This window comes from Paramisgurnus dabryanus, chromosome 1 (genome assembly GCF_030506205.2).
Source record: "Paramisgurnus dabryanus chromosome 1, PD_genome_1.1, whole genome shotgun sequence".
In the NCBI taxonomy this organism is placed as follows: Eukaryota; Metazoa; Chordata; class Actinopteri; order Cypriniformes; family Cobitidae; genus Paramisgurnus; species Paramisgurnus dabryanus.
Genome location: NC_133337.1, coordinates 65,277,099 through 65,421,277, shown reverse-complemented (window position 1 = coordinate 65,421,277; position 144,179 = coordinate 65,277,099). Strand labels below are relative to the sequence as shown.

The window sequence follows — 144,179 nt, the reverse complement described above, 5'->3', positions numbered from 1 at the left end:
GCTATATTGTAGACGGACGGCAAGCCGAACAAGTACGTGTTTGTGTTCGTTAGGGTCATAAAATGGTTATTTCGTGTTGCTATGATGCACCTACCATTACAGAAAAGTGGCTAAATACATTATTTTTACATGAATGTTATTGTTTAATGGTGCAGTGACACCATAAATCATAGCTGCTAACTCCCACGCATCGCAATTGACCCCATTCTCACGCCACACATCCATTTTCACGATGTAAGTAGCTAAACCAGTGCTCGCAGTACTGACACTTTTATATTTTAGCATACCTTCACTGTCTTTTGCGTGCCACCACTTCTCATGTTGCTGGTACTTTGCTGCAAAGAGTCAAAGAGCATTTCACTTTATGTGGCGCTGCGCAGGAAGTTCGGCAGCGAGGACATCAGAGTACCGCGAGAGCAAGTCGAAATGTTACAAAAGGGTCCGCCTTTACCTTTGCTCTCGCGTTACTCTGATGTCATACGCCGATCAGTCAGCTCCGCACCAGTCGAACACACAAAGCGTCAAGGTCTGGATGAAAAGTAGAGACCTGCCCGGATTCCACGCACGCAGATACCCTCAGAAAACAGCAATTTTAAGCAACCATCACTCGCGTGTGCATGTTTGCAAGCAGTACAAGCCTGCGTGATGTTTGCGGTGACAGGTTTTAATAAAAAAAGTCAATTGATATTTGACATCTATAAACAATAATATATACGAAATATAATTATATGGTCTTGACATACACATTATCTGTTGCTTTAGTTTAATATAAACTACTCATTTGGTTTATTTGATTTTGACAGTCCCTCTATCACAAATCATCACTTTACGCTTCTCTTTCTCAGTGGATAAACTGAATCAAAGCTGCTGTTATCTGCAGTTATACATTTTACAGAGACCAGTAGCCCATTCATTAGATTTTATCAGAAGAAAAGCATAATAGAAGTGTATAAAATAATAGTAAAGACTCTAATCTCAGGCATTTAAACTCAGTAAAAGCTTTTATTTCAATTTAATTTCTAAAATATGATTCGATTTGTACTGTGAACCATTTTACCGCAGTCTTTTCCAACTATTTAACACAGAAATAGCTAAAATCCACACTATTATCAATTGGCAAATGGTTAGGACTCAGAAGTTGGCAGCTCTGCAGACTTTTAAAAGCCTTAAGATCAGCACCAGTGTATGGGGATATCCCGTTTACCACATAGTGGTACAAATCATGACTGCGGTCAAGCCAGCCGCCACTCCGAAAAAGACGGTCAAACTAGCCCCCCGTTTTTTTTCTGTGTGCACATAAATGAGACATTACGGTAAACGCACGAGAGGAATGATTTCAAAATAAAAGTTTCTCACTTAATCTGCTGATATTTCTGTTGAATTATGTGTCTCTTTTAAGTCATTGCTAGGGTATTATGGGTGGTTGCTAGCAGGGGCGTCATGCACCAATTTTTTTTAAGGGGGCACAGTGTGCACAGCTTACAAAAATGTGTGCATACATAGTGATGGTCGTTTTCGAAGCACTGCTTCATGAGGCTTCGAAAAATTTATGAATCTTTTGTTTTGAATCAGTGGTTCGGAGCGTGTTTCAAACTGGCCCAAGTCACGTGATTTTAGCAAACGAGGCTTCATAAAAAGTCACAAGTTCATAAAACATTTATCCGAACTGACTAATAACACTACCATTTTGTCTACTTTTTGTTTATAAACAGATTTAATGACAAAAATGTGCATAATTAAAAGGGTAGTTAGTTTTAATGATTTGTTTGCCCCAAATAAAACTAAAAACACATAATACACTTTTAACTATGTCTTAATTAAGTTAAATATTTTTGAAACATATTTTAATAAAAATCTTGCTATTATTTTGTAAAAAAAAAAGGTGTAAAATGTCTGGACATATCTGCTTTTACACTCTTTTGACCAGCAGGGGCCGCCAGCGTGTTGGTTGTTTGGAACTACTTTGAAAAACTGAATCAATTTTCAAAGCAATTCGTTCAATCAATATTATAGAGCTTTCAGTCTTTTCCGTGGCACTATTTTGAGCCTTCCTGCCTTCATGACAAAAACCTCCAAAATAAAAGTGTTGACTAACTTTCATATCAAATACTATTCAATCGGAATAATGACATATTGGCATCATATTTACATCTGGAACGGCATGATTTTTTATTAACGTTTTGTTTAATGACTTGTTTAATTGTGTCAATGCATTTTGCACAACAACTGCACAATCCTATACAATTAATGTAATTTTAAATCCATAAAGTTACAACGAAAATTACATAAGCTATAGCCACGTGATTGAGTTTAATGTTCAATAATGATAAAAAAAAATGTTTGGATAAAAATTATTAGAGGAACGGATTTTTGCATTCAACTTTACCTCATATGTGAGCATGTGTGATTCCGCGCCCCCTGATGACGTCAGCGACTACGCTGTATGCAGCGCCTGCCGCCAGAAGTAATGTAACACGATCAAAACACTATAAAAACGGCGAAAATCTCCGAAAAGTGACAAGGATGCTGCACAGAATTAATAATATTGTGCATAGTAAACAGATTAAAAGACAAATAACAGATTAATAAGCGCTTCTTTGATTTTGAGCCTCAAAAAACCAAGGGGGCAACTGCCCCCTCAGTTTGAATGGGCATGACGCCTCTGGTTGCTAGGCTGTTTCTCTTGCATTCTGTGTGGTTGCTAGGGTTCTATAAATGGTTGCTAGGCTGTTTTTGTTGCATTATGTGTCTGTTTTAAGTAATTGCTAGGGTATTATGGGTGGTTGCTAGGCTGTTTCTCTTGCATTCTGTGTGGTTGCTAGGGTTCTATAAGTGGTTGCTAGGGTGTTTCTGTTGCATTCTGTTTGGTTGCTAGGCTGTTTCTGTTGCATTCTGTGTCTGTTTTAAGTCATTGCTAGGGTGTTATGGGTGGTTGCTAGGCGGTCTCTCTTGCATTCTGTGTGGTTGTTAGGCTGTTGCTAAGGTTCTTTAAGTTGTTGCTAGGGTATTATGGGTGGTTGCTAGGTTGCTTCTCTTGCATTCTGTGTGGTTGCTAGGCTGTTACTAGGGTTTTATGCGTGGTTGCTAGGTTGTTATTGTTGCATTCTGGTTGATGCTGTGCTATTGTTAGGGCTTTTTAAGTGGTTGCTAGGGTATAGCTTTGGTTTTCTATGCGATTGCTAGACTGTTGCTAGGGTATTATGGGTGGTTGCTAGGCTGTTTCTATTGCATTTTGTGTGGTTGCTAGGGTTCTATAAGTGGTTGCTAGGCTGTTTCTGTTGCATTATGTGTCTGTTTTAAGTCATTGCTAGGGTATTATGGGTGGTTGCTAGGCGGTTTCTCTTGCATTGTGTGTGGTTGCTAGGGTTCTATAAGTGGTTGCTAGGCTGTTTCTGTAGCATTCTGTTTGGTTGCTAGGCTTTTTCTGTTGCATTCTGTGTCTGTTTTAAGTCATTGCTAGGGTATTATTGGTGGTTGCTAGGCGGTCTCTCTTGCATTCTGTGTGGTTGCTAGGCTGTTGCTAGGGTTCTTTAAATTGTTGCTAGGGTATTATGGGTGGTTGCTAGGTTGTTTCTCTTGCATTCTGTGTGGTTGCTAGGCTGTTACTAGGGTTTTATGCGTGGTTGCTAGGTTGTTTTTGTTGCATTCTGGTTGATGCTGTGCTATTGTTAGGGCTTTTTAAGTGGTTGCTAGGGTATAGCTTTGGTTTTCTATATGATTGCTAGACTGTTGCTAGGGTATATGGGTGGTTGCTAGTCTGTTTCTGTTGCATTCTGTGTCTGTTTAAGTCATTGCTAGGGTATTATTGGTGGCTGCTAGGCTGTTTCTATTGCATTCTGTGTCTGTTAAAAGTCATTGCTAGGGTATTATGGGTGGTTGCAGGGCTTTATCTGTTGCATTTTGCATGGTTGCTAGGCTGTTTCTATTGCATTCTGGGTCTGTTTTAATTCATTGCTAGGGTATTATGGGTGGTTGCTAGGCTATTCTGTTGCATTATGTGTCTGTTTAAGCCGTTGCTAGGGTATTATGGGGGGTTGCTATGATGTTTCTGTTACATTCTGTGTCTGTTTTAAATCATGGCTAGGCTATTTCTATTGCATTCTAAGTCGTTGCTAGGGTATTATAGGTGGTTGCTAGGCTGTTTCTATTGCATTCTGTGTCTGTTTTAAATCGTAGCTAGGGATTTATGGGTGGTTGCTAGGCTGTTTCTGTTGCATTCTGTGTCTCTTTTAAATCATTGCTAGGGTATTGTGGTTGTTTGCTAGGCTATTTCTATTGCATTATGTGTGGTTGCTAGGCTGTTACTAAGGTTTTTTTAAATGGTTTTCTCTGTGATTGCTAGACTGTTGTTAGGCTATATGGGTGGTTGCTAGGCTGCTGTTCTGGCATTCTTTCTGGTTTCTAGGTTGTTGTTGTGGAATTCTGGTTGGTTGCTATGCTATTGCTCTTGTTTTCTGGGTGATTGCTAGACTGTTGATAGGGTTTTATTGGTTATTGCTAGGCTGTTGTTGAGATATTATGGTGGATTACTATAAAGTTGCTAGCATATTAAGGGTGGTTGTTAGGCTGTTGCTGTGACATTCTATGTGATTGCTGGGCTGTTGCTAGGCTACGGTATTTAAATTGGTTGCTAGGATATTATGTTTTCTTGGTGATTGCGACGTTGAGGCTGTGTCTTTCTAAATGATTGATAGGCCTTTGCTAGGGTATTTTAGGTGGTTTATTAAATTGCTAGGCTGTTCAGGGTAGTTAACACAGAACTGTTATGCATATAATAGAGAGTCAGTGAGTGAATGATTGGTAGTTGATACAGCATTATGGGTGGCTGTTAGTGTTACTAGATGCTGGGTTGTTCAGGGGATTGACAGAGCATTGCTATATAGTTGATAGGGTATTTAAATGAGAAGGCTCTAAAATATCCAACACATGCTGTATTTTTATATATTTAGTTAGATGTTAAAGGAACTACCTGTTTCCAAAGAATCATTCCATCTCTGAAAGATGGTACACCATCTCAGGTTGTCACTCATGCAGTATCATCACAGTCTGATATGCTGTTTTTAAAATAGACACCTCTAAGATGTCCTATACACTCTGTATTTTCTATACATTCTGTTAGATATTAAAAGAAAACTACCTGTTTCCACAGAATCATTCTACTTCTGAATGATAGTACACCAACTCAGGTTGTCACCCCTGCAGTATCATCACAGTCTGATATGCTGTTTTTAAAATAGAGAGTTCGAAAATGTCCTATACATTCAGTTAGACGTTAAAGGGAAACCACCTGTTTGCGCAGAATAATTTTACCTCAGAGTGACAGTATCCCACCTCAATGTGTCACTCACACAATATCAAGTCAATAATTTGCACAGAATAATTTCACTTCAGAGTGACAGTATCCTACCTCAAGGTGTCACAGACAACATATCAGACCAATCTGATATGGAGTTTGTAAAATACAGCTCTCCAACTTAACCTAAATACATATTTATTTCTATAAGATCAAATACATGTTTATTTCTATAAGATCAAATACATGTGCAAAGGAAACTACCTGTTTGCACAGAATGATTTTACTTCAGAGTGACAGTGTACCACCCCAAGGTGTCACTCACAACATATCAGGCCAATCTGATATGGAGTTTGTAAAATACAGCTCTCTGAAATAACATAAATACATGTTTATTTCTATTAAATCAAATAGATGTTTAAAGGAAACTATCTGTTTGCACAAAATAATTTCACTTCAGAGTGACAGTATACCACCTCAATATGTCACTCACACCGTATCAGGCCAATCTGATATGGAGTTTGTAAAATATAGCTCTCCAAAATAACCCAAATACACATTTATTTTTATAAGATCAAATAGATGTTTAAAGGAAACTACCTGTTTGCACAGAATAATTTCACTTCAGAGTGACAGTATACCACCTCATTGTGTCACTCACACTGTATCAGGCCAATCTGATATAGAGTTTGTAAAATACAGCTCTCCAAAATAGCATAAATACTTGATTGTTTCTATAAGATAAAAGAGGTGCTTAAAGGAAACTACCTGTTTGCACAGAATTATTTTACCTCAGAGTGACAGTATACCACCTCAATGTGTCACTTACATTGTATCAGGCCAATCTGATATAGAGTTTGTAAAATATAGCTCTCCAAAAAACCCAAATACACGTTTATTTTTATAAGATCAAATAGATGTTTAAAGGAACCTATCTGTTTGCACAAAATAATTTCACTTCAGAGTGACAGTATACCACCTCAATATGTCACTCACACCGTATCAGGCCAATCTGATATGGAGTTTGTAAAATATAGCTCTCCAAAATAACCCAAATACACATTTATTTTTATAAGATCAAATAGATGTTTAAAGGAAACTACCTGTTTGCACAGAATAATTTCACTTCAGAGTGACAGTATACCACCTCATTGTGTCACTCACACTGTATCAGGCCAATCTGATATAGAGTTTGTAAAATACAGCTCTCCAAATTAACATAAATACTTGATTGTTTCTATAAGATAAAAGAGGTGCTTAAAGGAAACTACCTGTTTGCACAGAATTATTTTACCTCAGAGTGACAGTATACCACCTCAATGTGTCACTTACATTGTATCAGGCCAATCTGATATAGAGTTTGTAAAATATAGCTCTCCAAAAAACCCAAATACACGTTTATTTTTATAAGATCAAATAGATGTTTAAAGGAAACTACCTGTTTGCACAAAATAATTTCACTTCAGAGTGACAGTATACCACCTCAATATGTCACTCACACCGTATCAGGCCAATCTGATATGGAGTTTGTAAAATATAGCTCTCCAAAATAACCCAAATACACGTTTATTTTTATAAGATCAAATAGATGTTTAAAGGAAACTACCTGTTTGCACAGAATAATTTCACTTCAGAGTGACAGTATACCACCTCATTGTGTCAATCACACTGTATCAGGCCAATCTGATATAGAGTTTGTAAAATACAGCTCTCCAAAATAACCTAAATACATGTTTATTTCTATAAGAACAAATACCTGTTTAAAGGAAACTACCTGTTTGCACAGAATAATTTTACCTCAGAGTGACAGTATACCATCTGAGGGTGTCACTTACATTGTATCAGGCCAATCTGATATAGAGTTTGTAAAATATAGCTCTCCAAAAAACCCAAATACACGTTTATTTTTATAAGATCAAATAGATGTTTAAAGGAAACTACCTGTTTGCACAAAATAATTTCACTTCAGAGTGACAGTACACCACCTCAATGTGTCACTCACACTGTATCAGGCCAATCTGATATAGAGTTTGTAAAATACAGCTCTCCAAAATAGCATAAATACATGTTTATTTCTATAAAGTAAAATAGATGGTTAAAGGAAACTACCTGTTTGCACAAAATAATTTCACTTCAGAGTGACAGTATACCACCTCAATGTATCACAAACACCGTATCAGGCCAATCTGATATAGAGTTTGTAAAATACAGCTCTCCAAAATAGCATAAATACACGTTTATTTTTATAAGATCAAATAGATGTTTAAATGAAACTACCTGTTGGCACAGAATAATTTCACTTCAGAGGGACAGTATCCCATCTCAGGGTATCAGTCACAACATATCAGGACAATCTGATATAGAGTTTGTAAAATACAGCTCTCCAAAATATCATAAATACTTGATTATTTCTATAAGATCAAATAGGTGCTTAAAGGAAACTACCTGTTTGCACAGAATGATTTTACCTCAGAGTGACAGTATACCATCTGAGGGTGTCACTTACACTGTATCAGGCCAATCTGATATAGAGTTTGTAAAATACAGCTCTCCAAAATAACCTAAATACATGTTTATTTCTATGAGATCAAATAGGTGCTTAAAGGAAATTACCTGTTTGCACAGAATAATTTCACTTCAGAGGGACAGTATCCCATCTCAGGGTATCAGTCACAACATATCAGGACAATCTGATATAGAGTTTGTAATATACAGCTCTCCAAAATATCATAAATACTTGATTATTTCTATAAGATCAAATAGGTGCTTAAAGGAAACTACCTGTTTGCACAGAAAGATTTTACCTCAGAGTGCAGTATACCATCTGAGGGTGTCACTTACACTGTATCAGGCCAATCTGATATGGAGTTTGTAAAATATAGCTCTCCAAAATAGCATAATATTCAATTATTTCTATAAGATCAAATAGATGCTTAAAGGAAACTACCTGTTTGCACATAATAATTTCACTTTAGACAGTATATCACCTCAAGGTGTCACACAATATCAAGACAATCTGATATGGAGTTAGTAAAATACAGCTCTCCAAAATAACCTAAATACATGTTTATTTCTATAAGAACAAATGCCTGTTTAAAGGAAACTACCTGTTTGCAGAGAATAATTTCACTTCAGAATGACAGTATACCACCTCAAAGTGTCACTCACACAATATCAAGTCAATCTGATGCAGAGTTTTTAAAATACAATGTGTATTTAAATTCTTTTGAAGAGCTGTATTTTACAAACTCCATATCAGATTGTCCTGATATGTTGTGAGTGATACCCTGAGATGGGATACTGTCCCTCTGAAGTGAAATTATTCCGTGCAAACAGGTAGTTTTCTTTAAGCATCTATTTGATCTTATAGAAATAATTGAGTATTATGCTATTTTGGAGAGCTGTATTTTACAAACTCCATATCAGATTGGCCTGATATGTTGTGAGTAACACCTTGAGGTGGTATACTGTCACTCTGAAGTGAAATCATTCTGTGCAAACAGGTAGTTTCCTTTAAGCACCTATTTTATCTATAGAAACAATCAAGTATTTATGATATTTTGGAGAGCTGTAATTTATAAACTCCATATCAGATTGGCCTGATATTTTGTGAGTGACACCTTGAGGTGGTATACTGTCACTCTGAAGTGAAATTATTCTGTGCAAACAGGTAGTTTCCTTTAAACAGGTATTTGTTCTTATAGAAATAAACATGTATTTAGGTTATTTTGGAGAGCTGTATTTTACAAACTCCATATCAGATTGGCCTGATATTTTGTGAGTGACACCTTGAGGTGGTATACTGTCACTCTGAAGTGAAATTATTCTGTGCAAACAGGTAGTTTCTTTTAAACAGGCATTTGTTCTTATAGAAATAAAAATGTATTTAGGTTATTTTGGAGAGCTATATTTTACAAACTCCATATCAGATTGGCCTGATATGGTGTAAGTGACACCCTCAGATGGTATACTGTCACTCTGGGGTAAAATCATTCTGTGCAAACAGGTAGTTTCCTTTAAGCACCTATTTGATCTTATAGAAATAATTGAGTATTATGCTATTTTGGAGAGCTGTATTTTACAAACTCCATATCAGATTGGCCTGATATGTTGTGAGTAACACCTTGAGGTGGTATACTGTCACTCTGAGGTAAAATCATTCTGTGCAAACAGGTAGTTTCCTTTAAGCACCTATTTTATCTTATAGAAACAATCAAGTATTTATGATATTTTGGAGAGCTGTAATTTATAAACTCCATATCAGATTGGCCTGATATTTTGTGAATGACACCTTGAGGTGGTATACTGTCACTCTGAAGTGAAATTATTCTGTGCAAACAGGTAGTTTCCTTTAAACAGGTATTTGTTCTTATAAAAATAAACATGTATTTAGGTTATTTTGGAGAGCTGTATTTTACAAACTCCATATCAGATTGGCCTGATACGGTGTGAGTGACACATTGTGTTGGTATACTGTCACTCTGAAGTGAAATTATTTTGTGCAAACAGGTAGTTTACTTTAAACATCTATTTGATTTTATAGAAATAAACATGTATTTAGGTTATTTTGGAGAGCTATATTTTACAAACTCCATATCAGATTGGCCTAATACGGTGTAAGTGACACCCTCAGATGGTATACTGTCACTCTGGGGTAAAATCATTCTGTGCAAACAGGTAGTTTCCTTTAAGCACCTATTTGATCTTACAAAAATAAACATGTATTTGGGTTATTTTGGAGAACTGTATTTTACAAACTCCATATCAGATTGGCCTGATATGTTGTGAGTCACACCTTGAGGTGGTATACTGTCACTCTGAAGTGAAATCATTCTGTGCAAACAGGTAGTTTCCTTTAAGCACCTATTTTATCTATAGAAACAATCAAGTATTTATGATATTTTGGAGAGCTGTAATTTATAAACTCCATATCAGATTGGCCTGATATTTTGTGAGTGACACCTTGAGGTGGTATACTGTCACTCTGAAGTGAAATTATTCTGTGCAAACAGGTAGTTTCTTTTAAACAGGCATTTGTTCTTATAGAAATAAAAATGTATTTAGGTTATTTTGGAGAGCTATATTTTACAAACTCCATATCAGATTGGCCTGATATGGTGTAAGTGACACCCTCAGATGGTATACTGTCACTCTGGGGTAAAATCATTCTGTGCAAACAGGTAGTTTCCTTTAAGCACCTATTTGATCTTATAAAAATAAACGTGTATTTGGGTTATTTTGGAGAACTGTATTTTACAAACTCCATATCAGATTGGCCTGATACAATGTGAGTGACACATTGAGGTGGTATACTGTCACTCTGAGGTAAAATCATTCTGTGCAAACAGGTAGTTTCCTTTAAGCACCTATTTTATCTTATAGAAACAATCAAGTATTTATGATATTTTGGAGAGCTGTAATTTATAAACTCCATATCAGATTGGCCTGATATTTTGTGAATGACACCTTGAGGTGGTATACTGTCACTCTGAAGTGAAATTATTCTGTGCAAACAGGTAGTTTCCTTTAAACAGGTATTTGTTCTTATAGAAATAAACATGTATTTAGGTTATTTTGGAGAGCTGTATTTTACAAACTCCATATCAGATTGGCCTGATACGGTGTGAGTGACACATTGTGTTGGTATACTGTCACTCTGAAGTGAAATTATTTTGTGCAAACAGGTAGTTTACTTTAAACATCTATTTGATTTTATAGAAATAAACATGTATTTAGGTTATTTTGGAGAGCTATATTTTACAAACTCCATATCAGATTGGCCTAATACGGTGTAAGTGACACCCTCAGATGGTATACTGTCACTCTGGGGTAAAATCATTCTGTGCAAACAGGTAGTTTCCTTTAAGCACCTATTTGATCTTACAAAAATAAACATGTATTTGGGTTATTTTGGAGAACTGTATTTTACAAACTCCATATCAGATTGGCCTGATATGTTGTGAGTCACACCTTGAGGTGGTATACTGTCACTCTGAAGTGAAATCATTCTGTGCAAACAGGTAGTTTCCTTTAAGCACCTATTTTATCTATAGAAACAATCAAGTATTTATGATATTTTGGAGAGCTGTAATTTATAAACTCCATATCAGATTGGCCTGATATTTTGTGAGTGACACCTTGAGGTGGTATACTGTCACTCTGAAGTGAAATTATTCTGTGCAAACAGGTAGTTTCCTTTAAACAGGTATTTGTTCTTATAGAAATAAACATGTATTTAGGTTATTTTGGAGAGCTGTATTTTACAAACTCCATATCAGATTGGCCTGATATTTTGTGAGTGACACCTTGAGGTGGTATACTGTCACTCTGAAGTGAAATTATTCTGTGCAAACAGGTAGTTTCCTTTAAACATCTATTTGATTTTATAGAAATAAACATGTATTTAGGTTATTTTGGAGAGCTATATTTTACAAACTCCATATCAGATTGGCCTAATACGGTGTAAGTGACACCCTCAGATGGTATACTGTCACTGTGGGGTAAAATCATTCTGTGCAAACAGGTAGTTTCCTTTAAGCACCTATTTGATCTTATAAAAATAAACATGTATTTGGGTTATTTTGGAGAACTGTATTTTACAAACTCCATATCAGATTGGCCTGATATGTTGTGAGTGACACATTCAGGTGGTATACTGTCACTCTGAAGTGAAATTATTCTGTGCAAACAGGTAGTTTCCTATAAACAGGCATTTGTTCTTATAGAAATAAACATGTATTTAGGTTATTTTGGAGAGCTATATTTTACAAACTCCATATCAGATTGGCCTGATATGGTGTAAGTGACACCCTCAGATGGTATACTGTCACTCTGGGGTAAAATCATTCTGTGCAAACAGGTAGTTTCCTTTAAGCACCTATTTGATCTTATAAAAATAAACGTGTATTTGGGTTATTTTGGAGAACTGTATTTTACAAACTCCATATCAGATTGGCCTGATACAATGTGAGTGACACATTGAGGTGGTATACTGTCACTCTGAGGTAAAATCATTCTGTGCAAACAGGTAGTTTCCTTTAAGCACCTATTTTATCTTATAGAAACAATCAAGTATTTATGATATTTTGGAGAGCTGTAATTTATAAACTCCATATCAGATTGGCCTGATATTTTGTGAGTGACACCTTGAGGTGGTATACTGTCACTCTGAAGTGAAATTATTCTGTGCAAACAGGTAGTTTCCTTTAAACAGGTATTTGTTCTTATAGAAATAAACATGTATTTAGGTTATTTTGGAGAGCTGTATTTTACAAACTCTATATCAGATTGGCCTGATACGGTGTTTGTGATACATTGAGGTGGTATACTGTCCCTCTGAAGTGAAATTATTTTGTGCAAACAGGTAGTTTCCTTTAAACATCTATTTGATTTTATAGAAATAAACATGTATTTAGGTTATTTTGGAGAGCTATATTTTACAAACTCCATATCAGATTGGCCTGATACGGTGTAAGTGACACCCTCCGATGGTATACTGTCACTCTGGGGTAAAATCATTCTGTGCAAACAGGTAGTTTCCTTTAAGCACCTATTTGATCTTATAAAAATAAACGTGTATTTGGGTTATTTTGGAGAGCTATATTTTACAAACTCCATATCAGATTGGCCTGATACGGTGTAAGTGACACCCTCAGATGGTATACTGTCACTCTGGGGTAAAATCATTCTGTGCAAACAGGTAGTTTCCTTTAAGCACCTATTTGATCTTATAAAAATAAACGTGTATTTGGGTTATTTTGGAGAGCTATATTTTACAAACTCCATATCAGATTGGCCTGATATGGTGTAAGTGACACCCTCGGATGGTATACTGTCACTCTGAGGTAAAATCATTCTGTGCAGCAATCACATAGAATGTCACAGCAACAGCCTAACAACCACCCTTAATATGCTAGCAACTTCATAGTCATCCACCATAATATCTCAACAACAGCCTAGCAATAACCAATAAAACCCTATCAACAGTCTAGCAATTACCCAGAAAACAAGAGCAATAGCATAGCAACCAACCAGAATTCCACAACAACAACTTAGCAACCACACAGAACCCCAGAGCAACAGCCTAGCAACCGCCATAATTCCCTAGCAACCACAAAGAATGCCAGAACAACAACCTAGCAACCACCCATATAGCTTAGCAACAGTCTAGCAATCACAGAGAAAACCAAAGCTATACCATAGCTACCATTTAAAAAACCTTAGTAACAGCGTAGCAACCACACATAATGCAATAGAAATAGCCTAGCAACCACCCATAATACCCTAGCAATGAATTAAAACAGACCCAGAATGCAACAAAAACAGCCTAGCAACCACCCATAAATCCCTAGCTACGATTTAAAACAGACACAGAATACAATAGAAACAACCTAGCAACCACCCACAATACCCTAGCAACGACTTAGAATGCAATAGAAATAGCCTAGCAACCACCCACAATACCCTAGCAATGATTTAAAACAGACACAGAATGCAACAGAAACATCATAGCAACCACCCATAATACCCTAGCAATGAATTAAAACAGACCCAGAATGCAACAAAAACAGCCTAGCAACCACCCATAAATCCCTAGCTACGATTTAAAACAGACACAGAATACAATAGAAACAACCTAGCAACCACCCACAATACCCTAGCAACGACTTAGAATGCAATAGAAATAGCCTAGCAACCACCCACAATACCCTAGCAATGATTTAAAACAGACACAGAATGCAACAGAAACATCATAGCAACCACCCATAATACCCTAGCAACGACTTAAACAGACACATAATGCAACAGAAATAGCCTAGCAACCACCCATAATACCCTAGCAATGAATTAAAACAGACCCAGAATGCAATAGAAACAGCCTAGCAACCACACAGAATGCAAGAGAAACAGCCTAGCAACCACCCATAATACCCTAGCAATGACTTTTAACAGACACAGAATGCAATAGAAACAGCCTAGCAGCCACCAATAATACCCTAGCAATGACTTAAATAGACACAGAATGCAAAAGAAAAAGACTAGCAACCACCCATATACCCTAGCAACAGTCTAGCAATCACATAGAAAACCAGAGCTATACCCTAGTAACCACTTAAAAAGCCCTAGCAATAGCATAGCAAGCAACCAGAATGCAACAAAAACAACCTAGCAACCACGCATAAAACCCTAGCAACAGCCTAGCAACCACACAGAATGCAAGAGAAACAACCTAGAAACCACCCATAATACCCTAGCAATGACTTAAAACAGACACAGAATGCAACAGAAACAGCCTAGCATCCACCCATATACCCTAGCAACAGTCTGGCAATCACATAGAAAACCAAAGATATACCCTAGCAACCACTTTAAAAGCCCTAGCAATAGCATAGCAAGCAACCAGAATGCAACAAAAACAACCTAGCAACCACGCATAAAACCCTAGTAACAGCCTAGCAACCACACAGAATGCAAGATAAACAGCCTAGCAGCCACCAATAATACCCTAGCAACGATTTAAACAGACACAGAATGCAAGAGAAACAGACTAGCAACCACCCATATACCCTAGCAACAGTCTAGCAATCGCATACAAAACCAAAGCTATACCCTAGCAACCACTTAAAAAGCCCTAGCATTACCATAGCAAGTAACCAGAATGCAACATAAACAACCTAGCAACAACATATACAACCCTAGTAACAGCCTAGCAACCACACAGAATGCAAGAGAGACCGCCTCGCAACCACTCATAATACCCTAGCAATGACTTTAAACAGACACAGAATGCAACAGAATCAGCCTAGCAACCAAACAGAATGCAACAGAAACAGCCTAGCATCCAAACAGAATGCAACAGAAACAGCCTAGCAACCACTTATAGAACCCTAGCAACCACACAGAATGCAAGAGAAACAGCCTAGCAACCACCCATAATACCCTAGCAATTACTTAAAACAGACACATAATGCAACAGAAACAGCCTAGCAACCATTTATAGAACCCTAGCAACCACACAGAATGCAAGAGAAACAGCCTGGCAACCACCCATAATACCCTAGCAATTACTTAAAACAGACACATAATGCAACATAAACAGCCTAACAACCAAACAGAATGCAACAGAAACAGCCTAGCAACCACTTATAGAACCCTAGCAACCACACAGAATGCAAGAGAAACAGCCTAGCAACCACCCATAATACCCTAGCAATTACTTAAAACAGACACATAATGCAACATAAACAGCCTAACAACCAAACAGAATGCAACAGAAACAGCCTAGCAACCACTTATAGAACCCTAGCAACCACACAAAATGCAAGAGAAACAGCCTAGCAACCACCCATAATACCCTAGCAATTACTTAAAACAGTCACATAATGCAACAGAAACAGCCTAGCAACCACTTATAGAACCCTAGCAACCACACAGAATGCAAGAGAAACAGCCTAGCAACCACCCATAATACCCTAGCAATTACTTAAAACAGACACATAATGCAACATAAACAGCCTAACAACCAAACAGAATGCAACAGAAACAGCCTAGCAACCACTTATAGAACCCTAGCAACCACACAGAATGCAAGAGAAACAGCCTAGCAACCACCCATAATACCCTAGCAATTACTTAAAACAGACACATAATGCAACATAAACAGCCTAACAACCAAACAGAATGCAACAGAAACAGCCTAGCAACCACTTATAGAACCCTAGCAACCACACAAAATGCAAGAGAAACAGCCTAGCAACCACCCATAATACCCTAGCAATTACTTAAAACAGTCACATAATGCAACAGAAACAGCCTAGCAACCACTTATAGAACCCTAGCAACCACACAGAATGCAAGAGAAACAGCCTAGCAACCACCCATAATACCCTAGCAATTACTTAAAACAGACACATAATGCAACATAAACAGCCTAACAACCAAACAGAATGCAACAGAAACAGCCTAGCAACCACTTATAGAACCCTAGCAACCACACAGAATGCAAGAGAAACAGCCTAGCAACCACCCATAATACCCTAGCAATTACTTAAAACAGACACATAATGCAACATAAACAGCCTAACAAACAGAATGCAACAGAAACAGCCTAGCAACCACTTATAGAACCCTAGCAACCACACAGAATGCAAGAGAAACAGCCTAGCAACCAACCATAATACCCTAGCAATGCCTTATAACAGACACATAATGCAACAGAAATATCAGCAGATTTAGTGAGAAACTTTTATTTTGAAATCATTCCTCTCGTGCATTTACCGTAATGTCTCATTTATGTGCACACAGAAAAAAAACGGGGGGCTAGTTTGACCGTCTTTTTCGGAGTGGCGGCTGGCTTGACCGCAGTAAATCATGCGGGCTGAAGTCGGGCAGATTCGGCGATTTAATGAGGTCCGTGAAAATTGAAGGAGGAAGAAGGTAAGGGTCGGTATCCAGTCCCGCTATCTCTAACTTCTCTAAATAGCGCTTTTTGTGAGGACCTACCAAATGCCCTACCTCGACCGATAACGGCACATCAACTTCCTTAATATAAGAAGCGATGTATTTTAGTGTAATATATATTTAAACTGTTTAAAACTAATAAAAAATCCCGCTCGTCTATTACTAATCAACCTAGTGCGCCAGTGATTTTGCCGTCCAGCATGGCGTCGTCACGTGGTCTAGGTCACGTGTTTGCAAAGGGTCTATAGCTGGGACTTCATGTTTATTTTACATTCATCTGGTTTTGTTGATAAGAGAAAGAGACGAGCGAGTATATTAAAGGAAAATGAATACAATGCCCATAAATAATTGAAATAAATTTCTACCTAGATGATAACAGAAATATATTGGACAACATTCCCTGCAGCAACAGATTAGGACTCCAAGAGCGCATCATTCTGCTTCATAGAGGGATTGAGCTCCACATTAAAAGACTACAAAATGATCAAGATTCCTTTATGTTAAGAATAAACGTGTATGTGCCGCTTAAAATGTCATCAGTAGAGCCTAACATAATAAATCCTGATACGTACGTTGAACATGTTCTTCATGGCTTGTCAATTGGTATAGAATGGTGCCAGCAGTTTGGGCTCCTGTATCCCACTGTCAGGCTTTGGAATCTTTGAAACATGCCCGTGGGATCACTCCAGCAAACCCCTTTAAGATGGTAGAAGCGTCCAGAGCACCAATCATCCTCCTTGTAGCAATCATGAGAAGAAACTATTGTAAAACTGCAGACATATATGCATGGAGTCACCTTATAAATACACATTCGTTTTGTTATAAGTTGTGCAGTAGCTTGGCTTGACCGCTACAGACAGTATGACAATTTTGTTAGGATTTCTTAATGGGTCTTTTCATAAAAAAAGTCAGGTCACTTCTTTTTTAATGGTCAATGAAAGGACGCCTTCATAATCTTAAAAAAAAAATGCTGATAAAAAAAAATTCTATTCATTTCGCACCCGCCACCTAAATTTGAGATAATCACAGTTCAAAACGTTCATATGTAAATGTTTTAACAACAACAAAAATGATTTGGCTTTATTGATCATTGGAAGTCATTGGCCACCAAAGTGCACCAAATAATATTAATGTCTTAGATATGAATGTTATTTGTACCTATACTCAATAGCTGTTATACTCAATGAAGGACAGTGTTCCCCTTCATTTTTACAGCGCTGAGCAAATAGGCTCTAAGCACAAACTTTTAAACTGTGATATAAGTTGGTTTGATAACTGTTTAACCATTACAGTAACTAATAATAATATAAAAGTGCAGTATTTTTATCAGCACATTTCATTAAAATTAAATCATAACAACATCATTGTGCTTTATCAGTTCTAATCTTAAAACCTCTCTCTAAACACCACATTAAATGCATGTATTACTATTTTTATGTAATTTATTTGCTAATATTGTAGCCTACGTCGTCTGTCCTTGTCCCCTTTAACCTTTTTATTGACAGCTAACATTACCATAGGCTACAGTCATTTAATAGTTATGTTTTAAATAAATTTAAAATGACCATAAATTAACTTTGAGATCCTAAAACTTGAACGGAACGTTAGATATAAAATGAACACTTTCAGAAGGCAAGTTGTTTAACAATGTGAAGCACAAACATAAAAAAAACAGGACATCAATGATCTTACTGCATTTAGATACTCACCTCCAAACATAAAAAGGACTGAATTAAAACGTCGTTGTATGGTCACGTCACGTCTATGTGTACGTTGTTAACTCTCCGGGTTTCATTATGTTAGCCATCCACTCGTACGCTTCTCCAAATTTTTTTTTGTTTACAGTGTCGTGTGAGCTGAACACTTGTGCAGATTCAACTTCACACCCAGACCGCTAGATGATGTCAAGGCACCGCGAGAGCGATTCGAAAATAGACTCATCAGTATGATTTCTGAACTACTCTCGCGGTATTTTGATGTCATTCACGTGTCTGTACTTGTAGCACAGGACGAAGTCGAATATCGTAGGTGTCAAAAAAAAATCTGATTTGGCTGTGAGATTAATTAATCCATCTAAATCACCAATTTATATAAATCATTGTTATGGTTTCTAGCTAGGACCAAGTTGGCTTTTCACCAGGGGCGGACTGGCCATCTGGCAAACCGGGCAGTTTCCCGGTGGGCCGAGGTACTTTTTGGGCCGATACATCTCATACTATCTTTGTCTGAGCAGCCCAGTTAGCGTCTTTTTTTCTAGACAGACCGGCCCACTGACATTTAAGCAGCAGCCCTTTTTAAACGACATTAAGCTGGCCCAATGACTGACCAGCACAGTCATCATCTTTTCTTTTCCTAGATAGACCGGCCCACTCACATTTAAGCAGCAGCCCATTGGTTATTTTTTTTGAATGACATTAAGCTGGCCCAATCACCGCTTTGGTCTCTGTGCAAGCGAGCGTGCATCGTCGGTCAGTTCACGTGTCAAAACAGAGAGAGAGAGAGAAAAAACGCAAGGGAGGCGCAGAAAAACTGCGCGACAAAAAGAAGCAGGCGCTTCAGGCAGACGCTGCAAAATGTGTTAAAAAACACAAATATTTTCTGCGGCAGCAAGACCTTCATCTCGCGTCGCTGGTGATGAAGATGATGGTGGCGGCGGTGGCACTGTCAGCACCAGCACGCAAAGTGTCAGTGAGGAGAGGTAGAGAGACGGGGGAGAAGTGAGAGTGCCTGCGGTAAGCAGAACTGCTTTCAAAACACAAGTTTAGATGGATACCCCTTGATAAAGCCGAGTCAAAAACACAAAATATGGTGATAAAGCTGCAATAAAATAATTGCACTCTTTGCTCTGTCGCTACGAGTGTATCTGATTCGTAGATTTTTCGTTGATTGTCTGTTTCAAAACGTATGATTTCTCTTCAAGCAAAATCAAACAATCCAGGAGATCTGCTTACAGACAAATATATGTTTATTGTATATAACAACACACTTGACAGATAATGTTAAAAATCTCTATTACTGTAATCACACTACTTTAGTTCAGTGAATGTAGTGAATACTTTCCTGTAAGTACTGCAAGTAATAATCCGTTTTCAATATTACTGTAAGCAGCACTTGTATTTTGTATAAAGTCAGCAATCCAATGGCAAATTTTGCCAATTGCATGAAGCTTGTTTTAGGATTCATAAGTGTGGATTATACACTTTTATAATAAATAACACGTTCTAGCAGTGTTTGTTGTGTCAACTCTCACTCTTTTCTACCTGCTATTAATTGGGTTTAGTGCTTTTATGGAATTGGAGTTGCTATTGCTATACATATTTAAAGGCGTGCAAAGATGGGTGGTATTTGTAATTATACACTGCAAAATTATTTTCAAGAAAAAAAATTCTTAGTATTTTTGTCTTGTTTTCAGTAAAAATATCTAAACATTCTTAAAATAAGATGGTTTTTCTTGATTAGCAAAATGACCCAAGAAAATAAGTCTAGTTTTTAGACCAAACATTTTAAATTTAAGTGATTTCGTGCATAAGACAAGCAAAAAAATCTGCCAATGGGGTAAGCAAATTTTTCTTGCATTTAGTGTTTAAGAAGAATGTTCAAGAAATTTTTGCTCACCCCATTGGCAGATTGTTCTGCTTGTTTTATGCACAAAATGACTTAAATTTAAAATTTTTGGTCTAAAAACTAGACTTATTTTCTTGGGTCGTTTTGTTCATCAAGAAAAAGCATCTTAATTTTTGAATTTTTAGATATTTTTACTGAAAACAAGACAAAAATACTAAGAACATTATTTTCTTAAATCATTTTTTTGCAGTGTATGTAGTGTGGGCCGGTTTGGGCCAAAATGCCAGGGCCGAATTTTTGTTCCAGTCCAGCCCTGCTTTTCACCATAAAATCTAAATGGCGGCCGCGATACAGAAACGCTACCTAGTGACTGTTACCGGAAAAGAATGATCCCTGGATGAACTTATTATTTAAAATATTAAAATATTATTATTAAAAATTTATATTTTTTATTTTAAACAGTTGGATACAGTAAACGTGACGTCACATTAGGCGTAAGTGACTGCGGTTACGCCCACTGAGTGGTAAAAGACAGCGGAAGAATTTGTGTATCAGTGAAAACACGGTAAAAACGCGTCTAAATGGGAAAAAAGCACAACAGAATAACAAGAATTCTGCGCTATTGTTTTACAGACTGACAAAAAACACCGAAAGGAAAAATAAATTGATCGTTCATGCCAACGTCCACAGACCACAGGTGGGTTGACAAGCTAGGTTCACTATCAAGCAGAGATTTTACTTTTTACTTAAAAGTATTTTTTCAAGTATTTGTATTTTATTCGTGTTTTTCTTGGGAAAACATAACATTCCAAAGCATATTATCATAAATTTGACTCTATTACATTTCATAAATACAAGTTTTTGTTTAACATTTAATATTTAAGTACTCAAGTGAAAGTACACAATTTTAATGTAATTAGGCATTAAATACATTTTAATATGCAATATTAAAGAATACACTGTATGATTCTCCTTTGGCCATCAGGTTTTTTAATTCTTTTGACCCAATTACCATAGCTTCTCTAACAGACAAAGTCGCCAAGTTGAAGCCTGCCTCATCTCTTAATACTGTTCCTTCATGGTTCGTCAAACTGATTTTTGAGAGGGTGGGTCATTGGATTCTACCTATTATAAACAGATCGTTCCTGCTCCCTGGAAACATTCTTTGGTGAAACCCATTTTAAAAAAGCCAAATGCGGACATTACTGAATTGACAAATTTAAGACCCATCTCAATCTTCTTGATGAGAATAGTACAATGGAGAAATTTCAATCGGGTTTTAGGGCTAACCGTATTACTGAATCTGCTTTATTGAGAGTTCTAAATGATATGTTGGTATCTCTTGACTCCGGGGTCTCTGTCATTTGAATCCTTTTGGACTTGAGTGCGGCATTCGACACGGTCAATCATAGAATCTTACTGTCACGCCTTGAAAACTCTGTGGGCATTCGTGGAAATGCTCTAAGCTCGTTAGGTGATTGGAAAATGACTTTTAATTTGGCAGACCTATTTTGTAATATTAAACCTGCGGTCAGGAATCTGGCAGGAAATCTGTCAGGAAAGTGGTTTTGGATTACACCTTAAAGCTACATAAACATATAAGCACAGTAGTGAAATCAAGTTTCTTCCATTTAAAGGCAGGATAGGCAGGAATTATCTAAAAAACTTTTTTACAAATTTGTTTAAACTGTCTTTATAAACCAATACATAAGTAAAATGTAAGTAAACAGAGTATAAAACTCGAGTGTCTGTAGACCTTTCATGACTGTTTTAAACACAGCTAATTATTTCCATTCGTGACGAAACAAATGATTGGCTTGCACGACTATCACTCTCTCTCGCGACCATGGCTACCACCCCTGTTGCTACAGGATCTGCTCACACATGCGCACACTAGAGGTCTTCTCGGGTCCAAAGAAATGTACCCGACCCGAAATGACCCGAATCACTTCATACCCGAACCCGACGTGCATAAATAAAAATTGTTTAAAGAAAGACGCAACCCGAGACAAACCCGAGAAAATTAGACCCGAGTCCGACCCGAACTAGTGAAAAAATTTTTTTAACCCGACTGGAACCGAATGTAAACGGCACTGATGTGTGTGCATTCTGCAGACCCACGCGCAGCAGTCAGACAGAAAGAAACTCCGGGGGCCTTGCAACCAATTTGGCAAGCTGCTCCATTCTTTTAACTTTGTTATCTGACGACGACACCAACGTAACCGCTAAAATGTACATTTATAATTGACTGACATGTTTGTCTCAACGAAAATGAACCTTCCGACAACCACACAATGTCGCAAGCGCTCTTGGCAAACAGATGAGAGGTTTGAAAAGGACATTGACGCACACAGGCGAGAGAGTTCGGGTCTTCTCGGGTCCGTTCAGAAAAAACACATTCATTTTTAAATTACCTGAGACCCGATGCCGCTATTATTGTACCCGACCCGTGTCCGAGGCACATGTGAAATTTTAGACCCGAACCCGATCGGGTCTTGGGTCGGACCTTGGGTTTTCGGATCTAAGTGGACCCGTGAAGACCTCTAGCGCACACCCGATTGGTTTGAGTGCACGAGGCACGAAATCTAGGAAGAGCAAAAGTACGGCAGAGAAAGAGCATTCAAAATTCACAGTACCTCTATACAGTATGCATATTTAAATATATATTTATATATATTACATTACACATTATTACATCATTAATACGCTCACTTGTAAAGTTTATTCATAGCTGCTGTATTTTGCTACATATGTTGTCTGTCACATTTTCTGTGTTTTCTCCTGCTTCTATTAATTTAAAGCTGCTTTGAAACAATAACCAATTGTGGAAAACGCTATATAAATAAAATTGAATTGAATATCTTAGTCTACAAGCTAATGAAATTTCATGTGGCATGTCATGTGGTAATTCACTTCTTTTCAGTATCTATTTTTGTGTGAAAAATTAAAATGCAAAAAGTGTCTCAACTGTACCCAGTTTACCATATTTGTCTGTGGTAAGGTAGTATACAAGTTTTTTAGGGTCCACCTACAGTATAGACTGCATCTTGACAACTTAGTATTAAGGTAGATCACTTGTTGGTCAGTATTTTTTTCTATATTTTAAATCTGTATCAATCTGTTTCCAGTCAGATGAACACAGGGGCTGAGTTTATAACTGGTCTGGTAGTCTACCTATTATATCAAATAATAATATTAACCCTTAAGATAAGCAAGTCCGGTTGATTACATGAACATGGTGATGGCAGCAGTGAAGGTGGCATGAGACGTAGTCAAATTCCCGGCCTTAATTATTGTTCCAGTTCTCCCCTGCCTGCATGCCGCCAGTTATGGACTAAAGGCTAATCATGAACAAGCCTTACCTTATGCCAAGCTTAAAACTGGCTGCAATCCGGCTGTTCCTGATGTGAAGGCCAAGGATGATTCAGTCGATGCCAAAATGAAGGCTCGCACCAATCCTGTCAATCCCAAGCCAAAGTATACCTCATCTACTAGGGGTGAGTCTACTGTTATTGTTTGGAGTTTTGGCGGTTGTAGTTCATTAAAATCAATCACAGATTCTAACGGTCAAAGTTTTTGTGTTTTTCATGATCTGTGCTTTCTGATTATAATATTGACACAGCTGAGGTGCTTGGGGTGATTGGCTTTACCAGCAGGGTGTATCAAGAAAGAGAAGAATCCGATGGCAACAACAGGTAACAAACTCAAATTTCTTTCAGCAAACATTGTGCTCTTTACATAAAGATTTATGTTTCCTCAAAACATATGTTAAAAGAGTTAACCGAATGTAGATTATCAAAGCTTTAAAGTTATGTGAAGAGTGTCAGGTGAGAAATAAACCTGCAAGCATATTTTTTATGTTTCTTTATGTATTTGCAGGTCACCATCAAGCAAGTGTTGAAATTGACCAGTAACTATGGAGCGAATTTTGTGCCAAAATTTTACAAACAAATACAGCATTTTGCAAACAAACTCAATCTGCTTTGCAAAGGGAAAACTTGACTCGCAAACAAACAGAAAACGCTTTGCAAATAATAAAGGCAATTTGAGAGAAAATGCAGATGTGTTACAAATATGTACTGTGTTTTGTAAATGTGACCATGATTTTTTCACAAATGTGACCATGATTTTTTCACAAATGTGACCATGATTTTCTCACAAATGGGACCATGATTTTCTCACAAATGTGACCATGATTTTCTCACAAATGGGACCATGATTTTCTCACAAATGGGACCATGATTTTCTCACAAATGGGACCATGCAATCCAGAACAGCAGATGGCGCTGTTTCAACTTTTTCAGGCATTGGAAAAAAGCCCAGGGGAAAAGCCCTGAATTTTAACATACATATCACCCCTGACAGTGGCAGCAACTGAATAAAGACATTTCATTTGTCGGGCTTCATTCTGTTAATCTCACTGATTTTATTGTAAGTGTTAATAATAATAAATGTTTGTTAATAGTAAACAAATTCTGTGTGTCAAGACAATGAATTCAACTTACAATGCTTATCAAAAGATGCAGGATAATAAATGAAACTCTTTGGAGAAAGAGTGTGGTAGGGACATAATAAACCCAACATCGGCTGTCTGGACAGAGTGGCCAGTTCAAGCAACAGTAACCAACCAACCAGGATCATAGTCATTTGAGCACTCTGAACAAGATAAACTTCTACAAAATGTTAATCCTTTTAAAGTTGGTCTTATCTTGTCAGGTTAGGAGGACCAGTTTAAACCAGCTTCTTTCACAATAGCCAAGCTGGCAAAGCTTCCAGCCTAGTCAAGCTGGTTTGGGCTGGTGTGATCAGCCTGACCAGCTACAGCATAAAAGCAAAAATCCTTCTAATACTAGCTTAAGCTAAAACCAGGCTGGAACACCATCTTAACAATCTGGGGTCGGCTGCGGCGCGGGCGCCGCAAACTCTTTATTTTTCAATCACTCCCCAAAGAGACTTAGATAACTCTGCTGATTTTGGACATACAGATATGATTTATACATCATTTAAAATGTTAAAGTGTCTAGTTTTTTTCTGTCCACTCCCAATAAAAACAGAATGTTGTGCTTTTCGCAAAATTAAGAAAATAAACATGATGCGCGTTTTGTTCTCTCTCCCTAAGTGAAGTCCTTTCAGAAACACGTCAGAAAAATGAACTGTAACTTAACGAATACTTGTCATACAAACAAAAGATAAATGTCTACATAATGCTTCGAATGTCTGCTTTTAAATGATGTAAGTGAAATCGAAAACAAATATTGTAATTTGTTGTTAACTGTATTAGAAGAAAGAGATGTACCGTCTTTCTTCTGTTGCTTCATTATCTATAATGAGCCACGCCCCGCTCCATTGAAGAGAAGAGCAGAGATCATCCATATTCATTAGTCAACCCCACAGTCAATGGACATTCCGTCTCTGCAGCCATTCACTGCTGTGTTGAGTTTTAATCCGAGTGCTGGAAACATGACATCTACTTGTTTACTAGTGACTGTAACTAAAGTTATCTCCAGACGCGAGTGTGACTCGATCGACGTCCAAACGCACACACAAACACACAATGCCTCATATTTGAAGCGCTTTGTGGTATCATTATAAAAGATGCGATTGCACACACCACATAACTGTTTACTCGCGCCTAAATCTCCAGACAGACGCGAGTGTGTGTGCTTCGTCAGTGTGATGGGATCGATGTCTAAACTCACACACACACGATGCCTCATTTTTGACGCGCTTTGTGGTATTCTTAACTCTTTCCCCGCCATTGACGAGATATCTCGTCAATTAAAAGAAAACGCTTCCCCGCCAATGACGAGATTTTCCGTCTTTCCGCAATACCGCTATTATCCACCAGGTGGCGCCCTTCCGCAACTTTTTAAAACCGGAAGTATTGCCCTATGGCAAGCTGCTGCATGTCCGTGTCTGTTTTAAAGATCGCTCTGAATGGGATCTCTATGAAAAGTCTGTCATAAAAATGGAATTATCTCTGCTTTTTGCTCAAAATATGGTGTTTTTGCAAAAACCTACCCATATTCAAAAGCTGATTGCAATAGAACCACTAAAGGTAGTATGAAACGGTTTTTTTTGTTTGAAAGCAGAGGGTCTGTTCTTTCATTTGGTATATTGTATGTTTATATATTTAAAGAATAACATTTTCTGGAAGGCATTAAACTTTGGTGAAAATCATGAAAAACGCTGGCGCTGGCTGGCAACTTTTTTTAAAAATGCTGGCGGTGAAAGAGTTAAGATGCAAGTGTGTGTGCTTCGTCTGTGTGACGCGATGTCCAAATGCACACACAAACACACGATGCTTCATATTTGACGCACTTTGTGGTGTTCTTATAAAAGATGCAAGTGTGTGTGCTTCGTCTGTGTGACGCGATGTCCAAACTCACACACAAACATACGATGCCTCATATTTGACGCACTTTGTGGTGTTCTTATAAAAGATGCAAGTGTGTGTGCTTCGACGGTGTGACGCGATGTACAAATGCACACACAAAGACACGATGCCTCATTTGACGCGCTTTTTGGTATTCTTATAAAAGACGATTGCAAACATCACATCTACTTGGTTACTCTCGCCTAGTAAATAAAAGTTATCTCCATGCGCTTATGTTTTCTTTGTGCTTCCGTCAGACGTGATCAACGGCCAAACGCATACACAAACACACAATCATATTTGACGCACTTTGTATTAAGACGCATCTAAACACATCTAAAACCCAGTTTATTCGCGTATATCTCTGCACAGTAAGTTTATTTAATGCAGGATCATGCATGTGAAGGCATTTCTTTTGTCTTGCTTTCACAAACAAACACTTAACAATAATGGCATCTTCACATTCCTGCCTAAAGGCTCATTATGCAGCTCATTATGCAAGTTTATTGTTCTTCAGCAGTGTATTGTCAATCACAGATTATTCAAGAGCTTCCAGCCTCCTTGCATATTGCCTTCCTAACCAAAAAGTGACTTTGAAATTGTAAATCAATATATTGTGTTATGTGAAGGAGTAAGCAGAATGATTTTCACATCATTTTAAAGAAAAAACTCTAGACTACTAGATCCTGCTTTGAAAAGTTTTAGGAAAACATGTTTAGAATGAGTTTTGTGGACTTATATCAGTCACTTAAATTTTTTTCTTTTTCAAAAACCACGCATAAACATTTTTCTATCAAAAATACAAACATGTACATACATGTTAATCATATAATATAGTAGCCCAGTTTGTGCTGAATGCAGTGTTATAAGACTTTTGCCATTATTATGTTTTTAAGCAACTGAAAAAAGCACAAATGTCAGTGCAGGTCAAAACTTCTCCAGGGCCCTAAAAACCCCTTAGACCCCAGAGGGTTAAACCAGTCAACCAGCATAGGCTGGTATTAGCTGTTATTTTTCTGCAGGGGATATAATAAATTTTATTTAAACTCAAAGCACCATAATATATGAGATTCTCAGGAACATACACATACAAAAGTAAACAAGTTAGTAATAATCATTTTGCAATAGTAAGCTATTTTAAAAGGATAAGTCTTTAAGGATCACTTAAAACAGTCCAGTGATGGTGAGTTTCTTATCACCAAAAGAAGAGAATTTAGAGACTCAGACGGGGTATAGGGATTGACAATTGCAAATGTATAGAATTCAGATGGAATTCAATGTCTTTACACACAGAATGTGTTTACTATTAACAGACATTAATTATTATCAACACTTTCAATAAATCCAGAGAACAACATGAACCACGAAAAATTAATTTAGTCTTCATTCAGTTGCTGGCACTGTCCGGGGTGATATGTAAGTTAAAATTCAGGGCTTTTCAGGGAGACTAGTTGAAAATGCCTAATAAGGTTGAAACAGCGCCATCTGCTGTTTTGGATTGCATGGTCACATTTGTGAGAAAATCATGGTCCCGTTTGTGAGAAAATCATGGTCCCATTTGTGAGAAAATCATGGTCCCATTTGTGAGAAAATCATGGTCACATTTGTGAGAAAATCATGGTCACATTTGTGAGAAAATCATGGTCCCATTTGTGAGAAAATCATGGTCACATTTGTGAAAAAATCATGGTCATATTTACAAAACACAGTACATATTTGTAACACCTCTGCATTTTCTCTCAAATTGCCTTTATTATTTGCAAAGTTTTTTCTGTTAGTTTGCGAGTCAAGTTTTCCCTTTGCAAAGCAGATTGAGTTTGTTTGCAAAATGCTGTATTTGTTTGTAAAATTATGGCACAAAATTCGCTCCATAAGTAACCCTTGCATTGGTATTTGTAAGTTATCAAAACAAGTTTGTGTAAAACATATAGGGCTCTATTATACACCCGGCACAATGCAGAACAATGCGCGACGTAAGTGTCTTTTGCTAGTTTCTACCCTGCGCAATTATCATTTTCACGTTTAGCACCACGTTGTTTATATAGCAAATGCATTTGTGCCCACTTTTGCGCCCATGGGCGTTCTGGTCTGAAACGAGGTGTGTTCAGGCGCATTGTTGGCGCGTTGCTATTTTGAGGCAACTAAAATAGACTACGCCATTGGCGCAATGTTTTTTGTTATTTAAAGAGCGCAGTAAATTATGTGCCTATAAACGGGACGACAATGCGGGTTTGCTTATCACATTTAAAAATGCGCAGCAGCACAAAAACACTTTTAAATATGAAAGATTAAATTGTATTTTTAGAGTACAAACCTTTTCTTGCTTATTTGCAAATTATTTTATAAGATTACAATGATTATGTAGGATATCAATACATTTACAGCAATTAAAAGCCTGCTATTTGTACTTCTATGACTGAAAGAAAAAGGCTTTTAAAGGTTTTTCAGTTTACAAAGTCCGTCATCTAAATAGGGATTAGACAAAGCGCCAGCACAACTGGCTTTTAAAGGGGATGTTTAAAAAAAACATTATTTTCCACATTCTGTAAATTTTTGTAGCTTCAGATTTCACTCTCTCCCTGAAACGCACTGATTTGAAAAGCTCTGTGTCCCTGATTGGCCAACTAATCTGTTCGTTGTGATTGGCCTGAATACCTCTGACATCAGCCGGAAATGTGACACTCCTTACCATGTTTGAAAGATTCACTCACAATGCAATGCTAACAGGAGTTAACTTACAGGCTGTAATTCTGAAGCGGGAGGAATTATGATAATGTCGTTCTTGTCTACATCACCAATCCCAAGAAGTAAACTGTTGCCTACAATGCCTTTGTTGTAGTCCAAGGAAAGAGATTTACGTTGGAGACGATAACTCCCGTCATTGATTACTTTGGGGTTTGTACCTTTTGCATATCGTTAACATGTACGAATACACACTTACACACCAAAGGAAATGTAAAAACATAAATCGGACAATATGTGCTCTTTAAGCATAGCTAAACAGAGAGTAAATGCTATAAGCACCAAAGAATATTGAGCTAGAAATGCTCTATTGACCAAACTTATAAACATAGAGCAACGTAAATGATATCTATATTCTAAACATTTAGATATAATAGGCACCATTATTTTTAATTGTAAGATTAAATAAAAAAATATTGTGCCAATGACTTGAGACCGGGCTTTAGTTCAGGGGTGGGCATTCGCTTTAATTGTTCAATGGCATAGTCTATTTCAGTTGCTTCAAAATCAACCTATTCTCATGGCTATCTTTAGAAAGGTTGTGAACTATATACGCCAAATTTTAATTTTGTGTGCATTTGATACACCAGTCCTCCCTTTCATTTAATACCACGCATCTTTTCGTGTCATTTTATCTATTGGTTTCTCAATTGTTGTTTTGTTATTTTTAAAGAGGCAGTAAGATGACAATTTTAAGCATCCTATCACTATTTATAAGTCCTGGACAACAGGTTTAAATGCATGCAAGGTCAAAAAACACTGTAATTTTCTCAAAATAGAATTTAAAATTACCCCATTTCTCAGAGATCCCCAAACGATTCGTGTGAAGCCGTTCAACGACTCAGTCTGCCTAAACCCCACCTTTCAGTAGCCTACTCTGCTCTGATTGGTCAACTGACACAGTGTCTTTGCACAGATCACAGATCAGTCTCACAGACCACAGATCGGTGGCACAGACCAACAACAGTGCAACATGTATTGACCTCGTGCTAACATGATTTACTGAGAAGACATTGTCAACATCAATACACATCATTCATCATTAATCCAGGCAATAACAACGACGATTGAAACTAACATTTTACACTCATTTAAGCATTTATGTAAACTAACCGGGTCATAACAAAACCGTAAATGAGCATGCGTTAGCCGTTTGCTAACGTGACTCTCTGACAGTAAATTAACAGTTTAAACACACAACATCATTCATCATTAATCCAAACAATACAAACGACGATTGAAACTAACAATTTTACACTCATTTAAGCATTTATGTAAACTAACCTGGTCATAGCAAAACCGCTTGCTATCGTGACTCTGACAGTATATAAGTTAGAGTTTAAACAACGATATCATTCATCATTAATCCAAGCAATAAAAACGAATATAGACATTTAACACTCTTTTAAGCAAGTATGTAGCTATTATCATACTTACAGGTTGTGGTTAGGAGACGCATGTTGTTCCAAATAAAGTGGGTACTGAACCATCTTTCATTGCCAAACGTCTAAATCCCTCCGTTAAAAATTAATTTTAACCACTGATTCTTCACAGCCAGACACGTTTAGTATATCCCTCCTTGAAAAAGTCTTCTTTGGTAGTGAAAACAACACAAGCTGAAAACACAGCGTGAGCTGATGTTTACACTCACACACTAACTAGCTGTGGGCGGGTCATAGTTTTCGTTTCTCCCGGGCAAGGCTGTAGGCGGAGATAGTATCTCATGTGACGTGGATGCGTTCATGTGACGTGGATAAAGACAGGCAGGAGATTCAATCCATATAACGACTTGTTTCAGCGATTCAGAGTCGACTCCCTGCTTTAGAAGCCAATAACTTTATTAATCGTGCACTTTTTGGTTCAACTACTTTACACGTTGTTTACATTGATGGACAGCTACACGACACACTGCAATAAAGGTTAGTTTCGATTTTGGATCTGTGTGGCTCTTAGGGTGACCACCCGTCCCGCGTAGCGCGTGAACGCACAGCGTTTGAAGCCCTATTCATGCGTCCCGCAAATTGAGACCGTGTCACGCATAATCAATGCTTGCTTAAAAAAAAGTTGGTCGCTCTATATCCTTGAGCCCCAGGCAGCCAAACGAACATTAAGACAGTTCAGGCTCGCTCGCCACTCGCTACTCGCACGCTACTGTTGCCCCTCAGCTGAACTGATGACTAGGTTGTTGTCAACTTTTCGTTGTTGTCATGACAGCGCAGTCCGCACGCAGCCACGCACGTGTATCCCTTTTAGATGCACGCTTTCCAATTCGAAAAATGGAGAAAGAGACTGAGTCTGACTCTGCACCGCCATCATCAATTAAAAAGAGAAGGTGTGGGTACAAGAAAGACTGGGAAAATAAATATTTGTGGCTGAAAGTCCTAAAGATGTTTCCAGAACACTGAACAGTTTTTTTCCTGCGCCTGCCTTTACTAACATGCAAGTTCACCATCCTTCCTCCCTCTTCTCGTTCCGTGAACCCCTGGAGTTATGAGTTAAGACTTTTTTTAACTGTTTCTGTGTTGTTGAGCAACTTCAATTCCTGTTAATTCTATAATTTTATATTATAATGTATTTAAAGTGAATAAATTATAATGAAAAATAAATTAAATAGCTAAAGTAAATCGTAAGTGAAAGTGCATCTGTCAATCATTGAATGTTCAAAATATTATGAATCTTTATTTAAAAAAAATACACATTGGTTGCCCTATTCATGAGCATACATAATGTTTAGGGGAATAGGGCATTATTAATATGCCATGTACACTGCAAAAAATGATTTTCAAGAAAAAAATGTCTTGGTATTTTTGCCTTGTTTTCAGTAAAAATATCTAAAAATTCTTAAATTAAGATGCTTTTTCCTAAGGAGCAAAACGACCTAAGAAAATAAGTCTAGTTTTTAGACCAAAAACATCAAATTTAAGTGATTTTGTGCATAAAACAAGGAAAAAATCCTGAATTTAGTTTTTTAGAAAAAAAAATTTGCTTACCCCATTGGCAGATTTTTTTGTTTTGTGCACAAAATCACTTAAATTTGATTTTTGTTTTGTCTACAAACTAGACTTATTTTCTTGGGTCGTTTTGCTCATCAAGAAAAAGCATCTTCATTTAAGAATTTTTTGATATTTTTACTGAAAACAAAACAAGAAAATAAGTTTTTTGCAGTGTAAGGTGGTATGTGCTAGAAATGGGTAAACCACTATCAATAAGTCGGCCCGTGGGTCGGGTGCACCGCCGGGCCAGGGAGTGTCCCACATTGTCCCTCAGAAACACACCCCTTGTCCCCCCTTGGGCTTATTAGCAGGTGGTCACCCTAGTGGCTCTTTAAACCATTGTCGCTTGGGTTGGGGTTAGAATTGGGATTTGGGTTAGGATGTCATTGCATCTAACAGAAAGTTGTTTTAACCCCAAACCCAAGTGACAATGGTAAAAAATAGAAGAAAAAATGGGGAAAACAATACATAAAATCACACGAAAAGATATGTGGTATTTAAAGAGCCACACAGATCCAAAATCGAAACTAACCTTTATTGCAGTGTGTCGTGTAGCTGTCCATCAATGTAAACAACGTGTAAAGTAGTTGAACCAAAAAGTGCACGATTAATAAAGTTATTGGCTTCTAAAGCAGGGAGTCGACTCTGAATCGCTGAAACGAGTCGTTATATGGATTGAATCTTCTGCCTGTCTTTATCCACGTCACACGAACGCATCCACGTCACATGAGATACTATCTCCGCCTACAGCCTTGCCCGGGAGAAACGAAAACTATGACCCGCCCACAGCTAGTTAGTGTGTGAGTGTAAACATCAGCTCACGCTGTGTTTTCAGCTTGTGTTGTTTTCACTACCAAAGGAGACTTTTTCAAGGAGGGATATACTAAACGTGTCTGGCTGTGAAGAATCAGTGGTTAAAATTAATTTTTAACGGAGGGATTTAGACGTTTGGCAATGAAAGATGGTTCAGTACCCACTTTATTTGGAACAACATGCGTCTCCTAACCACAACCTGTAAGTATGATTATGATGATATGATATGATGATATGATATGATACGTGGTTTCAGACTCGATCGGAATCGGACGTTACCCCGATCAGGACTCGGATACATATGCAGGGTTTAAAATCCATCATGGTCTCGCTCTGCTCCGCGCCAGTGTACGCGCTGCGCTGGTGCTTGTGAACTGACGAGAAGAGAATAGGCTTGTTCGACACAAGAACCTGCAGCCGAATTACATCAAAGTTCCGCGAGAGCGATTTAAAAGCAAACTCCTCCGTATGATTTGCGGATCACTCTCGCGGTAGTTTGACGTCACCCGGATGTCGATTGTTGCGGTGCCGCATGAAGTCGAACAAGCCTGTTGACATGTTTTCATCTATAGGCTTCACACTGGTGCGTGCAGGGAACCCACGACAAAACCGGGTTTTTACTGCTTATTTAAACGACGCGTTGATCGTTTTTGTCACCATGTGCTCAGACGCAGCTCCGCATCTCACTAAGAACCTCAAGAATGCGCATTCGCGCAGGATCATTTGACATTACTGTAGAGATGAGAGATAGAGAGAGAGGTAAGAATGGTGCACAAAAAAAACTTAATAGAAGTCTAGAAACAAAGTATTAAAGTATGTATAGCCATGTCACTCATCTCATTACAAAATGTTAACTAGATAACTGGATACAACTTATTGTATAGTTTAATAAAATAAAGTATTTTGATTATGCAAATTAACTACGACCTTACCATAGGTATTTTTTAACCAACTGCTGACCAGCTTAGGGAATCTCTATGGCTATTTTATAAGACATATTGCTGAATCAGTATGTTGTTTTTCTTGTTAATTGGGTCTTTTTGGGTAGCCTATCTTATGCCTAGAATTAGTCAAGGAGGTTGATTCTTATAATTTCCTTCAAAGTTTGATCAATTGTGCATATTGACATGTGCAACAAATGCATATAGGGTGTCAGACTCATAGATTTGCATAATTTAAAATTCAGGTTTTAAAGTTTGGGTCAACCTGTGGCAAAGCTTTAAAACTGAAACTTATAAAATCCTATCAGAGGAACAAAAAATGTCATTGAAACACACCAGTGGCTTTGCTGTCATCAGGATTAAACATGTTACCCCTCGAACCCTCCCTCCCAACAGAGCCTCCCCACAAAACAAACCCCAATTTAACCCCTGAACATATATAGTATATATACTCTCATTATTTTTTAACACATCTATAGTTATGCGCTGGCACAGAGTTAGACTCTTTTGACTCCACACAGAAACAGCAACGCGTGCGGCATGACATAAGGAACATCCTGGTTCTGTTTTTTCGCTCTTCTTTATTCTTTTTTTATGTATTATAGAAGTATCGGATCGGGACTCGGTATCGGCAGATACTCAAAATCAAATGACTCGGACTCGAGGGCAAAAAACCCTGATCGGGACATCCCTAATTATAGCTACATACTTGCTTAAAGGAGCGGTGAATCAAATACTCAATTTTAACTTGATAATTTGTTATATAAGAGGTCATCATACATAAATGAACATCCTGCAAGTTTCAGAACTGAAAACGTCCGTGCTACTGAAATATAACCGTTTTTGGCACCAAGCCAGTAAACAAGCCAGTGTGGAATTCGGAAATCTATGACGTCAAAGTAGAATTGAAGTACCGCCCCATAGCCAAATACAAGGACCACTTTTGAAGTCCCGCCCACAGCTTCGCGTGACACACGTGTGTCTCAACAAGTAAATATGTCTTTAAAGATTGACAAATGTAACCAAAATGACTTTTAAATACATTTTTTCTGAGAGACTTTTATTTTGACGCGGTGATCTGTTATGAAAGACTGGAAACGCATTTTCGGTTGTGGAAGAACAACACAGAAGCTAAATACTTTAATTCAGAGGCTTGGAACATAACATTAAATGCCTGGAAAAAGTTTGCTTTTTAAGAAGTTCCAGCTCGTGTGGGGAGTGTTTGTTAACTTTGTGTACACGGATTTATTTGGAAAGAAGTCGATGCTGGATTTGCAGAGAGACTGTGATTAAAAGCACCACTTATATTGGATCTGACAACAATGACACAGCATTATACACAGTAAGACATTTTACTTTATTTAAGTTACTGCGTTTCACTATTGCTTTGTTAGAAGAGATCGCTTGATATGTCTGTTGTAACATCCGTGTCTAAACACGTATGTTTGACTGTTTTAATGTACTAAAAACATTAAACGATTAATAAAGATACACCACTTAACAACACGACTGTAATTTAACGGTAGAAATATACAGTGTTATTTATAAAGAAGGATTTATCAGCCGCAGTTTAGATTCTGATGCCCGTTTACTGTGTTGTATACGGTAATTTAGGCGAGTTACGTTTGAAAGGTCAAACACTCAACAAAGCTTATTTTTTATCATATAACTGTGGTATTTAACATTACGTGAATGTAAAAGCAACCTCACAAGCACAATCGAATTATACAAAGTTATTGATAAGGATTTATTAGCCGCAGTTTAGATTCTGATGCGCGCTTACTGTGTTGTATACGGTAATTTAGTCACGTCGAGTTTTGTTTCTACTTTAATATACGTATTGTCATTTATGTGTATCATATTTAGCACCCAGAATCTTTTGTGGCTCAAACATATTTGTGTTCGGCTGCTATTTTTATCACATTAATGTTTTTAAAACATTTCCCCACATGTAATGACGGGGAACGAAGACGTCCAATCATAGCAGTGGGTGTTTACGTCCAGGTCTTCAATGCGGCCCACCCCTTCAAACGAACCATTTCTCCAGACAGCCACTAATCTATGTTACAAAATAGCCTATTACTTATTGTTTTTGATGTTTTTGAATGTAAAAACCACGCGGACATCAGAAGTAGACATCAGGCAACAGTATAAAACAATAAAATCGACAAATTCACCGCCCCTTTAAAAGAGTGTAAAATCGCTATATTCGTTTTTATTGCTTGGATTAATGATGAATGATATCGTTGTTTAAACTCTAACTTATATACTGTCAGAGTCACAATAGCAAGCGGTTTTGCTATGACCAGGTTAGTTTACATAAATGCTTAAATGAGTGTAAATTTGTTAGTTTCAATCGTTGTTTGTATTATTTGGATTAATGATGAATGATGTTGTGTGTTTAAACTGTTAATTTACTGTCAGAGAGTCACGTTAGCAAGCGGCTAAAGCATGCTCATTTACGGTTTTGTTATGACCCGGTTAGTTTACATAAATGCTTAAATGAGTGTAAAATGTTAGTTTCAATCGTCGTTGTTATTGCTTGGATTAATGATGAATGATGTGTATTGATGTTGATAATGTCTTCTCAGTAAATCATGTTAACACGAGGTCAATACATGTTGCACTGTTGTTGGTCTGTGCCACCAATCTGTGGTCTGTGAGACTGATCTGTGATCTGTGCAAAGACACTGTGTCAGTTGACCAATCAGAGCAGAGTAGGCTACTGAAAGGTGGGGTTTAGGCAGACTGAGTCGTTGAACGGCTTCACACGAATCGTTTGGGGATCTCTGAGAAATGGGGTAATTTTAAATTTATATTTTGAGAAAATTACAGTGTTTTTTGACCTTGCATGCATTTAAACCTGTTGTCCAGGACTTATAAATAGTGATAGGATGCTTAAAATTGTCATCTTACGGCCTCTTTAGTGAATGGGAAGGACTGGCGTATCATATGCATGCAAAATTGGATTTTGGTGTATTGTATGTATTACATGACTTTTTAAAAGGTGCGCAATTTATATGCAAACCATGAGAATGCGCTTAATATCCAAAGCGACTTACAAAGATAAGGAAACAATCAAGTAATTCATCATAAGGAGGCAATAATACAACCCAGTTTGGCTAAAACAACGCTAAAGCCACTGAAAGTCTAATAGACATCTAACCATAGCCCAAGAATAGACGATGCATATACTTTTAGAACATGAAGCAATGAAAGCAAACAACTTGAACACCTGTTGACTTTGCCTACATGATGGAATATCATACATCTTCAAGTTATTTTGGCAAAAATGGCATGTAACCAAATTCAAGGTTATTTAGGGTAGAAGTGGGCTACTCATAGCCGGACTATATTGAGTCTAAAGTTAGCCGTCATTTCAACATCTCGGTTTTTGCTTGCTGGGAAGAGGTGCCGTATATATTTTAAACTATGCTAGATGAAGTTAAAACATGGTGTTATATCAGATCTTCACACCAGACAAAAAAAAAGAATAAAAAATGTATATATTATCCAGCCCCAGGTGCCAGATCACATCAGAAAATATAAGTTTACTTGTTTAACAGGCTTCTGTCAGTTAAGAGGTTGATTGATCGTTGCTAGAGAAGATCACAAGCAGGACATGAAACGAAGGTTTAGCTGATAAAATAAAACAGAGTTTTATTGATGGACAGTTAGTTTCAGTTGCATATGTCTCAATGATCAAACCTCGTACAACCCGCATGAATTCAACATGCACTGTTATATCAAAATTGCTTTACTGCAACATCTCATAGACCTTGGGCTTCCATAAACATTCTATTTATCTATCTCTGTATACACACAGACAGGACAGCTCGTGAGACTTCACAAATGTGATACTGAACCACCATGAAATTAATAAGACACATATATAATATAGAAACATAATGAATAAATGAATGGATAAATGAATAAACAATAATGTAATGATAAAAATAATGATAATGAAATTGATAATGATAAAATAATATGAAATAATCAAAAATAATAATTATATGGATAACTAATGATTATAAAATGATTATGATGATTATGTAAATAAATGATTGGGGATAAAAAAAACACAATAATAAAAACATTCTGCACGTGAGGATCTAAGGTAGAATCCATGAGTGGAGACACAAATATTAAGCAAAAAAAAAGTACTACCAAGTCAAATTGCGTTTGTTACCTTTTACTACCTTCCAAGGGCCTTAATTTTGGTAGATTCTTTTTACTACTGCACGGACGCCCTGTCATAAAACTTACATTTACCCATTGTGGCCAGTCATTCAGTTCACACTACAATGCACAGTTGGGGGCTCTCATGTTTATTGCTGTCTAACTGCAGAACATCCAATCACAGCAAACAGTCCTGCAGCAAAATTGATCAAGCACTGGCAGTGCGCAAAACATGAGCATCATAAAATAAATGTATAATAAGAAATTCTTGATATATCTTATATTTTATGAAACTGAATAGGCCAATAGTCTGGAAATTTATATTTTTGTCCATACACAATTTTCTAACCCTGACGGGTGATGGGGGTAGGATCATCACAGACAGGAGTGGTTCTGAAAAGAGAAGAAGAGTTACATGAGAGAATGTCATTTACTTTGAAGGTCATCCACATTATAATGATTTAATGGACTAAGCAGTTTTCTACTGAACTCTGTCAATAATTCTCATTTTAATGCCTTATTTATGAATTAATTGTGCTTCAACATTACTTTGTACAGGTCCCGCTCTCTAATTTGTTCCAGGTGTTTGTCCGGCGAAAGTCTTTGATACAATTGGCCACTTCTTGAAAGTTCTTCAGGATGTTCTGGAACATATTCTGCAATTCATTTCTGACCTGATTGTACGGTTGCTGATTGTTTCTGTTCTGGTTCAGCCAGTGATCGCGGGCCATCGGGTCTACATACACATCATGTTCCGCCATCTTAGTGGCGATCCACTTCACTCGCTGACAAATATTCTCAGCTTCGTTTTTGACATATGTGATAGCTGTAAAAGTCTTTAGCAATTCCACAATTTTTCCTCGGAGCTGCTTCACATACTCTCCATACACAAAAGCATTAAAATCCACATAGAACTCCTCACTACAGAGACAAACACACCAAAAACAAGTTATAACAAACAACTGAAACCAAAAGTGAAACGTCTAATTATGTCAAATAATCTCAAAATGAAAATCAACTGAAGCTTTTTATTCACTGGCTCAGAGCTAACAGTACATAACTTAATACCATTAGTCAAGAATACAACATTTAGGACCTTTTTAGGAACTTGTGGCTGTTGAACTGTTGAGCAGCAAAACTGCAACACTTATTCCCTCAATTCTCAAAGATTTAAAAAGTGTAATTTAATGAAAAGCACCTTTTTTGTTGGTCCTGAATCAACGTTTTAATCAAAGAAACCCCAAATTACCCTTAACTTAAACTCTAACCATTGTTTACCCCTCAGATTTGTGTGAAATAATAGCTTGAGAAGAATTTTAAAAAGCCCCAAACCCAATCCTAAATCTAACAATCTGTCAATTCCTTCAGAAAACAGAGTGAGGCACACTTGAGAGTTTACATTTATTTTTTAGACAGAAATATTTTGGATTAGTTTATTGCGAAATTGGGACAAATAATGGATAGTATTGCTTTGTGGCAGCGCAGCACAAGAATTGTAAAATCATGTAGTATTTCCTAACCTTTTTCACTTCAAGGCCCCCACAACAATATTTGAAGGCCCCCCACTCTATTTTTTTTATAAAAGTAAATAGAACTTGGAATGACTAGACGGATGTATATTTGCTAATAAAATGACCAAAAACAGAAACATCTTGATTTTTGCTTGTTTTAGCTTATTTTAAAGCAACACTATGTAGTTTCCATGTAAAAATGACTTACAGCTCCCCCATGTGGTTGAAAAGTGCAACAGTGTCTGGTATCAGACACTCTTCTGCAGGCAGGGGGAGGGGCGGGGCTGTGTTTCCTACCCTCCACCGCCACTTTCAGAGTGTGCTTGTAGCAGCTAGGAGGTTGCTCAGGTTGCAGCAACAGTACAATTTGTCCAGTTAAAAGTTGTTCTATCACTGAAATAATTTTAGAGACATTATTTAAAGGTAAAAAACTACATAGTGTTGCTTTAATGCTTGTTTTGTCCAATTTTTAATAGTTAGTAATAAAATAACTTTTAATAAAAATCATCAAGTGCCATCTAAAACAGTGCAACACACTTATTTTAACACACACACACACACACACACACACACACACACACACACACACAATAAAATGTATAAAAATAAATAAAAGCAGCTAAAATATAAAAATATAATATAACTAAAATAAACAGGCATCCACACACCTTTAGTCATGGTTATCCCAATCGCTTATTGCACATAATAATTGCACCTGGTTGGGAAACACTGCCCTAATTTATATTTTTGTGCTTTATAGGGGTCCCTCAATGCTTATTGGAGGTCCCATACCACCCCCCCCCCCCCCCAATCGAACACTGAACATTGGGTCTCTCAGAGTCGGTTCAATTCAATAACGCCACCACGAGTTAAAAAAGTAAAGTCCTAAAGGCAGAGCCGGATTATCCATAGACTGGATTGGGCGAGTGTCAACACATCTCCCTCAGAACCATGAGAAGACTGTTTAATTAGACATTGCAAAGATGAGAGATAGAGAGAATGGGAGAACTTGTAGCCTACATCTGTGTTCATAAGAAGACAAGAAATGTGTAAATGATACAATTATGTATATTGCCATGTCACTCATCTCATTACAATATGCTATCTGGATTTAACTTATTGTATATGTATGTATCTTATGTCTAGAATTAGTCTAGGGGGTTTTATGATTCTTTGGGTCATAAATTCCAATTATGAAAGATTCATCATTTATGCATAATGACATGTGCAGCAACTACATTAAGTTAAGTGAGTTAAGTCTATTTAGTATTTTCCAGTAATGCAGTTATTTGGGGGAAAATGTGAATAATTGCATTTAAGGTATGCCCTAAAGTTTCTGCTTGCCCCCTAATATTTTCAGTCAGGGCCTAAAATGCTCCTAATAACAAAGTTAGTCTGGAGCCCTGTATGACTAGACTTTAATTTTTGGGGGGAGGGGGGCACTTCAAGTGTAGTCACCCTGGGACAGGGCTATTCAAATCTACGCTGTGTTAATCCAGGCCTGCAATAAGGTACCTGAGAGGAGAGGATAATGCGATCATACACCACTGTTATCTGGTATGGATGCCTATTTTGTTTTTTGCTGAGCTCACCAGTGTGTTCTTCTTTAGTCCGAATGTACCAAATTGTTGATCTGACCACTCGTAATGTTTCTGCTATCTCTCTGAAGGATTTGTGGTGTTTTTGATATATGGTCTTTATCACTTTATCACACAGATCTTCCTGAACCACATTATGTGGGTTCACAGCCAAAGCTTCCAAATGCAAGTGCCACACTTTAATCAACTCCAAACCTTTAACATGCTTTATTTATGAGGAAATCATTTAAAAAAAGAGACAATAAATGTCCATGAAACAGCTTTTAAGTCAACTGTCCCATTACTTTTGGTCCCTTTAAAAAGGGGTAGCTACATATTTAACAGCTGTAATTCCTAAATCTTTCAGCCAATTTGGATGTGAATATTTAAGCCAAGAGTGTTCACTTTAAGCCAATATTCATTATATGACTGTAACTGGAATACATTTTGGTGAACAGCTAAAATAACACAAAATGTGCCTCTGTCCCAATATTTATGGACCTTACTTGTCAGGAAATGAAGTTCGGAGTCAAGTGCAAGTTAAATATTTATTTAGAAAAAGGTGATAGAGAGTAGAGAGCAAAGTCACTGGTAGATCCACACACGGCACACAATAATCCAGTACAGATCCGAAGGAAGAGAGAGAGCCACCCACGCACTCCGTCGAGACACCAGCACAGTCACCACACGCAACAGAGGGATGAAACGTGCCGCCCTGAAGGTGGATGACAGGCGGAGATGGAAGACGGTAATCCAACTACTCAGACGGGTAATCCACTGTGAAATCCTGATGTAGAAGAGCCACTCGGAAGCCACTCACGGGTGATGATGCAAACCGGGGAGAAACAGAGACAGCTGGTATACCGCCTAAAAACAAAGCGAACCAGCGGTCCCGAAAAACAAGAGTAGTTAGAGTTAATGTAATCCACAATGGTAAGAGGTGTACTCCACTCACGGGTGATGATGCAAACCGGAGAGAAACAGAGACAGCTGGTATACCACCTAAAAACAAAGCGAACCAGCGGTCCCGAAAAACAAGAGTAGTTAGAGTTAATGTAATCCACAATGGTAAGAGGTGTACTCCACTCACGGGTGATGATGCAAACCGGAGAGAAACAGAGACAGCTGGTATACCGCCTAAAAACAAAGCGAACCAGATGTACCGAGAGACAAAAAAAACAATGAGCGCGCAACGAAGGACAGGACTACGTGCAATATAAAGGGAAAGGTAAACGAGACACCACCGGTGAACAATTACCGAAACAAGGGGGCGGAGTTAGTGAACACACGAGGAACCGGCACCACAGGTAAACAACACACACAGATCACACAGCCATCGATCACCCAGCAGTCATGACAGTAGCCCCCCCTCCACGACCGGCACCAGACGGACCGGGAGACTCACCCTGTCGCCGACGGAGGTCCTCGATCAGCCCAGGATCCAGCAAATCCCGACCCGGAACCCAGCCCCTCTCATCAGGACCGTATCCTTCCCAATCCACTAAATACTGAAATCCTCTGCCCCTGCGGCGGGAGTCTAGTAACCTCTTAACAGTGTAGACAGGGGCACCATCCACTAGATGAGGGGCGGGGGGATTAGGGGCAGAGACAGGAGGGTTATAGCGAGCAAACATCACAGGTTTAACCTTGGATACATGAAAAACAGGGTGAACCCGACCAAGAGAAAGGGGTAACTTAAGCTTTATCGTCACCGGATTAATGACCTTAGAAATACTGTATGGCCCAATGAATCTCGGAGCCAGCTTACGAGAAGGCTCACGGAGAGACAGATCCTTGGTAGAAAGCCATACCTTTTGACCACAAACGTAACGGGGTGGAGGTCGCCGATGACGATCAGCTGCAGCTTTGGTTCGTCTGGAATTAGATAATAATAGGGTCTTAGCTCTCCTCCAGGTGCGTCTGCACCTGCGTACGAAAGCTAACGCAGACGGAACCGCTGCCTCGGGCTCCTGTGATGGAAACAGGGGAGGTTGATAACCGATGGAAAGTTCAAACGGGGATAAATTGGTAGACGTAACGGGAAGAGAATTATGAGAATACTCAACCCACGGGAGCTGATCGCACCAGGAATTCGGATATTGTGACGACAGACAGCGGAGCGTTCTACCGAGATCCTGATTAGCCCGTTCGCATTGCCCATTGGTCTGCGGGTGATAACCAGAAGACAAGCTGGCCGTGGCGCCAATTTGTCTACAAAACTCCTGCCAAAAACGAGAGATGAACTGAGGACCCCTATCTGACACGACGTCAGTCGGAATACCATGTAACCGAAAGACGTGATTAATCAAAACCTGAGCCATCTCTTTTGCAGAAGGTAGCTTGGGCAGGGGAATGAAATGAACCGCCTTCGAAAAACGATCCACCACAGTTAGAACAACAGTGTTACCATTAGATGCCGGTAAGCCAGTGACAAAATCAAGGGCTATATGAGACCAGGGGCGGGAGGGCACAGGCAAAGATTTAAGCAGACCAGCGGGTGGTAAATTAGATGCTTTATTACGAGCACAAACCGAACAGGCTAGTACAAACTGTCTGACGTCAGTGGACATAGAAGGCCACCAAAAACGCTGATGGACGGCAGCCAATGTTCTCCGAATTCCTGGATGGCCGACAAACTTGGACTCGTGACCCCACCGGATGACATCGGAACGTAACCGCTCAGGAACCCATAGGCGACCCGCTGGACACCCCTCCGGAACTTCCCCCTCCCGGCCGGCCTCTCTCACCCGCTGTTCGATTCCCCATACGAGGGCGCCGACCACCCTCCCCTCCGGGAGAATGGTCTCCGCCCTCTCCGAATCGGACTTCTCGAACAGACGGGAGAGAGCATCAGGTTTGGTATTTTTCGAGCCAGGCCGGTACGAGAGGGTGAAGTTAAAACGATCAAAGAAGAGTGCCCAACGAGCCTGCCTAGATGTTAGTCTTCTGGCCGAACGGATATATTCAAGATTCTTATGATCCGTCCAGACCAGAAAGGGCTCCGAGGTTCCCTCCAACCAGTGACGCCATTCACCCAAAGCGAGTCTAACCGCCAACAGCTCCCGATTCCCTATGTCGTAATTACGTTCTGCTGGGTTTAACCGGTGAGAGAAAAAAGCACACGGATGTACTTTCCCATCAATAGACGATCGCTGAGATAAAACGGCGCCTACCCCGACATCAGATGCATCCACTTCCACTATAAATTGTTTAGCCGGATCGGGAATAGAGAGGACAGGCGCAGAGATGAACCGGGACTTTAACACATCAAAGGCCTCCCGAGCCTCTCTATTCCAACGGAAACACACGTTAGGTGAAGTGAGAGCAGTAAGAGGCTTAGCGATCTGACCAAAATTTCTGATGAAACGCCGATAGAAATTGGCGAACCCCAGAAATCGCTGAAGCTCCTTCCGAGTGTCGGGTACTGGCCAACAGTGTTGGGGCTAGTTACTCAAAAAAGTAATATATTACGTATTACATATTACTCTCAAAAATAGTAATGCCTTACTTTACTTTATTACTCCCTGGAGAAAGTAACTAGTTATATTACTAGTTACATTTTTTTTCTGGACAAGAATGTTTATTTGGGCAAGCCACGGCCAAGAAAATGCTGGCTTCCTTACCCGCTACTGGACGTGGGGCACAGCGTTTGGAGAAACATTAAAGAGTGTGCACTTCACCGTCAAGTTATTTTCCTTCCGTTGAACATAATAAAATATGACTGAATCTCCACCCGTCGAAACTAGCTTTCTGTTGTTGGGAACCTTCCTCTGAAAAAGAGCTTGCCGTTGTTGACGCTTCCATTTACCCGATCTGTCTTTGAGTGTGCCGCTGCCGCTCTGTGCTGCTGGCTGCCGGGTGTCGACCAATCGGTGATGGTAAATGATACCTCGTGCCAAACTTAGACCAATCACTGTTCCATTCACGCCCTCCTCCCCTTCCCTTTTGTTCTCTGTGTTTTGTGCCTTGTGTGATGAAGGTGCTACTGGCGAATGTAACTTAAGTAACTAGCTCGGAAAAACTGTAATAATATTACCATTTTCAGACGGGTAATGCCTTACACTACTAGTTACTGAAAAAAGAAATATTATTACAGTAACTAGTTACTTTGTAACTAGTTACACCCAACACTGCTGGCCAATCGGCAACCGTCTTAACCTTAGCGGGATCGGGACGAATTTCTCCCTCGGCAATAACAAAACCCAGAAACGAAACCGACTTCTTGTGGAACTCGCACTTCTCCGCCTTAACGAATAGCTGATTCTCTAATAGCCGTTGTAAAACCATGCGAACGTGCTGAGTGTGTATCTGCATGGAGGGAGAGAAGATGAGAATGTCATCGAGATACACAAAGACAAATCTGTTAATCATGTCACCCAGCACTTCATTGACCATGGTCTGGAAGACAGCTGGAGCGTTACAAAGACCGAACGGCAGAACGGAATATTCCCAGTGTCCTGAGGGTGTGTTTAAGGCTGTCTTCCACTCATCGCCCTCTCTAATACGTACCAAGTGATAAGCGTTGCGCAAATCTAGCTTGGTAAATACGCGCGCTCCCTGTAATAATTCGAATGCTGATGACATTAATGGCAAGGGGTACTTATTCTTAACAGTAATGTCATTCAGCCCTCGATAATCAATGCACGGACGAAGAGACCCGTCTTTCTTCTTTACAAAGAAAAATCCAGCACCAGCTGGAGACGAGGAGCGGCAAATGAGACCGGCTTTAAGAGCGTCATTGATGTATTTATCCATAGCCTCTCTTTCTGGTTTAGCTAGGGAAAATATACGACCCTTAGGCGGAGAAGTGTTGGGAAGTAGTTTGATCTCGCAATCATATGACCGATGAGGAGGCAGAGAAGTAGCCCGGGACTTACTGAAAACCTGATACAGATCCGAGTACTCCGCCGGGACTCCCGAGAGATCGATAGCTGGAACCTGCGAGACAGAACAAGAGACAAGAGAAGGAGCAGGACCAAGACAAGAAACATAACACGAAGACTTCCAAGATAACACAACATTGTTCTGCCAATCAACGTGAGGATTATGTTTGGATAGCCAGTCATGACCTAAAATGACTGGCGATTGTGAATCCTCTAAGATGTAAAATTCAATCTCCTCACGATGATTGCCAGAAACAAACAAACTCACAGGGGGTGTGCGGTGCGTGATCACAGCCATATGCTGGCCCTTCAATGTCCAGGCAGACAAAGGAGAAGAGAGAGGGATGAGTGGAATACCCCAGGACTTGGCCAACCCAGCATCCAAAAGACACGCCTCCGCACCGGAATCCAGCAACGCCTGTGACGGAAAAGAGTTAATAAGAACAGGTAGTGTGGTTCTGTTTACGGGAGATTTAAATGACGATGCGCCCACCGAGACTCCCAGGTTCATCGGCGGGCGTGAGCTTTTACCGGACAGGTGGCCGCCAGATGCCCCGGCTTGCCACAATACAAGCAGAGGCCATTAGACAGCCGACGATTTCTCTCCCCAGCAGATAAATGAAACTTGCCCAGCTGCATAGGCTCCTCGGAGGGCGTTTCTGAAGTGATCTCCCCTGGTTCCGACATCCGCTGGTGAAATGAGCGACGCAGATCTCTCTGCCGATGGCGAGACTCAACCCTCAGAGCCAGATCGATGGCAGCTTCCAGGGACGTGGGTGGCTCCCTCAGTGCAATCTCGCCCTGAATGCCCGGTGTAAGACCCTCGAGGAATTGTGCTCTTAATGCCGCGTCGTTCCAGTTGCAGCAAATGGCGAGCGTCTTAAAACGTATAGCAAAATCAGTAACAGAGTCATTACGTTGCCGTAATCTCACCAACTCAGCCGCTGCCATGTCTCCCCTGAGTGAGCGGTCAAACAATTTTAACATCTCTTCCTCCAGAGCCTCGAACGAAAATGTAAAAGGAGCTTTAGCCCCCCAGGCGGCCATACCCCAGTCTCTCGCCCTTCCAGTGAGTAACGTCAGGACATAGGCCACTTTGGAAGTGGATGAAGAAAATCGACGGGGTTGGAGCGCAAAGACGAGAGAGCACTGCTGTAAAAAGGATCTGCAGGTGTTGGGATCGCCATTATAGGTGGGGGGTGTTGCCGTGTGTGGCTCCCGTTCAAATGAAGCGGCTCCTCCGGATGAGGTTGGGGCTTCATGGTGAGGAGTCACTTTGTCCAAACGATTGCTGAGCTCTTTCAGTTGCTCAGACAGGATGCTGAAATCTCTGGCAGCAGCAGACAATAACGACGAATGTTGGTCGATGGCCGCCCCCTGCTGGTGAAGGGCGGTCTGCACCTCCAGAGTTTCTAAACTTGCTGACTCCATACGTGGCGCGCTCATCTGTCAGGAAATGAAGTTCGGAGTCAAGTGCAAGTTAAATATTTATTTAGAAAAAGGTGATAGAGAGTAGAGAGCAAAGTCACTGGTAGATCCACACACGACACACAATAATCCAGTACAGATCCGAAGGAAGAGAGAGAGCCACCCACGCACTCCGTCGAGACACCAGCACAGTCACCACACGCAACAGAGGGATGAAACGTGCCGCCCTGAAGGTGGATGACAGGCGGAGATGGAAGACGGTAATCCAACTACTCAGACGGGTAATCCACTGTGAAATCCTGATGTAGAAGAGCCACTCGGAAGCCACTCACGGGTGATGATGCAAACCGGGGAGAAACAGAGACAGCTGGTATACCGCCTAAAAACAAAGCGAACCAGCGGTCCCGAAAAACAAGAGTAGTTAGAGTTAATGTAATCCACAATGGTAAGAGGTGTACTCCACTCACGGGTGATGATGCAAACCGGAGAGAAACAGAGACAGCTGGTATACCGCCTAAAAACAAAGCGAACCAGCGGTCCCGAAAAACAAGAGTAGTTAGAGTTAATGTAATCCACAATGGTAAGAGGTGTACTCCACTCACGGGTGATGATGCAAACCGGAGAGAAACAGAGACAGCTGGTATACCGCCTAAAAACAAAGCGAACCAGCTGTACCGAGAGACAAACAAAGTCAATGAAATCCAGTAATCCTCAAGCGAGCGGTCCGGGCGAAAACGAGTCCTCGAACGCCGAAAACCAAACCTGGGGCAACAAGAGGAAGAGACAGAGAGCGACTGACAAGACAAGGCAGGGTAGCAGGACTGTGGTAAAACAATGAGCGCGCAACGAAGGACAGGACTACGTGCAATATAAAGGGAAAGGTAAACGAGACACCACCGGTGAACAATTACCGAAACAAGGGGGCGGAGTTAGTGAACACACGAGGAACCGGCACCACAGGTAAACAACACACACACACACACACACAGATCACACAGCCATCGATCACCCAGCAGTCATGACATTACTGTAGGGTGAATTTGTCAAGATTCTTTAGTTGAGAGTTAATTTTAACCCATTAATAAAAAATTACCTGCGATATATCTCGCGATACTTTGACATCACCAAGCGGTCTGCGTAGCACCAAATGAACTCCATCATGCACACAGTAGGTGTGTTCGACTTCATGCAGCGCTGCGCAGACCAATCGGTGGCTGACTTGCATGCCGGTTAGTAATTTTGTCCGACTTGAGCTAGGGCTGAAGGCATGCGACTGTGACATGACATATGGTTTTAAAGTACCGCAAGAGCGTTTTCGAGGCTCCGCCGGCACAGCCTCTCTATTGCGACTACACAGAGTTCTGATTGGTCGCTTCACTGATGACAACGATCACGTGCGTTTCGTGTTTGATCCAACCTTCAGTTCCACTAATAAACATTAAAAATTCATGTTGTTATAACAGGTAAAAGTCATTATTACACGGCTCTCTGGAATGCTTGATTCTGATTGGTCAGTTGAGACTTTTGCAGGTTCGTTATTTTCAAATAATAACCGCTCCAAAATAATAACGCATAGCCGGACTACTTGCACGAGTAAAATCGCTCCGCGCCAATAAAGATCAATAAAGATTACTGTCTGTTTGGCGCCATCTTGTGACAAACACTCGACAACCACGACAAGACACAGACAGCTTACTGAGACTGAACTTGACAAAATAGAGCATGACAGCTACGAAGCCAACACACAAAAAAATACAGAATGGGCATTAAAACTTCTCAAAGACTGGCTAAAAGAGAAAAAAATGGAGACAGACAATTATGAAGCAGAGGATCTTAATAAGGTATTACGATCATTTTATGCATCTGTGCAAGTTTCGCGGAAGGATAAAAATGTTAATTTAAAACAAATATGCCAATAAAATGTTTCAAATTCATATTCATGTCCAGTTTTTTTTCTTATGTGGCAAGTAGCCGTGTAATAAGCGGGATAATGTAGAGGCAGCCGGTAGTTATTGGGAAATAAGCCCCTTCAGTGTGATACAAGACCCTCCGCTTCGCGTCGGGTCCTGATCACACTGTCGGAGCTTATTTCCCAATAACTACCGGCTGCCTCTACATTATCCCTTACTTAATATACCTGAATATATTATATTGTGTCATGTAATAAAATAAAAATGAAAAAACACAAAAGACCAAACTCTATTGGTATTTTAATGATGTAGGCTTATGTTTCCAGTTATTTTCGGGCATACAGTATAAACAGAAATTAATTTATTTGATATTACGTGTTTCTGGTTGCAAATTTTTATTAAAAGGTTTGTTTTTAACAAATTCGCAATAAAAATGGAAACATGGCGCACACGTCACTACGCCAAGCATCAGATGTCCGACTACAACTCCTCCCTAGACTCCAAGCGGCAAACCTCTCTGATCGGTCTGCGCAGCACACCTAGGGCCAGATTTACTAAACTGGGCAAATTAGCATGCTAGCACAATTCCAGAATAGCGCCGATGAAAGTGGTAATAACTCTGGGTTATTTACTAAAAAAGCACAAATTAAATAACACAGGCGCAACAGCTGATTTCCATAATGACCACCGTAATCTACTAAGAGCAGCGCAAATTAGTTCAGGGTCGCAAATAAGCAGAGCTGACGAGTTAAAGTATGATGCGCTTAAGTTCAACAGCATGGACTGAAAAGTGAAGGTTTGCAATAAGTACACATCTGGTATTGTGTGCCTTCTTTTAGTGACTTCTTTTTTATTTACGTAAACAAATAAAAAATAACATGGCTTGGCAGGGCTCCAGGCTGCCCCCAAATGGTGGCGTTTTGCCACCAAAATTTGAGAGTGTGCCACTGAATTTTACATCCAGTCGCACATGTGCGACCAGTAAATTTGACCTTTTTTTGTGACGTGACACTGAATTTGAAACAGCACATTGTACTTTCTGCATCTATCATCAAAGTATTTATTAGTAATACAGTGGAAATTTGTAGAAATGTCATTATTTGATTAACATGTTGATTTACGAGGTGTGCCCCTAAATTTTTTGGTTGAGCCCCTTAAATTTTCAGTTGGGGGCCACTGTGCTCCTAGTGAAAAAAGTTAGTCTGGAGCCCTGCTTGGCAAACAATATTTTTGAATAATATGTTCCTCTGGCATTACAAAAAACGGTTATATGTTAAAACAATATTCTTTCTTGTTGTATCACATGCTCTCTGCTCTCTCTCTGTGATGCCTCTTTTTCTTGCAAAAAATTCAGTCATTTCAAGATTTAAATGATTAAGACATGCTTTTTTCAGCGTTAAATAATGGCACAAATACCAGTCATAACACACGCGCAAACATTTGTACATTGCGTTGCGTGAATTATTTAAATAATCTCCTCCCATAAAATGTTCCGTCTTAAAGCGAAACTCCTAGAAATGCATATGCAATAAGATCATCATTATTTAATGCTAAAATGATGGTCTGCGCTAGTGCAAGCTGTTAGGAAATTCTTGCCCTTAATGTGTAGCTCACAGTGGAGTTCTCAACGGGCACGGCACGGTTTCGGGCAGATAATTCATGTTGATGTGTCGGGGTACAACAGGGAGAGTTCTCAACGGGCCTGAAAATTACAACCCGACCAGGCCTGTGGCTTTAAAGGCCGGACCCAATGTAAGCCGACACATCAACATGAATTATCTGACCAAACCCGACCCTCGGCACGAGCCAGGTTGGGTTGTAATTTTCAGGCCCGTTGAGAACTCTAGTTCACAGGACAGTGTAAACAAAAGTCCCTGAGGAGAAGTGAACGAGTGGAGCAGTGCTATGGAACATAAGAAAATACAAAGAGTTAACGCTAGGCCCGGATGAACACCGTGTAGTGCCCAAGGGTGAACACATTTGAAGTGCCCCCATTCAAAAAAAAGTTTAAAAAAAATTTAAAAGTCTAGTCATTCAGGGCTCCAGACAAAAAATAAGGAGAGCAAGCAAAAACTTTAGGGCACACCTTAAATCAGCCTGCAATGCAATTATTAACATTTTTCCCAAAATAACTGCATTACTGAAAAATACTAAATAGACATAACACTATGCAGCTGCAGCACATGTCATTATTATTTACAATTGATAAAACTTTTTGAATAGGAAGTTATGAACCAAATAATCATACAACCCCCTTGACTAATTTTATCCATAAGATACATACATACAATAAACCTACCATGTAAAACTTTTTTTGATCAAACTGGTTATGCAAATCAATTTAACCTACTTTTTTTAAATTTTTCACTTGTATATAGTTGGCATAACTTAAAAACAGGTTGAAATTATTTAACATAATTTGGAGTAAAACAAAAACTTATGTTGATATAAAAAAATTGAAGTGTACAACACTTGCAAGCTAAGGTGTGTACACTGGACACTAACCTGAAGTGGACCACCATCGTACTAATTGCATTTTGTACAGCTGTGCTGAGTGGGATATCAAGACGCTTCTTCAGCTGTTGCAGTTTTTCATCAGGGATTATGATGTTATTTTTGAACAGGTCTTTATGCAGGTCTTCCAGAACTTTTTCGTGAAACTTAAGGAGTCCGTTGTTAAAGACATGCTGGCCCCTTCTCGCTTGATCTTCAGAAGCAGTCAACCTAGCGTTAGAACTAATAGCATCTAGTGCATTCTGGGCAGCATTTTGGAGTCGATTCCTTATAATATCCTTGTTATCTATCAGTTCTGTCAGGAAACAAAGTGGTGACATGCAAACTGTGTTTAATGGGTGCATAAAACAAAGCTGTATATTTAATCAATGGATAAAACATACTTTGTAGATTTTGAGATATGAGAAACAGTAGGTAGTAGCTTTAGTGTATCTCACCTATAGGTCTGATCATGCATATAGATAGTCCGAGCAGGATGCCCACCACCCTCACCACCAGCACAGTTATCAGGTCCATCTCTGGTCAGCAAGTTTATCTGTGTTAAAAAGCATACTACTTCACAAAATGGACCCAGAAATGTTTTAATGTGCAAACAATTATTTAAAAGTAACACAATGTAATAAGATTAAAATGGCTAAACTTAAATATTCATGTCAACTGAGTTAAAGAACTTAAAAAATTTATTTTATTTGACTAAATTTGTTTGAATTCTGTTAATTGTAAAATTTTGTGTAGAGAACAGTGAAAGGCCCCAAGCTTTATGGTAGAACCCCCCCAACTGCCATGATGAGAGAAAGGTTTGCCGGGCCTCGCATTGCCGGGCATTGCTGGACTTGTTCCTTCAAAGACTCGGTCTTGACTCGGTCTCGGACTACAGTGGGAGGAGAAGGACTAGTAATTTCAGTCCTCGAGACCAACGTGTTTTTTTATGTCACAGGTCGGAGCGGACCACAGATGTCGTGAGTCACGCCCCTTCCCAGTTTCCACCTCGAGGAGGTCCCAAGAACACCCCAATGACCAGACACACAGAGGGCTCTATCTTGCACCCAGCGCAATTGACTTTGTCAGTGACGCATGTAGCATTCGTATTTTGCCCCGGCGCACAGCGGGTTTTTCCCGTCACAGAAGCACGTCGGCAAACTAGGGAATGAACTTGCGCTCCCTGGGTGGTTCAGCGCAAAAAAAGAGGCGTGTTCCGGCGCAAACCATCCCTGATGCTATTTTGCAGTTTCAAAAAACAATTGCGCCACTGACCAGAAAAAAAAAGTTTAAAGTCAGTTGCGCGTTGTTCATTATGCTATTTTAAGGGCGCATGCTTGACCATAATGTATAGCGTGCACAACGCGCATACACTTTGCATATCTAATATACACAGATGCAACAGTTATTTTTGCAAATAATAAATTGTTACACTTAAAAATATTAATACACGAGATAAGGGGAATCATAGTGGTGAGCATTGTGGTGATAGTTTTTATTTATTCTCATGCAAATAACGATTAAAATATTTTCATAACTTTGTTGTGTGGCTGTATTACGTTTATTTTATGTAAATAATAATTAAAATGTTTTCATAAGAAACCTTAATGTATATGAACTTGATTTGTAAGAGTACTTTGGGGTTGGACCTTGCTTGCGTTTCTTGGGTCCGATTTCAAAGCCCCCAAACCCTTTCAGTGGTGAGGGTGGACGCAGCGATGTCCTCTGCTGGCGTCTGTGTAGAGGCAGATCCACCTCCCGTTACACGGCGTGCCCGATTTATGCTGGCGCAACGATGGGGATGCCAGCTGATGAGACAATTGTGGCTATTTCCTCTCACGCCTGTTTAACCTACGCTGATTTGGGCGGGTTTCTCCTATCCCCATAAAAAAAACTTCTCTGTCTTTGACGTGGGTCTCCTCGGCTGTGAACCGCTCCTGGCGTACGCCTGGTAAATCCGTCATAATAATAGCAACCCGCCATGGAACTTGCGCCCTTGCGTTTAAAGGGAATGTTGGATAGCGTTCTGATTGGTTTATTTGACGTTACGCCCAAACCACACCTATGAATAATGAACCGACTTCAGACCAACCTCTTATTGATTTGCGCCTGGCGCAAGAGTTATTTCTCACGCCGGGAAAATAGCAACAGCACCCAAGATCCGATCACAAACTCACTTGCGCGTTGCGCTTCGCACTTGCGTTTCAGATCGTTAAAATAGGGCCCAGAGAGCGTAAGTATAATTAAAAATTTTTTTTTTTTAATTACATAAAAATATGGAGAAGGGAAAAGGGGAGAGCTAAAATCCACTTGGCTGGCACAATTTCGAGTCTCCTGAACTCCGTCGCAAGCAAATCCTAGGTGGGTCCTTCTTTTGCTTTTCTCCTGGTGTTGTGATGACAAACAGTTTATCCACTGGTTTCCTTTGTTCTGCTTACAGCGGCCCGGGCCGGGGCACTCTTCTCTTCCTGGGTATAAGGAGAGACAGAGGGTGAGTATTTGGGGGCTGGTGTATTGGTACCTGCACTTGTACGTGTCCAACTCCAAGTCGGTCCCGTAGGGGTGTCCCTACTCGCTCTACGGCCGGATGAGCAGCGCCTCTGCTGCCGGGCTCGGCTCTGCCCGTCGGTTGGAAAAAGGAGAGGTGGTTGCTGTGATTGTTCCGCCGCTCCCTCGGATGGTGGCACATGTAAGTACTGCAAAAGGGAGGTCGCTCAATCTGCGATGGAAACACAGGTAAGTCAACACTTTGCAGATGGCTGGGGTCTTGGTTTTCTCTCAAGCGGCGTACGGCCCAATCTGCTAGTTCGCTGCTATAGACAACGGGTAAGTACTTTCCAGACGGCTGGGACTTTGCTTCTGCTTCAAATAGCGTACAACTCACACTGCGGGTTCTTAGCTTTAAGCCGAAGGCAAGTATTTTGCAGAGGACTGGGGCTTTACGGTTACTTCAGGTAACGTATGCTGTCTCTTAGCGTTAGGCAGAGAGGTAAGTAATTCACTGGTGACTGGGGCTTTACAGTTACTTCAGGTAAAGTACAACTCACTCCATTGGCTCTGAGTGTTAGGCAGAAGGTAAGTAATTTACAGATGACTGGGGCTTTACAGTTACTTCAAGTAACGTACAACTCGATCTGCTGGCTCTTAGCTTTAGGCAGAAAGGTAAGTAATTTGCAGGTGACTGGGGCTTTACAGTTACTTCAGGTATCGCACAACTCACTCCACTGACTCTTAGCGTTAGGCAGAAGGTAGGTAATTTACAGATGACTGGGGCTTTACAGTTACTTCAGGTATCGCACAACTCACTCCACTGACTCTTAGCTTTAGGCAGAAAGGCAAGTAATTTTCAGGTGACTGGGGCTTTACAGTTACTCTATGACTTCTCAACAACAGGCAGGAGATTCACATACATCACTCTTCTTGGGCGGTGGACTTTTGGTAAGTAGACTGCAAAACAGTAAGTAAATGGAGCTTACAGACCTTGAACGACGAGAGCGTCTTGCACTGGCCTACGTTGAGGCTCCAATGGACAACAGTTGAGCTGGGAACTGCTGTACCGAGCCGAACGCTTACCTCTTCTCTCCTCCAGCTGACGGGACAAAGATCTAGACAGGGGCGAACCTTTGAAGGGGCTCCACAACAGATAAGGTTATCCACACAGCTAACTTTCCTCTCACAGCAGCCAAGCTTTTTCCTTGCCAATAGATACTTCTCGCTTTACTCACACCAGTCTTTCGTGCTTGGTTAGCTCACCACTGCCTCTGCAGGGACAGGAAGATCCAGGATGTCAATGCAGGGCGTCAATGTAGGGTATCCATGCAGGAAGTCACAAATGGCTTGTGAATAAGATGTCACCTCACCAGCCTCGACGTCCACTTGTTTCCCCACGACTCGTCCAGCCTAGAGCTGGTTACTGATGGCACAAACACAGCATAGCACTGCAAGTTTTCAAGTGTACACACTCACGGCAATGACAAGGACTCACTCACTGCACTCCACACACTCTAAGTGAAATAGGGTCAGAACCACGGCTGACTAGGACTCGTCCTGGGATTCACTGGGCGCTGATTGCAACGGAGGGTCGAAATGTGACCGTCGCCATCGCGACCCCCTGCGTCTTCCTCTACTTGTGATCCCCGGCTCACCCATAACTCCTTTCTACAGTGGGGCCGCTAAGCTGTATGCTAGAAACTCACAACACTCGCTGGATGGTTTACCCTCCAATATGATGTAATATACAACTGTCCAGGATTACTCACAAGCGGTGATACCACTCTTCCTTTGTCTCCTTCTCCTTTTAGGGGTCGGATACTCTTCACACCATCGGTTACCAATCGCTGGCGATCCCCCTCGACGACACTTCCGGTGAGTATTCCTATGACTGTTACTCAAAGTATATTGTTAGGGGTCAAGCCCAGAATGGGCGAGACCCCTATTGGGATTGTTAGTTTTCTTATTATTATTATTATTATCTATTATTCTTCTTCTTCCGCCATTGCGTCTATGGCAGCTCATAGAACCGTACGTAGGAAAGTTATGAAATTTGGCACACTCAAAGAGGACATTCCAAATAGTCATCACACCAAATTTGGAGTGTCTATGTCAAACCCAATAGCGCCACTAACAGTCCAAATTTTCACTTACATTTTTGGTTATAACTGCTGACCCGTACGTCATAGAAACGCAATTCTTGTTTCTTCTGATTCCTTGGCTCATGCCCATTCGATTGCACCATATGACGTCAAACCTACTTTTTCGAACTCCTCCTAGAGCTTTTGTCCAATTTGCGTAAAGAATGGGTGTGTAGCATCTAGAGACACTCATGGCAAAAAGTTATGGAATTTGTGTCGATTCGCCAATCCGTTTCCGTATACCACGTCAACAAATTTTATGTAGAGTGAGAAAAAACGGATTTGAGGCTGTATCTTCGCCAAAGTTAAACGTATTCACACGACACTTGGTAGTTTTGATGGCAGTCATGACCTGAGGGTTCGTGCCCAGTTTCGTCACAGCGCCACCTAGTGTTCACAAGATTTGAAAAATTGCTATTTTTGCTTATAACTACTGCAAACTTGAGTCTAAAATTATAAAAGTGCTATTGTTAGATTCCTTGAGGCATGCCAAGTCAAACAATACCAAAAGGTAATGGTCGGCCATTTTGGGGGTCGGCCATTTTGATTTTTAACTTTTTTTGTCGGAAAGTTATGAAATTTGGCACACTCAAAGAGGACATTCCAAATAGTCCCCACACCAAATTTGGGGTGTCTTTGTCAAACCCCATAGCACCACCAACAGTCCAAATTTTCACTTGCATTTTTGGTTATAACTGCTGACCCATACGTCATAGAAACGCAATTCTTGTTTCATTTGATTCCTTGGCTCATGCCAATTCGATTGCACCATATGACGTCATTTCCGTTATGCTAATTATTTTGATATTTTGAATTGTTTGTAAAACCTACTTTTTCGAACTCGTCCTAGAGCTTTTGTCCAATTTGTGTAAAAAAATGGCTGTTTAGCATCTAGAGACACTCATGGCAAAAAGTTATGGAATTCGTGTCGATTCGCCAATCCGTTTCCGTATACCGCGTCATAACATTTTACGTAGAGCGTGAACAAACGGATTTGAGGCTGTATCTTTGCCAAAGAAGTTTTGATGGCAGTCATGACATGTTTCGTCACAGTGCCACATAGTGTTCACAAGATTTGAAAAATTGCTATTTTTGCTTATATCTAATGCTAACTTGATATTAAAATTATGGATTTGTGGCTATATCTTCGCAAAAGTTTTGCACATTAATGTGTGCATTGCCAGTGGTTCAGTGGTTAGTGTGTAGGTTGTCTACAAATCGGAAGATTGGTGGTTCAAACCCCAGCTCCACCTGACTAAGTGTTGAGTTGTCCATGAGTGAGACATCTAACCCCAACTGTTATATGTCAAAAAGTCATGAACTGAGGGTGCATGGAACAGTTTGTCACAAGGCCACCTAGTGGTCACGAGATTTGAAAAGTGATGGTTTTTGCTTATATACTGCAGAATTGAGTCTAAAATCATGAAATTGCTATTGTTAGATTCCTTGAGGCATGCCGAGTCAAACGATACCAAAATGTTTTCGGATGGCCATTTTCAATTACAAAGCATACAAACTTTTTCAAACTCCTCCTACAGCGTCCTTTGATTGGCTTGGATTTGGTACACACAATCTAGACTCTAGACAAAAAGTCATAAAAAGATTTTGATAGACCAATCAGTTATTGTATAGCGCAGGGGTTCTCAAAGTTTACATTCAAAGGTCCAAATCTAAATTCTCATAATTTTCATAGGTCCGGAAAAAACTTTATGTAAATCGTTTGTTTATATAACAAATCAACACAAATAGTTTGGGAAAAACTTAAGTGTATTTTGCATTTAAAGTAAACAATTTTTTTTAAACATAAACACAAGAAATATGCCAAAAGTAACCAGGTGTAAAATACAGAGCAACCTAATTAGTGAAATGGCACAGTATGTTCTCCATCAGATGCATAAACCGTGGCAAAAAAGGTGTGGTTGGTAGGCAGAGACACTGACCAAAATTAGGGGTGCACCTATAAATTGGCTGATGATCTTGCTATGCTTCTCAATGAAGTACGGTGAAATGCCGCTACATCCAAAAGCCAGGGGGCGCTCTCAGGCAGAAACTTAATATGCGCTGCAGACGAAGAACCAGAAACACGCAGCTCCAGGAAATGTCTTAAGGATATATTAATATTGCTGTTCTTCAAACCTTTTCAGGTATTTTCATGACAATAAAGAATATGTATAATGATTATGTTTGACGAGTGTTGCTTTTTTAAATGCATGTTTTAAACGAATCAAACCAACAGTGATTTCAGATTGATAAGGACTTACTGATCAAAAGCCGTAGTACATTAAGTAGCTGTGCATAATATCTGGGTGTGATGGCTACAGCGTCACACGGGAAATTTTTAAATAACTCGTTTTATTTTCGGACCAGGAATATTCTTAAATCTAAATAGAAAAAAAACTAAACGAATGGTTTACAAGTTTAATATACATTTGTAAAGTAGCAAATGCACACATTTAATAAATCACATAGAAATTAATGCACTTGTACTATGAAGTGGACGCGGGTCCGGATCAAGTTCCCGTCGGGTCCGGATCCGGACCGGAGTCCGGACTTTGAGAACCCCTGGTATAGCGCATCAACAAATATTATGGCGAGCACGCCGAAATGGATTTGAGGCTATATCTTTGCAAAAGTTTTGCATATTAATGTGCGTATTTCCAGTGGTTCAGTGGTTAGTGTAGGTTGGTGGTTCAAACCCCAGCTCCACCTGACCAAGTGTTGAGGTATCTTTGAGCACCCCAACTGCTCCTGATGAGCTGGATGGCTCTCGCATGGCTGACAGTGTATGAATAGGTAAATGTTTCACAACTTGTAAATGTCATGAACTGAGGGTGCATGGAATGTTTTGTCACAGGGCCACCTATTTCATCAGCAACATTTTTTTGAAAGCCCTTGTAAAGTTTTCAGTGCCCCCTAGGTTAAGAGTTTTGAGGCTTTATCTCCAGATCGCTTTATTGTGTGTACACCATATTTGGTGGGTGTCATCACAATCATGACCTGAGGCACCATCTATTGTTTTGGTGCAGTGCCCCCAGTGGTCAAGTCATTTGAGGCTATATCTCAACATTGCTTAATCATATGTATATCAAATTTGGTGGGTGTCATCACAATCATGACCTGAGGCACCATCTATTGTTTCGGTGCAGTGCCCCCTAGTGGTCAAGTCATTTGAGGCTATATCTTAACATTGCTTAATCATATGTATATCAAATTTGGTGGGTGTCATCACAATCATGACCCGAGGCACCATCTATTGTTTTGGTGCAGTGCCCCCACTGGTCAAGTCATTTGAGGCTATATCTCAACATTGCTTAATCATATGTATATCAAATTTGGTGGGTGTCATCACAATCATGACCCGCGGCACCATCTATTGTTTTGGTGCAGCGCCACCAAGATACAGAAGATTTGAAAAATTGCTATTTTTGCCTTAATCTACAGAAAACTTAGATCTAAAATCAAGACAGTCATTACTGATACTTCATTCTGTGCCCTTTTTGGCTTGACTCCGGCATCGCTGCTTTGCAGCTATATTTTTTTTACATATGTTGTTTCACAGATTTTCATTTAAATGTAATATACTCAGCCCAGTTACTAGTTACTCCTTATCTCCTTCTTCACCCAGTCAATAGTATCCTCCGCCTTCACAATGCTAACTTCGCCCAGACCTCAACTCCTCTCATCAGATCGGCTAGAATAAAACTGCCCCGTTTGCAACTTCTGAAGCTCTTTATATACTCCTCCTCTTCTCCCCGTTGTCCAATCCAAAATCGCCACGTTCACTTCACACACCTGTGCCTGATAAAGCCTAATTTTCCTCCCAGAGTTTCCCGGAAGTGCCGATGTTTGTGTTTTATGGTCCGGGCGGAGCCAATTCCCACCAACTTTAGTTCCGCCCCAGAAAGTCACTGTGTAACATTTATGTTCATATAAAAAACACACAGCACGTAACAACAATAATAATAAAATGTTGATGGGCATTATTTGAAAATGGCATCCCATGGTGGAATGCAAAGATACAGTATACAACTGGGAAATATTGGAAAATGATAAAAGTTGCTAAGTCTACTAATTTAGACATACCACTAGAAAATTTAGCTTAATCTGTAGGCCTAACTGTTGATTATTAACTGGGGTGATATTAAATCATGAATATGAAAACTGATTTTTTTATGGTCTTGGTCTTGACCCCTAAAGGACTCGTTCTCGACTCAGACTTGCTTCCTCAAAGACTCGGTCTTGACTCTGACTCGACTGTATTTGAAAACCAACGGACTCGGTCTCGACCCTTAATAGACTCGGTCTTGACTCGGACTCGGCATAGGCGGTCTCGTCCCCATCACTACCTCAATGTAATTAAAACTTTAAGCACATTGGATTGAATTACGATCAAACTGGTATTCTCCTAATAAATGCGATTCATTTTTCTCCAAGATATTATTTTGATTGTTAGAAATGTCCCCTGGTACTTCCTCTTCTTAAATAGCCATAATATCAGCCATCGTATGTGACGTTAAGGGACCTGTTATGGTCCTTTAATTCTTAAAGGTAAAATGGGTACTAAGGAATTTGTAACACATGGCAGAACTTAAGGGAATACTTCAGCATTTAGGGGTAAATACTTGTAGACAGCCTATGGTTCCTTAAGTGAACCCTTAGGTTTTCTGTTGCAATCCATGTTTCATTAAGGCTACCCTTAACCTAATAATATTTATGTTTTGTCAACTTGTAATGTTTGTAATCTTTTAGGTTGAGTGGGCTTCAGCCCTGGCTGAGTTTACTCAACAATGCTCTTGCAATAAGTTGCTTTATTGTTTTAAGTTGGCTCAACCTTTTTGCAGTGTAAGAAATACAATAAGGCTTCGCACCTCGATGCTCTGGCCCTATTAAGTCCTAAGAAAAACAGTATGGCTTAGGCTGCTGGCTCCTCAGTAGTGTTGCTTTCGTCAACGAAAAGTATGACGAAATATCCTCGTCAACGAACCTTTACCACGTGACGAAAACGAGACGAGACTCAACGTAAATGCTGGTTATGTGACGAAAACTATAATAAAATGTATAATCCAATATTGTTGACGAATAAAAACGAGACTAAAAGTGGTTTACTAAATAAAAACTATGCTAAAATGTGTCTTCATTTTCGTTAACCAAAACGAGACGAGACGAAATGTTATAACGTTATTTCGTCTAGCCATCTCCTGGCACCCCGCCACCTGACTGCAAATTATCATGTGTGTTCAATGGCGCTCTGCAAAAATACGTAAACGTACCGCGAGAGCAATTAGAAAGCATGCAGAGCAGTCTGTTCTCGCGATGCTTTGATATCATACGCAATCCGTTTGCGCAGTAACACGCGACACGTCACGTTTGATGGCCAGCTGCGCCCGCGAATACACCGCCGCATCAAGTCTTCAAATGGAAACGAAAAGTCCAAAATGAAACCCGTGCATCGTTTTCAGGTGAGTTCACAAGCCTGTTAATATGTATAGCGTTGACTGCTGGCACCGCGAACTCATCTGTGTGATTTAAATAATATAACAATGTACCAGTTTGCATCTTCAATCGTTTAAATGACATGTGCTGCGTTGTGTTTTGAAGCATGGTAAATATATATATGCTAAAGACGTTGTTTTGTAACTTATATGCTAACAACAAGGGTCTGTGTCCTTATTTATTATTTGAATTAACTAAACTTGCTTAACTGAATGTTTGAGTGTTAAATCAATCAAACAGCTGTATTATTAAGAGAACATAACCATACATACAAACTTTTGCTTTTGTTAATAGACATTTGATGTTTCTTAAAGCTGGCTATTAATTTACTTACATGAAAGATATTTAGTAATTCTCCAAAATTGCTTGGATTTATACTGACACGTAAAATTAGCTTTGTCACATTATAGTGCCATTAGCTACACAAATACAGATATTGCATATTTGTATAATTGTAGTTTGTGTTGCTGTCAAAATACAATTATAAAAGATAACAATAGCATTTTAATAAAGTGCTATAGCATTTTAATAAAGTGCTATTCTCACACATAGCCTACTATAGTTGTGATTTGTTGTTGTTTTTTAACTAAAGGTGACACCACCGTAAAAGTCAGCTTATGGCACCCATCTGACCAGCAGTGGCCCTGTGTGTGTGTTTCTGCTTAGACTACTCTGTTTTGATTATGTATTGTAGACTTTAATGTAGACTCTTTACCTACAGTCAAGTCACTCACTCAGAGGTTAAATAAAATTAAGTAAAATATATATCTTCAAATCAAGTAAATTCCAATCAGAGCATCTTCCATGTCTGAAATGGATGTATTCTTATATCTATAAGGTATAATATAACAAGATAACTTTTTTTAATAGGTTTGGCTAAAAGAAAATTTTGGTTTTGTCTATACTTCTGCTAGGTACTTATACTATATTGACTGGGTTAAATAGAATTGCATTACTAAAAAGAGACTAAAATACAATGTTCATTGACTAAAACTAGACTAAAAATGTCACCAGTTTTCGTCGACTAAAACTAGACAAAAATAGTCAAGGATAATTCTGACTAAAATAAGACTAAAATGCCCAGACTTATAGTCAACTAAAACTTGACTAGACTAAAAAGAGTATGAACTGACTAAAACTAATAAAAACTAAAATGTCAGCTTGACATAAAGACTAGACTAAAACTAAAATTAAAACAGGCCGCCAAAAACAACACTACTCCTCAGTGCTCGGGCCCTAATTAAAGCTGCAAGCAGCGATGAAAGTGCCCTCGCACCCATTGCCACCTCCAGCTGATGGCCTTAGGAAAGTGAAAGCAGAAACAAAAGCACCAGTCAGAAAGCGCCACCAAGCGTCACACACAAAGATCTTAAGAAGTTCGGTCTTACTGCTTACAGTCTTTATTATGTAAGCTGACTCAAGAAGAAAAATTCACCCGCCACAGTACATAGATTTTGGGAATCTGAAATAATGAGTTGATTAAGCTCTCACTGTGTGTTCACACCAGATGCGAATGAAGCGAATAAATCATGCTATTCACGCGTTGTTAGATGCTTTTACATTTTGAGTTAACTAACTTCATTCGCACATGAATATCCGTCATGGGAGGGGCTTCTGCCAGACGGCCAGCTCCAGTCTTGTTGACATGGATTTTGTTGAGATGGAAGCTGTGCTTTATATGCTGTGGAAGGCTGAAAGACGTCGTAGACTCATTTGGCGTTGTGTCTGGGTCCATCAGATCTTTCAGAGGCGCACCCAGCTTGGTGAGTTTCACCAACTCCTCCAGAAGTTGGGCCTGCATGACAGCCGCTTTCAGTGGTACTTCAAACTGAGCTGGTCCCATTTCATTCTCAGCTAGTCAATGAGTGTGTATGTGTCACGGGGTGATTCAAGAGTGGAACTAAAAGTGGCAACTAATGGTTCCGCCCGGACGAGAATCTGTGATGCACCACTACTTCCTGGTTACTCTGGGCAACCAAATTTGGGCTTCATTGCATGCAGGTGTGGAAATAAGTGTGTTTGCTCTTCAGTCTCCCGTATTGATCATCGGCGTCATTGAAGGACGGGTTGGGAAGGATAAGGAGAAGGGAATTGTTGTAGATCAACGAATCCGTGAGTATGCATTGTTACAGCTCTTGGAATGTTTGTATGAGCGGTGTCTGCTAGCACGACTGGAAACAGAACAGCAGTGTGGATTACGGTCACGGGGTGATGTCTATCTAGCCATCCTTCACGTCAGCCTTTCGGTCTCCCATCCCGGGTCTACTCCCAGCTCTTGTGGCGGTGCAGCCTTAAGTCACCGTGAGTGTGTGGATTGCTGTGGGTGAGTCTTGTCATTACTGTGTTTACACTTGAAGATTTGCGTGCAGTGGTTTGTAAATGTTGTCAGCACTCACCCCTTAGGCCGAAGACGAAGCTCTGGATGAAAGAGAGTGAGCTGGTGTCATTGGATGACTGTTACCTTTATACATACCCAGACGGCAATCTATAATCCACCCCTTCCAACGATTGGTGCCGTGAACTCTGTAAGGAGAGGAGTTTGCTGTGAGTATTGTGTGAAGTACTAAGGTGTAAAAATTAGATCAACTACTGTGTGGAGAAGTGGACGTGCTGTCTTGTGTGTGATTACACGCTGTGATATTTCAGATGCCAGCCCCTATCTAGATCTCTGGTCACGCTGTGGAAGAGAGGAGAGGGAAGCGTTAGGCCGAGTCATATAGTAAATCCTCGGTGTGGTGCTTCAATCTGGGATACCTGCCTGAGAGATCCTACCGACGCGCAGCAACCTGCCTTGTACTTCCACCTGCTCCCTTGGGCCGAGTTCAGTGGTGATGTATTCGTATTTATCTGCTCACTGAAGTATTGTCATTGCTTTTAGAAGCTCTGTGTGTGTTGCTGCAAATCCTTAGTTTCGAGCCAAGGGCTCTGCATCGACGAGGGACTGTGTCCCGATACGTTGGGAGTCCCTGTCTAAGTGTGTGGTCACCAGGAATCCGTCCCAGTACGGAGGATCCGCTGTGTGTGTGTGAACCTACGTTCTCTCTCGGGGTTGAAGGTCTGGAGACTAAAGTGGTACCCCCGCCGTCTCCGGGTTGGTGAGTTACATCCGTAAGGCTGAAGTTACTTCCCCTTTATACTTACCTGTGTATTCAGGCTACGAGCCCAGTGCATTTGCCCCTTGACACCTACCTGTATATCCAAGCTACGAGCCCAGTGCATTTCCCCCATGACACCTACCTGTATATCCAAGCTGCGAGCCCAGTGTATTTGCCCCTTGACGCCTACCTGTATATCCAAGCTAGGAGCCCAGTGTATTTGGTTCTTGACGCCTATCTGTATACCCAAGCTACGAGCCCGGTGTATTGTCCCTTTACACTTACCTGTGCATCCAAGCTACGAGCCCAGTGCATTGCCCCTTTACACTTACCTGTGCATCCAAGCTACGAGCCCAGTGCAATGCCCCTTTACACTTACCTGTGGATTTAAGCTACGAGCCCAGTGTATTTGCCCCTTGACACCTACCTGTATATCCAAGCTACGAGCCCAGTGCATTTGTCCCTTGACACCTACCTGTATATCCAAGCTGCGAGCCCAGTGTATTTGCCCCTTGACGCCTACCTGTATATCCAAGCTACGAGCCCAGTGTATTTGGCCCTTGACGCCTATCTGTATACCCAAGCTACGAGCCCGGTGTATTGTCCCTTTACACTTACCTGTGCATTTAAGCTACGAGCCCAGTGCATTGTCCCTTTACACTTACCTGTGCATCCAAGCTACGAGCCCAGTGCATTGCCCCTTTACACTTACCTGTGCATCCAAGCTACGAGCCCAGTGCATTGTCCCTTTACACTTACCTGTGCATCCAAGCTACGAGCCCAGTGCATTGTCCCTTTCCACTTACCTGTGCATCCAAGCTACGAGCCCAGTGCATTGCCTCATTACGCTTACCTGTGTATCCAAGCTACGAGTTCAGTACATTGCCCCTTTACACTTATCTGAGTATCCACGCTACGAGTTCAGTGTACTTACCTGGTTCTCCTGTGTTATTGTTTGAAGTTGTGAACTCAGTGTATTACCTTCTATACTTACCTGTAGAATTCCCTCGATGTCTGGAGATGGAATGATGGACCCTTTTGTACTCTTCTCAATAGCCCCTGTGTGTTTTCTAGGCCGACCCCCGGAATCCCACCGATTCACTGGACGCCCCCGTATACGACCGCAGGATACGAATCTGTTGGACTAAACAACCCCAGGTACCCATTCTCTTCTATACTTACCTTCATACTTACCTGTGTGCGTCCTTTCTGTCGAGGAGCCAGGAGTGGAGGAATTGGGCTGCAACGGCTGTGGACAAAAAGGAGGAGCTCGATTAGGAATACCCACTGCAAGTCACGGACGGACAAGGTCTCACAAAGGCATAGCAACTCACCCCCTGTCCCCGTGAGACTCCAGGCGACTCTGGAAACCCCGCTCTCCCTGGCCCGGAGAGTTATAGTTTTAGTGTCCCCTTTTCCCCTGCCCTTTCTTCATTTTAAATAATTTAATAAAGTTTGTTTTAACTGTTACTTACTCTCTCGTGTGTTTGGTCATTGGGGTGCTTTTGGGACCTCCTCGAGGTGGAAACTAGGGAGGGGCGGGACTCATGACATCTGTGGCCCGCTCCGCCTGTGACATATGTAGGTCAGTAAACTTGTTCAAAACATGTGACTTGAAGCTGAGCTTGGCTTGTTTCAGATCCGCCTTCAAACCCTCCCATTTTGTTGTGATTGGATCATTCTCAGAGTTTCATAGCCATGGTGCAGATTGACATGTAACTGATAGTTACAGTACTGATCAGTAGGAATGTAACGGTATCAAAAATTCACGGTATGGTGGGATTCTGATATCATGCCCTCAGTACGGTATTTATTGAACCATTTTCAGGAAGGAAAAAATTAATAGACTTGGGAAAACTGCCATAAGTGTTTATTAAACAATGACTGAACATTACAATCATGTACAAAGTAACCATGTCATATCCTGTCCTCTTTTCTTGATCCTTTAGTCATATAAAATGGTTCAAATTATGAAATATGAAAATTATTGTGTCAGCTCACTTTACTAAAACAGGACGTCAATTAGAAGGCTGCTGTCACGAGTTCGGCCTGAACTGACATTTCTTTTTTTGTGTGTGTGTTTGTTTAGACAGAACCCAGAGTTTCCAGTGAACAGCAGCGATGATTAATAAAAAAATTCACTGAGCGGAAAAGATTGAAGGACAAATTCGGTATTTTAGACTTAAAGCCCTGTTTTCAGATTGTTTATGGTGAAATAGAACGGTTTTGACTGAAATTTCGACATTTGCGGCTGCCCTGAGAATTTTTTGCGTGTTTGCGTTTCACCTCACACCTCTACAATGGGTTTAATGGTGCACTGGAACAATCCTTCCTAAAATGCATTAAACTTTCGTTTTATGCTCACACAAAAATCGCTGCAAAAGATGCTTTCCAACAGCTGTTTTAGCATTCGTTGCATTCGGACCTATTTTTCCAAAACGCCTCACACCCGTACATTCTTCCGCTTAGAGCTTGAATAATAGACACTCCAGCCCAGGTGGTGGCGCTAATCTGCCATTGCCAATTGCAAGAATAGAAACAAAGTTCCCGGCGCGGAGTAATACCGTACCTTATAGGACATCTAATACAAGTCAATGGAGTTGGTAAAAACTACGATAAAACCTGTTGGAATGCGTCTTTTGCAGCGATTTTTGTGTGAGCATATCAGTGAACACCCCTGACCACTCGGTGAGTTTCACGTCTTTGTAAACGAAAGTTTAATGCATTTTAGGAAGGATTGTTCCAGTGCACCCATTGTAGAGGTGTGAGGTGAAACACAAACACGCAAAAATTCTCAGGGCAGCTGCAAATGTCGAAATTTCAGTCAAAACCATTCTATTTCACAATAAACAATCTGAAAACAAGGCTTTAAGTCTAAAATACCGAACTTGTCCTTTAAGCCCGAGGTCTGACCCGAGTCATATGCTTATATTTTTGTACCCGTTGAGAACTCTACCATGGAGGGTGTTTCCTGTCTGGCTATCTAGTGACTCTCTTTCCTTATAAATAAAGATTTTACTTGCAATTGAATCCTCTCTCTGACTCCTTCCTGACAGAACAGTCAAGCCAAATAATGGATTCAGCAAGCACAGACCCCATGCACTCAGCACTTGCCAAGCAGTGAGCTCTTCTGGGCAGCACTCCTCACAACTATCCTCCACTTCTCGTAAAGTCGAGTTTTTGTCCTCCCAGTTGGCTGGGTTAAGCGCTCGCATGTAAGAAGTTCAACGCAATGCGGGATTCTCTTCTCAGATGTCTGCTGGTCAATATACATGCACGGAAGCAGAGCCCCATGCTGCCAGTCCACCCACCTATGAAGGTGACGTTAATTCTAGGGCTGTGACGATAACTGCGTTACCGCATCACCGCAGTAATGAGATACCAACCGCGGTGCTGAGGTTATCATCGTCATCACCGCTCTTTTTTATATTTTGTTTTAGAGTAGAGAGCTAAAGTTGCAGAAGCCGCGAGGACAGTTGAAAGTGCAGGCAGTGACAGTCAGTCGCGTGAAGGAGTCAGATTGGTCGAGGGCGAGGCACTGTGTTAAAAAAATTTTTTTTAAAGATTCGCTCACAATGCAATACTGACAGGAGTTAACTTACCCGACAAGTCCAAGTGGGAGGAATTATGATAATGTCGGTCTTTACTACATCACCAATCCCAGGAAGTAAACTGTTGCCTACAATCCGTGTGTTTGTTGTAGTCCAAGAAAAGAGATTTACGTTGTAATAATACATTAGTTATTGGGGGGGGGGGGTTGGTTTAATTATGTCTTTTATTTGGTGTCACTTATATTTTCCCCTTTCCCCATTTTCAAGTTTATCTGGAGCACGTGTGTCTGCAAATAAAGTTTTTTCGATGCTTTACCTATTGCCTTTGGTGGACTGTGTTTTGTTACAGTGGTCGCAATTGTCTCCCTTAAATGTTATGATAAAACATCCCTTATACTTACATCAAGCACGTAACAGCCTATTTAGATGGTATTTCCCACATCCTTACGTAAAGAAGATATTAACCACACAAAAAAATAAAACATTACACACTAAAAAATGCTGGGTTATTTTATTTACCCAAATGCTGGGTTGAGCCTTTTGGGTCATTTAATTGGGTTATTTTCTCAGTCTTGTGTAGTTTTTTGGGTGGTTTTGTGTAACCCAATCTTTGGATTAATATTAATATTTATTATACCACGGGTCTGTTGAATGCTGTATTCTGATTGGCTGAGAAATGTTCCGTGGGTATGCATTAATTTCTGATAACCGCACACCTTACTTGTCAAATGTCTTAGAAATAGGGACCAGAGCAATGTTCGTGCTAACCGTGGTATAAGAGGAATAATTGACTCCGGTCCTTTGAATTTTTGAAAATAATGCACACTCGCGTCGTGCCGCATTGCACCTTGGGTGTGCATTATTTTCTTAAAATTTAATGGCCTGTTGTCAATTATTCCTTACTATCGCATACACTGCAATGGTCATATTAGCAGGTTAGCTTTTTTGTTACGCACACAGGATTGTTAATACATTGGTAACTCTTTTATTTGAATGTTTAAAATGCCTCCTTTAAAGAGCACCAATTATGCTAATAAATTAGCACGTTATTGTAATATCCTATAGTACTTACATGTTATTAAAACTTGAACTAATGCACTGTGAGTCTTATAAATTGCTTACATACCTCACCGATTTCTGCATGTCTGGAAAACGCTCGGATTTAGTTCCTGTCTCCGCCTCCCAAAATGTCAAGTGTATTCGGATTGGTCAGATGACTACTCAACTGTTATTGGTCAACTGGGTTCGGCGTGTGTTTGAAAGGTTACGCCCCTGACTACGCGTGGGTTTTCCGGTTCTGACTGAGAGTCACAGGCAACGTAAACAAGCGCTATATTTCTCTATAAACGATGGTGTCTGTACTGCCTTACCACTTCGAGCTCGATCCAGAGAGTTCAGACGGCCGTTACGATATAAACGATCTCCGTCAATGAACGCGATTGGATTTAACTTTTTTAGGTGTCCTTAGCTCTGCCAGAATGCTAAACGAAGACGAAAATGTGTTGCAAAGACATCCAAAAGGTAATTATAACTTACTACATTACTTTGCAAACTATATGGAAACACCAAATGTAGCACATAGAAAGTATTTTTTGAAATGATTATAAAACTATTTCACTTATTAACATTATTTTACTATACTAAACTTTATTATAAAAGCCTGCTTACATACTATATTACTGTGCAAACTATATGGAAACACCAAATGTAGCACAAAGAAAGTATTAATTGAAATGAATGTTCTACATTATTTCACTATGGTAAACTTTTTTATGAAAGACTGCTTACTTATAAGTGCTATGTTTTTACTTATTAGGTTTTAAGGAGAATGCAACATGTTCCAGGGCCTCTTACCTGTGTGATTCATCATCCAGGTTTTGCACAAATTGTCTAAATCCCTACACACAGAACATTTATTGTACCGACTATAAGCCTTTGAGGTGCAGGACTAGAGTAAGTTTTATTACATTTTTAAACCAATAACACTTAAGTATCATTATAGTAACAAAGTGCCCAAAAGAACAAAAGATGTAACTTTAAAGAAAATATAGTACTCAGTCAAAAGTTTTTTATTTATTACAAATATATATTTAAATGTTAAACAATATACAAATAAACATACTTTAGTAACCATATTGTGCTATTGTTTCAAAAATTTTTCAATTCATTTCTTACAGCTATCTATTCAGATAAATGGCATATCAAAGCTTTGTCAGCTGGTGCTATTTAAGACGACACTATAAGGTTATCATCCTGTCGTGTGTGTTCTCCAGATACGCTTGGAGCTTCCTGATCAGATCGGTCACAATTTTGGCTTTCGACGACCCCTGCACTGAAGATGGCATGCAATCACGTCCTCCTTTGAAGGTCTCTCAAACTGTGATGCCAGGTCCATTGGAATCAGGGCTTCCTTCAGCTTATCTTCAAATACCTCATCAAACACAAGCCTGATCACATCATCCACATAACTGTAGAAATATTGCAGTCAATAAATCTTTTGTTTTGATCATTTATTTCCCTGCTTCATACATTAAGTTTTTAATTATGAATGTATTTGAAATAAAACATTACTGCTTACGGTATGTCACTTGTGTGTTTTGGGAACATAGCCTTGTACTTTCCCTCTCCTGCTTTTGTTACAGCTTGGTGACATTGTAATGGATGGCTACAAGGTACAAATACCTGTAAAATATAAACAAGCAATTAATTTATTGTAAAAGTAAATACTACTTTATTTAACAAAGTTACTAAAATACTTAAATACCTGCACAGCATTCCAATAAATGAGAAAATCAATTTTTTTTTGCTGCAAATCTGAAATCTCAGGCTACGGACAGCAAAGGCATCCACTGATGATGGTGATGGAAACATTGTGAAACGATGCTACTGCCTGGGTTCCTATTAATATGCAGAGAAAAAAAACTTTGTCATCATCAGTTATACATCTAAGACTGGTAGTGGTTTCACTAGCTAAATACATCATATGTGTTACACACCTTTGCTCCTCATATGCCAGTCTGACTCCTTGTACTGTGTGTAATGATGTTGCATGTTTGCATACAGTGTAGAATGTGTCCAGCTGCGAATCTAGGATATAGACAAATAAAACAAACATGTATTCAGTCAAAAAGACATATTATAACAATAGAGTACAACGACTATAAATCGTTAGACTATTCATTAAAACGTAAATGTATTACATATTACATGGCCCAACATTAGCAACACACATTATGTGTTTACTTCGTTTCAAAATCTAAGAAAGCTTCAAGTAAATACAACAGTAAAATACATATAACTTTAAACAAATCATCTGTACTTAGAGTTTCTTGAGTTTGATCATGAGAACAAATTTTACTGGTAACAGTTTAGCTGGCATTTGTATTTAGCTTAGCAACTTAGCAAGTTTGTAAACATGTCTAAACCAACATCGATAAAAAAACGATAGTCTGCATAATTCAACATACACGTGTGTAAATATGGTACGTTGTTTATGAAATACAGTATTACAACACAAAACAATTAGCTTGCAAGCTTAGCTCTACACGCACATTATGTTAATCTTCGGTTACCGGTTACGTAACGTACAGTAAAAGGCAAATAATAAACGTGAATACTTACAGCCTGTGATCCAAAAGTGCACAGTAATCCAACTTTCAAGAGGAGACGTCGCGCAAATCCAGCTTCGGTTCATGAGAAGCAGTTATTGTGAAAACTCCGTGAACAACTTCTGACTGGATTTTTCCAGAACCGTATTAAACATGATGTCCTCTGTGGAAGTCCATAAAGTGCTATTTTTCCCTCGCATCTAAAGAGACAGCGTCTACTCGAGAGATTTAATCGCTTAAACAATGAAACAAGAGTTTGCAAACAGAGTCAAGGCAGGGACTCACAACCTCCGCCATTTTAGCTCTCTTCTGACTCGGCGCTCCCCACCCCCGTCTTTGAGGGCGTACCCAAGCAAAGCAGAGAGGGCTGAACTATGACAATGTTGGTCTTATCTACGTCACTAATCCCAGGAAGTAAACTGTTGCCTACAATCCGAGTGTTTTTTGTAGTCCTCGAACGTTAGAGACGATAACTCGCGTCATCGTTTTCTTTGAGGTACGTACTTTTTGAATATCGTTAGCATGTACTTATGCACACTTACACACAAAAGGATGTTTAAAAACGTGTATCCCATAATAGGTGCTCTTTAATCAAAATCTGACATTTTTGTCTTAAATATAAGACTTATGTTAAGATTTTACTCCATAAAGCCTATAAAAACCTAAGCAAATAACATGATGTAATAAAGGAAGACGAGTGAGGAATGACTTATTTCAACTAAAAACACATAATCTGCTTTTTCAGAAAATTAAAAATAAAGTTTTTAACCATTGCATAAACTGCTCAAGCAACTCTCACAATATTGTACATTGCTGAAAAATTTTTTGTGTCGAGGTAAAAAATTAAAGTTGTTTATCCTGCACCTCAACTGTGTAGGCCTACTCTGCGCTGGGTCAAATCAACCCCACTGCTAAGTTTCAAGGTTGTGATTTTGGACCATCATCAGGACAGATTCTAGTCTGCACTTTCAAGAGGATATACTAAACAACCCATTTGCTGGGTTAAAATGAATAAATCAACTTGACTAGTCAAGCTAGCCTAGGATCCTAAGGCCTACCCAGCCATTCGGCTAAAACAACCCAATGTGAGTTGTTTTTAACCCAATGTTTTTAAAGTGTATACAAATGAATTTAATGAAAATATAAGTATAAAAGAGATATTCAAGATAAAAAACAAACAAGATTATTAAGAGACTAAAAGAGACGTACCTCTTTCACAAGGATGTTTGTTTTCACAGGAAAAGGGAGTGTAGTACTGTAAGGAAGAAAAGTAATCATGTGATGTCACAACTGTAAAAAACTGTAAAGGGAAAGCCTTAAAGGGATAGTTCACTCCAATAAAAATACTGTCATCATTAATTAACTCTCATGTTGTTACAAACCAGTATACATTTCTTTGTTCTGATGAACACAAAGGAATATATTTTGAGAATGTTTGTAACAAAACCATTTGTGGACCCTATTTACTTCAATAGTATTCTTTTTCCTACTATGGAAGTGAATAAGTTCCACAAATGGTTTTGTTACAAACATTCTCAAAATATATTCCTTTGTATTCATCAGAACAAAGAAATTTATACGGGTTTGTACTGTAACAACATGAGAATGAGTTAGGGTTAGGGTAGTAAGTATTTAGGTAGTAGCATGACCACTGGAACTCAAAGGTAAAGATATACTAACATATTAGTGAGTTGACATTAGTGATGACATTTTTCCAGTATTAGTGCCTGACAGCTTTATTCAGCCATTAGCTTTACACTGATATAAATACTGTATATTGTAACAGGGGCGTCGCTAGAACCCTTTTACTTGGGCACGTGCCCCAGTGTAAATCTTTTGTGCCCCGGTGTAAATCTCAAGTTTATATTTTAGCAGTAAACTAGTGTATTCCTATTCCTTTACAAAGACAATCGCGGAAAAAACGGATCTTTATGCAAAGTAGTTACCCAATTTAGGCTTGTAAAAGCGACGAAGCAGTCGCATTGACGCGTGCACACACGTATCCATGGCCGCGCGCGTTTGCGTTCACCGCGCACAACCGCATTCAAAAGGTGACGTCACGCGAGTGCTTATGAAAGCATAACGAAACTAAAGTAAGTTTCTAAATAATAATGCTAATCTTATTTTGACTCGATCATTATTGACTTCTGTAGATGGACATCAGAAATGTTTTGTGCAAAGCAGGGAAAGGGAAGAAGAAAGTAGAGATGATGAGTTTAAGGGATGTAAGACAAACTATACATCCTCACCCTGTCAGGTCTCAAACAGAGGAAAAATCTCAGGAAAACCTCTGTCAAGTCTATAGAATTGCATCGTTGCTGAGAAAATCAACAGATGTATGTGTTATACTGTTCTGTATTTTGAGATATGAAATTAATATTTAGTTTAATAATATTTAACTCAAGGACACTAACTTACATAACAGTTAGCAGTAACTATGACTGAGATTATTTAGTATAGCAGTCATAAAATGACTGGTTTCTTAAAATATTCTTGTAAAAATAAGTTAATAATCATTGCTATCATTGTATAATGTAGAAAATATTTCTCTGCTGTCATTATTTCCAAACATGTTATGCCATTTATGCCTCCAAACATGTTAATAATGTTAGATATGATGAAGATTACACTTGTATATATGTATCTTTTGCAGTACCTGTTGCACTAGAATAGTGGGTTAAGCAAATGACATTGTATAGAAGTGTTGCACACTTTTAGCACACAGCAGGCTTTCAAAAAAGTCAGCAAAAAATTGGGGGCCTGTGCCCCAGTAGAGCTTTATGTCTAGCAACGCCCCTGCCTTGTAATACACTGCAAGTCACTTCAGATTAAAGCATCTACCAAATGGGTTAATATAGAAGAACTTTTAGATTAAAATGTGAAAAAACATTTGTGTTAGAGCAAATGCAGAAGGAGATTGATCAGATTGATTTGAGTTATCAGACAGAACTGAATGCCCACAATGTATGGAATTATTTTGTGCCAATAAAAATGAATGCATACTTTTAAGAAACGAATGAAGATATGAATTAAGAAGGAAAAACACTCTGAAAATGAAAATAATAAACTCAAAGGCATTTTTTTTTTGAAAGAACTGCATTCTTTTAACTGTTTTTAAGCATCTGTTTGAGCAAATCAAGTTTTATTCATTCACTGCCCGAGTTTTTGTTTATGCTTCACAAGTTAACGTTCACCGTTCTGGCACAAACCTCTCATGTGGGCAGGACTTAGCCGAGATATACTCTCATTGGCTCGTGAGATTTGGATTCACAAATCCCTCATCAGGAAGTTTTAGATTGCAGCGGAGCGGATTTTGGACAGACATCAGCAGTTTTCTGTTAGTTGTAGTGTTTGTGTAATTTATGTAGATTGTGCAATGTATTAGCTAGTAATTCATATTTCCGCTTTGGGTATCTTATGCAGGTATTATTTCAGACAAGTTTTCATTTCTGGCACAGAGCGTCCACGTCACCCTCAAGTACGCTAATTGATTAGGGCTGTCAAAAGATTAATCACGATTAATCGCATACAAAATAAAAGTTTGTTTTTGTATAATATATGTGTGTGCACTGTGTGTAATTTTATATATATACATATATTAACATTAACACATTTAATGGCATAAAATTGATGAATACACTTAGCACAATGGACCCTACAGGACAGGGAAAGCGGAAGTAAATACAAACAATGACCAATGAAAAACGGAAACAATGATGTGATTAACAAAGGAGCAATGAGTTACTATAGTTACAAATGACTAGGCGGAGACAGGATTAACAAGGTATACAAAGACAGAGTGAGAACAAAACAGGGCAAGACATAATGCAAATCAAAACCATAAGCATAACCCCAATCAATAAACAGGACGTAATACAAAACCAGGAAAATACAGATAACTAATACACTAAGAAACCGCATACAAAGTGATCAATAACAAAAACACCCAGACTGAAACCCTGACAGATGTGAGTTATACATTAGTGGAAATGTGAATGTAAGTTTGTTCAAGAGGAAAATGCTGATGAAATGAGCAGTGCTGAAGTTCAGCTGTCTATCAACTGCTTGTAAAGCTGATCTGGAGACAGAGCAGAGGTTACTGGATCTGAAACACATCTCAAGGCAAAACTGTGAAATCTCAAAAACTTGAAGGCACAGGAACCGGAAACTGAGAAGACAATGCACAGCAACCCTACAGCCATGATCGCCAGGACCTGCACAACATGTTCTGGTTTGCAGGTAAGAAATGCATTTATGGTTTACAGAAGATTTGTATAAATCATTAACACATTTAATGGCATAAAATTGATTACTCTGATTGTAATTAATTGATTATATTGACTGATGGTATGAAAACCGTTATGTATAATGCATGTATTAATGCACATCATAGTTTCCGTTCTATCTTTCTCTATCATTTTTTTCTTTAAATCCAGAGGAGTTTGATCAGGCAGTTCATAGCACTGCAGGGATGGCTGTTGTCCTGCTCATTAGATATGTTATGGAAATGGAGATGATGTACCTGTCACAGTAAGTGAGTTTACGTCATTCAGTTCACTGTTTAGTACACTGGCTGCTCTTCCATGATGCTATATTATTATATGATTGTATATGTGTTGTCAGGTTTCAGGTCTCCTACAGCACGTGGTGGGAAAGAACGACACTGTCCTCCTGTGGTTGAGTCAGAGCTGCGCAGCGCTATATAAGAGGAGCAGACCTCCAGCTGTGGCTCTGTATCCGATTGTATGGAACTCTGGCGATGATCAGCTGGAAAGGAAGACTGAGAAACTGCTGCCTAAATTTCCTTTGGCTTTATTGATGTCAATTATTTGCTAACTCAATTATTAACTCTTAAGGTCTAATTTGTGTGTCTTGAAGTGCTCTTTTGTCTTTCAGAATATCTTGTAGAATGGCTTCTATGGCAATAAGGTTGCTTTGGTATGTCCAAAACACCTAACACAACATGAAGGAGATTAGGTGTGTTTGACTCCATGCGCTGGGCTGTGCAGATTGGTTAATGTGTGACATCAGAATACAGCGAGAGCAATTCAATAGCAGACTGCTTTGTATGCATTACGATTGTTCTTGGAGTACTTGTCATGCATCAATCTGTCTTTGCAGTGCTGTCAGTCAAACATACATAATGTTGTCTTAAAATATGACAAACAGTTCTGTTCTACAGAAATGTAGTGACCGAAACGTTACTTATAATGTTAAAATGTCCAAAGTGGACTATTGAAATGAAGTGTTTCCTGCATTTTAACTATGCATTGTTTTCCAAAAGTTTTCCAGTTTTTGGTAGAAATACTCTCTGTATAGCAGTAGTAAGTCTTCATATTTGCAGATCTGCTGCTGACATCCATCCACATGGGACCAAATACATTTACGTAGTCTTTGTAGTGGCTCAACATAGTCCTGTCAGAACATGAGGTACTAATATGCAGTGTTTGTTTAGGTATACCGTAAGTGTACTTTTTGAAAAGGCATTGCCCCAGTGACAGCTTTTACACATTTTTTATGTAGTTTGTAGTCATTCTCCTATGATTATGTGTTTATCAACTTTGCATGTAGTGTGTAATTTGTTTATACTCCATAATTAGTTTATACTCCAATTTGTAATGCATCCTTAATAAAATATCTGAATAAAGAGAACAAAATAAATCAATTGTTCAAAGTTGTTACTTTTGCATTTCATTTTTATATATGCCTATATTTATATTCCTACAATCTGCACTCACTTAAAGGTCATTCAAGGTACATTCTGTCAGTTTGTGTGTTTTGTGGAGTGATTTGGGATTTGAGAGTGCCATGATTCACCAGCAGCTAGACTGAAACCTGTCTACAAAAACATTTTAAGCCGAAGATAAAGTTTGTCATTGTATACTCCAGCAAAGTTTTTCTTTTAGAGGTGTTTTTAAGCAGTATGTGAGCTTTGTTTGAAATACAAATTAAGATGTTCCCTTCTGTCTTTTATTATGTATGACAGCTTTAAGGTGCTTTTTAACAATTTTGAAGGACATGGTCCCACAGTTTCCTTGTATGGGCATGAATAGTATTTTTTTATGTCTACTTTTGCGTTCCACGGAAGAAAGAAAATCATATGGGTCTGAAGAAACATAAGTGTAAGTTAAATGATGACAAAATTATCTAATGTGGGTGAGATTTAAATGCTTCAGTATTGTTCTACAAACTCCAACAACAATACTTAGGGGCGGTTTCCTGGTCGGGGTTAAGATTTATCCAGTACTAGGCCTTAGTTACATTTAAGTAGTGTTTAGTTTTTACAAAAAACAATACTGGTGTGCATCTTTGAGACAAAACAATGGCACTGATATATGTTAAGATACGTCAGTACAAGGCGCTTTCAAATTGAGGCAGCTCAAATATGCATTTTAGTCTGGGACTAAGATAAGCCTTATCTGGGAAAATGACCCATTGTGTTTAGATGTCTTTTGGCACAGCATAAACTTTTGGAGATATTTGGTGTGTAATGTAAATGAATATATTAAAAATAAAATTGTTAGTCAAAAGTATAGCTAGATGAGGGAATGTGTAGATGTCTTGGTGAAAACAGACAGGTCAGTTACAAGTTGTTAATAAAAGTTGAAACTCTAGAAATGTAGGGCTGATCCCAGGAACTAGGCCTAATAGGTCGAAATGCAATTTTTTATTGTTACATTTATGTACATTCATAGCCTTATTGTTTAATATATTAATTGATTTGATATTATATGTCCATTTGATATTTAGTCCACCGTAATCCACCTGTGTGAAGGCATTCAGCTCTACGCAGACTCTGTCTCCATGGTAACAGCTGCAGGTTACAAACAATAGGTTACTATGGGAACAGCGGCTTTACGCGAGTCTCAGTCAGTGGCAGTGCAGCCAGTCATCTAGACATCGCCAAAATGAATGAGCAAGAATCGCAAAAAGTTGATAAAAGATTTGTTTTCTTAGAAAACCGCGTGTTGTTAACGTTTCAGCTAAAACCTGAGAGCTGGCAAAAATGTCTTGTCATAGAGGAGCAAAGACAATTCATTCAAGACTTTTTGGACAAATCAGATCACACAACTCTTGTGTTGTCGTTAAACTCCTCGGGACAGCTGGTTCCAGCTTTCGGATTTGCCGGAACCGAAAATAACAGATCAGTTTATTTTTGTAAGCGGAGTAAAACCGCCCTGTCTGTTGATACAATGAGATCAAAGTTAAATTGGGGAGTCGTGTCCTCTCCTTTGGAGCAGTTTTCAACGACTGTCGAGCAGGTGAGTTTAGTTTCGCTCTAGCGTTCTGTCGTGCATGAGGGGCTTTTAACAATTTCAACGGTTCACAGAAAGTTCAAAAAGTTATAGACAATAAGGTGAGGGAATATTGTGTAGTTACTGCATGATGTGGTGGCGTGAACAGACCTCTCTGCTGGGACAGGGGCGAAATGACAAAAAGCATTACTTTAATGTACTGTATTTAATCAAATGTAGGTTTCTTTTCCGAATGAGTAAGACATTGGGTAAATGTCAAAGACTGTCCCAACCTATCTGAATTCACTCTATTTATTTAATAAATAAACTGTAAAGTCTGTCTGCTGAGCTTTTAAATAATAAACTCCTCTCATTTAATTGGAATGTCATGACAGGTTGAGAATACATTTATGTTTATGAACACTTTCATTCAAAGCAACTTACAGTCCTTTCAAGATATACAATCGTTTATGAGTTTGTCAAAGCTGGATTTCACCTTATTTAACAAAGGTAACTGCTGAACTGTTGTTTGATTGACACGCAGAGTAATTTAGTGAGATAGCCTGCTACATTAAACACAGTGATCACAGGATGAAGTGTTCATTTAATAAACATGAAATCAAAACTTGCAAATGTATTCCATGCATCACTTTATAAATAGGGTCTTTAATAAGTTCAATATCTTCAAGTACATCCCCACTGACACTTTTTTTTTTAAATCACATAACATTGTATTTATATTGTATTGTATGTGTTTATTGCTTGTTGTATAAGCTATTGTATGAGGGGAGTAATGGTCTTAAAGGTTTGCCCTAAATAAAACTAAAAACACAGAATACACTTTTACTTAATGGCTTAATTAATTTAAATTATTTATTTTTTTTCTTAAAAACTTTTTTTTAGAAAAATCTTGCTATTATTTTGTAAAAAGTAAAATGTTTGGACAGATTTGGTCAATGGTTGCTTGTACACAATTTTGACCAGCAGGTGTCGCCAGCGTGTGTGGTGCTTCGAAAAACTGAATCAATGCGAATTGATTCGAAGCTTCGAAAAGCTTCGTTTCTCCCATCATTACTCAAATGACACATGCGGTACCGCAAGAACAGACTACTGGATGACGTCAAAGTTCCGCGATAGCGATTTAAAAGCAGAATCCTCCGTATGATTTCACGAATAGCTCTCAAGTTAAGTTTTACGTCATCCGGCTGATTCTTGCAGCGCTGCAAGTCGAACAGGCTTAAAACACACAGGACTAAACCATTACAAAAACACACAGGGGATAACATAAACACAATTTAAGTAAATTTAAATAAATTCATTTTACAAAAATTGTAAAACAACCACATACATTTTAAATAAGAAAACATCAAAATTCATAATCAAAATAGACCATTATCAGTATACAAATAATTTATCAAACAAAATCAAACAAACCATCTTACATTCCCCAAGCTAATTTTTAACATAGAACGACCCGGGAACTTAAAAGACGGTCTTTGTTGCCAGTCGGTTCTCTATAGACGCGGATTTTTTCACAGGCATTCCACGCAGCACTAAACAACACCCGGCCTCCGCTCCTCACACAGGTAACATAAACTCAAAGAAATAAATATTAACTAAAGGAAATAAACCACTAACTAGAAAGTGTGCACCCAAACTAGTCGGTGGTATGAAATAAATGCTGATGATAAATAAACGTATAAACAAAGCAACGGTGTCTATCGCTTTTATTTACTGTCCTACCGTAACAAACATTTCATTATGAAATACTAAATATAAACAATTATATAAACAGAAACATGTGAATGTGTAGTTTATCATGCAGTTACCGCTCTAATGTGTTGCTGCGTCATTGGCCATCCCAAACATTGTACGATTTCATCGGACGCATGTGCGTTGGCTTGGCGCGGAATGCGTTTGGTTCGGAACTTCATTTCCGGTATCTGTTTCATGGTCTGACTAGTAAATGGCTAAAATGAACTTTGAACAAATACCTCGTCGAAAATAAGTGTTTGGGTTTTCTAAAGACTATGGACACCTATATGAAAGAAGATTTGGCCGGTTTGTAGTAGTATTGTGTATCTATTACATTGTTTACATTATAGTACACATTTTTACACATCAACGTTAGCCTGGTATAGTTTTTATACGCTTTAGCTATGAAATATGAACTACAGTAATCGTGTTTATTTAGCTTGTTATCAGAAATGAACTACTCAAAAAGACTTTATTAATTCTTAGCAGAGGATACCAAAAGTTACGTATGTTACACAAAATACTTTTTTCTGCTGAAACCGTCTATAAACACACTTTACATACATAAATTAGGGCTTAACATTAACTCCCGCCAAATGCGGGCAGATTTCACCTGTGACTGGTAAGCCCACTAGCCACTTTGTCGGGTTGAATATATATATATATATATATATATTTTTTTTACTTGTAGTTTTCTTTAAATCCATGTGAAATAATAAACTGTTCGCGGTGCGACGCTACGAAACTACAACTCCCATGAGCACTCCCTGCTCCAAGTTCAAGGCTTTTTTTATCATGGAGAGCTCCAGCGATGATGGATTTGCTAACGCACGAGACGCAGTCTGAGTGTACACACGCACACTTTGCCCAAGAGTAGAGGTATGCGATTGCATTAAAAACGTTTAAGGTGTGTGCACATTCTTTGAGCAAGAGCGGAGATAATTTCATGGAGATTTGTGCACATAAGAGCGCGCATCCAGTTTCGTGCAATGGCATATGAAACCCTTAAGGATAGGGATACGCGGTCGCGCATCATTCTGTGCTTTTGTATTTTCACCAAACATGCCCTCTCGGCATTTGTCAATAAATTATCACCTTAAATTAATCCCTTTTAACAGAACCCATAATCAAGCTTATAAAATACAAGCTGCATAAACGAGTTGACAGTAAAATTCATGTACATATTCTGACTGAGCAGTGTTTACTGCTGTAGTTTATACATTTAAAATGTTTGTCTAGTTTTTGTGTGAGTGTTTATCTTAACCTTTCACACCCCTGCAACCACTTATTATATTCACTAGAAGCTACTGTATTTATGCCTTACTGCACTGAAAAAAATACTTATTTTTCGTATTTTTGTCTTGTATAAATATCTAAAAATTCTTAAATCAAGATGTATTTTCTTGATAAGCAAAATGACCTATGAAAATAAGTCTAGTTTATAGACAAAAAAATACAATTTAAGTGAATTTGTGCTTAAAACATGATAAATCTGTCGATGTGGTAATAAAATGTTTCTTGAATTAAGTGTTTAAGTAAAAATGTTTAAGATTTTTTTTCTTACCCCAGTGGCAGATTGTGTTTTGGTTTGTCTAAAAACTAGACTTAATTTCTTGGGTAATTTTCTATCAAGAAAATTATTCTTAATTTAAGAATTGTTAGTATTTTGTCTTTTTAGTACAAAGAGTCTTTTTTTCAGTGTAAACTGCATGTTTTTCATGCAGCTAAATATGATACGCCCTCTGGTGTAGCGGGTGGGAGGGTAGATGCGTTACGTTAGGCAAGTGCTCAGCTGCTGGTGAGTTTATCTAAAAGGAAGCGGTCTACTAAACCAATGGTTCTCAATCCTGGTCCTGGAGGCCCACTGCTCTGCACATTTTGTCTGTCTCTCTTATCTGCCGGCCTTATCTCCGGTTCAGTTCATGGAGATCTCTGGTAATGAGCTGATGATTTGAATCAGGTGTGTTAAATAAGGGAGACACACAAAATGTGCAGAGCAGTGGGCCTCCAGGAATAACGTTGAGAACCAGTGTACTACACTCTCTGGCACACAGGGACGAAAACTGAGAAAGAAAGAAGATAAGAAGAAACATGCAGTTAAATGTGTCCAGTCCAGCTTCAGTCAGACGTGATCATCCCTTCAAAGATCAGGGCTGAATCCGAAACCGCATACTGACATACTATATAGTAGGCAAAAAGCAGTAGGCGAACGAATAGTATGTGCGAAACTTCAGTATACGTTAAAGGATAGGCGAGAATTACCGGGATTTTTAACTATTTCCCGCGAGATTCAGAGGCACGTGTACTTAAGTATCGTCCGAAACAGCATACTTTCCTAAATTATAGTACGTGAACAGATCTAGTATGTCCGAATCCTCAGTATTCATTAAATCAGTAGGCGAAAAATCCCGGGATACCCTACTGAGTCCGCCCAAATTTGGAAGCATGCATCGGATGGACACTTCTATCCCAGCTTTCCCATGATGCCACGGGAAAGCAAAGCAATCAGCTGGTGACAGCCAATCGGGTGATTTCCATACACACAGGGCTGTTCCAGCACCCTGACTTCACGCAAAGAGCCAGGATATACCACAAAGTGCTCAGCTGATTTATGAAAATAAAGCTGCAGAATTGTCACAGCTGTGTTGAGATGGCAGAAAATATGTGATAGTTTCTTAAATAAATACATTTGAATAAAGTTTTGTTTCATATGGTATTCACTTCTATACTTTTTCATTTATTGTAATGGTTTTATTCATTCATTTTTTTATTCATGTTTCCTGTTATTTTAAGGAAATAAAAGAGGATAATTGCTTCACTAAAGTGTATATAAATCACTTGTCGTCTGACAATACATATTAAATTACAGTCTGCTTGTTTTACTTATTTTTGTCCACTAAAAAAATGTGTAATAAAATATCTGTAAAACTGACAGAGACTGTAGTAGAGTTGTCAAGTTACTGATGCAATCGTGATGTTCGTGCACCTGTCCCTCATCCAAACGCATACGTTTTCATGCATGTTATTAGGTTTGTTCGAGTTCATGCACCGCTGCGAGAACCAACAGGTGGATTTCATCAAAGTACCGCGAGAGTGATTCCAGAAATCATACCGAGAACTCTGATTTCGAGTCGCTCTCGCTGTATTGTGATGTCTTAGCGCTCGTTAAGTAGGTACTCAGTGAAATTCAAGTATGCGATTTCGGATTCAGCCCAGGACTCTTGATGTGTAAACTTTAGAGAGAGTTGCGCTACTGTGTCTCAAACTGTAGTCCATTAACATACATTTGGAGAATAGAGCATTGAAAAACAACATAATATTTTTATGTGGAGCGACTGTTTTTGCTGCGCCATTTGAAATTCGCCCTCCTTCTGTGTGCGCGCTCGTTTAAGGGCACTCAAGATACGTTTCAAAAAGCAAGCGAACATAAAATCTTTCTGTTCTTGACAGGCCACATACAAACAAAATGATATCCACAGTGTTCATTTTCTAATAAAAATGAAAGCATTTAAAAAATATGGATATTTGTGAGTGTTGTAGCAGCACAACAGCCTGAAACTGCTAAGAAGCTGAATAGGAAGGCAATAAATTTGTGAACGTCAATAATCTTTGCAATTTGATGTTTATTCTTCATCCATTTGAAGGTTGTCGCATTGTAGCAGAAAATAACTTTGGTTTGCTCAAAAATACTGCGTTTGGATTAATATGTTACTGTATGTTGCATTACGATTATACGGTCAACCAAAAAATATTTGCTCCCACACTGACCCCCATGCTTCCTAAAGTTACATACATAGGTGTTTTAACTTTAATTAATGACACCCCAATTCTCCTATAATCACCGAATTTAAACTTAACATGGCGCCTACAAGTGCACCCTACAACTTTGGCAGGCCACCAATAAGGGCAAGAACGATATGCAGGATAAGAAGTGGGCAGTTTTGTTTAGCCCAAATACTGAATAATTGCACAATAAAATGAACTAGCATACTAGAAGACAAGCCTGGCTTCAGTTTAAGTAGTCTTTAGTTTAAGTTTACTTTTGTAAAATATCTTTTTTAAATAATGTAAATAGTGTAATTTAAAATTTGGAATAGGTTGTGTAATATAGTGTTAATTCTTACAGATGTTCACCATTGTTAATGGATTATACAAATGAGGCTGTACTGAAATGTGAGAAGTAGCGCCTGATGTCAACAGAGAGGGCATAAACTATTTTTGTTTTTCCTATATTAAAAATTTGAACGTTGTGTTTTAGGGTTACCAGAACATGTTTGAATACATTTTTACAGCGTATGTGACCCTGCCTGTGAAATCCAGCTTTCAGTCTCTTTAGTATCTATATCTCTATATCTTATGTGTCCTTACTCATATTATATTACTCATACTTACATTTTCTTAGAACGGTTTTTTTTTTTTTTTACATTTTATGTTGATTTCATCATTTAGAAAACAGTAAATCACAAAACATCTGAAGTGTGATAAGTTTTGTTTATTTTGTGACACTGTGTTGTTTTTTAACTAATGGTACTGTATGTACTTAGCTCTTACAAACTATTTATCAGGAGGTTGGTATTTTGTTCTGTAGTGGTTAAGCTCTTGGTTGGAAACAATGCTTAAAGGCTCAGGTGATCAATGAACAATTACCATGTGCACTTAAATGCCAGTTTGTCTCAGTGTTTGTAAAAGCATCAGCAAAAATGATGAATTGGTAAATTAGTGCTGATAGAAACATCACAAGATGATTTGGGTTTAACATGTCCTGCACTGACCTGTGATTAATTACAATTTACATTTTTATATCTTTTAGGTTGTTGTACCACTATTGTCTAACAAGAAGAACCACAGAGCTGTGCCTCGTGTTGTTTCTCTGGACCTCACTCGACATGTCGATGCCCTTAAAAACAGTGTGTGTTTCACTATGGGTCAAGTCAAAGGCAAAACTTTACTTCCCCTACCTACAGGATCTGAAAGATTTGAGGAAGCCACTCATGAAAGAGGAAAGGGGTCAGTAATTCCTGAAATGTGTTTTTACTCTTCCTAAAATAGAAAAATTGTGATTTATCAAGTGGTCATATTTTGATTGTTGTTAAAAGTATAAATTCTACTTGTTCTTGTGATTAAGCTATAAAACTTTGCTGTAATTGTTTGATGTTTTGCAGTGGCTGTCGTGTGGATAAAAGCCTCATTTACTCTATGGAGACTGTTGTGATTGATTGGAGTAATCGAGTCTATAAAGTCTTGAAGAAAGATTCTTCTGAGACACTTCTTAAAGGCAAAAACCCAACTCCACATGTGGAGATCAACTTTTGGAAAGACAGGTTAGCTTTCCATACTGGGAATTTCCAAACCAGGCTCACTTCCTTATACGTACATTCTATATAACCTAACAAATGTTTTAGACTATGTCCACTAAAGGGCGTTTGAGTTTTTATCTGTTTTGATGTGATTTTTAAAAGTTACGAATGACACATATACACACATTAAAATTAGCCTGTCTTTGTTAAAAAATACATTTGTGCCGTTTGGTACCCATTTATAGTTATATGCACACAAACACACGGCTTGCCTAAACGACTTTGTTGCTGTATTTAAAGTGCTGTCTTTAAAGTTTAAATTTAATAAAACACAGCTGACTTAAACATACAGATGTATTTTGATCATTTATAACTGTCCCTTTTGTAAGTTGCCACAATGCTTCCTGTAAAAACAAGAAGTTTTGACAAACCTCGTCCAAACACAATCAATCCTAACAGCAACGACATCAGAATTTTATATGTCACACAAGCATGAACTGATGAATGTACTCTGTAATGTTTAGTATTGTCTGCTTTGTAATCTTAAATGAAAATGGAGAAAAACAAGCACCTCTAGTGGACACTCTAACTGAAATCTGCAGCAAAAACATATTTGATGTTATGCAGAAATGTAGGCAGAGGTACGCAATTCCAGTGAGCGTGAGAGTGTGTTTAGTCAGTCAAATTCTGCGTAAAATAGTCATTAACCTTGTTTCTCCTTATATTCTGTTATTTGGTTATGCGTTTTATTTTCTGTTACAGAGTTGCTGATCTTCAGGGCATACATGACCAGCTCCAGTCACCAAAGATTGCAAAAATGGCTGAGCTAATGGTTGCAGTAGAAAGCGTTTACTATCCCTATTTTGAAAAAATGCTCCAGGATGTTGCAGAAGGTATGATTTTGTAAAAACATTAACTTCAGGCCAAAAACGTATGATGCTTCAGCTGTTGTGGTAAAGCTGTATGTTTATAACATGTTATTTTGTTCTTGTTAAGCTCTAAATGAGGCAAGGGAGATCAGTGTCTTCCTGAAGCCGATACAGAAACCTATAGACGACCTGGAGACTCAAGACTTCATAAAGGTGAAGGGGAGTATTGTTGCCCTTATGCACACCGTCTGTGTGATCTGGGCCAACTCTAAATACTACAACACCCCAGCCAGAGTCACTGTGCTTTTACAAGAGATCAGCAACCTTCTCATCCAGCAGGTATTTTATGTATCGAGCTAGAATTACGTGTCACTGTTTTTATTTATTTGTGTATTGTTAATTTTCAGAGATGCCACAAGTTTGTAAGCACTTTGTATCATAAGGCTGCTTTAATGTTTTGTTTTGTTCCTGATTATTTATATATATACAGTAGTCGTCAACATTTGAAGTGGATCAAAAAAGTTAATCAACGTTTTTTTTGTCCTAGACGAGTACAAGTATTGTTCAAAATTTTTTGACAACTTTTATAAAAGACTTTGATCCATTTCAGATGTTGACTAGTGTAAATATAAACACTTTAATCTCACATAAACAAAAAGCACTTCTCAGGGACTTATTTAAATAATAATAATAATACGACCAGTTTATTGAATTATTTTTTTTTGTGTTTACTTAATGTTTTTAGCTATAAAGTAAGAATCACAGAAATCAGGGGTTTATTTTATATTTTGACCAGCCTAAAACGTCATATGCTGTACAATAAACGGTAAAATTCAGCTTGACCTCCGGAAGTCACTAGATTTTTTTGTACCTTGTAAGTTTTGCACTTTTATATTAAAGCTTAAGATTCTGTTTACAGCAGTTATGTTGTGCCCAGTAGTGATAGGATCTGAAATCAGTGTTATTTTTATAGGCTCGGAGTTACCTGAACCCAGAAGACATCCTAAAGGGTGATGTGATGGAGAGCCTCTCACAAGTTCAAACTGCTATAGATGTTCTTACACATTTCAAGAGCACATACGAGGACAGAAAGGCCAACCTGAGTCAGTACCAAAGAAATGAGAAGAAGGTTAAGCCCTGGGATTTCTCCCCGCTCATGGTGTCTGTTCGTCTTGATCACTTTTTGAAGAGACTAAGAACAATTGAAGTAAGTAAATAATTTAAAATGATGGGAAACATTTAAAATAATTAAATAATTATTTTAACAATATTGTGAAATAATGGGTAAGGAGTAGAAATTAAATCAAACTTTGTTTTATCTGAATGTCTATGGTGGTTAAAGCCATCATACATATAATCATTTCTCAAGGCAAGGCTTTGATACCTATAGCGAGGGTATGTTATTTGTGTGTACAGTAGATATTCTGATGGTACTGACACTGAGGTTATTGTCTGGGTTTATTACAGTATCTTTTAATGTCATTGTTTAGACGCTACTGCTGACTGTCGTTGATATGATGAAGTTGGAAAAGGTTGTGTTAGGAGGCATTCGAGGGAAATCTCTCAGTCAGCAGGTCCAGTGGTTACATGAGGAATTCTTGGAGACATACAAAGTATTCTCAGAGAAGACATATGATTGCCTTGATCTTAGTAACATGGTAAGTTAACATTTAAATATCACAACAAAACAAACAGGGATAAAGATCTTTTAAACCCCTTAACTGGCACCGTCCCTTGAGCTGGACACCTGAATTTACATTAATTTACATTAATTACATTTGCATGTACATTTTTATATCACAACAAACTATGTATTATTGGAAAGGTCTAAGCCTCTAGAATACATTTTTCAACAGTGTTTTATAAAAATAAATTATGTAGGGAGAGTTATTCATTAATGTATGAAAAGAGTGTGCCTCAAACAATTCATATCCTGCGCAATGTCACTGTCTCGCCAGCGGGACACCTACGTTTTCTTCAGTGTTTTGCATGTGAATTCTTATCCAGTCATGACAAACTATGTATCGTTTTAAAGCTCGAAGAGTGTATTTTCATTTATTATCACCATTTTGGTAAAGGAATGACAAAGTGAGAGTCATTTTCTAAAATACCATGGCCCACAGGTAAGCCCACTTTGTTATTATATATTTGAAGCACTAATACCATATTCTAAACCTAAACAATCTTGACAAACTATATATTGTTGGAAAGGTCAAAGAGTGAAGTTTTCATATTTCATCACCATTTTAGGTGAATTGTGATGTAGTAAGAGTCAGTTTCTAAAAGGTCACGGGCCCACAGGTAGGCCCTTTTTTTTAACATTATAACACTAAAACCCTACTCTAAACCTAAACAAATCATGACAAACTATGTATCACTGGTAAGCTGTCAGAGTGTAGTTGTCATTTTTCATGGTCATCTAATGATAGAAATAATGTAGTCACCGTTTTTTTTGTTACATGACCCCCCCATAGGAATGCATATTAATTTTAATTTATTAATTTGTGACGAGTATGCAGCTAACCGTTGCCAGTGGCCGTTGTTGGTAAAACCACTAAAAGTTGAAATTTGGATCAGAACTACTTGAGACTTGTGGCTTCATGTTTACATTATTATTACTTTTGTGAAACATTTTAATTTTTATAATTTAATTTATACAATTTATGTTATTGCATTATTTTTATTTATTAAAATATATTTAAACTGCCTCAACTTTATTTAATATTGAATACATCAGATAGTTCTGTGAAAACCTTAAATTGTCTTCTTTAAAACAAGACCAAGATTAGGCTTCTAGACCAACAAATGCCAGAGTTATATTAATTTGAAGGTCACAGTTTATACATCACAGTTTCTCCCCCCCACTCAAAAGGGGTTTGTGCCAGTTAAGGGGTTAAGAAAATAGGTTTCTTTGTAGGAGTTTGAGGCTGATGTCATGAAGTTCCAGCACAAAGTGGAGGATACTGACCGGTGCTTGGGTACAATCTTTTGTCGTGGATTTGATGATGCTTCTGATTTGGGGAGCAGTTTAAAGGTAAGTAAGACAGTAGCTACAATGTACAATTAATAGTGCAGTGAACCTCAAAAAGTATCTAAAGGTTTTTGGAAGTAGATTTTTTTGAAGAAACTTTGCTTGGCAGGTTCTGGAAATGTTTGGCAGTCTTTTGGAACGACCCCTGATAGCAGCCGATGCTCAGTCAAGATATCCGATGCTGATCAAAATGTTTGACAGTGAACTAAACTGTTGCAAAACACTCTTGACAAGCCAGATTCAAGCAGAGGAATCTCAAGGTTAGATGCCTTCGTACTGTAATAAACAAAAGTACAGCTTGTTGTGTTTGTTAATTTAGGTTTTTCTTGTCACATCTTTATTGTCTTCTGGTTATTGATCTTTCAGGCCATATGCCCGTTCCCAAGAATATGCCTGTTGTCACGGGAGGCCTGAAATTTGTCCAGCAGTTGCAAGAACGCATACAGATTCCTTATAATAACTTCAGATTCGTCAACCACCCGTAAAAAATAACAATTCTTTGAGTTTATATAAATATTACCCATATAAATATTATAATAACAAATTTATTTGAATTTTAATAGATGTATGGAGTCTGTTGATGCAAAGGAAATGTTCCAGAAATATGATGAATTGATGCTGCTTATTAAACAGTAAGTTGACTATTCTTGTTTTATCTTAAATGTCTATTTATCTTTAAAGAAATAGTTCCCTCCAAAATGAGAATTCATTATTTAGGCCTACATTTTTCTAAAGGCATATGATAGCTTAATGGGAGAACCACACTTAAATTTAAGTTTGTGTTTCCCAGTTGATAACTTTAATCCCAGTTAATTCTTTTTTTTTTTTTGAACTGCCTTTGTTATAATAATTGAGCTTCTTTATTGTAGTATCAAGATATTTTCTGCTGCAGGCTTGAACAGCAACGTGTATCAGATAGATTGGATGAAATTAACTGAGGGACCTTAACATCCTACACAGAACAGAGAAATAATAAACATATTTGTTCATTTAAGAAGCTAGCGTTTGTTCTTTACATTATTACTTTAGGGTTTCATTTTCTCCGGTTATATGTAATGCGCTCATTGTGTTGCATGAACAATGGTTCTGTAAAGTGTAGCTAATATCGCATGATCATAGTGTTGTATGTGCATCTGTAGGTGTAGCTGAGGATGCATAAACAAATTTCATGCAATTTCCCTTCATTTTTGGAAGCTATTTATAGATCTGCATTCTCTCAAGTCAAAAATTAAGCCCCTTTGTTGCATGATGGTTTTCGTAGGTATTGTGTAAAGACAATCCAGCCTAAGATATAATTTTTATGAGTTATTGACACAGAGACATGACTTGCATGAAGCAAAGACATATTTGATTTCATGGACTTCAGCTCTGCAACTATAACAAGGCAATCGTGCCTATACCCAGTGCAGAAATGCAATAAACAGAATTAGAAAAGCTTTATTGGCAAGTATTTTAGGACTGGAGCTTCCAGTGCCGACATCCAAATGTAAAAAGTAAAGTAAAATACTAGAGTAAAAAAATAAAAATGTAATAAATAAATTAAATTACATTTTGTCGCCTGTAGGGTAACAATTTATTTCAATAGTCCATTTTAGAAAATTTGCTAACCTTAAAGGGATAGTTCACCCAAAAATGAAAATTATGTCATTTACTTATATGTTGTTACAAACCTGTATACATTTCTTTGTAAGGGATAATGTAGAGGCAGCCGGTAGTTATCGGGAAATAAGCCCCGACAGTGTGATCAGGACCCGACGCGAAGCGGAGGGTCTTGTATCACACTGAAGGGGCTTATTTCCCGATAACTACCGGCTGACTCTACATTATCCCGCTTATTACACGGCTACTTGTCACATAAGAAAAAAAACTGGACATGAATATGAATTTGAAACATTTTATTGGCATATTTGTTTTAAATTAACATTTTTATCCTTCCGCGAAACTTTGCACAGATGCATAAAATGATCGTAATACCTTATTAAGATCCTCTGCTTCATACTTGTCTGTCTCCATTTTTTTCTCTTTTAGCCAGTCTTTGAGAAGTTTTAATGCCCATTCTGTATTTTTTTGTGTGTTGGCTTCGTAGCTGTCATGCTCTATTTTGTCAAGTTCAGTCTCAGTAAGCTCTCTGTGTCTTGTCGTGGTTGTCCAGTGTTTGTCACAAGATGGCGCCAAACAGACAGTAATCTTTATTGATCTTTATTGGCGCGGAGCGATCTTACTCGTAAAAGGAGTACCGGCTATGCGTTATTATTTTGGAGCGGTTATTATTCGAAAAGAACGAACCTGCAAATGTCTCAACTGACCAATCAGAATCAAGCATTCCAGAGAGCCGTGTAATAAGTTCTGATAAACACAAAGGAAGATATTTTGAGGAATGTTTGAAACCAAACTGATCATGAGCCCCATTCGCTTACATAGTATTATTTTCACTTCCATGATCAGTTTGGTTTCAAACATTCCTTAAAATATCTTCCTTTGTGGTCATAAAGTTTTTGGTCCTATAAATATCTTTGCAACTACCGGTCAACTGCGATCCAGCAGGGATCTGTTGCTGTCCTAAGTAACACCAGTCTATCAAATTAAAGACCGATATCAATGTAGTCATTTAGCCCTGTGATCTTTGGTTATGTTGGGATGGGGATGATGATGAAGCAGTTGAAATAAGAAGTAACTGCAGCCTTCCAGGGATCTGTTGAAGATCTGAGTACAGAAAAGCAATAGCTGGTCTGCACAAACTTTCAGTAAGACCTTTGAGGCTTGATGCCTTCAGGATTAGTTTCTAGGTAAAGAAGACACACTCATCTTGCAGATCCTAAGTGCAGATTGAGAATCGAGAGCGAGAGGTGGGATGAAGGGAGATGTTAATGGTTGTACAGATAGGAGCTCAGAACAGGCGTGGGGTGTTAGGAAGACTTTGTTCACTTCTTTTACCATTTCTCTCAGTAGCTTACCCTGGTTTGTTACTGTTACCGTAAATGTTAAGTAAATCCTTGTAGGAATACACAGGGAATACAAAATGTCACAGTATCTGTAATCTCATCCAGATTAGTGCTGTCCAATCAGTGCAATTGAAACAGACTTTGCACCCTTTATTAATATTTTGCATAGTTCCCACAGTTGAAACATTCTTGTAAAAATGCAATCCTACGTAGTTAAGCATTTTGGAATTGATATTTTATAATGGAATCTAAAAAGGTTTTAGACACCCTTGTTATGTTGGAGCCTGATACTACAAGCATAGTATTTTTTTCTCCCTCATTTCTCTACACTCCATAATGACAAAGTAAAAACTAAATTTGAGAAATGTCTGTAATGTGTTAAAAAGAAATAAAAATGGTGGCATAGTTTAACGCAGATGGTTATAATATTCAAGGAGATGTTGATGCTTGGGTTCAAATCTGGCTTAAGTCATGCAACAATGTGGCACTTTTTTCTGTCAAACAAAAAGTGAAGGGTGCCCAGGCTGGCCCTTCCAATACAGTCCAAATGGATAGTGATTTATACTACTAAACACAGGACAAAATTTATGTTTAAAAGTTTAAATCATCTGCATTTTCTATATCAGATTCGGCTCATATTGATAAGATAGTAAAGACCAGTCCCTCCAGGATTTTGCGATTTATTTTTGTGGTTTTTGCTATCAAAATGACAGATTTTGTGGTGGTAATGGTTAGAAATTTGTGGTGAAATTTTCTTTTTTTCCTCCCCTCCTCTAATTAGGATACCATGCACCATTTGATGGTTGTCTAATATTTAATTAAGAATTTCTCAAGTAATTCAAAACCGATATAATGATATAATAAGAACAGGGAAACAAAATTAAAATGTCACATAAATACAACTTCAAAATATAGATACACTGTTTTAAGGATGGCGAAAACAAAAAATGTTCTTGACCGACCACCGAGCCTCATTAGCCGGTTGAAACCGGTTAACAGATAGGCCTATTAGTTTAAAATATGCTAGGCAATTTGAAGCCGAATCGGAGGAAAAATGACTGCTTAGTTTTAGGTACAAGGTGATCGCGTTGAAAATTAAGGCGTTTGTCTAGTGTTGGAAGCTCATTTGAAAAATTGCCGCGGCTCATTTAAGAAAATAACAGCTCCGAAGAGACGCTGCCTTTTGAGGTAGTTCTAACAATGAGTATGTTTACATGCACAGAATAAGCGGATAACTATTAAAAATCTGCTTATTATAGAAAACTGCTTTCATGCGTTTACATGCAAATCAATAAGCCGGCTATGCAGTCAACTGCATTTACATGGGACTTGGAGAATTATTAGTTTTCTCGCAGGCAGTGACGACACCACCTATAGTACATAATAGTCGATCAAAAAGTCAAAGGCATATCTGTCTTAAGCTGTACTGTTGTATCTCTTCTCGTGTCTGCAGAACCTGTAAATGTAACATAAGCTTCTATTTTAACAGTTTCTCTGCCAACTGCTTTAGTCGAGTGGAGACTTTTATGCGTTGCTTTGCGCTTACTTCCGCGTGTGACGTTTATCTTTCATACGCGGAGACATGCGCACATGGACAAAACCGTGAGAAAGCCGGTTAAGGTGTTTACATGCCACGCGAAATCGGCGTAATGAGCAAAAAATTACCTTTGCCGATCGGTTTTTGCTTATGCCGTTTATGGGCTTTCCCCGATTAAAGAAAACCGCTTTACGCGTTTACATGACCCCACATGTTATACGTTTATTAAGCATAATCGGCGTAAGACTCTGCATGTAAACGCACTCAGTAATAAAGAAAGAGGAAGATCGTCTTCACCTTATCTTTTACCACTGAAATGTGAATGTAATGTATTTCCATCTAAGCACATCTTATGTGGAATGTTGCCGAATAGACTGCAACACGATAAAACGGGCACCTTCAGAATGTGTAAAAGATGCACCGGCCAAGGCAGGTCACTGTGTGCGAGAAAGCCATTGTCTGTTTTAGATGCAGCAAAAATATTTAGACCAGTTATTATATTCTTTGCTATATTTGCTTTTTATTTATTAAATACATGCAATTAGTTGTTGACATTTTTTTTAATATTAAGATACAATTTGTTCACTTCACACAAAAAGATCTTGGAAAGAGATGACTAACTGTAGTAGTGTTTAATCCACCATCTATAATAGCCTAATTTAGAGATCACTTTTTTTAACCAACAACTTTGACCGGTTAACGTTTGATACGGTCAACCATTGGTCAAATGGTCATCGGTTAACATCTCTAGTTTGTGTTCTGACTAACATAGGCTGCTGTCACACAGTGGTTTTAAAAACTGGGTTGCCAGGATGATTTAAAGGGACACAAGGGAGCATTTTTATGTTAATAAATCATCTTCGTAAGTCGGTATATGGTTCAATGACTCATTAACGGACGTATGAAGACACTCGCCCGCCCCTACCGTCTGTAGGAAGAATACCGCACTTGCAAATTCGCTGTATCTGACCCGGTGTCCTTCAGCCTTGCCCTAAAGTCTCAGATATTGCGAGAAGCAGGATCACTTTACGGCAAGCAACACAGAGGCAGGCGAGCGAAACACGGCTAGCGATTGTTGCAAATGGCAGAGCCGGGGAAGAAGCATCGAAAACCCTTGATGGAAGATTCCAAGAAAAGAAAAAGAGCTTCAGACCTAATAAATATATATTAGGGTTACCATACGTGCCATTCTTCCCGGACGCGTCCTGTCCAGGATTTCGGGTGCGTCTTCCGGAAGTCATATTTGTTGACCGTACACATCATAGAGGAAATAATATAATATTATTTATTGTAGAAAAATAATACACAGACTTGCCTGGTTTCCCTTTAAGGAAAATGTTATTAAAATAATTAACGCTTCAGCTGCATAAATGTTTGATAAATGTTTGATATTAGTAAGAACATATGAAACAGTCCGTTGCCAACACAGAGAGAAGTGCATTGCGTAAACTTTAAATTTTTTTAGGGTCGGTAATGCACAATAGCAAAGTCTAAAAACTACACTTTCCCTTAACTTTGTGTTTACTTGTGTGTTATTATGCGGGTATTTGACCTTTCAGGGTACAAAGCCTGAAAGGAGATCAGTTCGGTCCTCACTCACAGACAGGCTGCATGCGCACATGTTTGCTTACACTAAGATGAAATGATAGTGGACTGATGCCTTTATTTTTATCCCAAGTTCCCAACAATTTAATATAAGCACTACAAAACAGTAAATTGAAATGCTTTAATTTGACACAGACCTTTCATGTATCCTCATGAAAATAATGCATTGTTTGTACTAGCTTACAATTATAAATTTAAAATTAGGGAGGAAATAATGTAGTGATATGAATATGATCAAAATATGCTAAGTAGCGTCACATTTTTCGGCTGACAACAGATGTATTCTGGACAATCAGAATGTTCTGGTTAGCTGGCCAATTGGAGGACACAACGCTTTTCAGAACGATGAGCTTTGTACAAAATCAACGCATTTCAGGGAGGCAGGGCATAGAGAAACAACAATAATGTATGTTTTGTGAAAAATAATGTGGCTTTTCAACCATAAACCATGCAAGTACATTGTATTATACCAAATACACACAATAATTTTTTTTAGCATAATAGGTGCTATTTAATGAGAAATAATACCCTACTAAGACATTGATGCACAAGGGGATTGGAGTGAATGGAATTGAAGCTCTGTTACTAAAGGCCTCTGGTGGACAGATGCCTTTCTTTTGCCTCCTAAGTTCCCAACAACTTGTATAAGGATTACAAAACAGTAAATTGAAATTGCTTTGCATTGCTTCACCCGGTTTTTGGCATTTATGTGAGACAACAGGTGCGCCCAGTTGCACAGATTTCACACGTACCTTTTTACATATGTACCTTTTTACTTAGGAAAATAATGCATTATTCTAGCTTAAAGTACACTTAGTAAATGTACTATTTTGTGCACTAATTTTGAAGTCTTTAGAACTTTGTAAGAACATCTGTACATAACTTTGCTCTTTAATATCACATATTTCAATACCAAAAATCTTTTCCAACATGTTTTAGGTGCATTGAAGTACCACTGAAGAACTATATACTTTTCATCAGTATATTTGCAGTGCATAACTTTCACAAAATTCTTATTTAACTGTAGTTTAATGAAGTATTCATTATTTTTACCTGGGATCTTATGTATTCTTTCATAACCTTTTTGCCATTTTACACTTTGGATACACACTCTGTCTATATGTTTTGGGGGGTAAAGTTTGTTATTGTATCGCCTATTTATTAGATCACAATTTGTAAATACTTTAATGGACAGCTACCTTAGGTCAGTAGTAATGTAAACAATGTGCAAAGTAGTTAAAACCAAAAAGTGCAGGATAAATAAGTAGTGGCTTCTAAAGTATGGAGTTGACTCTGAACCGCATTTATGATTCATTTCATGTTTGAATCTCCTGCCTGTCTCTAAGTATGAAGGAACACATACACAGCATAGTATCCGCCTACAGTCTTGCCCGGGAGAAACGAAAACTCTGACCTGCCCACAGACACTTCAGCTAGTTAGTGTGTAAACATTGTCAAGAAGATGCTGTGTTCTCAGCAGTAAAGGCATGTTTGTGGAGTTTTCACTACAAAAGGTTGAAGGTTAAAAATTACTTTTTCAAGGTGAAATTTACTAAAGATTGTTCAGTATACACTTTCTTTGGAACAACATGTGTCTCCTAACCACAATCTGTAAGTATGATTATTACTTTGTGTTTATTTTCCCCGAGTGTTCTGAAAGTCTACGGGTCATAAAGCTTTGACTGTCTGGTTGTACTAAACAGAATAAAGTGTTTTTTTTCCCCATCTTTACTTTATCTTCTTAATAGGAGCGAGTGGATCTGTGTGTAATTTGAAACACTTCCCTGAAAGGCTTAAACCAAATAAATCAGCATTAGAACGCCCCCGTCATGCTTAATAACAGAAAGAACTCTGCTCAGTGTTCTCCTTGTGTTCAGTCTTTTAAATGTAAAACTTATACCACTAGCAGTTAATTGTACCGCCTACGATACAACACAGAATCTGCCACATCTAAATTTATAGTAGGAGCCGCTACTTCTGTGATGTAAATAATTCTCTCTTTGTTATTATTACCAGATACTCCTCAAAACTGTTCGATGTCTGGACTGAATCTGTGTCTGAGAAATCACAATATAATCTTCAAAAGCCATTGATATCTCGGGACTCTAGCACAAGACTCATCTCTGTCAACTTCAGCCCACAGGTCAGGCTGTCTGGCTTTTTTAAAATGTTTGTTTGTAATATGTTAATAATTTGATCCAAGTATAAAATGTAACTCTCATCTTGTCCTCTAGCTGGTGTCAGTGCTGCGAGAAGTGAAATATCTGAAGGCTATGCAGGCTGAAGTCTATACCACACCAGATATAGCGGCTGACATTTATTCAAACAGGGAGCTGCTGTGGCAGTATGTGGCCAATCTGGAACTAACAGCCAGCTGGTACAACAAAATAATGAGCACTGTGCTTGAGGTAGAGAATCCACTGATCCAGGACCAGCTGAGAGATATCGATGCCAAGCTCAAAGAAGCTGAGGAGGGCATCTGCTGGACAAGTCAAGGTACATACAATACAGATTTATTTCACTTTTGAGAGAAATAATAGATATATTGAAATGAGATTCACTGTAGTGGTTAGTGTGTTTTTGGGCATAAATAAAATAATCATCATGTAGACATTTATTGATCTGCTTGCTGGGGTTTCTTAATATACTCTAAAGAAATTGCAGAATGTCCAAAACTTAGCAGCCAGAATCCTGACAAGGTCCAGGACAGGTGAGCACATCGCTCCTATCTTGGAGACCTAGCATTGGCTCCCTGTCGGTTTTTGATCAATTTTAAAATTCTCATGCTCACCTACAAGGCCATAAATGGTTTCGCACCACAATATCTGTCCGAACTGTTAACTGCATGCATACGCCCCAAGACACAATCTTCGTTCTTCTGTCTCTGGCTTTTTATAGATTCCTTCAACACGTTTACGTTTTGTGTTTGACCGGGCTTTTTTGTCTTTTGCTCCCAAACCCTGGAATGCTCTTCCCATTGAGATTCAACAGACTTTACTCTTTTGAGCATTTTGAAATCTTCACTTAAAACATTTTTTTTAGGCTAGCATATAAGTGATTTCTTCTCTTTTTAATGCATTTTTATGCAAAAAAATTATTCTAATGTACGTTTTTACAATATATTTTATCTATATAACCCCATTCACACAGACCTTTGGTCCCAGAAAATACCCGTAAAATTGCCAGACAAGTGTCTGTGTGAACACAAACTCGTCCCGTTAATCTTCTGGGATCGTTGCCGGAAAGAGGACCTAGTCAGATACATGGAAAACTCTCTGTGTGAACAAGAAGCCGAAACAATGCCGTAATGGGCGTGTCGTACAACAAAAGTTATGGTTCAGCTCCTTAAAACGAGAGATAACATGCATATAAACATTCACCACGAGAAATGTTGCAAACTAGATTGAAGCAGTTATCAGGAAATGATAAATGAGACGCATAAACAATGACGCACATGCCGTAGTGAGGACGAGCGTGTAATGGCAACATGAAGTTGGTTCAACTCTTTAAAATTAGGGATTTACAACATTCACAACTAGAAATGTCAGCAAACTGGACTGAAGCAGATATCAGGTAAGTTAGCTCGTCACTTACTGCGTTGAAACGGAGATCATTCAGCAGCATAAAAGAATATCGCGTCACGTGCCCATTTGAGCTATAATAAACGAAAATGCTCACGCGTCATCCCAACAAGATATATTGTTCAGCTCCTCAAAATGCGGGTTTTAAATGCATATAAACAATCACGATGATAAATGTCTGAAAACTGTTTTAAAGCAGAGATCAGGGAGCTTGTCAAATATCCACTCTGAAGCTGAAATCATTCACCAGCATTAGAATGGCACGTCACACGCTCCTTTATAGTCTTATCATTAACAAAAATGCACGCGAGTGGTTTCTGGAGAGAGAAATAATATGCAAACTTCAGACACGCTGCGTAGAAGAGAGGGCAGGACTTTCAACAGGTCACGTGTCTTTCCGCGACCATCAGATGCCGGCTAATCATGGCAGTGTGAATGAACAAAAAATCTAAAGATCCCGGAAAAATCCAGGATGCATTTTCCGTGTATTTTCCGGAATGTCTGTGTGAAAAGGGATTATGTTTCTGTGAAGCGCTTTGAGATGCAACTTTTAAAGTAGCTATATAAAATAAAGTTTATTATTATTATCATTATTAATTCATATTTTAAAGACTAAAATTATTACATGGTACACTGAAAAAAATCTTGGGTTGCACATGATTGAATAAATTTTTTTTTAAATGATTTTTCTTAAAAATGTTGGATCTACGTAATTTAATTATGTACACCAGTTCAACAGGATTGAATCAAGTTTTCTTAAAATGAAATTAATTTTAATTCGTTAATTTCATTATAATACAAACGTAATTTAATCATGTGCAACCACTGTCCAAAAGTTTTTTTTCCAGTGTAGACATTGTTTTTATTAAGTCACATGAATCCAACTTTTTTTTCCAAGTCCCCCTTTGGTCAATAATTTTATTGCTCATTAAGCAAATTTTTTATCATCACAATGACATATTAAAATGTGTGTTGTGTGAAACAAAATTTGTTATGCCTTCAACTTGCATTAAGCCTGGCACACACCAAAACATAAGACTTTTTCCCCCTTACAACAATTCTAAGTAAAGTTCTGATCGTCTTTTTGGTGAACAGATTATCTTATCAGATTTTTCTGTGGTGTGTTAAAGTCTGAATCTGCTTGGAAGCATGTCGAATGTTCTCCGATTGCAAAACGTAAATATTTAACATGTTCACAAATCCTTTTGTGTGGGGGAAACCTCGAACCACACACACGCTATGGATTGTCACGTGAAACAAAACGATACCCAATCAGAAAGCGATGAAAGAGGAAACCATAAAAACCACAGCCATGGCACAGCAGGCACAATCCAAATTGAGACGGACATGAGAGATGTAAAATGCAATCCACAGTATTTATGCCATTTCTTTATGCTTGTCGTGTTTGTTTACTGTGAAGTCACGTTTGACCACGAGAGACATTGCGAGTTTAGCTGTGTTCTCCAAGACTCGCGTTGTTTGTGAACTTGTGTGAAGGGAATTTGAAGATGTGTGGTGCCCTGCGGAAATCCACGCACATCATCAAAAATGATGCATCATAAATGCACATAAAAGAGTCTGTCAATAAATGCCTAAAGTGTAATAAAATACAGAATTTAAAGCTATTCGGGTCTTGTTTCTAATCATACTTTTCTCTTTCACTTATTTTTATTAGGTCTTTATTATTTAATTATTATTATTTAATTATTTTATTGTTTTATACTCTAGCTAAAGCTTTATGTAAATTCCTAAAAAGCTAATTTATTGTGCTGTCACTGTGGTGTAGGTATTTGGGAATACATCCAGGATGTTCGTGAGATGGTACATGACTTGGAGCAGCGTCTACAGAGGACTAAAGACAACGTGGAGGAGATGCAAACCGTCATGAAGAGCTGGACTACCTCTATCTTTGAAAGAAAAGAGGGAAAGAAAGATGCTCTCTTAAATTTGGACGATAAGACTGAACGTTTGGAAAGAACGTATGGCCAGATCCGTGCCTCAGGAGCAAAGATCCACATGTTACTAAAAGTATGCAAAGCCATATGCAAATTCTCTTGCAACAACTTACCAGATCAAGAATTGATCATCCTTTTTCTTTCAGGATAACTTGTCACTTTTCAAAGCAGACTCTTCATCTGCACAGTGGAAGTCTTATGTGGATTACATCGATGAAATGGTGATTGAGGGATATTTTAATGGGATTGAGAGCTCCCTCAAGTTCTTCTTGGAAAACACAGGTGTGCTTTCTCATTTTCTACGCACTAAAAGTAATTACAGGGATTTCCAAAGAGATTTTCAGAAGTAAAGATTGATTTTTTTGCTCTTATACCTAATACAGACCAGAAGCCTGGATTAGCCCCGCTCTTTGAAGTCCAGCTAGATCTGCAGGTTCCTGAGATTGTTTTTATTCCATCTTTGGAGCTTGGTGCTTCAGATGGCTTCTATGAGCTGGTGGAGAGTCTCATCAACAGCGTCTTTAGGATCTCTGCTCTTGTGCCACGATTATCTGAACAACGTGGTGACCAGCATTACCAGGTACTGTAAGAGGTCAATTTATGAGTTTATTAGGGATGTGACCATTCTCCAAATCCTTGATTCGATTACATTTTCGATTCTAATGTGTTTTTTTTTTGAAAGCACAAAAAAATGCTATGCCATTTTTAGACTAGACTTCTATGAAATATAATATCTGACCTTAAACCCGGAGATGCCCTGCCATTAGTCGTGCTGCCAGTGGAAAAATGTGGTACATGCACATACCTGATAAAACAAAACTTCCTGTCAAATAAACATTCCTGTCAGTACTTTGCACCTTAAAAACGCCCTTTTATTAATGTCAGACGAGATTGTGAGACTATACCCCAATTAGTCATGTTGAAATGCTGTAATAACTCTTCATAACTCTGTTTTAAGAAACAGATCTCAGTTCAGAGAAACGACTGGTCCTCCTGGCACAGACACCGTTCTACTGCGTTCTACTGTGTCTCCTGCACCTCCCATGCTATCTTTTGACTGGCTGTAGCTCGCTAAGTTACAGGAGGTTGACTCCCAGCACTCAGCATGTGTGTTTTTTTTCCGCCTGGCAAGCCAACCGGACGTGACATGAGGCGTGGCAGCATCGACGATTCTATTTTTTCGAAGTTGCGACTTAATTTCAATCGATTTAGATTTTAAATTCGATTTTAAATGACACCCTTACCGTTTATAACATTATAGCCATTGATATCTCAATATTCTAGCACAGACTTATCTTTGTCAACTTAAGCCCACATGTCAGGCTGCTTGGCTTATTATAAATATGTATGTTAAACTGTATGTTAATATTTTAAGAGGTGAAGAATCTGCAAGCTAAACAGGCCGATGTGCTGACGGGTCGCTTTCTCGTGTTTAGCAATGATTTTTACATGAATAAACTACGCATGATATGTGTCAAAAGTCAGAGTGAAATTCTTTTTGCAACACAACTTTCACTTCCAAAAACCTGAGGAAAGAAAAATTGGGGAATAGCAGGATCAAGCCAGGGGAGGAAAGCGGTTGAAAAGTTTATTCAAAAGTTAGGCAAGTTATTCTTAGTATTATATACTAATATAACATTTAAAATAATTATAATATAATTAAATAAAAATCAAATTCTTAATATTTACAAAAGTGTGTAGTTTTATTTAGACTTTGTATCTGATTCTGCGACCAAAAGTTTCAAGTTTATTGCATTTACACTAGGGCTGTCAAAATTAACGCGTTAATGCAAATTCATTTTACACAACATTTAACACAACACACAATTTCTGTTTGACCTTGGTCTAGCCCACAGCTGGATGGATAGAGACGCAGCAAGTAGGGGTGCACGATTCAGAAAATTTCACGATTCGATTCCGATTTTTAGGCTCAATATTACATTCTGAATCGATTTTCGATTCAAAAACGATTCACAGTATGTAAATGTAGTTTACTTTTTCCTATGTGACTGATTGTAGTAGATATACAATTTTTAAGAAAATAAACACAACAAATTAAATGTAGTTTGATATTACTTTATATCATTAAGCAAAAATAAAAACTGATATGAAGCAATTAGATAACCCCTTTTATCAAACTCTATTAAATACAATGATATAGCATATTAATGATAGACAGTGCAGGTCTATAGATTATAAATGTGACTGGTGTTATAATGGTTATTATTTCTATTAGATAGAGCAGAAGCAGGAAAAGTGCCTCTCTTTCTATTTCTCTCTTGCCGATAAAAAAAAAAACTAAATATTTCTGATTCAAAAGTCTACTTGCTGTCCCAGTGACAGGACACTTTACATTACAGCTTTGCGTTTTGTAAATCTTGAGTCATCTTGAGCTTTGCTCGTTCGTTCCAATAGGTTTTAGAAAATATATGGTTTATTAATAATAATAGAAAAGAGCCAGTTTTTATCGCCATAGAAACCGCAGGCACGTTGAAACTGCACGCGAGCTTTAGCGCGGTAGCGCTCACGGCCACTCTCCATTTCGGGTTTTACACACAATATTAATCAGACTCGGGACCCGGAGTAATTAACTATGACTGACCCGGACCCGACTGACCATTTCAAATACAAATCCGAAACCATATGTGCCGCGGGTGCTCCGTGAAGTCCTCAAATGGTAAAACTTTGCTCAAGTTCAGAAACATGAAGGATACAATGTGACACGAGCTTGTTCGCGTCGCATTCCAATTCATTGAGAAACAGCACGTGAACGCACATCGGACTCATTATGTCGCACACAAAATGTCATTATTAAAGAGTGTCATCATCACGGAAAAACAAAAAAGAGCAAAATTTGATGCCAGATATACTTGCACTTGTTAACCTGGGCAGCGCTGCACAGCAATGTGTGGGAAACACTGTGACAAGAGTGTGCAGGCGTCAGTGTGACTTCGACACGCCGTCTATGGGAATACTGAGATAAACTCATTTCAGGACAATAGTAACACGGCGTTAAAAAATTATATATATGTATCGATTTTTGGAATTCTATGAATCGATTCTGAATCGGCAATGCTTGAATCGGGATTCAAATGTGAATCGATTTTTTGCACACCCCTAGCAGCAAGTGACCCGCGCTGTCTAGATGTGTTAGAGGTTTTCATAAAAATAAGAACATTAAGCTCTCGTCTAGCGAATCCAATGCTCTAAATGGTCATTAAACATCTAAAATGATCTTTATCTCCTGAGAGGTGTGCCCTCCTAAATCCATTATCTCTAAAGCAAAGATGCGTGTTCATTCATTTGCTCATATTTTGGTTTATTTTTTAAAGCATGTAGAAATGATAGAAAATAGACTGCAGGACTTGCTTGATGTTAAAATAATTATTAAGAGAGATAAAGTTCGGGACCTGATCAATGTTAAACAAGTTATTAGGAGTGACAAGACTCAAAAGCGATTCGCCTGACATATTAAAAATATCTGTTTTGACAAGAATTCACGCAGGTATAACCTATAATTTGTTATATTTGAAGTGAATGTTTGGTAAACTGTTGAGGAAAAGTATCTGTTGCGTATCATTATATTAAACCCTTGCATTAGCCTACATTATCTTAAATCAGTGTTCTTCATCCCTGGTCCTGGAGGACCCCCTTCCAGAAAGTTTAAGTTTTAGTCTCCTTATTTAAAACACCTGAACCAACTCATCAGCCTCCTTCCAGAATGTCTGCCTAACAAGCTAATGAGTTAAATCAGGTGTGTTAATTAAGGAGACATCTAAAACATTCTGGAAGGGGGTCCTTGAGGACCAGGGTTGAAGAACCCTGTCTTAAATTAAACAATAAAAGAAAAAATATATTTAACATATATTGATATTGTTTTGCTTTGCGTAAACAGAAGTAGTTCTGTCATTTTCAAATCATGCATTGTTTTGAAGTTTTTTAATAGAGAATGTTAAAATATAAATAACACATTTTTGAAAATTTGCTCATCCCAACTCAGTTTGCCAGCACATGTCACAAATGATGCAGCAGCAAACAGCAATGGAGAAAGAACAAGGTCTTCTATAGGGAAAATCATATATAAAACTATGGCTGATGGTTCTGTTGAAAATGTAAACAGGCTGTTGTAGACATACATTTGCATATAGCATCTATATTTGTCCAAATCCATGTTGATTAGAGCATTAAAAACTTGAAAAGTGTTAAATTTAGGTAAATTTAGAACAGATAAAAATGTGAGATTAATTTGCAATTAATCGCGAGTTAATTCATGAAATCATGAGATTAATCTAGATTAAATATTTGAATCTATTGACAGTCCTATTTTACACAGTACAGCGCTTTTTTTTACAATGTAACAAAAGTGAATATTATCATAAAGTTGTCTTTTAAACATCAGGCTGAAATGGAGGAAATGGCTGACTTGGTGGATATGAGGCAGCTTCTTATGGAGCGTGTACAAAGAGTCATCATAAAGTGCTGTGAGTACTGCAACACATTGGAGCGCTACGCCTACCTCTATGTGGATGACAGAAAGGAGTTCATGCAACAGTTCTTGCTGTATGGTCATGTTCTCACGAGTGAAGAGATCGAGGCTCATGCAGAACATGGCATTCCAGAAAACCCCCCGACACTCGAGCAGTTTCGGGAGCAGGTGGACTCGTATGAGACTTTGTACGAGGAGGTGCTGCGACTAGACCCCATCCATGTGTTTGAGGGCTGGATGAGGGTTGATGCACAAGCTTTTAAACATGCCCTGCTCAATATCATCAAGAAATGGAGCCTGATGTTCAAACAGCACCTTATTGATCATGTAACACACAGGTATTTGACATGCAAACAGCTAGAAAAAGAATCTGTTACAGGTTTATAAAAAAATTAGGCAATTGTTTGTATTTCACATATAATTGAAGACATTATTGTTTGAATGATGTTAATATTACTAAGTCTGTAACTGCCTAGCATGTTTTCTTTTTCAACTGTGAATGTGCTCGTAGTCTTTCAGACCTGGAGGGCTTTATCAGAGAGACTGAGAGTGGACTTAGTAAGAAGGTGGAGGAGGGAGACTACAATGCTTTGGTAGAGATCACAGGTTACTTGGTGTCTGTAAAAGAACGACAGAGCACTACAGATGATATGTTCGAGCCTCTGCAGCACACCATTGATCTGCTGAAATCTTATGAGCAAGAACTACCAGATTCAGTTTACAAACAGCTAGAAGTAAGTGTCTTCATGAAATGATCAGATTTAAAAACCCCGGAATTTGTTATGATGATCGCATTTTTTTTGTCCAAAAGTTTTAGTTGGAACATATCATAGGGCTTGTGATTTTTTTTTTTTTTTTTTTTTTAAACTTGGGTTTACATATTTTACAGTATGCTTCAGAAGGTATTAGGAGAATGAAAGTATTAGGATTTGACAAAAATGTACCTAGTGTAAATCATCAGTAGTCCCTTTCACACATACAGTCTTTACTGGTAATTTACTGGTAAATTGCAGTTAATAGGTCATGTTTGAAAAGAACCTTTGTGATAAATCAGTGTAGCCAATTTACCAGTACAAGAGGTTGTAAGATTAGCAGTAATTTACCGGTATGCACTATGTGAACAAAAAATAGATTACCGGCATTTAGAACGGACGACTTAAGACCGCGCTGACAGCTTCAGGCCAATCATATTGTTTTGATACAGATGATGCGTTTACCCCCGCACTGTTTCCGGACATTTCCACAAACACGCTGCTTAAACGTCGAGCACACCTTAAGTTAAAGGAGCAGTATGTAAGAAATGTATATCAATTAATCATAAAATGGCCCTGATGTGTCACTAGACATTTAGAAATCATTTTCATTTCAAATACTTATATCACTGACAACAGTGGTTTGGCCAGGATATTGTCATTTAAAAAGTGGAGTTGCAGCCCTCAACTGATGTTTATGTTGTCATTTTATGTATTGGCCACCAGCTGTGAGATTGCAGTACCAGTTTTAGTCACAAGTTTTGTGATTGCAATACCAGGTTTGGCCTCAATCCTAAATACTGTTCCTTTAGCGTCCACATTTCTGCACCAAAATTGTTTAAAACCGCTTACCATCTATTTGCCGAATTGCCCACGTCCTTAGCACGCCCTCTGTGAAGCCTAATGTGCAAACAGTACTGTTGTTCAAGACGCTGCGTTAGTTTGACGTCACCTAATGCAATGTTGTTTGGTCACGAGCAACTTTGCGACCGTTAGCGTTTTCTACAGATGTGAATATAGCTAAATACGGGCCGTGGATATGAGGCCATAACCTGGCATTGTTTACAAACACAACACTGATGCCGCGTGCCACAGGTGACTTCCAGTTTTCCTACGGTATTTTGATACAGATGTGTGAATAATGTCTTACTGGTAAAAAGACGGAATGTCTCTTCGTGTCTGAACAGCACATTTTTGTGTTTACTGGTAAAAAAATTAAACCGTATTACTGAGCGGAGTGATAATGTAACATATAATGTAACATAATTCTAAGTTAAGGTAATGACAGCTGACTTCCAAGGGGTTGAAAACACTCCTAGGAGAAAACCCTGTGGGAAAAAAAAGTCCTTAGGAGAAAAAGCCCTTGAGCCATATATAATAGATCCTATAGACCTTTTTACTGTTTACTGTACGCAATGATGACGTAGCAACGTATGCGCGTGCATTTTGGCAACAGAAGTATGGTGAGAATCAGCTGCGTGTCAAGCTACGAGAGTGGATTAAGCAACACAGACACAGAAAGTTATTTTAAAAAGTTGACTTTATCAAATGGTATTGGGCTACCAGATTCGTGTTCTATAGTGGAGTGGATAGAAAATGTTATCAGATGGCCAAATATATAATGTAAATATATAATAAAAATATACAAATATTAGTGCAACCGTAAACGCAACAACCAGACATTTTAATACTGGGAAACTGTTTTGATGAACTTTGAGTTGCTAACACGTTAAAACCACTGGGGAACAACTTCACTTCCGTTGCCAAAATGCTCACGCAACTATTTGATCACAGGGGCTATAAAAGGGTATATATTATATATTGAGTATAGTTTTTAATGCAAATAAAAAGTTTTAATTAAAATTGAAAGTTCAAGGAAAGCAGTTGGTTGTCGCTGGGTGATCCAGTAGAAAAAAATGATATACAATAAGATTTATTAAGAATAATAGTAAAAAGAAATAAAGGTAAGCATTCGGTGGTCGCTTGTCAGACATTGACTGGGCATCACAATGATAGGAGGCCAGTAGATCAGTGGTTTAAAGAGCTTCACAACAGCAGGAACTGGGTCTGGAAATATAGAGGATGAAAACTAAATTATTTTCTAAATTTCATAAGATCAAAGGATGTTTCCCTCATGAAATGGGCTCGTGAAGGTATTGGGGTCAGCTGGTACTGAGGTGTAATAGTAGCTGTAACCACGTGTTGGAACCACAGGCGCAGGTTTGCTCACAGACAGTTTTTTACTTTATCCTGGTGAAGTTCTGATTAGCACATCTATGGTCCCATTCAAATTAGGAAAGAAAACTTATTATAAATGACTATTATTCGCGTTATTGGTCGAGATGATAGATGAATCAGATAATTCACTTAGTACCCCCTCCCTGATGTAATTACTATTAATCACAAATTCCCAGATATTTTGACTCGGAGAGGCACAGTACCAGCAATATGTGAGAAGTGTAAGTCTCAGGATAAACCATTTATGTTTGGGTTTGATCTACAGAAGCTGCCAGAGAAATGGAATAGCATGAAAAAGCAAGCTGTGTTGGTAAAGCAGCACATTGCTCCCCTTCAGGCCAATGAGGTGGCTAACCTACGCAGGAAATGCGCCATATTCGACGTGGAGCAGCATACCTTCAGGGAGCAGTTCCGCAAGAATGGGATTTTTAGGTACAGTAGATGGAGAATAGAGAAATATTTGATGTTGTGAGAGTGATGTTAGCATTGTAATATTGTGAAAGTGTCACAGCGGTGATGGATAACTTTAATCAAGACTCCAGTAAGTCAGTTTCCCACCAAACATCTGTCTCTTGTTGTCTCAACTTGTGATATGTTTTCAGATTTGATTGTGTAAATCCGCATCAGATGCTGGACACGGAACATAGGCAAATTGTGAAGATGGAGATGACAATGGCTGAGCTTATCGAGTCAGCCGGCCTTTTTGAAATCAACGTACCAGACTTTAAACAGCTCAAGCAGTGTCGAAAAGAGCTGCCAATTCTCAAAGAATTATGGGATATGATTTTTGTGATCCAGTCCAGTTTTAATTCATGGGAGACCACTCGGTGGCGAGAGATAAACGTGGAAGATATGGACCTGGAGTGCAAACGCTTCTCTAAAGAGCTCCGTGCGTTGGATAAAGAGGCACGTTCGTGGGACGCCTTCACCGGGCTTGACGGTAGCGTGAAGAACACTCTTACCTCTTTACGAGTGGTTGCTGAGCTTCAAAACCCAGCCATCCGTCCACGCCACTGGCAACAGCTCATGAATGCAACTGGTGTACACTTCACCATGGACCAAGACACTACGCTGGCTGACCTACTTCGCCTAAACTTGCACCACTTTGAAGATGAAGTCAGGAGCATCGTAGACCGGGCGGTGAAGGAGATGGGTATGGAGAAGGTGCTAAATGAGCTGGATGCCACCTGGACAAATATGGCATTTGGCTATGAGGCTCATCCACGTACGAATGTTCCTCTGTTGAAGTCGGATGAGGAACTTATTGAAACGCTGGAGGACAACCAGGTGCAGCTGCAGAACCTCATGACTTCTAAGTACATTGCGTTCTTTCTGGAGGAGGTATCCACATGGCAGAAAAAGCTCTCAGTTGCTGACTCTGTGATCTCCATCTGGTTTGAAGTGCAGAGGACCTGGTCACACCTGGAGAGCATCTTCATAGGCTCTGCGGACATTCGCACTCAGCTTCCAGAGGTCAGATATGCTTATCATCATGGAGCGGTCCTGAACATCAATATGAAATGTTTTTTCCACCATACGTCACCTAGTAAATGTAAAATCTGAAGTTTGGATAATGTAATGTAAAACATGAGCAGTAATGAAAGAATGCAGAATATTTAACTAGGAAATCACAGATTTATTTAGCATTAATATTCATAGATCTCAGTGAGAGATAAAATGTTCATCTTATGCTTTTGGCTAAAACATTTGGATAATTACTGTTGTGCACATATGGCCAGAAACAGATGTTGCTCTCAATGTCAATGTTTTTTTTTTCCTGGCAAATTACTTTGAATCAGATAATTTCCTCATGAATCTCTCCTCAGGATTCCAAACGCTTTGAAGGCATTGATGGCGATTTTAAAGAACTGGCGTACGATGTTAAAAAAACACCAAATGTTGTGGAGGCCACCAACAAACCTGGACTCTATACCAAACTAGAAGACATCCAGTGCAGGTTTGCATATGGTTTCTGTATTTAACGGTTTATCTCAATTGTCTGTGTGAGCTAAAGCTATAGTTCATACACAAAAAATGGGTCATCATTTACTTCACCATATTATTTTTCCAGTAAAACAGAAAATGAGGTGGTTGGCAGAATCTTCAAGCCACTTATTTCTGTACACTAAATGTTTATGCTAAATTAAAGCTTTCTAAAGGCTAACATCCTTTGTTTTACCAATGATATACCGTACTTTTCAGACTATAAACTGCACCGGATCATTAAAAAATGCGTCATTAAGACGAAATAACATGTATAAGTTGCAGTGGACTATACGTCGCGTTTATTTAAAAAAATATATTTGCCAAAATCTAAGCCGAAGAACAGACATTTAATCTGAAAAGGAAAGTTATTCAACTAAACAATAGCAGACAGAACAGCAGGCTGAATAGATGTCTGTACCTTAAAAGTAATATTATCAGTTATTTAAATGATAAACCATAGCATACAGAACTTATCTGGAAGGTTGGATAGGCTAAATTAACCGAACAAGACAACTAGCGTGAAGTTCGCATACCCGTCATTCCACATTGCAGAATCCATACGGTAAATATTGGGCTGGAATAAATTGGGAGCGAGTTAATTTCATTTAGGTTTGAATGATTCCTTACAGAAGTCTCATTCATCAAGTTGGTGCTTAGATGCACTCCTAGGTGTTTTCATTGTCTAATAAAGCTTTGTTTTGTCTGATCATTTGTCACATTCAGAGTGTTATTCAGTCAATGCACCTTTTTCTGCAGACTGGCTCTTTGTGAGAAGGCCCTGGCCGAGTATCTGGACACAAAGCGTCTTTCATTTCCACGCTTTTACTTTATCTCCTCAGCAGATCTGCTGGACATCCTTTCCAACGGCACTGACCCTCATCAGGTACAACACATAGGCAAAGATGAGTAGAGACCAGACCATTACAAAAGCTATGAAAACAGCTGCCCTCGTCGTATCTAGGTCCATAGTTTAACAGGCAGTTTTTGTTTTTTAAAGGTTTTTGATTCAGGGAATGATTAACCCCAAAGTTTCAGTTGTGTCATTAACTCAGTCATATTGTTTCAGATGACATCTTTTCACAGGTTGTTTTATATAATAACAGTTCAAAGAGACCACAACTGTAAAGGTCCTAAAAGGACAAAAAAAGTGTAAAGGTTGCTTCTAAAGGGCCGTTCACATTATAACGTTAACTACAACAATAACCATATTAGCGTTCACATCACCAGACGATAACGATAACTAATATTGCATATTTCTTGTAGTTAAAATTTTTGAAATTGTTTACATATCACTGAATGTCTAAATATGCTGTTCATATTGCATTTACACAGAGGGTAACCACCAGCAGATGTCCTCAACACGCTGTGTTTCGCGTAACTCTAAACAGTGAATCGAATTTGTGTAATCTAACGTTTATATCTTACCTTTTAGCGTAGTCATTATGGTAGTTAAAAAAACATTACATAGTCAATTTAACAGCAACTTCATCAGTGCTGGATATCTGAGGTAATTTTATGTTATGGACCTCAGCAATGAGCTTCTTCATTGTCATTTCAAGTGCGCATGCACTTAAAGTTCAAATAGATTTCATTGGCTGTCAATGGTTTATTGTTCATCAGGTGGGGAAAAATGGTTCACAATGTGATCCCAACAATATTGTTCATTTTATCTTTATAGGTATAGTTGTGATGTGAACTCCGCTATTCTCTTTAATATAAAATGATTTTAAAGGGGACAGAGAATGAAAAACCATTTTTACCTTGTCTTTGTTGAATAATGGTAGTCTACCCGCATTCACAAACATCTCAGTCTCATAGAAATTCCTCTTTTAGAAATGTCAGCCAGAAAACGGTCCAATCTGAAAAACTGATGCTTATGACATCACAGGCATCTCACTGCCCCTCCACTTTAAAATAATTGGCTAAATTTTTTGAGTGGCAGTAAAGTCAGCCAATCAGTAATGAGATTGCAAGTTAAGCCAGTAGGGGGAGCCAAATAGGTGCAAAACCAATTGTTTAAAATCCCCCACCCTAATAGAGCTATCTGAGAGAGGTTTTTAGGAAGCTTCTAAGGCATTACAGACCCAAACAAAAAATGTTTTGTCTACATGTCACATCACAGAACAAGGATTAATACCCCGTTCAATCATTCTATGTCACCTTTAAAAATATATTTTTTATAGTTATCGTTATAATGTGAACGGCCCTTAAGTCTACTAGTGCAAAAACCCACATTGTTTTAAACTGTGAGTGAATTGTTTAAACAATTTGTTAAAAGGAGTAAGCAGTTAATTGCAAGAAAGATGATAAAAAGAAATACTGATCGCAAATGAACTGATTCAATTCTTAAAGTTAACTCACTTTTTCAATGATTTGGTCACTGTAGTTTTGATTTAAGAGCTTTTTTCTTCTTGACAGCCATGAACACAATTAAACGAATATTCCACTTTCATAAAAAATCCTGTACTCACCCCTATGTCATCCAAGATGTTTATGTCTGTCTTTGATCATTTGCGAAGAAATTAATTTTTTTAAGCAAACATTTCAGGACTTTATTGGACCTCAGTTCAGTTTCAATGTAGTTTAAAATAGCAGTTTTAATGCAGCTTCAAAGGGCTATAAATGATCCCAACCGAGGCAAAAGGGTCTTATCTAGCAAAACAACATAATTTCACCCCAAAAAAATAAAAATGTATACTTTAAAACCACAAAAAAGTGGCAACCTTTTCGTCTTGCACTAGCCATGTGACGCCTCAGCATGACTTAACGTAGGGCTCTCAAGTCTCACGCATTCACTGTGAGACACACACATTTTAGTCAGTTCACACACTCACATGCCACACATTGTATTTCTCACGCTGAGAAGTAAGAGATAGATTTTCCTGCTATATACAATTAATGGACTAGGTGCAGGCATACGCAGGACAGTTCTGTCAAGTTTAGCTGCTTCGAGTTTTTTAAGTGTATTAACTTTACGCAGTGCCACAAGAGCCAACGAGCAGATGACGACAGAGTACCGCGAGAAATCTTGCGGAGGAGGCTGATTTCAAATCGCTCTCACGTTACTCTGATGTCATCATTTGTCGTTTCTTGCAGCGCCGCATGAAGTCATACACACCTATTAATGCATCCTACCAGGCAATCAGAAAGATATGAGAAGTTGTTGTTTCTAGTTATCGCGCTGCAAGCATATTCGTTACTAACATGGATTTAACGGAGTGGAAGTTGGAAGAGCAAGACCCGATAAATTCGGTAGCTAAAACACATTTTTTAAGCATTTTGATTTTACGATTCCTGGACAAAAATTATTTGCCTTTGATCAAAGACAATGAGAGCTGATGTTGTGCAATAAATCCAAATTCGTGCAAATTGTTTATTGATTCAGTCAACAACTCTCCAACTGCTTTGCAAGCAGAAGCTTTAGTTACCTAGTTAACTAAAAAAGTACCAAAGGCTTCCTAAATTAATGTAATAGAGATGCATTTCATTATTATTGCCCTTTCGTTATTAAATGTTCATCAATACTGTGTGTAAAAAAGTAAAAAAGTACAATTCCATAATCTACTAAAGTGCTCTTATTTTCATGTTTCATGTACATGAATATGAACTAAAATATGCTCAAATTTTTTTATTATTATCTGGCTACCACTTTGTACTCATACTTTGTATGAAAGATGGGTACAAGTTTACTTCAAGTGGTATAGATTTTGATAACACTACAGAGATCGTTTGTTAAAAGCACATTTCAGTTCATATTCATGACATCTCAAAATAGCACAGATAAGCACACTTGGATGTTTTTAAGATTATCTTAAATACTAAAGAAGAATTTTTGGTATATTATGTACAAAACTAGTGTTTGAAAATAGAGCACTTTAAAGGAATAGTTCACCCAAAAATAAAAAATTCTGTCATCATTTTCTCACTTTCATATTGTTACAAACCTGTATAAATGTCCATGTTCTGAAGAACACAAAGGAAGATATTTCAAGGAATGTCTGTAACCAAACCTTTAATGAGCCCTATTCACTTCCATAGTAGGAACAATAATAATAAGAAAGTGAATGGGGCTCAATAAATTGGTTGTTTTGTAACAAAACTTGAGAAGTGGGTGGGGCCAAGGGGGACGTTTTTGCAAATACCCCTCCCATGACAGATGTAATCTCACTCCAAACTTTTGGAAAAAGACATCGAAAGGTCACACATTACATATGTGAAACGCACATTTTATACACAAAAACATTAATTAGTATTTTACTACGGGTCCGTTGAATGCTTAATTCTGATTGGCTGATGAACGTTCTGAGGTGTGCAATTATTTCCTGGGAAACGCACGGCAAACGTAGTTCCAGGCAGCTCTCTTGACCGCATTACAGCTCCATATCACTTTGCATAGTTAACTGTAATAACGGAGTAACAAAACAACATGACGGATGATTTTCCGAGGCAATAACAGCGCTGTTTAGAGACGCACAGAGGTAGCGCGTTCACACAATATTGCTCGCTCGCCCTCTCTCGCTTGCTTGCCCTTGCTCACTGTTTCTCTTTTTTCTTTCTTTCTTTCTTTCTTTCTTTCTTTCTTTCTTTCTTTCTTTCTTTCTTTCTTTCTCTCTCTCTCTCTCTCTCTCTCTCTCTCTCTCTCTCTCTCTCTCTCTCTCTCTCTCTCTCTCTCTCTCTCTCTCTCTCTCTCTCTCTCTCTCTCTGTCTCTGTCTCTGTCTCTGTCTCTGTCTCTGTCTCTGTCTCTGTCTCTGTCTCTGTCTGTCTCTCTCTCTCTGTCTCTCTCTCTCTGTCTCTCTCTCTCTCTCTCGGTCTCTTTCTAATAACTTCATTAATAACTGCATTAGAATGTATCAACGGCTCCAGCCTCCATTGCCAGCTTTAAAATGACATTTTGGAACAAGCAAAAGAGCCGTTATTTTTCTAATAATTCAACGGCCCGTCATCAATTATTCCTTACTTATTAAACATACAGCTGTCTTCATTCTCCAAACACGTGTAAACACTGAAGCGGTAGTTTCGCATACCTAAGGTCACGCTGGCACGTCACAGGGTTAGTGCCAGATGAAAAGTTGTGATTTAAAAGTACATTTTTATTTATTTTTTGGTGAAAATGACGATCATTTCGCTGGATAAACACTTATTCTTTGGTTGGGATTGTTTAGCTTTGAAGCTGAATTGAAACCGTGAACTGTTCAATAAAGTCTACAATATTGAGAAAAATCCTGGAATATTTTCCTCAAACGTAATTTCTTCTCAACTGAAAAAAGGACATAAACATCTTAGATGACTCAATTATTAGATATTTTTTGAAAGTGGAATATTCCTTTAGCTGACAATGTTTGAAATGCTGTTTAAAAAAAACATATTGTTCCTGAAAGAAAGTGGGAAGAGTTTAAAACAACATGAGGGTGAGTAAATGATGACACAATCATAGTCTTTGTAAACTATTCCCTCCTAAATATATATTTTAGGATGCTTGTAACCGAAGGTCTAGTTATCTTCTTTCTTGAAGTAAAGAAATGTGCTTTATTTTTGATGTTTTAACACACTAGATGGCAGTGTTGATCACTGTTTGGCAAATTGTCTTCGAGGCAAATTCAATATGACTTCTTAGAACAACCTTACATCAAATTAGCTGGGCAGCTGTAAAGCCTTCGCTTTCTCCCTCAGGTTCAGAGGCATCTGTCAAAATTGTTTGACAATATGGCAAAAATGAAGTTTGAAACTGATGGGGACGGCAACCCCACCAAGACAGGGCTCGGCATGTTCAGTAAAGAGGACGAGTATGTTCCTTTTAATGAGCCTTGCGACTGCACCGGCCAGGTAAAGCAATTCCCTTCATACTTAACACAGCTTACCCACAATGCCCTGTGAATTAACACGAGGGCAATTTAAGGAAATTGTTTAGAGAAGCACAGATGTGTTTTATTCTGCATGCTAAAGGCATTTTAATCCGGATATACTCTGTGGACACGTAACACATTTATGCATGAACAAACCATCAGAAAGTCCTTGTTAAGCTTTGTAGAGACCGTATGGTCATCTCTTTATACTTTGTCAAGTAAGCAACTACCTAGCAACCACCCAGAATGCCTTGGCAACCACTGCATCACATTTTTCAAGCATCACCTGCAACACAGTGGCTTTGTATTGGCGAATTTCTCACAAATAAGCACTCACATCTTCAGCAAATGTAAAACTCTAGTTATGTTACAGTGTCTTACAACATAATGTTATGGATTACATCAAGCTATAATTCGGCCTCTTAAGATCTGCCTTTATGTGAGGTTTAGCTTTTATACCCTTCACACATCTGCTCATCTATTTAACCGATGCATGCATATTTTAACTGCGACTTAATGTACAATATAGGGCTGATGGACAAAAATGTTTAACAAAACAAGCTGTGATTTTACAGGTTGAATTGTGGCTTAACCGTGTCCTGGACTCCATGCGTGCCACCGTAAGGCACGAGATGACAGAAGCTGTAACAGCTTATGAAGAGAAACCCAGGGAACAGTGGCTGTTTGACTATCCAGCTCAGGTATTTAACAGCCTTTCGCTATTGTCAGTTATGCATCAGACACTAACACGGTGCTCGTAAACATCCCTAGGCTGATTTCTCACAAAATAAGAGATTGTTTATGAGAAAGAAGGAACTAACTGTGTGAAATTAAGATGTTGAAAGATATTTCTGGCAGTATTACTTCATGAGCCGGAGGGCGAGTCTGTATGGGATGACAGAATGAAGGCACATGATGTCCTGTTTTTTTTTTTTTCTGTTTGGCCTGGAGGCTTCAGCGACTGCCTGTCCATATCATTAAATTTCATAAAGTGTGGTCCAAAGGTTTAAGAATAAAAAATATAGATTTTAAAATGTGATTTAAATTTAAAATTATGTTTTCGGTATTTTTTCTGTAGGTCATTGATCATATATATAATACTGTGCAGAAGTCTTACGCCACCACCACCAACATTGTTGTTTTGGCAAAGTTTTAATTTCCATCCATATTTATTTTTCGCTCTTTATTAAGATACAAACAGAAAATACAGGAAATATGTACACAAAATTAAAAACAAGTCTTTTTTTCTTTTAAGCCATGTTGGGTAAATATTGGGCAGAACACACCGCTGAGTTGAAATTGGGGTCATTTTTTAACCCAGCACGTGTTCTGTCCAATATTTACCCATTATGGGTTAAAAATAACCCAGCAATTTTAAGGGCGCATCCCAATTCAGGGGCTAGATCCTTCTAAGGACGCAGACTTTGAAGGCAGCAGCCTTTGAAGTCCAAGAAGCGAACTGAAATAAGACGGTCTAGCCTATGGAGATAGTTGTCACTTCCTGTTCCCACCCTTAGCATCTGTCAGCGGGAAAACACAGCAGAGACGTTTCAGATTTTTATCAATAAATATGTAGTAGGGATGTGCATTTATGTCATTTTTTCATTTCAATTAATCCATAGGTCTGAAGAACGAGTACTCGATTAACTGGGGGCGGGGCAATCAAAGGGGAGGGGCGTACACGTCATGGTGAAAATGAAAATATTTTGATTAAAACACTCAAATAAAACTTAATTTTGAATAAACTTTGACAGAACAATGAACACATACTAGATTCCTAATTAATCAAATGTTTTTAACAGAAACCTCTAATAGGAAAAGCTGCGTGATGAAGTGAAACTAAAGGGTTAATAAACACAAACCGAAGCCCTTTCTATTTGACGCACTCTGCATAATATTAAGCCTTTATACAACATAAATGTACAATGTGCTATCTGCATAAAATGCAATACTTCAACTAAGGTTTCAACTAAGTTATCTAAAAAAAAAAGTTTAACTCGCTTTGTGGATGTGCATCAAAAACAGCACACTTTTAAACACGTCCAGTCAAAGCTCAAGCTTCATAACATTATGCAGCTTTAAGTGTTTTGCTATCATTTTAGCGTTTAGCTGTGTCGTGTCGTCCTCTTACCTCAGTCAAGATGTAATGGTAATGCTCGTATGGCTCTCTGGTATCTCTTGACATTTGATGTGTAAATATGAGATGATAACCCATTGAACTTTTGACGGCGCTGTACATTTTGCACCTGACTGACTGTATTTCCGAAAATCACGACATCCTTTTAAACCATAGTGCCTCAGTGATGTGAGTTGTGGCTGGCTTCACGGGATCGGGATCAGGGGCTGGCGGGCTGCCGCGCATTGCTCGGATCGGCACGTTTCTGCGGTGCGGTCGCGCGGAATTATCTGTTTGTTTTTGAATCACGCATGGTAATGTTACTGATGTCATACGTCGGTCTGCGTAGCTTGACACGACGTCAAACACGCATCTCCAGACCCAGTCTTAACTACCATATGCGCTTGTAATGCTAACCAGACATCCAAATGCTGCCATATCCACAATAAATAAATAAATAAACCCACATGATCATCGTTTTCGTGATCGATCATCGATGCCACGTTCGAGTACTCGAGCAATCGAGTACTCGTGCCCATCCCTAATATGTAGCCATACTGAGGGACAATGGCCCTCCAGGACCAGGATTCCCCACCCCTGTTTTAAAGAATATGATGCATTGATGCAGATTAAAGGTGACATAGGGCGTTTTCACATTAGCACTTTTGGTGCGCACCCGGGTTCGATTGACATCAGAATTCGGTACATTCGGATGATGTGAACGCTGTCTTCCGAACTCGGGTGCGCACCCGCGAAACGTACTCGAGTCCGCTTAAAAAGGGTGGTCTGGGGTCCGGTTCATGTGAACTCCAGATCGGTTCGCTGCTAATGTGAGCGCAATCGTACCAAATCGCGGAAGTGAACCACTGTTAATTACGTATTATATGGAATGTCCCACCAAAACAGACGTGTGTGTTTGTGTGCGTGCACTTACCTTGACAACAAAATGCATAGAATGTTTGCTTGCTTGACTTTTGTTCTTATTTTTTAAACCTTTTTAAAAAAGCATTCAGAAATCATCTCTCGGCTTGCAGTTCGTCAATCACGCTTGTTGTCTTCTCGTTTACAGCGGTTGCCAAGCAACATGAGAACGCGCCGGCTGCAGCTTGATGATGCAAGAAATAATATGTGAACACAGTCCATGGGGGGCATGGGGAGGGGGGAGCAATCGAACTCTGGTTCGGACCAGGCAATCGCACCAAATGTGAAACCGTCCATAGAATGATTGAACGGAGTATTAATCCTTGTTCTGTGATGTGACATGTAGACAAAAATTTTTTTGTTTGGGTCTGTAATGCCTTAGAAGCTTCCTAAAAACCTCTCTCAGATAGCTCTATTAGGGTGGGGGATTTTAAACAAGTGGTTTTGCACCTATTTGGCTCCCCCTACTGGCTTAACTTGCAATCTCATTACTGATTGGCTGACTTTGCTGCCACTCAAAAAATGTAGCCAATTATTTTAAAGTGGAGGGGCAGTGAGATGCCTGCGATGTCATAAGCATCAGTTTTTCAGATTGGGCCGTTTTCTGGCTGACATTTCTAAAAGAGGAATTTCCAAGACACTGAGATGTTTGTGAATGCGGGTAGACTACCATTATTCAACAAAGACAAGGTAAAAATGGTTTTTCATTCTCTGTCCCCTTTAAACTATCCAACAGTATATCAAATTTTACAACAAGAAATACAAAAGTAAAACAGATCATGCACACTATTGCAGCATTAATTCAAATCATTAAAGGTCACATTCTTCCTAATCCCATTTTTTAAACCCTAGTTAGTGTGTAATGTTGCTATTATATATAATATATATAATGCTATAATAGACTGATAAATAATTATATATGATCATTATACCATTGCAGAAACAACAAATCTAATGGTGTCATCATGGTGGCTTAAGACTTTTGTACAGTACTGTACATTTGTGACTTTTTATTAAAATTAAAAGAAAGATTCCATTGAAGCACACACACAATATTACTTGAAGCATTCAAATCAAATGCTGAGGAAACATTCAAATCAAATGCTGGGAAAACATCATGGGATGGACACAAGCTATGAGTACATACAGTTTCTTTTATTACAGCAGACATATCTAATGCTAAGAAATTCTGGAATACATATACATAGTTTCTTTTGAGCTAAATGTTGGTATAAAATTGTCATGCTCAACAATATTAAGAGTCCACTATAATGTATCCCTCCTATCAGCAGCATTAGCGCTCTAACATGTGTTTTGTGTGTATTCTGATAGGTCGCTCTCACCTGCACTCAGATCTGGTGGACGACGGATGTCGGTATGGCATTCTCGAGACTGGAGGAGGGACATGAGAATGCAATGAAGGAGTATTATAAAACACAAGTCAATCAATTGAACACTCTCATCACCATGTTAATCGGCCAGCTCACCCCTGGAGACAGACAGAAAGTTATGACCATCTGCACCATTGATGTCCACGCAAGAGACGTGGTGGCCAAAATCATTGAGCAAAAGGTACAGCCATTCATCTCCACATCGTCCGTTTTATGACCTATATTCAGTCCGCTGTCGAGAGTGATTTTCTTCAGATTGCTGAAACCGTAAGAGGCTTTTTACACCTGGATGCATTTTGGCAGATCGGATCACAAGTAAGATAACGGGTGTAAACGTGGTGTAAAGCTTTTTAAGCTCGTCCACTTTCGACAGGTATTCGAAAAAGTTTTTTTCTGGATTGACACTGCCTACTCTCTGCCTATTAATCTAATGTGTAATGTATGGAGCACAATGTTTTTACATCTGACATGACTTTAAGTGTGAACACAAAGTGTACAGTTCTATCTTTAGGCAATCGTTCATAAAACTTAAAGCGGCTGCTCTCCGCTGCTTTCATTTTTGTTTCATTTTGCGAGTGTGTGGAAGTTGTGTGAGCTTATTTTATTAATTGCTCTGAAATATCAGAGAAAACTCTTACATATTTATGTACAAAACTCTGTTCCCCATGTTTACTAACAACACAAGCAACGAATTATGAAATATTATTAGTTTCTGTCAATTTGAACCTGTCCTCTCCGTAATTAGGAGAGAAGTTGTCGAAAGTGGACAAAAGAGACCAGAGGGCAGTTGCACCAGCCGGACGTAAAAAAGTTGGGTGTACGACCTTGGCTAAAAAAATCCCACTTTCCGTATTTGTTGTTTTGCTTCATTCACCTCCGTTAAAGCAGGCGGCAGTATATCTGTAACATCACACAAATGACACCCACCAGAAACAAGAAGAAAACCTTCCCGAGGATGGGTGGAGGATGACGAGCTGAGCGCAAAGCTACAACCAGCACGCGAATTAGCATGCACATCTGGCCGCCACCGTACACAAACTCACACATTTGGATGTGTGGGCTGATTGCGTGTGATGGGGTGTAAATTTTTTTGTAATTTTGCATGTTGGGAAACACAGCTGTTTGTGCTTTAACTTGAAAGGTGCAACGTCTGTGACCTATGTGTATAAAAAGTCACTTGCAGATGCAGGAGAGCCAAACAAACTAGAGCCCGACCGATTTATCGTTTTGCCGATTTTATCGGCCGATATGAGCCTGTCGCAGATATATCTGTATCGGCGTATAAGCCGCAGATATGAAGCCGATATGAACGTTCCTTACAGAAGACATTAAATGCTTTTGAAAGATGTAAGTACTTGTTTGTCCAGCAGAGTGCGCCCTACTGGTTGCTAATGGTGACCCAGGTCACTCACTGTAGTGAAACCAGCCAACCCCCCTTCACTTCAGTCAGTCCCTCAGTTCAGGTGGTGGCAGTCACGCAGTTTCTTCACAAAATTTTACACCTGGTATTAAGACGCGCTTTGGTCGATTGGATTATAAGTGGGCGAGAAAGACACATTCCGGTTTACATTTGGTGTTTTTAATCCGTCTCTTTTGTCCACTTGCGAGTTGTTTAAAACGCAAGCGGAAGAAATGACGCGAGGCGGAGAAAGGATGCGCTTTAACTGCCGCGCAGTCTGTGGGAGTACAGCTGCTTGTGCTGTTACTGAACATGCTCATTTCAAAGCAATTGATTAAATAAGCTCGCGCAACTTTACACCCTCGTTAAATTAAAGAGGCAGAGAGAAGACGCTTTAGTTTTATAAAAGTTTAAAGTACCGGCAGAACACTGTGGGTTCGTGTCATAAAAACTTTGTGCAGTACATTAAACATAAGCCTACATCAGTATGTTGTCCCTAAAGCATTGTCGTCTTAACGGTAAGTTTCTAATTAATTTGTGAAGTACATAACTTACTGTAAAGCAAATAAACAATGACTTTATAAGTTTCCATTTTCAAAATAAGCCCAATATAACATTATTCTCGTCAAACCTGACAATCATTTAAGTTATATGTATTTTGTTTTGTTTGTGTTTTAAAGTTATTTATAATTAGTCAAGTTTACGGTTTTGTGCACTTATATCAGAATCATTTTGGATAATAAAGTTTATTGATAACTTGTAAAACACACCTGCCTATATTACATATCTTTGTCACGTCATTTTAAGTGTTTGATCACCACATTTGTGAGTGATCATTGCAAAAAAAGTATTTATATATAGTATATTCTGTTAATGTATATAGTGTATTATATGTACAGTAGCCTGCTGTAGTATAATATACTGTAGTATATGTGTACTGTACTATAATATATACACATAAAGAATATCGGCAGATATATCGTTATCGGTGTTTTTTACTCCCTAATATCTGTATCGGCATCGGCCCCAAAAAATGCATATCGGTCGGGCTCTAATACAAACAATGATACAAGGTAGCTTATACACTACTCAAAATTACTTTCTTACTTAGTATTTTTGTCTTGTTTTCTGTAAAAAATATCTACATTCCTAAATGAAGATGCATTTTTTGCAAAATGACCTAAGAATATAAGTCTAGTTTTTAGACAAAAAATATTAAATATAAGTGAATTTTTGATTACTTTTTTCTTAAACATTTAATATTTTTGCTTGTTTTAATCATACATTCACTTAGATTTGATATTTTTTGGTCTAAAAACTTGACTTATTTTCTAAGGTCATTTTGCTAATCAAGAAAAAAACATTGAGTTAAAGGAACAGTATGTAAGAAATTTATATCAATTAATCATAAAATGGCCCTGATATGTCACTAGACATTTAGAAATCATTTTCATTTCAAATACTTATATCACTGACAACAGTGGTCTGGCCAGGATATTGTCATTTAAAAAGTGGAGTTGCAGCCCTCAACTGATGTTTATGTTGTCATTTTGTGTATTGGCCACTAGTTGGGTGATTGCAGTTCCAGTTTTAGCCACAAGTTTTGTGATTGCAATACCAGTTTTGGCCACAATCCTACATACTGTTCCTTTAAGAATTGTTAGATATTTGTACTGAAAACAACATATATATTCAAATATACTAAGTTGGACAGTCATTTTTTGCTGTGTACCCATACATTACCTTGCGTAGTAGTAAAACACGGAGCGGGGGTTGTGGTGTGTTAGGGTTCGGGAAATTTCCCTTATTTTCAAATCCCAACGTTGACGGGTATGTGTCTCACTCTGCCATGCATAAAAGCCCATTGCTCTCATAGCCTTTGCATTAGACACGCCAATGTCTCGTCGAATTTGATTATTTCTATTTTTGCTACCGTATAGAAACAAGTCAAGGCTTTGTACTTATGCCTACCCTTGACAAGACGTAAGATTTAGTCTCAGACGTGCACTACACCTAGAAGGTGCAACAGGTGTAATAACTACATCGGACGTAAAGTGCATTTTACATCCAGACGAGTCTTATGGCCGGGTTTGACACCCAGGGGTAAACGTGAATGTGTGTCTCTCGCCACCTGTGATCCGATTGACCAAAATGCATCCTAATACCAGGTATAAACAGCCTCTAAAACTCACATGCACTAAACGTCAAATAAAAGCGAACATTACTGGCTTTATCTGCACAACTTTCCTCCATAAAGAAGCTTCATGATAATGTTAATGATGATGTTTTCATCTTGCTCAGGTGTTTTATTTTGTTTTCGCTAATCCTTCATAATCGTTCCCCCTCCTGCGGCTCATGTTTGTCAGACTCGGTTTGTGTTTTTGGCTCACAGGTGGAGAACTCTCAGGCTTTTGTTTGGCTGTCCCAGCTCCGCCACCGCTGGGGTGAGAAAGAGCAGCACTGCTTCGCCAACATCTGTGATGCCCAGTTCCTCTATTCGTACGAGTATCTGGGCAATACTCCAAGATTAGTCATCACGCCGCTTACAGACAGGTACGATGCCCTTTTTTGCATGCAGCCGGCACTTATTTCCTCTCCCATCGAAATGCATTTATAATATTTTTACAGTACATGCATTCTTTAAAAGTTATATTATATATAATCATACATAAAGGTACATCAGTCCATTTCCTGTACATGCAATTCCATGTATTAACTTATTTAAAATAGTTTAAAATGTGTTTATCCATGCTGCATCCTGTACAAGCCTGCATTCATTGCATCCCCATATTACTGTTTACAGTATAAAAAGTTTGATTTGTTGATTGTAATGGGAGCAATCTTTGTTTTGGTTCAGTGTACACAGAACGGTTCTAGATCTGTCACTGTCAGATTAAAGAGGGGTGACGGAGATTTAGCAGCCTGTTCGGGCAAGCAGTTTATAGGGTCTTTCACAAGCAGTCTTGCACCCCTTTAAAATAATAACAAAGCATAGACCATCCTGTTTGATAGTCAAATAAAAGGCAGTTTAACTTCCTAAACATATGGTCAGTCTCTGAGACATACAGTGCACTGTTGACCGTGTCAGATTTCTGTCTTTCATTCACACTTAAATACAAGCATGCAAAAAAAAAAAACATGTCAGTGATGCACAGATGGCTCCATTAAGCTATGATGGGCACTGAAAGTTATTAATGTGCAAAGTTAGCATATTTATCAGTCCTTAAAAACTGTGTCTCCAAAAAGATATTTCAAGTGACATGGATATTTTGTACTCATACATGTTACTATATTCGCTCCAAAGGTTTGATGTACTTCAGATAAAAGCGAAAAAACAATGAAGGTGACAAAATCTCTGGCCACATGAAAGGTGTTTTTGTATTAACTTAGGTGATTTGTGCCACCACAACCTGGACAACTTTGTGCAACTTTGTGCATATTGTTGGTGATAAGAGAATAGGTGGGTGGGTGTGACCTGTGGCACAAACAACCAAAAACTGGGACTTTAATGGTTTTGTTTTTTTTGCACCTAAACAAGCAAAATGCACATTTGCTAATAGATGTATACTACAATGGTGAATGATCACTACAGTAAGACGGAAGCGTACTTGAATGCAGATGACAGCTATGCAAAAAGAAAATGGTGCAAAATAACAACATAAAGTTGTACAAGTTGTTATATTTACCCTAATAGGACAGTTCCTGGGTCAGTATCAATGTTGTTTGTGTAACATTTTTGTCATGCAGTCATAGGAATAGCGTTAACCTTTAGCTTAGCCCTGCGACTTTATTCAGCACTCTCGGTTAATTAAAGCCCAAATCTTTTTTTGCAGGGCAGTGAGAATGAAATGTTGTTTCCTGGGAAACCATGTTTGAAACATTTAGCATTTAGAAACGCACACATTTACAACATGGACATAAGACAAACTATACATTTTTCCAATAGGATTAACCCCACAGCTGTATTTGAAAATGTATGAAATATATATTTAATATATATTAAATGTAATGAGATGCGTTAAAAATTAAAGTATTAAAAATATCAAATTGGCTTCAGCAAAAAAAGATGCTAGATCTTTCTTACAACTAACCTAATAGCCATTTTCATGTTATGAAGTGAGGCACTCTTTGGGACCGCTGTATAGGCGGACGCATGTGGGTTGTTGCGGTTATGCGTCTGGTCGGAACTTTACTTCCGGTCTCTGTTTGTTTAACGGTCTGACTAGTGGCTAAAATTAACCCTGCAACCAATACCTTGTGAAAAATAAGTGTTTTGGTTTCCTAAAGACAGAGGGAAACGCGATCATGAATCATCACTATGTGAAAGGAGGTTTGGCAGCCGGTTTGTAGTTAACATTGTATACATAATAGTACACATTTTACACAGCAATGTTAGCTCAGTGTTGTTTTTTTATACGCGTTAGCTATAAAATATGAACTATGGTAATCTACTTGTTTATTTTGCTTGTTATAAGAAAGAGTTTTGAATTCTTATAAGAATTCAATTAGGGGTGGGCGATAAACCGGTAGACAAAATTAACCGGTAGAAATTTGTCAACCGGTAGAGATTTTGGACTATCGTTTCTATCGAGTTTACGTGCCCACGCCACGCTCCTGTGCGTGTGGTCGCGAAAACGTAACGTTTGTACACGTATTTAAGCACTGCAGTTTTAAAACAAGTTATTTTAAGCCATTGAAACACAGACAACAGATCTGTATGCGTGCGTTCTTTCTGTGTGTCAGGAGCGGACAAGTCGCGCAACCGCTGCTCTTTCTGTCTGTGAGGAGCGCGCAAGTCGCGCGACCTCTGCTTATTAAGCTCGTGAGCATTTTTCCCGCTTTATTGGCCTTAAATACACATATGCGTCAAAATTCCCGTCTTTGCAAGCATCATCATAAACACGACCAGTAAGCTAAAAGAGAAAGCGCATGTGTAACAGTGTATTGGATCCGGACTTTGGTCTTAAAGGGGAAGTTACCTAATTTTGCTCTTGTCTGTCACTCGTGTTAATCAAACAGCATTGAGAAAAAAATCTCTCACTGCTCCTGATTAAATCACTTTTCTACCTTAAATAAAAATATATATAGGCCTATACATACATGCATAATTATTTATTATCATTCTTATTGACTGTGTATCTTCAGAGAGCTTGAGTTTTGTTTGTTTTTATCTTCTTTCTATGCTTGTATATGTTTTTTGTGAGAATTATGAACATTTCTATGGTATTAAAGATTTAAACCTTATTAAAACATAAAAAACTCTACCGTGATACATATCGTTATCATGATATAAAATTAATCCTATCGTGATAGAAGATTTTGGTCATATCGCCCACCCCTAAATTCAATTATAATAATCCTTTTTAGAGTTTACCTGAAGTTATGTTTGTTTTACAAAGCCGTTTATTTATGTTGTTACTCCTGAAACGTGTACAGTATTTAAAACCAATATACAATTTATGCATGCAACAGCCAATGCTGCATCTTTATAACTGTTACAATTACAGTAATAAGACACAAAGTATATTGTGTTTTGTACATTGCAATTACTATAAGATGGCACACAATTCAAAGTTATTGTAGGCAATATAAGTGCAGTTTTCACATTTTCTGGCTTATTTAGTAAAGTTCATGGAAATGACTAGTACAAATAAACATGCAAAATATGGTTATATGGTTATGTATATCTGGCCCAGTCTGTGAAAACTCACCTGAAGTAATTTTTTGTAATTAAGTGTTTTTTTACATAAAATCATCCCAAATAATGTGAAAATATAATCTTTAATATTGACTGAGTACAGTCATGTAAAAGATTGAAACCAATGTGAAATCAAACTTTGATTCCCCAAATCTCAAATTATGGGCCTGAATGTCACATACAGTAAGAGGCTGTTTACACTTGGCATTAACATGCGTTTTTGTCGATTGGATCACAAGTGGACGTCGTTAATGCCAGGTGTAAACAGTGTTCAAAACGTTTTTGAGCTCATCCACTTTCGACCACTTTCAACCACATTCATAGGTAGTCGAAACCCCTTTCGATTGGATTGCTTTTGTAGTGTAAATGCACATGTTGGTTGAATGTGTTCGAAGAGCCACACGCAATCGCCTTCTCTCCGCCCATTTATCTAATCTGAGGTACTGAACACAATATTTGACATCTTTTCTGACTTCTGGCGTGAACACACGGCGCTATTTTTAGCCTTTCAATGATAAAACTAAAGCGGCTGATCTTTGCAGTTTCAATTTGCAAGCGTGTGAAAGTTGCGCAATCTTATTTCATCAGTTGCGCTGAAAATTCAGAGAAAGCTTTAACATGTAGATGTACAAAACACTGTGGACTCGCCCACAGTCTCCACAAACCACCCCCTCACAGTATTTGGCACAGAAGCGTTCGAAAGTGGACAAAAGAGACGGATTTAAATACCAGGTGTAAACGGGATGTGTCTCTCTCATCCACTTGTGATCCGATCGACGAAAACACATCTTAATACCAAGTGTGAAAAGCCCCTAAGTGTTTGAGTAGTCATACAGTATCAGGCTTATTCACACTTCTGATTTCCTGTGGAAGAAAACTGTTCCTAAATGTCCTGGTCTTAGATCCACCTGGGTGCTCCTTAAGATTTTTGCAGTGCACATGTCAAGCCACAGATAAATAGGGATTCCTCCAGATAGTGGTGGTCTTTCTTTTTCTTCACACAGATGACAGATGTTTTTAAAGGTAGAAATCTGGGGATGTGGTGATGTTCAGGGCAGTTTTCACTATCCCCTGCAGGGTGTTTCTGTCAGACACAGAGAAGCTCTCAAAGCTGACAGTTATGGAGTTTGTCAAAATATTATTTATGAGATCTTTAGAAAATGACAAGGGTCTTCTCACACTCTCTCAAGTCTCCTTAGGAAACAGAAGTGCAATTGTGCCTTCTTAACCCTCGTGCTATCTTTAAGGTCCCTGAGACATCACTGGAGACATTTACACCAAGGAATTCAAAGCTGAGCTTTGTACCCACGACTTGAACACCTAATGTGCCGATAAGGGGTTGAGCTGCTCTGTGCTGCCTAAAATTAATAATCCGCTCCCTTGATTTTTCTGATGTTAAAGGTTATCGATACAGAAGTCTCATTCGACAAATCAGTTTCATTGCAATGAACAGGAAAAAACTAAAACAGCAGATACTTTTCAGATATCATCACAATTATTTAATTATGTGGTTCTTGACATGCCATGCATGATGTGCAAAAAGTGGTAGGGTTTGATAATTTATTGTTGATGGTTTAAGGACCAGCAGGTTGATTCTGGCACATTTGTGACCCTGCCTATGAAATCCAAGTTTTATAATGCAATTATGAGATTAGGAGCATCAAAGTTTGATTTCAGTCACTGATTTCAATCTCTGGCAATGGCATTACTTAGTCAATATTGAAGACATCAAGATTAGGTTTTTCGCTAAATGTTGATTTTATATATAAAAAAAACAGTAGATTACAAAAACATGACTTTAGCTGCGTTTTGACAGGCAGGGATAAATTTTCTATTCAATTTAAATTCAGTGCCACATGAATCTCAGGTCTCAACATCTGATGACATGCAGTGTTAGGTAAAAAATGCATTTAACAGGGGCTCATCACCCAGGTTTGAGCTGTTTGCTTGAGCTGAACTTTCTGAATTGCCTGTCACAACTTCAGCAAACTGCTGAAGTAATGGCGTTTATATTTAAATTGAAAGCAGTCTTGTTTTTTTTGTGTGTTTGAAGATGTGTGTGTGTGTGTGTTTACTAAAGTGTCTTTTTCTCATCCCAACACAGGTGTTACATCACCCTGACCCAGTCACTTCATCTTGTCATGAGTGGAGCCCCAGCTGGTCCGGCTGGCACAGGGAAAACTGAGACCACTAAGGACCTGGGACGAGCCCTCGGGATCATGGTCTACGTTTTCAACTGCTCAGAACAGATGGACTACAAGGTGACAAATACAGTCAGAGATGTGTTAGAAAGTATTAGGGGGTGTTCACTTAACATTTCACAACTTTAAGATGTCAAATAAATCTTTGGTGTCCCCAGAGTACCTATGTGAAGTTCTAGCTCAAAATATCATATAGATAATTTATTATAGCATGATAACATTTCCACTTTGTAGGTGCAAGCAAAAATGTGCTGTTTTGGGGCGTGTCCTTCAAAATGCAAATGAGAGCTGATCTCTGCACTGAATGGAAGTGCAGTGGTTGGAAAGTGCAGATGAAGGGGCAGTATTATCCCCTTCTGACCTCACAAGGGGAGCCAAATTTCAATAACCTAATTTTTCACATGTTTACAGACAGCCCCGGCACCAGAACTTTTGAACGGGGGCTATGACATTACAGTGTCAGTTCCAGTGGGCATTAAGCAAAATCACATATCTCAGGGAGCTACACTGCGACCAAAATGGTCGCATATGCGACCTTTTGAACTGCCGTTGCGACCCTAATTTTTAATGGGTCGCAAATGTGCTACCTAATGTTTTAGACAATATGCTATGATTTACTATGAGCATTTATTAAAACAGAAATGTGGATCTTAAGAATACGTTTTATAACGTGCTCTGAGCCATCAACACGTTGGCTTCATTTTGCGTGAAAGCACGTCGTGTCTCTCCCTATCAGTGTGCGTTTGCGTGCTCAGCTGTTTCTCAATGAATTGGATGGGACGCGACGCAAGCGCAGTGTCTTCCTTGTTTCTGAACTTGAGCAGAGGTCTTTCTTCACTGAGGATGCGGGACTCGTATGGTTCCGGGTTTATATTTTAAATGGTCTGTCGGGTCCGGTTAGGTCCTAGTTTAATTACTTTGGGTCCCAAGTCTGATTAATGTTGTGTTTATAACCCGAGTCGATCGGAAAACTTCCATGAGCGCTACCGCGCTAAAGCTCAAGTGCAGATTCAGCGTGCCTCCGGTTTCTATGGCGATGGTTCTTGTTTGTTACGACCACGCGCTGCATTTTCTTTCTCACATTTTTTTAATAATCTTATTATTAATTAACCATATATTTTCTAAACCATATCCATATTAAGTTTGGACAGAGATTGTAGCAAAAAGCAATGCTAATGTCAAGCCAATTGCACTGAACGAGCAAAGCAATGTAAAGTCTGTCCCCGGGACAGCAAGTACACTTTTAAATCTGAAATAATGAGTGGATTAAGCTTTTTAAATCGGCAAGAGAGAAATAGAAAGATAGAGCAAAAGCAGTAAAAGTGCCTATCTAATAGAAATTATTACCATTATAACATCAGTCATAACATCAGTCACATTTATAATCTATAGACCTGCACTGTCTATTAATATACTATACATAGTATTGTATTATATTGAGTTTGATAAAAGGGGTCTAATTGCTTCATATATCAGTGCAAAAACAGTAAGTGTTTTCGTGGTGCTTTGACAAACAGTGTCAGCTTTGTTAATGGCAAAGAAAGTTTGGGGTGGTTAGATTGATGAAATATAATGTGAAATTAATATTAATTTTCAATGAATCAAAGTATTGTGTTGTGTCACACATTATTAGTTCTACATCACATGTATAGTAGACCATTATTTGTCAGGGGGTAATAATTGCCCTTTTCACCGGCTACCACCACCAAGTAAATTTCAGATCTGTGGGAAACACTGCAACGTTTAAGAAAACAAGGCGGCATGTGGTTTAAAAGATGGCAAGTAAAATAAAAAGCATATCTGTATGCAATACAGTTTCATTATTGTTCATTATTATCCAGAGCGCCTTAATATAACTTGAAAAAAATATGTGCGACCAAATCATATTTTGCGCCAGTAACTGAAAAAGTTGGTAGCGCAAGTGCCACCAGTGGAAAAGGTTAGTGTAGTTCCCTGTATCTTTCAATTTAAATCAATTAAGTCCCACACTTTATTTTCTCTTAGACGTTCATATGCGCTTTACGATGGCAATGGATGTATTTTATTTAGTATACAATAAAACACTGCAAAATGTTTATAGGCCCTTTAAGTTATGATTTTAAAAGTCGATTACATCAGCATCACAGTGCATCATAAAAACTCACAAATGTAGATAATTGTAGATGTTTAATAATTTTTTTAGGGCATTGGGATCACTAGACGAGAGCCTTATAGTCTTATTTTTGTGAAAACTGACATTCCTTCAATTGTTTTGCCTGTTGTAATTAGCCTGTGTGCATTTCGACAAATTTTCCCTGTCACACATGGGGAGAATTCCAATTGAAAGTGATCATTCCTTTGCCCTATATTCCTTTCAAAGATCAGGGCCTGGTTGCATAAAGCACCTTAAGTTTTTCCCTTAAGTATGACAATTTAAGGGTGTTGTGTATAATCCCCAAAACGGCTCTCTTAAGTGTTTCACGACAGCGACCCAGGTTTGTCGTTATAAAATACTTTTGTTGCCATGGAGATGCAACAGAAAAAACTAAAAAGGTTTTTTCTGCAACACCCTTAAGTTTAAGGTAAACATAAGGGTGAACTTAAGGGGAAATTACACTTAAGGTGCTTTATGCAACCGGGCCCAGAGCTCTTGACTCTGCACAAAGTTGCGCAATTGTGTCTCACTGTGTGGCGGCTAAAATACACTTTGAGAATAGAGCAATGAAATCAATGTAATTTTCTTTTAATCTATAATGAGAGTTTAAGCTGCTTCCCCTTCCCGAAGTGCCCTCGCCAGGCTTGGCTGTGCAGGAGCGATTCTATGTTTCTAATATTGCAGTTAGTAGGGAAAGTAGGGACACAAGTCGGATCTGGGGCATTTTGTATTATTCACAGATTCTGAAAGTGCAGTTTCTATGTGTAACGGTACATTCACACGGGGCGTAAGCGTTAACGCTTACGGAAGGCTTGTCTGAAGCGTGGCCAACAGCCAATCACTGTGGCTGCAACACAAGCTCCGGTCTTCCATAAACGTAATTGGATGGCTCTGCCTAGGTTATTTGCATAAGGCGATTTGATTGGCGGACGCACGCGTTGCCGCTTGAAAAGTTGAGAAATTTTCAACTTCTGCCGCGAGCAACGGCACTGACGCGGCGCCGACGGATCCACAATGGCCATTTGAATGTAACGCATTGAAGAAACAGAAAGCCGAGAAAATAGAGACGGAAAGTTACACTTTTCCCTGCCGGGAGAGACAATAGGGCTCATTTACATCTTATTTAGCTAAGCCACACCCCTGTAAAGCCGTTTTAAGAGACAGATGTTCTAGCTTCATATGCAGTATTTTGTGACAGAAGGCCGGATGACAACATGCAAAAATAAACAGGACTTTTTACCTTTGTGTTGATCACAAGTCGAATCCAGTCTGTTTCAGATGTGTGAATCATCCGATTACCATTTTTGTCCACAAATGCGTATAATCTGGATAGATATATAGTCTTATTGTTTAAATCAGATTTTGCATGAACATCTGGTAATATAATATACAATCTAAGGACTATTTACATCGTAACATGTAAGGGTATATCAGATTACTATTTTTTTTTTTCGTTAAACATATGAACCTGCCTTCAAAGTTTGTATTTAAAATAGGGAGGTAGTATAATTGATAATCCAAACAGCGCCGTTGAAAGCGTGACATTCTTTAGGGATGTAACCAATCGCTCGCTTGTTCCTCCATCAGCCAATGACTTCATGGAAAATATTGATAGACAAAACATGTAGCCAATTATATAACGAATTCAATGATCTCTGTGTGACTTTTTTGTGCGTGTTTGACTTCATGCTGCGCTGCAAAAACAGACAGACAGATGACGTCAAAGTATCGCGAGAGTGAGTCGAAATTCAACTACTCTGTAAGATTTCTTGAAGAGCTCTCGCAGTACTTTGACGTCATCCGACTGTGGCACCGCATAAAGTCGAACAAGCCAGTCACGCGGCTGACGTACGACGCGGCTGACAGTTATCTTAGTATCTTAGTATCCTAGTAATTCTTGCTAGTTTGGACCAAAATGTATTTTCGATGCTTTAACACATTCTAACTGACCCACTGATGTCACATGGACTACTTTGATGATGTTTTTATTACCTTTCTGAACATGGAAACCATACATAGATTTATATCCGGAAAAACAAGCCGATTTCAACCACAAAATGTACCCTTTTAAATATACGAACTGCTATCTCAAAGATGTAGACGCTTCTTTGTGATCTCAACTACCAAATTCTGCAAAAAAACGAAAATCACAAATTTTGAAAAAAATTAACTTTCATTCTCATTATCTCTAAAGTTGTGCTGCCGACTTGTGTCACTGGTTTCCGTGATGGGTCACATTAGGGAGGCTTTTTTATTGGGGACTGATTTAAAGGATTTTAAAAAAATATGTTTTTCTTTTATACTAACCTTAATGCAGTATTAAAACTGTATTAAAAATACAGTCGAATCATCTATGTTTGTGTGCATGGGTTGGCAGGGGGCCAGACCAGGTACAAATTGGTTACTTTTATTTTCTTTCACAAGCAGCACACATAAAAAACTTTCTGATAAAGTGACCAAAACTGTCTTTCAAGTAATAAACGAAGACAAAACTGACGATGCATTTATATATATATTTTTTTAAGGTAAAATGTAAGGCAACATTTGTTTAATTATTCCTCATAACATTTTAAAGCCACGATCTACAGAACATCACACAAAAATACATTTTGATAACTAAACCTAAAAAAATAACAAAGGTGATCCTGCCTTGGAAACTCCGGCTACAATTACGTGTTTTTATTTAATTTGGAGACAGTGCGTGAAAGCAGTCATGACCAAAAAAAACTGACAAATGAGAAATTACAAATAATTTGTGATTGTGACTGTAAATGATAAAAACTAATCTTTATATACAAATCATTAAACGTTAATTTATAACAAGAAAAACACTGAAATTAATGATTTTATAGACACTACGCGTTATTATTTAGCACAGAAATACCTGCTTGCTTGCTTTGACTTTGATCATCTCTGTATTAACTTTAGATACAGAAAGACCGGATGATATTATTTATTTCAGGAATCTCTTTGCTATCATTTGAAAGTGAACACCGACCAACCATAATATTAAATCACAAGAAAGACATTCGTGTCAGGCAGAAATAGGTTCGGTGCAGATACTAGTTTCCGTTTCATCACCGAAATAATAAAAACGGCTTACCTGTTTTGTAGTTTAACTTTAAGATAGACAATATAACCACTCTGTTTTAAATACATTTTAAAAACTTATACTTGTCGAAAAACATCCGTTTTTTAATGTTTAGTTTGATGAACTCCTAAATATGAGACGCAGAGCACCTAGCCCGTTCGGCTAAATAACATGCGCAAGCATGGCCAGCACGCAATAGCGCAACATCGATACATACTTAATTAGATCAGAATTTACGTTTATAATAAATACAATTTTTTTAATAAAATAAGGTCAGAAGTAACAAAGTGCAGAACAAATATGCAAAATGCCTCAAGTGCACGGAAACAAAACACAAGCCAAATAGTTAAATCAGATAACCCAAAGTGATTTATAAATAAAATAAAATATAAAAATTATTAAAAGAACGAAAGGCATAATATAATTTGCCAGCTTTGTCTTTAAATGTAGAAACAAAGAGGCAATGGTTTATTAACATAGAAACCTCTTATGGACGTCTAGCCCGGTCGGGTTGTTGGATTTATTAACGCATTTTAAAAATATTTATTGAAGGCTGCTACTTCACATATTATTTGCAGCATTATCATAATATGCAGAATATTTATATATTGTGAGAAAGCTGTTATATGTGAAATCATATAATGTGTGCACCCATATACGGCCAAAATTGAATGATCCTCATTTCATAACACATCTGCGACGATTCGACTGTGAGATTGGTAGTCGAATCAGGCTTCTCCTATCGATGCATCGAATCTTCGACTATTCGGGGTCACCCCTACATGAAATGGTTTTAAAGTATGTCTTCAATGGGTGTTAAAAACTGGAGATGAACAAGGGGTGAATTTTATTTTACAGTGGAAAGGAAAGCGTCTTGCTCCCGTATCACAGTATGTAAAGTGTTTTTATAACAATGAACTACATGGATGCAGATGTCATCTATCAGTTAATGTGCTCACCTTTGATGTTCGCTCTGCTCTGTGGCTTGGCTGCAGAATATTCTAAATGAACTTGAAAAGGCGCTTAAACGCAGACTAAAAGACTAAACGGAGCTGAAACCTGCCGCTTGACGTTGGGCCCATTTTTAGAGAATGGTTTATGAAAACTAAGTTAATGTGTTGTTCTTTTTTGCTTTTTCTAGATTGATACAAGCATTGGGGACCCAATTATAGCACTTAAACATAGGAAAAGTCAGATTGTCATGATATATCCTATTGGGTGTACTACAAAAGTCAATTAAATCTATCTTTTTGATTAGGGTTTTCAGTCTTCCATGTTAATGACATGGACTACTGGTTAGCATACATTTTAAACGGCACCTATTTCATTGCTAAAACAACGTTTTTTTTTTTTTGTATTTGGTATATTACAATGTTTTCGCATGGTTTATGGTTCAAAACACATTATTTTCCCCATACCGTACATGTTGCTCCTCTATGCCCTGCCTCACTGAAACACGTTGATTGTTCTGAAATGCGTAGTGTAGGGTTGTGCCGATAGACGATAGTATCAGTACACACTGTTGTTGTTTTCTAATTTCCTTTTTTCAAACTTGTGCCATTGAGCTGTATAAAAGTAATATCGCTCACGTAGTCGTGTGATATTGCCCATCACTTGAACATACTGCACATTTTGCTAAATGTATTGGGCCATCTGGATTTCTCCTATATGCATGCAGAAAATGTGCATACTGTCCACTTTGTCCATACTACATACTGTACACAATGCAGCAATAATACGAGTAGTGTTTTGATATTCTGAACACATCCAACGTTGTCTTTAGATTTTAATCAAGTTCACCGAGTGCACAGCAAGCTTCCAGTGATGAGCCTGTATCTCTATATCCCAATGTTGTCATTGCTGGATACACTTTTATATCTCGCCTGATTCTGTCCTTTATTTGATAACTGTTTATTATGTTGTCCTCGGCCGTCTTTTCCCACCACGGGGGCCTACGGATTAGTAAGGCTTTGATGCCTGGGTTTATTTACCTCTGGAGCTCATCATCATCCTTACTCTCGTCATTACTTGCTGCCATATTGGTCTGCCGGCAAAAAAAAAGCCATACAGTGTGGTGGTCAATAGAGACGCAGTGTTAATCTTCTCATCCAGCTTGTACCTGCATGCTGAGACTGCCGCATCATTACCGACCATGGCTCACCATGAGAGAGAGAGGGAGCATTTTACCCACTCTGGATATAGGATCACAGACACTGACAATCAAACCCCAGGTCACCTCTCATCTGTGTCAGTGAGAACTCTTCCTCCTTTGGAAGGCTCCATTTGTATCAAGCCCATCAAAAAGAATGAGTGCTGGTACCTTGGTGGGAAAGTGAACAGAGACTGTGTTTAGAATATAAATGTGGGTTTGAAGATGCTGTTCATTCTTTCAGAAATGGCCTGCTTAGCATTTGTTGTTGTAGTCTTGAATTTCAGTGAAGCATGTCTAGTGAGCATGGTTCTGGAAAACCAGCAATGCACTGCATAATTTTACATGTTATTTTACATATTACACACATTACGTATTTTATAAGTACTAAAGTGCTAGTTTGTTTTCAAAGAATTAGTTGGGATTGATGACGTAAGGTTAGGGATTTTTGTGGCTTCTTTTTTATTCACATGTGAGATTTAAAATGTAAATGATCATGCTCGAAGGATTGTCTTCGAATTTTAGGATAAAGGAAAGAGGAATTTACTTAAGTTTACAATTCCTAGAAATTCAGCATTGTCAAACTAACGTTTTGCAAAAAAGTATAAACTATATTATTTAAAGGCGCTCTAAGCAAATAATGTGCGACGTCACTTCCTGTTGATGTTTGAACTGTTTTCAAACAGACAGAGCGTAGCTAACTCCTCCCCCTCCCCCTCCCTTCCGTGCTTTCATGAACGCGCCCAACCCCCACCCCCAAATCCTTCTTGTCGTTTATTGGCTGGAATACTTTGTTTTGTTTTGTGCTGCTAGGTTTGGCCATTTGTTGATATTGCCGTTTGTGAAGCCTGGGCTGTCTACAGAGATCGCGTTTTTTTACAGTTTGATCAGCGGACAGGCAGCAAGCAGATAGTGAGGAGATGTTTCCGGTATGTAACAAAAAATGTTTTATGGTCTAAAACGCTTCAATTCGCTTAGAGCACCTTTAAGCTGCAATCCGTAATTTTTTTAACTGTTAAAAATTAACAAAAAACCTACGCCTTACCTTGATTCACAAAGGTGAGCTTTAAATAATGATTTGTAAGTTATTGAGATATCAAGTTGGATTTTGCAGGAAAGTCAGTTGATTCTGAACAAACATGAAGATAACTATTTAAGGTAACCTACAAGTTTATAGTTTATAAAGAGATTACAATAGAAAGGAAAACGCTACAGATTGCAGCTTTAAAAAGCACCTATTATCCTATTCATGAATTTCCTTTGGTGTGTATAAGTACGTTAACGAAATGGAACGTAAACGATGAAAGTTATCGTTTCCAGCTTAAATCTTTTTTTGTTGGACTACAATGAACACAAGGATTGTAGGCGACAGTTAACTTCCTCAGCCTGTTGATGTGGACCCAATGGTCCTTATTATAATTCTGCCCGCTTCTGACTCACAGCCTGTATGTCGTCTATGTTTTCATATTTAAAGTATTTACTACTATGACTTAAACACAAGTTTTGTGCAGTGCAGAGTAGCGCTTGTTTTTTGTCATTTCTACAATCGTAAATTCAGACATTGTTTTGTGTTTTAGTATCCTTACCTTACCAATCGGTTACGTTCTGCTCAAGCCGCACAGGTAAAGTTGATTGATCTGCATTTTCTAGATTAGATTTGGCTCATATTGATAGTAAAGACGATTGGGTTTCCTCATGCTGCCTTGCGCGCAAATTTATTCACGCTGCAATTCTAGCATGGAAACTATGGCCCCTTTTTGTCCCTGAAATAGGGAACCAATCACAGAACGGGGAGGGAGCAGCAATACGATGACGAGTTTTGTTATTTGTTATAACACGGCAACAGACGCAAAGTTACTTTTCAATGCAGCCTTAGTGTTCTAAGTAGTTTTGAACACAAGTTTATTTAAAAAGAGCAACTTTTGGCGTTAAACAATTTCATATCCAAGAAGGATGTTTGTATATGGGAAGACATGATAGCCACAGAGTTTTATAGAACCAACCTGCTAGGCATTGTCATCGACGAAGTACAATTAACTTATTAATGGTAAGTGGTATTGATTAATATCATATTGTCATTATGCCTGTACTGTGGTTGTCATAGTGCCACTAAAATGTGTTGCTTTTCAATACAATATACAGCTACCGGTTTAGTTGCATAGCTTTCAGCTGTGTGCACATGAACCGATAAAAGTTGTTTACGTTTGAATTGATGTCCCTCTACATGCATCATCTGGTATAATTGAAACGATTGGCTATTAGCTACGTACAGACGCATTTAATAAACATTCGTAGCGCCCAATAAACTGCTCTCTGTAAACCACGCCTCAAATATGAGAAAACGAGCATATGGTTCCTAGAACACGTTTCATTCTCTATGAGACCGGTCTGGTGTTAGCCAGGCTAAAAGATGATATTTACTCCTGTCAGTTTTGCATTGGGAGCTAATCTTCCAAATACTGTAAGGAGCATCATATTTCCGGGTGACGAGAGGTAGTCAGCCCAATCGCAAAGTTCGGGTTAGCTGTCCAAATGGAGGACACTGCGGGGTTTTTTTTTTTAAGAACGATGATTTTTGTACAAAATCAATGGGTTTCAGGGAGGCATGGCTTAGAGGAGCAACAATAATGCACAGTATGTGGAAAATAATGTGTTGTTGAACCATAAACTACGCAGACTAATTTGTATTACAGCAAATATACAAAAGTGTTTTGTCTACCAGTGCTTATTTGTTGATATTTCCGATGATATTCTATGCAATTATTAAATTTTTGTCATGATTAGACTGAATTTTTTCATACAGCATCACACAATAGTCAATCTATAATAATGACATTTTGGTTAAATGAGAAAAGAAGTGATTTTTCATTATGGTACATAAAATAAAACTTGTTCCATTAATGCAATGCATATACACTGTAAAAAGTTGCATAAAAAGTTCTTCAGTTGGTAACACCTAAAATGTTTTAACATTAACAAATTCAGTTTTTCCCTTAAAGTAAGAAAAAAGTTAAGTTGAAAATGTAAAATTTTTGATTATTTTTTTAACTCTTTCACCGCCAGCGTTTTTAAAAAAAGTTGCCAGCCAGCGTTTTTCATGATTTTCACCAATGTTTAATGCCTTCCAGAAAATGTTCTTCTTTAAATAAATAAACATACAATATACCAAATGAAAGAACAGACCCTCTGCTTTCAAACAAAAAAAAACGTTTCATCCTACCTTTAGTGGTTCTTTTGCAATCAGCTTTTGAATATGGGTAGGTTTTTGCAAAAACACCATATTTTGAGCAAAAAGCAAAAATAATTCCATTTTTGCGACGGACTTTTCATAGAGATCCCATTCAGAGCGATCTTTAAAACAGACACGGACATGCAGCAGCTTGCCTATACTTCCGGTTTTAAAAAGTTGCGGAACCTGGTGGATAATAGCGGTATTGCGGAAAGACGGAAAATCTCGTCATTGGCGGGGAAGCGTTTTCTCTTAATTGACGAGATATCTCGTCAATGGCGGGGAAAGAGTTAAGTTGACCCAACTTTTACTTTACTGTATAAATGAAGCATTGTTTTATTAGACTTTATTTACTTTATTTGTATTACTTTTTGTACTTTATATACTTTATTTGTATAAATGAATTTTGCATCATGTTCTCCACCTCAGTTCAAGCTCCATGATGAACAAAGCACATTCCTGTCTCTCATTTTTCACTTTTTCTCTCACTCAATCTCCCTCTTTCAGTCCTGTGGCAACATCTACAAAGGTCTGGCACAGACAGGAGCCTGGGGCTGCTTTGATGAGTTTAACAGGATATCAGTGGAGGTGCTTTCGGTGGTGGCTGTGCAGGTGAGTTGTCATTTCAAAAAACATCGTGATACGATTATGAATACCCTGCTTTGAGAGAGATTTCTATGCTGAATTCCACTGTCAAACAGACCGGGCTTACAGTAGAAAGTTTAAAGCTATAAATAGAGATAAAATGCAGCAGGGAAACACTAAGTGAGGAAACCATGTGGAAATCTCTGCTTTTATGATTTACTCAACAATTATATCATCTGCCTACATGTCACAGCATCTCATAACGCCCTTGCATCTGCTATTTTCAATTGAGCTTTTATGCATTTCAATTCACACGGGGCTCAAAGTAAACCAGGATTTCCATCAAGCTTCCTTGAAGACAATACATACTGTGTGAATCATCACAAACACACAAATCTAATTTACTCGCAATGGAGATTGTGTTGGTGATTATAAAGGAGTTTGATGTGTAGCTGCACATTCGTCTTTAGAGGCGTTTTGCTGCAATACCATGTGTCAGAGTTTAATGACCTGACTGTGAATCTACTGACTTGTTCCCTTAAAAGAGACTCTTTCCATTGCAGCTCTCCTGAAATGTCAGGACATCGAATAGGTGTTTCTCCCCTGTGATCAAAAATGAATTACTCTTCCTTTTGTAGTGTTTTTGAAGAGCAGCCGTCACAAAGAACAATTTACAGTGAATCAGAACATCAGAGTAATGATACCGAAGCGGCTGTCAGACCCTTTTATAAGCCGCATGATAGAAAGTGCCATCCGTTTAACTGTGAAGAGTTTGATGATGCATTTTAAGTAGGAGCAGACTTTCGGGGGATACAGCCCATTGAAATGATATTCTTACTAAGATTGATAGAATCAATTTTCTATTTGCGTAAAATAAAATAAACAGAATGGCCTCCAGACATATCAATATTGAGACAAATTAGCCAAGCTCTGCCTTGCATCTCACTGCAGCTCATTATGGGAGGGGAAACATATTTGCTAAATAGTTTCCCCAAATATGAAGCACTTTGTTTTCATCTTCATTATTACTAGGCAGGAGACCGTTGTCAGCCTTGGTGGTTAAGTTAATATTTTGGGTTCCAGTTCTACTGTTCCATTAGCAGTTGTTTTAGTATGGTTAACCCTCTGGGGTCGACCACAGTGGGAACGCCGCAAACTCTTTATTTTTCAATCACTCCGCAAAGAGACTCTGATTACTCTGCTGATTTTGGACATAATACAGATATGATTTATACATCATTTAAAACGTTAAAGTGTGTAGTTTTTTTCTGTCCACTCCCAATAAAAACAGAATGTTGTGCTTCTTGCAAAATTAGGAAAATAAACATGATGTGCGTTCGATTTTCTCTCAGAAACACGTCAGAAAAATGTACTGTCACTTAACAAATACTTGTCATACAAGCAAAAGATAAATGTCTACATAATGCTTAGAATGTCTACTTTTAAATGATCTAAGTGAAATTGAAAAAAATATTCTCATTCGATGTAAACTGTATGGAAAGGAGGAGAGGTACCGTCTTTCTCCTGTTAGCTCATTATCTTAAATCATAGATATATACACTAGGGTGCGGTTTCCTGGACAAGGATTAGACTAGTCCTAGACTAAAA

The 144,179-nt window shown here is 38.5% G+C and overlaps 4 protein-coding genes and 2 long non-coding RNA genes across 8 annotated transcripts; 4 read left to right on the top strand and 2 right to left on the bottom strand.

Annotated features, from left to right (window-relative positions):
• Positions 1-37,816: 37,816 nt before the first annotated feature.
• On the bottom strand, positions 37,817-73,825 carry LOC135739424 (uncharacterized). 2 transcript variants are annotated; one of them, XM_065257695.2, is made up of 5 exons: positions 73,754-73,825; positions 52,625-52,722; positions 52,179-52,482; positions 38,914-39,285; positions 37,817-38,757 (listed from the first exon to the last, which is right to left on the bottom strand). In XM_065257695.2, exons 2-5 carry the CDS (start codon positions 52,701-52,703, stop codon positions 38,709-38,711), a joined length of 804 nt encoding a protein of 267 aa, XP_065113767.2. In that variant the 5' UTR covers positions 52,704-52,722; positions 73,754-73,825; the 3' UTR covers positions 37,817-38,708. The 2 variants fall into 2 exon arrangements, with proteins under 2 accessions (XP_065113767.2, XP_073671975.1); XM_073815874.1 differs by lacking the exon at positions 73,754-73,825 and adding an exon at positions 54,688-54,708.
• Positions 69,350-71,349, top strand: LOC141279859 (uncharacterized). Its single transcript, XR_012334690.1, has 3 exons — positions 69,350-70,457; positions 70,753-70,889; positions 71,210-71,349. It is a non-coding gene; the product is annotated as an uncharacterized lncRNA (long non-coding RNA).
• On the bottom strand, positions 71,264-73,517 carry LOC135734507 (uncharacterized). Of its 2 annotated transcripts, XR_010527370.1 has the most exons (5): positions 72,558-73,517; positions 71,933-72,023; positions 71,701-71,834; positions 71,515-71,618; positions 71,264-71,404 (listed from the first exon to the last, which is right to left on the bottom strand). It is a non-coding gene; the product is annotated as an uncharacterized lncRNA (long non-coding RNA). The 2 variants fall into 2 exon arrangements; XR_010527369.2 differs by lacking the exon at positions 72,558-73,517 and having other exon boundaries at positions 71,933-72,492.
• A 5,627-nt stretch (positions 73,826-79,452) lies between the features above and the next one.
• LOC135734677 (dynein beta chain, ciliary) lies at positions 79,453-91,216 on the top strand. The gene is made up of 10 exons (XM_065253564.1): positions 79,453-79,806; positions 86,345-86,541; positions 86,697-86,855; positions 87,594-87,724; positions 87,828-88,039; positions 88,674-88,907; positions 89,191-89,358; positions 90,618-90,734; positions 90,841-90,991; positions 91,098-91,216. Exons 1-10 carry the CDS (start codon positions 79,453-79,455, stop codon positions 91,214-91,216), a joined length of 1,842 nt encoding a protein of 613 aa, XP_065109636.1.
• Positions 91,217-98,002: 6,786 nt separating this feature from the next.
• LOC135734458 (dynein axonemal heavy chain 9-like) lies at positions 98,003-112,723 on the top strand. The gene is made up of 12 exons (XM_065253324.1): positions 98,003-98,019; positions 98,832-98,958; positions 99,050-99,311; positions 102,183-102,424; positions 102,498-102,633; positions 102,735-102,931; positions 106,751-107,175; positions 107,349-107,571; positions 110,093-110,259; positions 110,430-111,300; positions 111,654-111,784; positions 112,570-112,723. Exons 1-12 carry the CDS (start codon positions 98,003-98,005, stop codon positions 112,721-112,723), a joined length of 2,952 nt encoding a protein of 983 aa, XP_065109396.1.
• Positions 112,724-117,506: 4,783 nt separating this feature from the next.
• On the top strand, positions 117,507-143,218 carry LOC135734459 (dynein axonemal heavy chain 9-like). The gene is made up of 7 exons (XM_073814746.1): positions 117,507-117,637; positions 118,233-118,358; positions 122,027-122,266; positions 125,877-126,037; positions 131,287-131,443; positions 142,494-142,598; positions 143,210-143,218. Exons 1-7 carry the CDS (start codon positions 117,518-117,520, stop codon positions 143,216-143,218), a joined length of 918 nt encoding a protein of 305 aa, XP_073670847.1. The 5' UTR covers positions 117,507-117,517.
• The last annotated feature ends 961 nt before the right edge of the window (positions 143,219-144,179 follow it).

Bases quoted from the DNA above. Each gene is read 5' to 3' on its own strand.
- LOC135734458 (XM_065253324.1), top strand. The intron at 102,932-106,750 runs GTACTGTAAGAG...TTTAAACATCAG, and splicing joins GTGGTGACCAGCATTACCAG to GCTGAAATGGAGGAAATGGC. The intron at 107,572-110,092 runs GTAAGTGTCTTC...TTTGATCTACAG, and splicing joins CAGTTTACAAACAGCTAGAA to AAGCTGCCAGAGAAATGGAA.
- LOC135739424 (XM_065257695.2), bottom strand. From the start codon at position 52,703: ATGGACCTGATAACTGTGCTGGTGGTGAGGGTGGTGGGCATCCTGCTC. The intron at 52,483-52,624 runs GTGAGATACACT...GTTTCCTGACAG, and splicing joins ATGCATGATCAGACCTATAG to AACTGATAGATAACAAGGAT. The intron at 38,758-38,913 runs GTAATGTTGAAG...TTCTCTTTTCAG, and splicing joins GAGAGCGGGACCTGTACAAA to AACCACTCCTGTCTGTGATG.
- LOC135734459 (XM_073814746.1), top strand. From the start codon at position 117,518: ATGGCAAAAATGAAGTTTGAAACTGATGGGGACGGCAACCCCACCAAG. The intron at 118,359-122,026 runs GTATTTAACAGC...GTATTCTGATAG, and splicing joins TGTTTGACTATCCAGCTCAG to GTCGCTCTCACCTGCACTCA. The intron at 131,444-142,493 runs GTGACAAATACA...TCCCTCTTTCAG, and splicing joins CAGAACAGATGGACTACAAG to TCCTGTGGCAACATCTACAA.
- LOC135734677 (XM_065253564.1), top strand. From the start codon at position 79,453: ATGAATGAGCAAGAATCGCAAAAAGTTGATAAAAGATTTGTTTTCTTA. The intron at 86,542-86,696 runs GTCAGTAATTCC...GATGTTTTGCAG, and splicing joins ACTCATGAAAGAGGAAAGGG to TGGCTGTCGTGTGGATAAAA. The intron at 90,992-91,097 runs GTTAGATGCCTT...TTGATCTTTCAG, and splicing joins TCAAGCAGAGGAATCTCAAG to GCCATATGCCCGTTCCCAAG.